At 29.0% G+C, this 144,179-nt stretch overlaps 8 protein-coding genes and 1 pseudogene across 27 annotated transcripts; 1 reads left to right on the top strand and 8 right to left on the bottom strand.

Moving 5' to 3' along the window:
- Positions 1–3,629: 3,629 nt before the first annotated feature.
- LOC132952230 (M-phase inducer phosphatase 1-A-like) lies at positions 3,630–29,377 on the bottom strand. Its single transcript, XM_061024453.1, has 7 exons — positions 29,368–29,377; positions 29,167–29,275; positions 10,157–10,606; positions 8,355–8,640; positions 7,949–8,117; positions 7,695–7,880; positions 3,630–4,361 (listed from the first exon to the last, which is right to left on the bottom strand). Exons 3-7 carry the CDS (start codon positions 10,598–10,600, stop codon positions 4,085–4,087), a joined length of 1,362 nt encoding a protein of 453 aa, XP_060880436.1. The 5' UTR covers positions 10,601–10,606; positions 29,167–29,275; positions 29,368–29,377; the 3' UTR covers positions 3,630–4,084.
- On the bottom strand, positions 18,201–19,571 carry LOC132952612 (52 kDa repressor of the inhibitor of the protein kinase-like; annotated as a pseudogene).
- LOC132951659 (uncharacterized) lies at positions 21,429–22,101 on the bottom strand. The gene has a single exon (XM_061023484.1). The coding sequence runs from the start codon at positions 22,078–22,080 to the stop codon at positions 21,652–21,654; it is 429 nt and encodes a 142-aa protein (XP_060879467.1). The 5' UTR covers positions 22,081–22,101; the 3' UTR covers positions 21,429–21,651.
- A 2,281-nt stretch (positions 29,378–31,658) lies between the features above and the next one.
- Positions 31,659–66,541, bottom strand: LOC132952707 (uncharacterized). 3 transcript variants are annotated; one of them, XM_061025093.1, is made up of 10 exons: positions 66,317–66,541; positions 61,227–61,290; positions 61,045–61,153; positions 59,908–59,983; positions 55,930–56,052; positions 40,312–40,721; positions 33,693–34,014; positions 33,482–33,627; positions 32,447–32,631; positions 31,659–32,371 (listed from the first exon to the last, which is right to left on the bottom strand). In XM_061025093.1, the coding sequence occupies exons 6-10, from the start codon at positions 40,444–40,446 to the stop codon at positions 31,927–31,929; spliced, it is 1,233 nt and encodes a 410-aa protein (XP_060881076.1). In that variant the 5' UTR covers positions 40,447–40,721; positions 55,930–56,052; positions 59,908–59,983; positions 61,045–61,153; positions 61,227–61,290; positions 66,317–66,541; the 3' UTR covers positions 31,659–31,926. The 3 variants fall into 3 exon arrangements, with proteins under 3 accessions (XP_060881076.1, XP_060881077.1, XP_060881078.1); XM_061025094.1 differs by having other exon boundaries at positions 61,045–61,147; XM_061025095.1 differs by lacking the exon at positions 59,908–59,983.
- A 1,009-nt stretch (positions 66,542–67,550) lies between these two features.
- Positions 67,551–115,300, bottom strand: LOC132952688 (uncharacterized). Of its 10 annotated transcripts, none has more exons than XR_009665488.1 (7): positions 115,087–115,300; positions 109,205–109,268; positions 109,026–109,131; positions 107,889–107,964; positions 104,950–105,077; positions 103,376–103,498; positions 67,551–67,838 (listed from the first exon to the last, which is right to left on the bottom strand). XR_009665488.1 is itself a non-coding variant. In XM_061025067.1 (7 exons), exon 1 carries the CDS (start codon positions 112,628–112,630, stop codon positions 110,816–110,818), a length of 1,815 nt encoding a protein of 604 aa, XP_060881050.1. In that variant the 5' UTR covers positions 112,631–115,075; the 3' UTR covers positions 67,551–67,838; positions 103,376–103,498; positions 104,950–105,077; positions 107,889–107,964; positions 109,026–109,131; positions 109,205–109,268; positions 110,108–110,815. The 10 variants fall into 10 exon arrangements, 9 of the variants coding, with proteins under 9 accessions (XP_060881050.1, XP_060881052.1, XP_060881048.1 ...); XM_061025067.1 differs by lacking the exon at positions 115,087–115,300 and adding an exon at positions 110,108–115,075; XM_061025069.1 differs by lacking the exon at positions 115,087–115,300 and adding an exon at positions 110,108–115,075 and having other exon boundaries at positions 109,026–109,125.
- Positions 115,301–115,628: 328 nt separating this feature from the next.
- On the top strand, positions 115,629–118,439 carry LOC132952206 (potential E3 ubiquitin-protein ligase ariadne-2). Of its 2 annotated transcripts, none has more exons than XM_061024412.1 (2): positions 115,629–115,854; positions 116,756–118,439. In XM_061024412.1, exon 2 carries the CDS (start codon positions 116,811–116,813, stop codon positions 118,227–118,229), a length of 1,419 nt encoding a protein of 472 aa, XP_060880395.1. In that variant the 5' UTR covers positions 115,629–115,854; positions 116,756–116,810; the 3' UTR covers positions 118,230–118,439. The 2 variants fall into 2 exon arrangements, with proteins under 2 accessions (XP_060880395.1, XP_060880394.1); XM_061024411.1 differs by having other exon boundaries at positions 115,630–116,103.
- Positions 118,440–118,566: 127 nt separating this feature from the next.
- Positions 118,567–121,738, bottom strand: LOC132952208 (fibronectin type 3 and ankyrin repeat domains 1 protein-like). Of its 2 annotated transcripts, none has more exons than XM_061024416.1 (6): positions 121,670–121,738; positions 119,908–120,038; positions 119,690–119,826; positions 119,244–119,553; positions 119,027–119,157; positions 118,567–118,789 (listed from the first exon to the last, which is right to left on the bottom strand). In XM_061024416.1, exons 1-6 carry the CDS (start codon positions 121,736–121,738, stop codon positions 118,644–118,646), a joined length of 924 nt encoding a protein of 307 aa, XP_060880399.1. In that variant the 3' UTR covers positions 118,567–118,643. The 2 variants fall into 2 exon arrangements, with proteins under 2 accessions (XP_060880399.1, XP_060880398.1); XM_061024415.1 differs by having other exon boundaries at positions 120,897–121,697.
- A 104-nt stretch (positions 121,739–121,842) lies between these two features.
- Positions 121,843–127,522, bottom strand: LOC132952207 (uncharacterized). Of its 2 annotated transcripts, none has more exons than XM_061024414.1 (9): positions 127,203–127,522; positions 126,946–127,145; positions 126,675–126,834; positions 126,490–126,602; positions 125,494–125,634; positions 123,993–124,188; positions 122,677–122,815; positions 122,489–122,603; positions 121,843–122,092 (listed from the first exon to the last, which is right to left on the bottom strand). In XM_061024414.1, the coding sequence occupies exons 2-9, from the start codon at positions 127,126–127,128 to the stop codon at positions 121,937–121,939; spliced, it is 1,203 nt and encodes a 400-aa protein (XP_060880397.1). In that variant the 5' UTR covers positions 127,129–127,145; positions 127,203–127,522; the 3' UTR covers positions 121,843–121,936. The 2 variants fall into 2 exon arrangements, with proteins under 2 accessions (XP_060880397.1, XP_060880396.1); XM_061024413.1 differs by having other exon boundaries at positions 122,677–122,821; positions 127,203–127,520.
- Positions 127,523–128,978: 1,456 nt separating this feature from the next.
- LOC132952299 (transmembrane protein 181) lies at positions 128,979–134,093 on the bottom strand. Of its 6 annotated transcripts, none has more exons than XM_061024567.1 (13): positions 133,733–134,093; positions 133,203–133,390; positions 132,879–132,982; positions 132,056–132,217; positions 131,331–131,430; positions 131,110–131,263; positions 130,935–131,015; positions 130,757–130,856; positions 130,537–130,664; positions 130,314–130,463; positions 130,143–130,245; positions 129,850–130,074; positions 128,979–129,759 (listed from the first exon to the last, which is right to left on the bottom strand). In XM_061024567.1, exons 2-13 carry the CDS (start codon positions 133,352–133,354, stop codon positions 129,635–129,637), a joined length of 1,584 nt encoding a protein of 527 aa, XP_060880550.1. In that variant the 5' UTR covers positions 133,355–133,390; positions 133,733–134,093; the 3' UTR covers positions 128,979–129,634. The 6 variants fall into 6 exon arrangements, with proteins under 6 accessions (XP_060880550.1, XP_060880547.1, XP_060880549.1 ...); XM_061024564.1 differs by having other exon boundaries at positions 133,753–134,093; XM_061024566.1 differs by having other exon boundaries at positions 133,203–133,370; positions 133,753–134,093.
- Between the last annotated feature and the right edge of the window lie 10,086 nt (positions 134,094–144,179).

Genomic DNA, 144,179 nt, shown 5'->3' with positions numbered 1-144,179 from the left:
ATAGAGTTTTAAATTCATATTCCAAAGCAGAATATTTTTCTAAGTATTTTGATTTATAAAAATCTGATTTAGGGCGAGTAGTCTATGAGGTATAAGCATTTAAAGTTTAGATGGGCGGAGTGGAGTGGTATGGAGTTACCCCGCAAATAACTCATAAGCTACTCGTCCTAAATTCGATATTTATGTATTAAAATACTTAGAAAAATCTTCTGCTTTGGAAAATGAAATTGAAACTCTATGCTGTCATTCAAAAAAGTAAAAACTTAAAAATTATAAGGATAAAAAATATTTAAAAAAATATTTTTTTAATAAAAATGTTGTTTTTTAACAACTTGAAACTATGTAAAAAAATATTTTCAAAAACATTAATACTTTTTGAGATAATGAGTGTTATATACTTAATAAATCACCCTGTACATATATATATATATTGTATAATGAAATTCAGTTAAGAATAAGTATTGCAAACAAAGCGTATTTGTCTATGAATAGGACGTTCAGCTCCAGAGTATTGTCCAAAGCTACAAAAGAGAAACTATATACCTCCTACCTCAGGCCGATAGTAATGCATGCATGCGAGACATGGTCCACAACACAGAGGGGGATGAAGAGAAGCTACTCACCTTCAAAAAAAAAGTTTTACGGAAAATTTACGTACCTGTTCGAAATCAAGATGGGGAGTATGAGAGACGAAAGAACGATGAACTAGGAAGGTTATATAACAAACCAAATTTCGGATTGTTCTTAAAAGCGAAACGATTAGAGTGGGCTGGTGAAAGTGTCATACGAAATGTCCTAATCCGAAACCCAACAAAAAAACGACCAAGGGGAAGACCTCGCCAGCGGTGGTTAGACATAGTTAATAAAGATATTTCAGATACCGTCGAGACAAAGCGATTGGAGGATGCAATGGACCGGAATATATGGAGAAGTTTGGTTGAAGCATACAAAAGGCCTTAATGGCCTGTATCACTAAAAAAAAAAATTTATTCTGTACAGAGTTAGTATAATATAGGCAGGGGCGTATACAAGGGGGCGATGTGGGGGTCAGATCCCCCCCCAATAGGCCTTTTTTTAAATTTTATAAAATAGTGTTCTTAATGACTTAATGTAAGGAAATTACAAGGAAAAAAAATGGCAAGGATTTTTTGTAAATTTTTATTTTAACACATTCAACAATTAATTAAAAATAATTTACTTAATATTAATCAGTAATCATATATTTATTTCATATTCATATAATCGTATTATGTGATATTTGATAATATGTATATTATATATACAAGTATAATAAATTATTATAAGATAATAATATGTGGCAGACCAGCCACGGGCCGTCGCCAGTCGCCACCGTCACCGATATCAACGCGGCGGAGACGACGCCCGCATATCCGTGCGTATAATAATACATTTTCCTATACATTAGAAAAAGAAATATAAAAATAGCTAAAAATAGCTTAAATAATAAATATTATTATCTAAAAACAAAAATCAACCACAAATATTATGTCAGTTGTACGAACAAGTCATAACTACATATAACTACTTGTAGAATTTAAAATAAAATGTATTGAATATATATATGTTTTATCATTTATTAGGTATTTAAATGTGCACATACCTAGGTTTAGGTATTTTTGTTCCATAATAATTTGTTTGCAACTGATCCCCCCCCATACAAAAGTTATGTATACGCCACTGAATATAGGGGAATAATACCTGAGGAATTAACATTCTTATTTTTCAGTACCTATAATCTATATCAATGCTCTTTATACTTACATACTATTATACTAACAACAGTAACAACTATCAAGTCACTGTGACCAGCTGTATGGATGTATAAAATATAATTTCTGGGTTATCATACGGCCATAATATTATATAAGTACTGATGTCTGGTATATTATTATGCATTTTGTTTTTGTAAAACTAATATAGTAATATTATAGTACCAAATAATTAAAAAGTATGTTAAGGTAGACCCCCCACAACCAAAATAGTCAATAGCACTCACGAGACCATCCAACCCCCTACAAACAAACACGCAAAAAACTTTCGCAGAAAACACCGCACATAATATGTTTCTTTCCCAAAAAAAGACCAAGCAATAACCCCTATATATATATACTGATATTTTCAACACGATTCAAGATGTGCAACAAATAGAATATATTAAGGCATTCAGTCTACTTACGTCACCAAACAATATAAAATTTGCACCACGCGTTTCGAACAACAGGTTCTGCATATACTTCGCAAGCAAAAACATCGTCGAACAAATTATCACAAAACAATAAACAACACAGAAATATCGTATCGCCGTCAACCCTACTAAACGCATAATAATAACCAATTTCCACACGACATAATTGCAATTAACAATCTTTCAATCAAAATGCTATCACCAATTAAATTCAGTAAGGCCGGTTTTTCTATATAATGACGAGTTCGGTCACATAGGAAGTTTCATACGTCAACTGTATTATACACCCTGAGCACAGTGACAAAATTCCGAGCTCTATTTTATTACAATTCGACCAAACTGAATATCATATATTTCTGACATGCTTTTCATGTAAACAAACGGGCCACACAGCAAACCACTGTAAAAATAACAGAATATAATGCGGCATCAATCCATGGCAATAACTCATACAACCCTTCGGTTAAAAATGTCACATTATATAGTTACATAACCTACGCAATAATACGTTTTGACTTGAACATGATAATACCACGTTTTGCTTTGACATAAATATGGAAATATTACGTTATGCATTGAACATCAGTTTTAAAATCAAATTCCTCACACTTTTTTCCATATAAATCTATGTTCAACTCGATTTTTGAAATTTTGGCAATATCACGTTTTGGATTTTCGTTCTCCAATTCGAACACGCGCATATCACTCAGGTCATTCATATTTTGATGTCTTAAAATTTAAATCTTAATCCTTAAAACTAATAATCCAGTAATGGTTTTTGAGATAATTGCTTCATCCAGCCTCCAGGAAATTCTTCGTTCTGTAATCCGTTTATAACTTACTTATATATGTTGCTGTTCCATTTGGTAGGTACTATTATTCATTTGGACACGAGTCACAACTCACAACATATCCATCACGCGTTCATCAATTCACTATACAAAGGCAAGAACACTCAGGCTGTAGTCCAAGTTGAGCAATCAAATGTTCACACTAGAAAGGAGAGAACATTGACTGTGAAACTTTGTTTTTAATTTTTTGATATCAAAAATTTTAAAAAAAGTATTCAAGTTTGAAAAACTCAAAAAAATAAATTTTTCAACAAAAAGAACTTTTTTTAAATTTGTGATAGGTATCGAAAAATTAAAAACAACGTTGCACAGTCAATGTTCTTTTCTTTCTAAAGTGAAAATTTGGTTGCTTAGCTTGGATTACAGCCCGAGTGGTTCTTACCTACACAAATCAGTTTTTACTATAACTTACATTTGTCAGACGGAGACAACACATGAACCCGGTAGCGTCCTTATAAAGGGTAGTTTTAATTATCTTTTTTATTTAATGGTCTCTTAAACGAGTCAATAAAGAGATTGCTTAAAAATTTTAACTAACAGCCAATGACATAGATAAATATATTAAAATATAATATAATGTACATAATATATGATCTCATAACAATTAATATTTCAGACAAAATATGAAAAAATTAAATTTATTAAATACTTAGCATATATATTAGTAAAATGTAGAAAACAATATGGAAAACACAATATGAAAAAAAAAATAACACATTCAATCGATTTTCATTCATTATATCATAATTATTTTAATAATGCATTGAAAAAAACATAATAAATCCTATAAGTCTTCTTTTTTTAAATGTTTCTACACCGACAACTAACATTTTTTGTTTTTTTTAGTTTAATGCTACACAAAAAAATCTATAATATAGCATCACAAAAGTTATACAAAATTGCATCAGTTTTAAAAAAGAAAAAATTGGTTAAATGGTTAAAAAGAATAAAAATAAACGCAAAAACAATCAAATATATACAAAAAAAAACTCAACACTTATTTACATGAAAGAATACATAAAAGCGATTAATTAAAACCCAATCGTTTGAGTGTGTTTTTGCCAGTTAATAGTGACATTGTAACATTGTGACAAGTTGATGTTTTTGATTTGGAACGGAACTTTCTCAGTTCTGAGGTGTGGGCAGGATCATACATTGACCGATAACTAGACGGCACACACAAACTACTGTGTTGGCTGTAAAATTTACAGTATCCACCATCAAGCAAATACATTTCTGGATAGTCCAAGTAAGGATAGCACGTACTGTTATTTTCCCTATCTGCGTTACGCAGGTATCGCGACCTACAAAACAAACAAAACAGGCTATTAAATTCTTTGATTTAATTAAAAAAAAAAAAAAATGTGAAATAGCTAAATCATATAATTTAATGGGGGTAACCACAAGCAGAAGTAGGTGAACAAATATTAGGAAATACATGAAAATACACGGAAGTACATAGAAATACTCGGAAGTACCGAAATTATCATATTAGATGTAGTCATGTATGAGTTGTAAAGCAAAACTTATGTACAATTATCAAAACCTAACACAATATATTATCTAAAATAATATAAAATAATTAATTAATTTGATTCAATAAATATTTCAAAATTTTAAATTATTTTCAAAAAATTTAGTGTAAATAAATAATTTATTATTTGAAACTAAAAAAAAAATCTGTGTAGTCACATTAATTACTTTGCTAGGGCTTTTTACCATTCCACATTCCTTCACCCCTCCCCTGTTTTTGATTATTAACAGAATGCATAGGTACTTACTGTTTTAATACTCTCATTAATATCAATACAATTTTATCTGTTGGGCCAAAATGTGTCTAGAATTAATACTCCCGATATATTGCTTAAATAGCAGTTGAAAAATATTAAAAATACAAATTTTGACAAAATATGGAAAAATCACGAAAATTAGCAAATTATTTTGAGTTGAGAATTCATAAAATTTTTTTTTTTAAATCTAAGATTTGAAAATGTAATATAAGATTACTCATAAGTTTGTCTACCTTTATCAAAAAAAAAAATGTCTACAAGAAACTTAAATTAAATTTTTATGAGCGTCTGAAATTTATATTTTTACAACATTTGATATTCACTCGATTTCTCATGCAACAATTTTCTTAATTTATTGTAATTAAAAAACTTATGACTGTAAATACTTGAAAATTTTACTGACTGTTTATATCAGCATTTTCTATACACGATAAAATTTTAAAAATATTTTGACTCTTTTTGAGCTGTTTACCGACATAGTCAGTTTTCAATTTTTTTAGTTTTTTTTTTCTATAAATATCAATAAAATTTTATTTGTTGGGTAAAAAATTGTGAAATTTTAATATAAGGCTCCTGATATATCGTTCTAATAGCAGTTGAAAAATATTAAAAATATATAGGCACAATTTTTTTATATAAGCATTTAAAGTTAAAATTTTGACAACATTTATCAAATTTATAATTTATTAATTAGGTATTTTGTAATTAAAAATGTATAAAATGTTTAACTTTTATAGCTAAGGATTGAAAATTTAAAACAAGATTCCACGTAAATAGGTTATACATAAATTACTTTATTTACAATAATATCATCAAATATACTTGGTTATATCATAGGCTGACTGACCATTTTCGCTCAGAATCGTTTTTCTTATACAATGATATTATATCATTGAATTCAAATTGAATACCATCCATTATACAGTGACCCGCTTGAAACCTACTATACAGCAGAGGGACATCCACTTACCCACCTTTTTAAATTTTATAATGTCAAAATTAAAAATTCTAATTTTAAATGCTAATTAAAAAAATTGTACCTATATATTTTTAATATTTTTCAACTGCTATTGTAACAATATATCAGGAGCATTGTATTAAATGTTCATGCTTTTTGGTAATAAAATTTATTGATATTTATTGAAAAAAAAAATTTGAAATTGTCCGTTGTAAGAATATGAATTTCAAATGCTCATAAAAATTTAATTTAACCTTCTTTTAGAATTTTTTTTTTTTTTTGATGAAGGTAGAGCAACTTATGAGGAATCTTGTATTACATTTTCAAATCTTAGATTTAAATAGAAAATTTTTTATGAATTTCTAACTCAAAATAATTTGCAAATTTTTGTCAATATTTTGAACTTTAAATGCTTTTAAACAAAAACTCAGTTTTAAGGATTTTTAATTTTTTTCATCTGCCTCTGAAAGTATAACCTAGGAGCCTTCTATTAAATTTTCAAACTTTTTTAACCAACAAATAATAAAATGTTATTGATATTATAGAAAAAAAAAAAAAAAATGGAAACTGATTATGTCCGTAAACAGCTCAAAATAAGTCAAAATATTTGGAAAATGTTATGGTGTATAGAAAATGCTAATATTAACATTCAGTCAATATTTCATGTACCTACGGTCATTTGTTTTAGAGTTGGACCAAAAACCAAAATCAATTTTCTCGATAACAGATTTTGCGTAAAAATTCCCGTTTTTCCTTAATTTTTCACGTCTTGTTTGAAAACTACTTAGAAATTGTAGGAAACTTTTTACCCCCTATAGTACCAAATAGATTCACTTTCCTATCAGAAAAGTTACTGTTGAAGAAAATCCAAGCATTTTTACTGTCCTAAAAGGTGATGACAGACACAAAAAACATATCATTATAAAACCAATACATTCATCGCTTCGCTCAGAATCTAAAATATTGTTCTATTGTTTATGCTTTAGTTTTAGTTGAAAAATCATTATTACTAAAGTCATGACTTTTATGTCCTTAAAGAGTTTAATATATTTCACCTAATATTTTAGGATTATTTCTTAGTGTCATTTAAGGGGGCTGGAGCATACCATGTTTTAAAGAGTATGTTTAGGCATTTAATATTACACATACATTTTGGCTGTGTCAATGTGTGAGAAGTAAATTAACATTAATGTGTGTAATCTGTTATCGCACTTATTGCAACAAAATTTGAATTCCCGGATTTACGATTTATTTTGTTTTGTTGTAATATTTATGGTACTAAAATTCTTAGAAATGTTCTAACACTCATATGTGCATGCACAAGTCAATGAACATGAAGAAAATACTTTTGCTCCGGCTTAAGGCAGAAATTTGATGTAAACAGTACCAAAAGAGGAATAAAAATTCAATCGACTTATATTAGTTTTTAAAAGATGAGCCTATTCGTTAGTCTATTTTCTAGGTTTGCTCGGAAATAGATTTAAAACTTTATTTTCAGTTAATATAATATGATGCATAGTAAGTTTATATTTTTATCAAAATAAATATAGCCTTGACTTATTGTAGATAGCGATGAAATGAAAAATATAAGAATCCACTTCCGAGGATACTTAGAAAAGAGGAATACAAACTGAATTTATTTTTCAAAATTGAAATTGTGCTACTGGAAGTATGTTTAATTTTCTTTTGCTTATTGAGCTAAATGTATGGAAAAAAATAGTTGCTCCAGACCCCTTAAGTTGGAATATAAGTCGGCATTTATTACTACTTGTCAAGTTGAATATCACTCAAAAAAACAAAAATACAAACTACATATGTATAACATAATTTTAAGTCTATTATAATAACTAGTAAATAATAAAATATTAAATTCATAACATTTTACTTACAGACGTGGACCTCTCTCCGATGAAAATTCACAGTGAAATATCAAAACATTTCTCTTCACATTAATTTTATCAGTTTTATGAGATTTTTTACACAACTTGTCTTCAGTATAATCTTTAATTAGTTGCTCTTTAGTAAATATGTTGATTGCTCCTTTTATATGACCACCTTCATATTCATAGGGATATCTATAAAAAAAATTAATTAATTAATACAAAATACAATTCTACTTACAATAAAATAATATTTGTATTACCTGCAATCTATTATCAGATAGGAATCGATACAATCATTAAATGCACCCTCCAATAAACGAGCTAATGTATCAGGAGATATATTACGGAGATCTGCATGACGGTTAAGCGTTAATAAAGGCAATATAAATGATTGACTGAAGTCACCAATTAAATTTGATTCATTATCCTCTGATAAAATAAAAGAATAATATTTATTAAAAGTTGTACAACTATTTTTTTTTAATCACATAAATTGGCAAAAGAAAACTACTTAGCATATTAAAATTATCATCATAAATAAATTTCAATTCATAGTTAAACTATTAATTAATGAAGATATTTTGTTATCATTTTAATCCAACAATTTTACAAACAATAAATAATGATTAAATTGCTTCGTTTAAAATAATCTAATGTATTACTTACCTTTCTCAAATGCAGCTTTTATAGTGGCATCATTAGTTGAAAATGACCTTTGAAGCTTGGAAACACTATTTTTGCAAAATCCATAGTCAAAGAATGTAGTTTTCTTGTGGGATACAGGAGCAGATAAAGAAGTATTTTCAGTGTCTAATGTTGGAGATGCAAATGACAAAGCCTTAGGCTTTAACACTTTTGATACAATTGATTTCTCAGGACACTCAAATTCATTAAATAATTTACGTTTTTTCAAAATAACATTAGTGTCCTTAATTTTTCCAAAGACTAAATCCTATTTGTAAGAAAATACAATGATACATTGAAAAAATTATATGCACTGCTAAAATAATTACTTTCAACTTATCTAGTTGTTTCTGAATCATATTTAGAATTTCTTTGTTTGACAATAGGTTTAATTAATGGCTTTGAACTGTGTTCAAATCTTCATATACTGTAAAATATATAATTCAGACAAAAATACAAATAAAAGGTGAATTGTGGCTTGGTCCATGCATTCAATCACAAAATGTGTTGTACAAATACATGCTACAAATACACACGTGTTCCAAACCAACCGTTCCCCCTCACCATCAAAACAGTGAATGGCCATAGTTGCAGTGCTTAAATATATAAATTAAAATTAAATTTAACGATTTAAGGAAAATACCCGGTTAATGCCCGTGAATCTTCAAAGAGCACTGAAAAATAATTAAGAGTCCTTTGAAGTTCTTGATGTTTAGTAGTTGTAATGCAAGACCTTGTATTAAGTAGGTAATTACCTAAATAATTACATTTTGTAAAATATACTTCTGTTTCTACTTAACCATTATGAAATAAATACATTTATTGCCATTTATACTTTCTACTCAATACCATTAAAGTCAGTAAATAATAAGTGTTAAAAATTAAAATTAGTTCATTAAATAATAAAGCACCAATCCATTAAGTGGTATCACCAATGACAATTTGTCTAACAGTCGGATGCAAACTAACATTATCTGAACCCAGTGTAACTCCAAAAAAATTTTATGTAAACATACTCCACGTTCTTACTCAATTAAAATAAATAGTAGTTATTTTGTGTTACTTTGTAGTTCTTGATACACAGTCATAATACAAGAGGTCGTCATCCATAGGAAGATCATGATCTTTATTCACAAGGCAGAGGTTTTTTTCAGTGCTCTCTGAAGATTCCCGGGCATTAACCAGGTATTTTCCTAAAATCAGTAAATTTAATTTTAATTTTTATATTTAAGCACGACAACTATGGCCATTCACTGTTTGTAGGGGGAGGGGTATGGTTGGATTGGAACACGTGTGTATTTGTGCACTACATTTTGTGACTGAATGCATCCATCCCACCATTTAACTTTTATTTGTATTTTTGTCTGAATTATATATTTAACTGTATATGAAGATTTGAACCCAGAACTATAATTGAAAAGAAAAATTATCATTAAATGTTTCTCGGTCAGATTCAGTTGTTTGTTACAAAAGAGTCCCAGAAAAGATTAATTCTCTAATAATAATAATAAATAAGAATATATTATATTTTAATACCTACTATAATTTAACTATTATTGATGGTTGAAATCCCAAGATTCACTTCACAATGGAGATATTTTTTTCCTTACATTCGCCATTAATATTAAACCTATTGTCAAACAAAATGGAAGGGAGGAGACGTGGGAAATTAGGGAATTTGAATAGTTGAATAATATGTATTTTTGTGAAATCGCTTATACCTGTGTATCTACCTATATATTAAATATTTAGTGAATAAGTAATACAAAATTAAAATTTCTTACCTTATAATCATAAGAACATGAAGCTTTTACTTCATAGTGAGCTTTGTTATTTTGAATTTCGTTTAAAATAAAGGTTTCATTTGAAAGATATTCAACTCCTTTGACATTTTTCAATTTCAATGGTGTTATGGTATTATGTTCAATTAGTTGAGAAGTTGAAGATTCCAATGTGGCAATTGATGATAAACATAATTGTTCATTCTTTGATTTTGAAATAAGACGTTCAAATTTTTCACTCAGAGTAGGAGTTAATTTAGTTGGATTCATATTAAAAGATGTTTCAGAAAAAGCATGTTCAGGATCATACACTTTGGATGGAGAGACATTTTCATCCAAATTGTCTACACAAAATAATTTACGTTTTCTATTTGTTGTCAATGGTGATTGTTCAATTTTATGCAACTGAATCTGAAGAGACTTACGAGGATTTGTATAAGTAAACATTTTAACCTATAACAAATAAATATATTTAACCAGTGATATTATACACTACATTAAATAGGAACACCCTAGTACCATTACCAAATACTAAGCACCCTGATTTTAAACCATTTTTTGGAGGACTTGTGTATTTTAGTACATTGAAAACGATGGTGAAAAAATTTGACTGTCAGTCTTTGTTTCAAAGTTAAAGCTATATTTTAAGTTAGCTGTTTATACCATACAGTAAAAAAGACAATGGGACAATGGGTTACAAGTTACAACAATACACAGCAGGTACACGTAACCCAAACACAAAAAGGTGGGTAAGTGGATGTCGCTCTGCAGTACAGTAGGTGACAAGTGGGTCACAGTAATGGATGGTGTTAAATTTGAAATCAATGATATAATATCATTGTATAAGAAAAATGATTATGAGCGAAAACAGTCAGTCAGCCTATGATATTACCAAGTACATTTGATGATATTATTGTGAATAAGAAAAGTTACTGTTGAAGAAAATCCAAATATTTTTACTGTCCTAAAACGTGATGATAGACACCAAAATAAAAATTACACATAATTATAAAATAAATACATTCATTGCTTCACTCAGAATCTAAAAAAATTTTTAAAAATGGTGCCCAGAAAGTAATACCTTGAATTTTAGATTCTGAGTGAAGCGATGAATGTATTGATTTTACAATGTGTTTTTTTTTTTTTATTATTTAAAATTTTGTTTTTGTGTCTGTCATTATAAGGACAGTAAAAATGCTAAGATTTTCTTCAACAGTAACTTTTCTGATAGGAAAGGGAATCTAGTTGGTACTATGGGGGGGGGGGGGGGGGTTAATGTTAATATTAGCATTTTCTATACACCGTAACATTTTCCAAATATTTTGACTTATTTTGAGCTGTTTACGGATATTATCAATTTCCATTTTTTTTTTTCTATAATATCAATAATATTTTATTTGTTGGTTAAAAAAAGGCTCCTAGGTTATACTTTCAGAGGTAGATATAAAAAATTCAAAATCCTTAAAACTGTGAGTTTTTGTTTAAAAGCATTTTAAGTTCAAAATATTGATAAAATACGTAAAAATTACAAAAATTTGCAAATTATTTTGAGTTAGAAATTCATAAAAATTTTTCTATTTAAATCTAAGATTTGAAAATGTAATACAAGATTCCTCATAAGTTGCTCTACCTTTATCAAAAAAAAAAAATTTCTACGAGAAGGTCAAATTAAATTTTTATGAGCATTTGAAATTCATATTTTTACAACATTTGATATTCACTCGATTTCTCATGTAACAATTTTTTTATTTTGTTGTAATTAAAAAACGAATGACTGTAGGATACTTGAAAATTTCACTGAATGTTCATATTTTCATTTTCTATACACCATACAATTTTGAAAATATTTTGACTCTTTTTGAGCTGTTTACGGACATAGTCAGTTTTCAATTTTTTTTTCTTTAAATATAAATTAAATTTTGTTTGTTGGGTAAAAAAGCGTGAAAATGTAATGCAAGGCTCCTGATATATTGTTACAATAGCAGTTGAAAAATATTAAAAATACATAGGCAATATTTTTTTTTATAAGCATTTCAAGTTCAAATTTTGACAAAATTTAATAATTATTTTGTAGTTAAAAATTTATAAAATGTTCAAGTTATATAGCTAAGGATTGAAAATTGAAAACAAGGCTCCACGTAAATAGGTTATATATAAATTACTTTATTCACAATAATATCATCAAATATACTAGGTTAGGTTCGTTTTTCTTATTCAATGATATAATATCATTGAATTCAAATTTAACACCATAGATTACAGTGACCCACTTGTAACCTACTGTACAGCAGAGCGACATCTACTTACCCACCTTTTTAAATATTTATATACCATAAAATTTCAGTAATTATCATAAGATAAAGAATATAGAAGAATAAGTATAGAGAATAAATACTCAATCTAATGATCTAATTTTACCATTTGAGTTCTATTTCAAATTTTTTTTTAGTATTAGCCCACGTATTATATATATTTCAGAGATCATAATATTGATTATTAAGTTGTAAGACAGTGTTTTGATCATAATTACAATAGGCAATAATATACCTACCTACGTAACAAGGCGAGAAATCAGTTACAGTAAACATTTTTTTTTTTTACATTAAAGTACCTATAAATTGTTTGTCTATTAGAAACTTCTGTAGTTTATTACTCTTTTTTTTTGGTTTTCACTATCAGGCATGTCATTAAAGAGGCAACATTTTTTTAGGAAGCTGAAAAAGTATATTTGAAGGAAATGTAACAAATAGACTATTACTAGTTATTCCTAAAAAACTAAATGATCTTGTTAGTTGGAATGAACAATATCTAGTCAGATGATATATTATATATTATATCAACTGTTAAACTTTGTGATTGATGCAAAACTTAGATCTCTTAAATTATATAGATACCAACAACACTTCCACAGGTCCAGATTGAACCGGCGAGTTACACAGAAAATCTTGGACCGCATAAAAGTTGATAGCTAAAATTCTATTGACATTCATTAAATAAAAACTAATAAAAATCAAAAATTTCTTACGCCTATTATAACTTTAAAGAATTTTAAATGTTATCATTTAGGTAGGTACAGTAAATGCTAGTATAAATATTTGGTGAAAATTTTAAGTAGGTATCTACAGTTATGTGTTTTTAAGGAATGTCAAGAAAATTGATTTTGTCAAAAACTGGATTATCAAAAATAAAATAACAAATAACGCACATAATTATAGTAAAATTATTTATCACTTTTCTCAGAATCTAAAATAATCTTAGTTATTTGTATCATACAATTTTAACTAATATTTTGATCATTATCAAGCTAAGACAACTTTAAAATAATAATATAATGTATTGGGTATTAAAAAAATGTACTGGATAAAAACCCAATTCAAAAACTTCCATGCTAAGTTAAAAGAATCGGATAGCGGCCGTCACTACCAACTAGGAAACAAAACTCAAAATAGGCGGCTAAAACCTCGACTGCCTCAAGACATACCCCCAACGGACAACAAAGAGCCCTCATCAGAAGATGAAGAATAAATCAATACTATTAATATTATTATATTATATTGTATAAATTATTATTATTACTATTATTATCACATATAACATAAACGTATTACCACAAACTAATATATTATATCATTACTATCATCAATTTAAATGTAGAGACTAAATTATAATTGTAAATATATTTGTAATAGCACCTGGTGTGCTGAAACATTTTCAAAGAATAAATAAAAAAAAAATAATGTACTAACTACATAGGTACCTACATATACATTTATCTAAAGCCAAATCAAATTTTAAACTTACATTATAAAAGTTGAATAAAATGGTTGTACTTAAGTCATGAGAGTAAGATGAATGAAATAGGTGAAAATTGCAGACATCTAGCTTTACTTAAATTTTCCATTTTTTAATACTTCTATTAATCTATTTGGTAGATTTGTTATGTGCATAGTACCTATAAAGATAGGTAAGTGAAAAAAAAAGAATTCACTTTTCTGTAGTTTACTTTGAATTTTGATTATAGTAAAAATAAAATAAGAAATGAGGTACATTTTTTTGTCTAATGGGCTGATTCTTTGTTGAGGGCCAATAAAAGTTTAAAATCTCAATTCAGCGCTGAACTTACGTTAATTTTCAAATGTATTTTAATATAATATATTATTATTAAGCAGCGATATATTATGTTTATACGATAACAATTAATGTTTTTGGCATTATTTTTTGTAACGTCCGCACCGAAAAGTTGGAGCGAATTTTTTCCGTACAGGTTGCGATGAGGTTGGGATTCCCATAGTGCCGGGTGGTTAAGTGGAAATCCCCAAAAGTGCTTATCGCGCATATCCCCTGCAGAAACAGCCACTGAAATCCATACCACGGTCCTTACAAAACATAAACTTTTGGTTACATCTTATATCCATATTGTAACCTCCATGACACTTAAATGAAATAAAACCAAATCGTTTCTTTCATGCATTTGCTGTGGTAGAACAGTCTGGTTATTGCATAGATCCTTTGCCGTGATTAATGAATGCAGAGTGACAAAAAATAATATGTGTGGCTCGTGCGGGAAGGCAATTTCAGTCTTCGGCGAAATTCCGCACGCCGTCACCCACGACTGATATGCTCACTTCCCGCCTTTGTCCACAATATACCTACTATAAACATTTAAAAGTATGTAATATTGTTGCAACTACTTACGTCCGGTGTATTGAAATTTGAAGTCAGAAGACCGAACGCACTCCACGTCTTCACTTATAGTCCGTTATAAAAACGTAGAATGTGGATTAATTTAGTAACTATTAACCTAACTTAACTGTTAATTTGTTATGCTTATGTGTTATGCAAAATGTGAAATAGCCAATAGGCCTAGGGAATCGGCCATCAGGAATGGTAAACAAGCCGACCTGCGGTATCATACCCCACCTATGTGCCAGTAAACGTTTCCATAATACGGGTAACCAAGGGTCTAACGTCATGTTGGTGCGCGGGCTCGTTTCCATGTTTTTCGGAGATACAAATTTCAGATCATGGTTACGTGTTATATTTTTGTATCTCGTCGGGTAGTTAATTTTCCTGGCTTTCCGAATATCTACGTTAAGTCCGTTGACTCCTTCCGGAACATTGCCAATACAATTAAAAACCACGGATGGATACCCGGTTAGGTTAGGTTAGGTTTGCGGGCTTGCGGCGCTATTTTATAATACTTATAACCTATGAGGGTTTTAGAAAGTCACAACAAAATATTTCGGGGCAATTCCTTTGCTATTTTGCTAAACTATTTTGTGGTTAAAAATGGAAGTAGAACATACAAACAGCAATATAAATACCGCCTAGAAAATACCGTAATGCAACCGAGCATACAAGTGTTTTTATCACCCGAAAAAAATAGTCACCTAGCTTTGGATACCCAAATTCACACTCGTTTGTCTTTTAGGTTTTTCGATTGGTTTTGTTCAATTTTCTCTATTGAGTCTATTGATTCTCATGAATGTCCGGGTATGTACCAAACAATGCACTACCTCGCTGGTATTTCAATATTACACCCTGCAAACTACTGTATACATCACTTACATTTATGAATGTTTTATTACAATAAATTGAATAAATAATATTATATTTGCACATGCTTCAATAAAATATGATACATACTATTAAACTTTAATAACATAAAATGACTTCATCTTTTGAATTTATAAATTGTTGATTATATGGATTAATATTCAGTATAAAATAATATGAATTAATTTAAAATTAAATTTTCAGAATCAACATTTTCTGATATGCTGCCAAATTAAACTTAGTGAAATTTGTAATAGACACGAAGAAACAACGACAATAAATTATGAACAATGTTTAAACAAATCTAGAAATGCATTGCATAAGTCATATAGTCATGTAGGTAATTACCCGTCGCCGTGGTAAGAATATCTATTACATCTCAATCAGAATTTTCTCCTGCTCAAAAACGAATAAAAATGTTAAATGCTTTTTAAAAAACACCACCGTTATATATTGTTCACACTAAACCACCAGACAAAAAGTTGATGGGTCAATTTAAAACACGAACCCGGTTGTAGACATTTATAAATGAAGATATTTCATAAGTACAACTATTAATTCAAGTTATAAATTATAATAGTTGGTATATTAACTATTTTTTTAAGAGTAGGAATATAATGAAATTATTATTTGTAGTCATAACTATACTATACTATATATTTTATGTTAATTAAAATTGTGTTATTTAAAAAGCGGGTAAGTGGATGTCGCTCTACTGTACAGTAGATTACAAGTGGGTCTCTGTATGATGGAATGTATTGAATTTTAATTCAATGATATATCATTGTATACGAAAAACGATTCTGAGCGGGGACGGTTCATCGGTCTGGATATTTTATATTGTTATTATATTTTATTATAGCCTATATTATGTTGATTTAATATTATAAAATTACAACAAAATAACTAAAATCATTATTTTTATTTTTATTTGTTTCTATGGTGATAAACAAAGCGTTGGAAATTAAAATCCCATTTTTAGCGGTTTTTTGTGATTTGTCGGTGGTTTTTCCCGTGGCATTAAATAGCTATTGAGAAAACCGAAAATGACCCCTTTAAAGTACCATCTTGATCCAATTTTCTAAAATATAAGATACTATATGTTGAAATCAAAGCACTCCCTTCTGGTAGAAATTTTGTATACAGGATATAAAAAAAATAAATAAATAAACACCATTGTAAAAACACTAGATCCCTCCTCCGTTCAGAATCTAAAATTAAATTCTTAAAACAAACGGAATATTAGTTGGTTTATTTTAAAAAGTAAATAGCTACCTAATAAAATACTAATAGACGATTTGGAATATACAATCCAATTAAAGATTTAAACATTTTGTTCATTGCAAGTATATTTGTTCGCCTGGAGAAAGTGGTTGCGCAGAATACAAAAAGAGTCGTACACTCGTACCTCGATTTTTTTACATAATATATAAATGATTGCTATTGGGTAGAGGCGGTAAATGTATAGTGTATACATCAAATCGTCGCGTATATTTCCTCGAATAAAGAAATTATATCTTAACTAGTTAGTTTATTTTCTAACAAGTTAGATTAGACTATTTTACACATTAAATTCAATTAGTTAAGTTAAAAAGTTACTTACCAAAAGTAATTTTATAATGTGGATACCGTATTTGAGTGGCATATTTATATAATTGGTGCAAATTCAAAAATGAACCCAATAATAGGTATATATTCGAAATTGTTGAACACTGCATAACCCGTTAGTAATGTATTCTACATCACTAGCATTTATTTATAATATATATACATTTTTTTTCATGTAGCTTAAACCCGGCAATTATGACAATTAACTGTTTTGTTTGTAGGGGTAGAAACGGTTGGTTGAAACACGTTTGTATGTGTGGCAAGGATTTGTTGCTAAAAATCCCGGGTGGTCACCCATCCGGAAGCTAGAAACACCATCAATACGTACACTCAGAACGTTTCCGCAGTTGAGTGTACGGACCTCACCACACCACGCCACAATATTTTTTATTATATTTATCATTTTATTTGTTATTCGAAAAAGACTGCAGTCTTTGACTTCTATAATACAACATAACCAAATAATTAATTTAGTTTTTTTGCTTTTTAAAAACTCAATTACCTTTGGAAACTCCTCGACCTTTTTAGTTCATACAGTCATTTTGAATCTGACAGTAAGTCTTGATAATAACCAATTTATATTTTAGTTTATAATTATATTATAATCAAAAAATATAAAATTGTAAAATTTGTAATATCTATATCATCTAGGTTTTATACTAGTAATTAGTATACTTGTATACTACACTACTTCAAACATTGTAGATCGTTATTAACACTGCGATGATGAGTGTATTAAAAAAATTGTTTTAAATACTTAGTGCAAACATAATGTGTTGCCCGGCGTATTGTATAGGCAAAATAGGTACACTCAGTGGCGTAGATACGATTTTTTTCTGGGGGGGGGGGGGTTTTAAAATATATTTATGATACAAATTACAAGTTATTAGTTTTTTACGTACGTTATTTTTATTTTGTTTCAAATTTGTATTAATTATAAATAGTTTTTATAGTTTTATATTAGTTTATTATAATAATTCATAAAATAAAATCCACTCGACGTTTGTTAATAGATAATTCGTCCAACACTTCCTTTGCATCTACTGATATTGAACGATGAATGGAGAGCATTGCCAAACCATTTAATCTTTTCTAAAAATGTAAAATATCATTCATATTTATTATTTTTATTTAATTAGTTCTTATATATTATATTATACAATTTTATAAATACCTCTGACATTGTATTCCTTAGGTACGTCTTAATTCTCTTTAATGATGAAAAAGATCTTTCGGATGAAGCTGTTGAAAACAGGTAGTGTTGCTAAAATTTGTAGTAATTTGTATATATTTGGATACATGTTATTGCAGATAACTAAAGCATCCATAGAATTTGTAGGTTGTTTATCTAGTGCAAGTATTTTACGTCGCCAAAGTTTTAACTCAGATACCAAAATATCTTTATTGTTATCTGCCAAATCATCATTATAAAAATCTATCAAACTAATAAATTCATCTTTTTCAAGTGTTGTCATTTCTGACGTTTTTGGAAATAAGTTTTGAAATCCTTTTAATGTTTTCTGATGTTCAATAAATCTCGATTCAATTTCGTTAATAAACAATTCTAAATAAGGTATGAATATTGTTATTTTAAAATATTCTTCAGGCGTGTTCACTGAATAGTTATCTCTGTTTTTTTGTTTACGTGCAATTCGAGGTAATGATATTGAAAAACACAACTCCTGAGCTAGAACAGATGCTTTTGTATAGATTTCATGAAAATATTCATCAATGTTACTTCGAATTGTTTTTAATTCAGACAGTGTCGCATTAGCTAATATCATAGCTTCTCTTAAATCAATGGCAACGCTTTGGAATTGTTTAGATAGTGGCAATCCAACTGCAAATATTTTCGATAAAACCAAAAGTGATATGATAAACTCTCCTTGTAAGATTGAATTTTTTAAATTATTTGCTTGACTTGAGGTATCACCATCGGCCCAACTACTAATAGTGTCTAAGGAATCAACGACACATTCCAAAAGTTCGATAAAATCGTGAACTGAATGAAAACGTTCGATCCATCTTGTAGCACAGTTGCGTTTTAATGTTTTTGCATTAATTGTTCCATTAAAGTCTTCGATTGCTTGTGAAAGTATATTTTTTCGTTTGGGGTATACAAAGAAATCTCGTGATTTTCCAATCGTACCCAAGCAGTTTCTAATTGGTTGTATTGTACAAGATTTAGATACTGCCAAGTTAAGGGTGTGTGCTGTACAGTGAACATAAGTTGCCATCGGATACAATTGAGAAATATGTGACCTAACGCCATTAAATTGTCCAGACATAGCTGCAGCCCCATCGTACCCCTGTCCACGTAAATACTTAAGTTCTATCCCGAACGCCTTTAAATTTTCAATAATAAGAGTTGCTAAGCCTTTGCCAGTTAAATCGTTTGTAGGAACAAATTGCAAAAAATCTTCTCTGACAACTAATTCATCTATATCAACATATTTAGCACATAAAGACACTTGCTCTATACCAGATACATCGGCGGTTTCGTCAGCAAGGACAGTGAAACACTTTGCTTTATTTATTTTAGCTACAATTTTATTAAGTATTACCGTGTTGCAACAATCAATAATAGCATTTTGGCTAGTAGGACTAATATATTTATTTCGTTCACCTGGACCTTCAAGAAATGTTTTAAGCTTTAGATCACCACGAGCTCTATACCGCAATAGTTCCCTAAAGTTTCCTTCATTTGTAGTTTGCATTGTTTCTACATTGATTTTACCAAAATCTCTATGTCCTCGTATTGCAAGCTCTTGACGACCACATAAAATAATAACTTCAATTATAGGTAAAATATTTATTCTGTTTTCATTTACTTGTTTACTACGGGCTGTATCTAATTGATTTTCAATGGATATACTTGGATTATTTCTCATTTTTAAAAAGTTATCGGTGTCTATTACACTTTTAATATGATAATTTAGTTTATCATGTTTAGTAAATGTTTCTATAGCGTGTTTCCAATTATCAAATTTGTTTAATACCAAAGCACCAAGTTTCTGGCCATTTATTCCACCTTCAGATTTTGAAAAAGCAACACAAAGTCTACAAAATGCACCATCTTCTTTTTCTGAGTATGCTAACCATCGCCATCTTAATAACCAATTGAATTGAAATTTGCTCGTTTGCCCTTTTTTATTTTTATCGAAGTTTTTATGTATAGGAAAATTAAACGTTATATCTGGTGTCCATATACTATTTATAACTGTATGAATTTCACTATGAGACAATACACGGTTAACAAAATATGTTATGTCATTAATTCTTATATCAACCGAAGTAAAAGATGAAGAAGGTATACAGGTTTCAAGAGTCTTAATATTTAGATCATTTTTAGGTGCTAATGAATTTTCTATAGTAGGATCTTTTGTTTTCGTTTTCTAAAATACAAAATTAATACTTTGATCAATTGTTAGTATTTGTTAAGTAATATTATAATATTTTAAAATATACGAATATACTAATATATGTAATAGGATCTAGTATTATGTAGTGAAAAATAAACATTAAATACTAAACAATAACATCAACAAAAATAAATAATAAAACTGTTAAATACACAATGATTAAATTATTAGGTATTTTATTAGAATAAATAAAATAATGTTTTCAGAGTTTAAGCTATGCGTAATTAAGTAATTTATTATATTAATGTACTAATATTGTACAAAAATAATGCAATATTGTTTAATATGCTTACCTTTATAACAAATTTATCCATAGTTAAATCTTAAATGATAGTTGATAGGCGTATCGTGTAACGTTACTAAAGTTTCAAACTCAAATGAAATATTATGACGGCTGACAGACCGTAATATCGTATTATCGATCGGCATGCTCGTGTTGTTACGTGTTGGACGTCGGAGGTCGTTATCGCTGTTTTCGTCGATTTTATAATTGATTTTCTTAAAATAAAACTCAGAAGTGTAAACACTCGAATAATTTCTATCAGGGCCGTCCCGAAAGACAAATCATGGGGGGGCTTGATTCATTAATTTGCCAACTCAAAAAAAAAAATTTTCTCGCTCCGCTCGAATTATAATTATTATTATTAATTTATTAACATACATCTCAATAACTCATAAACATAGGCATACTTATTATACACTATTCAATACCTATTTATTGCTCTTCACCAGTACATAGTCACTACCTAGTCAAATTAATTTTTGGATATTGGTCAGCATTACCAAAAGTAGGTACCTACACAAGATTAGGTAAAATAAAAACTTAAAACATACAATTTTATGAGTATTTAATCACTAATAATAAATTAATAATTATGCATGTATCACAATAAATAATAATATATACAATTTTTAAAATTGAATTCTTCTTTGTTTTATATTGAACCACTGAGTTGCTATTTTACTTACATCAACTGTATCTAAAATATCTTTTTCAATACTTAACAGCATTAGGGAATCTAATCTATTGTCTGTCATTGTAGATCTTAAATGATTTTTTATCAGTTTAAGTTTGCTAAATGTCCGTTCATTAGTAGCTACACTTACCGGTGCAGTTAATGCTAATCGACAAATATTATTAGCTAATGGTAGGATATGTTTAACTTCTTCACATTTTTCAATCATACTGAGAAAATTTGTTGTCATAGTTAAACTCAAATCTTTGCATATTTCTTTTAATATTTCCAATTCAGTTTGAATGGCATCAATATCCTTGCACTTTGCAAAATCACTGTTAGGAGGAAATATTAACAAAGCATTTTGTATATTTTCAATGCTCATATTTTCATTCTTGAATGGAAATGAGAATATTTTATACAGTGGCATTATTGTATCAATAAATACTTTTAAATTGTCTTTAGATAAATTAATAAGTGTAGACAGTATACATTTGAACTCTTTTTTATAAAATATATGAAAAGTTAAATCAGCTTGAGTACCAGCATTTTCGTCCAACCAAGTGGGCTGTTTTCTTGTACGGTGATGAACTTTGAAATCAGATTTTGAATCTATACCAAGATTTGCTGCGAACAAGGTTGCGCTGTCAATCAGATCATTTATTCTTTCTGAATCTGAATTAATATCTTCTAAATTTTTAATTGTAGCCTCTATTAAAACAGCAGCATCAATTACACATAAACTTTTTGTTTCTAATGTCTCGGTTAGTGATTTCAATTTATACATTATATTTTTCATAAATACCAAGGAGACAATGAAGTCAAATGAATGCATCTTTTTATTAATGCCAAATGCTTTTGTCCCTAGTATTTCTATCGAATATCTCAGGATGTGAACAAATATATTGTAAAGTGTTACATATAGCTTCATATGAAGCCCAAACAGCTTTAATGGACTCTGCACGGGCTGTCCATCTTGTTTTGGATAAGTTTCTTAGTTGTAATGTATTATCAACATTGTTCATTTGCTTATTCAATACACTATACCTTTTATTACTAGCTGAAAAAAATACATAAAGGTTTTCCAAGTTATCAATCATATCTGACACAATTAAACTAGAATTACATGCATGTTCCAAAAATGTGTTCATCCGATGCGCTTGACATGGAATATAAAAAAACACTATGACCAACTAGTTCTGAAAGTTTAGCTTGTGTACCGTTAAACTGCCCAGACATGTTACTAGCATAATCATATGACTGAAATACCAAATTATCTGTTCCTAAAGAATGTTTAGTTAAAATTTCAATAATCTGTTTAGCTGTTCCTAAGCCAGTTTTGTCTACTCCTTCAGCTATTTCTAAAAGCCTTTCAATTGCTTTTCCATTGTTATTAACATAACGCAAACAAACTGCCAATTGATCCTTATGAGAATTATCGGGGGTTGTATCAGCCATGACTGAAAATAGGCTTGCTTCCTGGACTTCTTTCACAATAATTCTTCTTACTTCATTACTTAGAATATCAATAAACTCATTTTGCGAACGGGGGCTTAAATATGTGACATTGTAAGATCTTGATGATTTTTCATTTATCCAACGGTTCATTAAGGGATTGTGCCTAGAGATAAGTTGAACCATTTGATTAAAATTACCGCTAGATTCGTCACCATCTCCACGAAAAGACAACCCTTGCCTACACAATGTCCGTGCTATATCAAATAAAATTATAATTATTTGTTTATTAAATTCTTTTTCTTGTACTAGTTTGATGGATTCTTGTCTTTTTGATCTATTCATAATAATGTCAATATGATTTGACTCTTTCATAAAGCTGCGGTAATCATTTAAAGCTGCTTTGTGTGATAAAGAATTAAAATGCTGTTCCAACTTGCCTAATTTTGCTTTTCCTCGACTTTTCATTTTTTGCCATGTATTAACACCTTGCTTTACCCATGCTTCATTTGAAAACTGTCTTCCTAACCCTTTTGGAAATAATGAGCACACAAAACAATATGCTGAATCAGTAATCAAACTATACTCTAGCATAGGATATTCTTTTAACCAAATAGGATTAAAACTTTTTTGTTTTGATGGATCAATATCACTGTTGATTGGATATTTTAAAAGTTTAGGTTGGTGTGGACCCAATGATAAAAGATATTGCCTTTGTGAAGAAGAAGTAATATCACACCGCCGCCCTGGATCATGTTCAACAAAATAATTTGGTTTAGAAACTGATTGTATATGGTCAGACGGATCTGATAAGTTGTCTAATACTACTTTGGCATTTTTTAAAAAACATTCTGATTTCAATTTTATTCTATTAATCACTTGTTGACTTTCTAACATAAACATAATTGGATTTGGCAATGTGTCTTCTTTCAATTTTGACAGCAAAGTATTACACTCATTTAAATTTGATACTAAGTCTTCCATTTGGCCAGCACATAACAACCATGATATTTCTTCAGAATTTTCATCAATATTATGTTCAATAACTTGTTGAAAATTCTAAAATATATATATAATATACCAATACTATTAAGTATTAATAAAAGTAGTACCTATTATTATATTTTATATGAAATAAACTAAATTTGAATACATTTTAATATAATTTTAAAAAAAACGTTGGTTATGCTCATTTAGCAGTTACTAGTCCTAAAACTTTTTTGATTTTTGTTCATTCATAACACTTCTACAATATATTTAAACAAAAATATATTTTGGTATTTTTATGCATTGTGAATGGGCATTATGCATTATTAGATATAAATGTAAAATTATAAATAATAAATCCATTACTAATTACCTAACAATTTATTTAATTATTAAAATTTTAAAAATTTTAAATTTAATTATTAAAATAATAAGTACCTACCTCAGATTTAGAATCAACATTATCTTTTTGAACAGTAGAGTCCGATTTATCTTTAGATAGTTTTTCATCATTATTATTAATGACTGATGAGTTTGAAGAGTCATTTTTCTAAAATAAAGTACAACAAATTAAAATACGTAATTAGGATTTATCAGATATATTTTTATGAAAATGGTTTTTTTTTATGAATTTTTAGTTCAAAAAAAGCAAATCTTTTTAGTATTTAAGCTATAAATTATAATATTATTATATTATTTTATACTTGTATGCAATATGAATGGTCAATGGATATTAGATATAAATATACAATCATAATATTATATGATGTAATAATAGTAATAAATAATAATTAATAATATTTATAATGTATAGGTATGTCCAATGTTCATTTTATACCAATTAATGATCAATTTGATTTGTTTAAATATCAATAACAATATTAACAATACCTCAGATTTAGAATCAACATTATCTTTTTGAACAGTAGAGTCTGATTTTTCTTTAGATAGTTTTTCAACATCATTATAACTGACTGATGAGCTTGAACACTCATTTTCCTAACATAAAAAATAAAATAAATTAAAATAATTTGTATTTAATACGATATATTTTTGTTATAATGATTTTATGAACGTTTAATACAACACAAGCTTACCAGTTACTGAGTTAACTATTAAATATTAACGATAAATCATAATAATATATAATATACTAATAAAAGTACTTAGGTTCATTTTTTTCAAGGCATACCTAATTATAAATATTTATTACAAAAAATATCAAGTATAATAAACGACTTACCGGTATCATTACCCGTTTATTCAAATTCCATGTAGCTGCTGCACTTTCGAACGGATTTTTTGGTGCACCAACATGTTTAATATTTACTCGTTTTCCACGATGTAATTTTTCCTCGTGGTTTTTTTTGAAATCGTCATTAAATTGACTGCCACATTCTAAACATTCAACTTTAACACGTTTTCTTTTTCTTTTATTATTAACTTCACTCATTTTTGTTGAACAAAAGAAAATATAAATAATAAATATTAAATTATTAAATATGTTTATGCGCAGAGGGCCAGTGACAGAGTGTGGTTAACATGTATTGTGATTTTGATTATGATTACTGATTAGGGTAATATAATTAAAAATACGCTGCAAATAGTATACACGTTGTTATAAATAAAATTATCTGTATAAATAACATGTACATATTTTTATACAAACTATACGGGCATACGGCTATATAGTAATATATACTAACAAAGACACAGACCGTTGACGACGGTGACGTCCGATACCGGCTCAATAATACATACCCAATCTATTTTTATCACGCTTTATCGCTAATGAAAGTATTAGTATTATTCTTATAACATATTCTTCATACGTTAAAAATAATAATTTAATATTAATATATTAATATCATTAATAGAAAATAATGATTTTTTTTGAATTTTTGTTTCTGTCAAATAAAATATTAATAATAATATTTTAATATATTATTATTAAATGTCGTTAAATTGCCGACTCGGTACCTCAATATCAAATGTGCCGACTGACCAAGCCGTGGGGGGGTGTGACACCCCCCCACACCCCCCCCTAGGGACGGCACTGATTTCTATAACTATATTAATATAATATATAGTAATAATAATATTACACATGTTAATTTGTACTAGTATTATTTACCTATCTATTATTTAAAATTCTAACCAATATAAAAAAGATTTGTTTTTTTTTTGGTGTAGGGGGGGGTGGAAACCCCTTACACCCCCCCCCGTAACTACGCCACTGGGTACACTACTGCAGTATTCAATATTGTTAGGTTAGGTTAGGACATAAAATAATGGCTGGGTCTACAGTCAATATTAAATTACTAACTATAAAGTCTAAAAGCTAATAAAAACATAGTAAGATATCTGTTTTAGTCTTTGTAAATATGTGAGGAAAAAAATTATATTTAGTACAATGTAAAAAAAGTGGGAAGGAAACCTTGTGAATTCTTTGACAATAGGATATTAAAACACAAAACCATGTTTTAAATTAAAACTGTTGATTTTATATATTTTCTATTTACAAAAACTTAAAAGTATTGAAAACCTTATAAAAACCTAATTAAACAATATTTTGTTATATTTTAAAATACATTTTATAATTTGTTGGGGTAAAAAAATCATTAATTAAGGTTAGGTGGCAGTCTTTAAGACTGTGTTAAAAACTATGATAGTTAGTTAACGTCTAATATCCTGTTCTATTCTAACCTAATCTAACCTAACCAAATTAATAATATTTAAATATTTTCTTTTATTGTTATGTTTACAATATCGAATACCTTGATAGTTGGTAGGAAAACATCATTGCAAAGCTCACGACCAGTGATTATATGGTCGTCTATCATCACCATAGCTTCAACTAACCATAGGTTTACCTAACTAACCTAATTATGACTTATTAGGACACTTTGAATAAAAAGATCCTGAATTGCAGGCTGCCAAACTTAAGTGCTTGATTATCAAGTTGATCCTTTGATTGTTGACAACTTAATCTTACATAATATACTATGGATAGCATACCCAGATCACTCGTGTAAACAATTTGAAGCACATATAAGCGATGTGTCTCTGACATTTTTATTGATACATATTTTTCATCGCGAACGTATCTTAGTCAGAGACTTTTCACTAATATGTGTTTTAAATTATCTGGATATGGGCCCATTCATAGTATATGATTTAAGGTTAATACAATAACTGTGATCACAACTTGAAAGTATAATGATTGGATGTAAATTGTAAAAGTCATAATATGTATTCATGATTTATCAGCATGTATTCAATCCGTCTTACAAGTGGGTATCAATTTCAGCAGATCTTATTTAGCATTGTTAGTTTTAATATTAGAGTGGTTATTTTTATTAAAACTAACGATGCTCAATGATACATTTGGTATCTTATACACCTGTAAGACACACTTGGAGAGAACACATGCATGTGTCACGTCTTCTTTAAAGTAAAATGTTTTATTGATTTTATTTTAGCTTCATAATTGTAAAAAATACTAGGAAAATGTTGAGATTTGGAGCAACTTTATAACGTATTCAAATAATTTTATTTTTGACTTTTTATCATGATCTGGAGGGTAAATCTTTTGGTCTTCAAGTATACACAAATATTTCAATTTATAATATAAAAGCCCGGCTCTGCCACATACTCTGATATAAATAGCCCAGTCCACCTTTAAATTCTCAATATAAAATTAAATTTAAGACAGAATTGTAAATCAAGGTACGACAGTCTCTCTTTTGTAGTAATATTTCTGATTTCAATGATTTTCAGTATTTTGTATAATTCGATTGGAAAAATAGACGCCGATATCATTTGCGCAAGATTTTGACTAACACAAATACACAATATTAATGTATGTATAAAAATTAGATTTCTGTATCTCATATTAAAAAAAAGAAGTATACCTATGGTATAATAAAACAATGCATGTTCCCAAGTATGTTTCTTTTATCAATATCGCTGTAGTAATTAATTCAAAAATGTCTAAAAAAAAGAAGAAAAAACAGAAATATGCAATTAAAATCGTAAAATAAGACATTGAAATAAAAAACAATGAATTAATTGTCGAAATGTGCTTGCCCAAAAGTTTCATAGTTTAAATTGTTATGGTGGTGAGACAAATTCTGTGCTCACTTAAAAGTTAGCATATCATACCATAAACCAGAATAAATATGCAAACGCGTACAAATCTGCACTCTAATCATAATAAAATGTAAATAAAAAAACGGTAAGACTTAAGTTCAATAGTTAAAAGCAACATATTAATCATAAGATTTAGTTTAAAGTTCTGTTATATCCATAGACATAAAAAACAAAATGTTTTAATTATTTTATATGCCTACGGTTGTATCTTATATTATTTTATAATTTATTTCTTCTTACTTAATAAGAATTTCTTATTTAGTATGGACAAATAACTGCTGTAAGTATAATAATAAATTACAACACATTAGTCATATATTTCTTAATTTTACACTACAATTAAGCTATAAATACGATAAATATGAAAAGTATGATAGTATAATACTACAATTTATTTAGATTTTAAATAGATTACTTTTTTACTATAAAATTAAAAAATATAGTTTTCTTATAATGATAAAGAAGTCATTGACAAATAATTTTATTCATAAAGTGCAGTGGAGTGTAACATAGAGTCCAAGCGTTGCTCAGGCAACACCTTAAATATGGGTGATAGAAGAAAAATAGGACATTTTATAGGTCGGTATAACAGTATTATGAGGGGTAGCCGGGTAGGTGACCTAAAATTATTTGAGCAACATCAATTTTTTTTATGATACACGCTATATAGGCAAATAAGGTACATATTAAACTTGCATGGTGAAATAATGACGGGGTTTGGATTGTTCGGGCTCATATATTTTATACATTGTGCTTTTGGGAGTAAACTTAAATGGTTATTGCTTCTACGTCACCCAGTTAACAGATTATCTGTGGCAATAAATATTTAATTTAAAAAGTAAATGTAAGCCAAAAAACAGTATGAAAACAAACTTACGCGTAAATATCGACTCTTCCGGTGAAACCTAAATGTGCATTCGTGCGATATGCCGCCGCCAAATAAACTGCTATCTTCATCATTCAGTCTACATCGATCTTGATCAGAACTGAAAGTTGAATGTAACGAAATATTTTATAAAAATGAAGCGTAATGAGCAAGTTTGTGTTATATTAATATATTATTTTCTGCTAAACGAACTTTTGGCCTATTGTTGGCTTCTTTCATTTTTTTTTGTTCAACGAAATTATTAGAATAGTTAATAGTTTATTTATATTTTATTTGTTCTGTGACAAATGACGACAATTGGAGATTGCCATAGATGATATAAATATATTATAATCAGTATATGGTCTGATTTATCAGAATATTTACTAATATTCGTGTTTTTAAATTGTAATATACTAATATTTAGATTTTTTATGTGAGATGTTGATTCCAATTTCCAAGATATTTATATATTATCTGTTTTTTTTAAATTTCTTTTATGTTGAGTAAATATATTATAACTTAGGTATTATATAAATAATATATTAATTTTTTAAAAATGAACTCTAAATAGTGTTTGAGAAACCATTAATTTACTTTACATAAACATAATATGTAAAGCGTTTTGACAAGCCTTTTCCCAGTTAGTTTTGAATAAAACTAAAGCAGTATCATATTTTAATAATTTATGTAAATTATAGTTCTTGTAAAATTTTACAATTTCAACCATAATATATGTTGCATGTTTCTTTGTAAAAAGTAATTTATTATTTTTATTTTGAACATGATAATCGGCTAGTAAATTATAATGAACTAGGTGTTTCAAATTGGCCACGTATATTTATTATTTTCATAGTCTTAGCACCTTCTTATTTAATAAAATATTATGTAGGTACTAGAATTACTCTTTATAAGTAAATGAACCGTTCCTTAGGCTTCACAAAATAAACACTCATACCACAAATTAAACATTGAAGAGAAAATTGCTAAGACTAGTCATAGGCGTGCGCAGATTCCGGTTTCAGGGGCAGCAAGAGATTAATTCGGCCCATTCTTCAAATTCACCATTAAACCCAGCCCATAGTTTTACTTTTTTTGCTATTGGGTATCAAAATTAAAGTTGTATTGATTATTTGTTTATTTGGATAAACAGTTGTACAGTAAGGTACTAAGCCACTTAAGGTGTACTTTTCCACAAGCCTATAGTTAATAATTATTATTTAAAATATGATAAAATAAACAAACATTAATAATAATATTAAGTTTATATTTAAAAAATAATAATAATTAAAGTAATAACAATTGGTAGTAAATAAAACAATAAAACCCTCTTATTAACATTCATACACTTTTTTTACAAACTTATAATACTAATCTACGCTCTACAGGTATTACATTTTTAAATTCATCAATTACACTCTCAATATTTACAGAAGAAGTTAATTCTTGTTCAACAAATAGAAACAATAATGCATTTAGTCTATCTTGTGTCATGGTAGATCTAAGTTTGCTTTTAACAATGGTAAGCTTAGAAAAACTTCTCTCACAACCACAACTCGTGACAGGGATAATACCAAAAACATTTTTAAACATAGAAAAAAATTATTAAAAATATTTGATCGATCACATTTTTTTAACCAGTCAAGCCACTTATAAACAGAACCAGAGCAAGTACCTTTAGGAGTATGAGTATCTTCTAATTGTTTCAAAAGGATTATCTCAGAAATTAATGATTCTTTAGAGATATGGACATATTTATTCAATAGGTCAAATTCTGTGTTATAATTTTCTATTTTAATATCCAAATTCACAAGATTATTTAATATTGTCTATCACTAATGTTGTGGCGGCCCAGCATCGTCATGGCATATTAGTGTACGATGCACAAGACGATATTACAATAACATTAAAAATCCAGTTTACTTTTAGATTTGTTGACCATAAATGATAATAATATTTACGATTAAAAATCATGGCTGTTTCTTTATATAGTAGACAGGTTCATTAGTTTTATACTGATAAATTCTATAATCATAAAATATTCATATCTATATTTGACCAAAAAAAAAAAATCATTTGTGGAAATATAATTTTACTGAGGCCCAGTAGCCCCAAAGAAAGTCCAGGGGCAGCATATGCTGCCTCTGCTGCCCCCGTGCGCACGCCTATGAGACTAGTATGCATCACATATTCACATCTCATCTAATGAGTAATTTAAATATTGATACTCGGTAGGTAAGTAAACTAGATATATCCAAATTAAATAAAATTGGTCTATAAATTATATGTTTAGATAGTGTATGGAATTTAGTTAATTTTCTTTGTAAATAAGAAATCTTCCCAGAATGCTCAAGCAACAATGACCCAAAGACCATTAATTAAACACATATCATAACCTCATATTAATAACACACCAAAGAACCGCCACTAGATGGTTCCTCATACCAGTAAGCCATGTAGGTTATAAAATCCTATCATATCCTTTATGCATATTATACTACATGTCTTATACATATTGTATAATTTTAAAAATAAAAATAAATAAATACAAATTATATACTAGCACATTATAAATTTAACAGTGCAGTGTTGAGCATTAAAAAAAAATCATGTATGATAAATATAAAAAAATGATACATACATTGGTTGTAGTTTTAAAAATAAAAATAATGTATACTAACAATATGTGTATACAGTTTAACAAATAGGTTAAAATTAAAAAAAAAATCACAATAAAATTCATATTTATGGAAATTGTCAACACATACAAATTTATACCAAAAGGTAATCACAAATTTCATCAAAGGTTTCTGTGTGTGTCAAATGGTCATTTCCGTTAAGTTCGTTAATATTTAATGCATTAAAAGCATTACCTAACAACCAAGCACATTCATCATTTAAATTAATATCTCTATTTTTAATCAAAATATTTCTTATAATAGATCCTTTTTCACATAGTAATGCATAAAGAAATACATATGCGGAATGACCAGTACTATCGTGAGCTATAATATTACTAAATGTTCTTAAAATAGGCACTAAACACGTTATATCGATTATATCTTCATTAAAGGTGTTCAATAAACGTTCCATACATTCTGAATTGTGCAATTTAATTTGTTGACAACAAGAAATTTGATACACAATCCAAAATGATTCTTTCCATGTGTTCAATCGTCCATAACATGCGAGTAGCAATTTGTGTAGATCATCAATCCTATTGATATAAATATAATTAGTTTTATACATGTTATACTTTCTAATGATTAATTTTTAAATAATTATGTCTTACTTTAAATGAATCAGGTAGTTTTTAAGAAAAAGTCTTAAGGCATAAAAGGTATTGAAAATAACATCATCACAGGTTGAGTTATGTAAGCGATCAACCAGTGCATCAAAGAAATTTTGACTTTGAAGCACTTTACATGAACCTGGACTAGAATCACTCAAATTTCCAAGAGTCCAGATACACATAGCCTAGTAAATAAAACCATTTAACTAATAATTGTATAAATTCAACCTTAATGTTTATAATAAATAAAAATATACTGTACATAATTTTATTAATATTAATTGTTTTCCTTATTATTCAAAACCAAAGATGTATACTAAAGATAAATTTGAATTAATATTTAATCTTAAATACTATAAATGTACCAATAAAATTAAAACTATATTAAAATTTCAGAGCTGAATCAATGGAACACTAATTTTAAAATATGAATTGTTTTAAATATGATTATGTAGCATACTATCATTATAATATATAAAACATTTAAACAATTTAAAAGTGGAAAAACTATCCAATACAGGCACAACACCAATGGTGGGGGAGGGGGGCAAGGTGATGCTCTAGCCCCCCCAGAAAACAGTTCAGACTCCTCGCCAGCCCTCCACTAAAAAATATGTATGATATCATAGTCATAAAACATTATTTTTAAAAAAGCTACATCAAAGAATTTATGAACTATACTTTATAAAAATTTTTAATTTATGGAAATACTTTGGTATTTTCAAAGATTTGTGTTTTAAATTTTTACCGTTATAAAAACTGATATAATAATATTAATATTTTGTACGGGAGTGCGACGCGGCGTTTAAATGAGTCAAGATGCAACGCCTGACATACAGTCTATTAGAAAATATTCATATTTTATTTAAACAACCTCAATATTTGTTAAAAGAAACCTTAGCACATGAAAAAAAAAGTTTGCCCTACACTACCCCACAATTAATATTATACATAAGATATTCAAGAGTTTACTATAATTTATAAAATGTAAATAATCATTAATTGAGTGAACTCTTATTCCAGTTATTAACTTACTGATATATTGAAATTCAAATGATTGATGTACATCATCAAGTATGGTATAATTAATTTTGTCAATTTTAAACATGTCTTTCTATCTCCTAAGGTCATGTTACAAAAACATTCAAGTGCTGCTAACTGTACTTCTTCATTTTTATTACCTGAAATAAAATAAAGCAAAACTTAGTAAAAGGATAGCACCAGATAAATTAAAACTATAATATACCAGTTGCAAGATGAAGTAAGGATTCAGTAGCCCCTTGAACATGGTAAAATTCTGAAACAAAGTCTATACCGTTCAGAAAACCATTTTTTAATAACCTTAATTGTTCAACAGTAATTTGTTTTTTATGTTTAATTTCTTGTGCCAAATTATGCATGTCTTCAACAGTAAATACATTATCTTCTTCCTCGACTACAACTCCTCGTCTTGAATTTAATAGTATTTGTTTGTGTTGATTACGATGGACATTTATATCATAACGAATCTTCTCTTTTACTCGAGCTGTCGAGGCGGAATTCATGGTAACAGAATATGCAACTGCCAACTAGAATGATAAACTTAACTGTCAGACTTGAGTCTGTACCCTGTAATGCTATCAGTATGAATTTACAACTCTGCGTTGTCAATAATAAACGTAGCACAATAATAATATTATGTATAAATAACTAACTAATGTCTTCTATCATATAAAATACAACGAAATAATAAGTAATTCAAACTTCAGTTTCATCAAATACTATAGATTAGAATACGAGAAGCTGGTGAACGGTCACCTAGATCCCCATCCAAATATATCCCCATGGTCTAAATGACACAGCGGGATCTAATTGACAGGGGATCTAAATAACCATAGGGAACTAGTTGACACCATCCTAGTTGGGGATCTAAATTACCCATTTAGCGTTTAGATCCCTTGGTCTACTAGATACCCCCTCTGTGGCGGTAATTTAAAATAACATAATAAATTATATTAAACTTATTTTATACTAAACGTATTGTTTTTTCTTCAACAAATGATTAATTTAATTTCAATATGACAATATGTATCATAAATCATATTAGGTATTACATTACATTAATATAATACTCATAAGTCATAACTTTTAAATAATTCATAAGAGACAAGAGTCATAAGACTAGGTATAGTAAAGAATAGTTTGTAAATTTAAATTTTTTTATTATTTACAATTAATGCTTGCAAATCAAGGTTACTCACCTCTCTTTAAGTCTTAATATCACACACAACTATAATGAATTGCATAAAAAAAAAAAATTAATTTAATGGACCAATTATGGGCCACGAAATCGTGATCATAAGTTATTTATCTCACAACTGACTGATTAAAATGTTTTAATTAAACTTCCAAATAACAACCGTTATCTATTATGCACAACCTATCACTAATTTATTTCAATTTATTTAGTTCATAGGCTGTAATGCTGTAGCTGTATAATAAAACAGAACCTAATTATTTTTTTTTTTATTATTTTAATACAATTTTTAATTGATTGAGGCACAAAAAATGTTCTTTATTTGGGAATGAGGAAGAAGAAACGATTTAAGTAGTTCCTTTTTAACAAAATGAATGTGAACGTGAACTTATTCCAAGCCTTCAACGTACTGTCGTATCTGTCCATAGGAAATAAAATGGTGACAATGCGACATGTAAGTAGGTAAATAAGCCTATTGTAAATTATAACATAATCTTCTGTAACGGAAATTTACTGCTAAATAATACCTATTATATTGTAATGTCGACTTGTAGACTGTAATCGTTTATTTCAGTCATTTCAAAAGTAAGTTTCGCATTTTAATTTTAATACCTAATAATTACTATAATTTAACTAAAAACTTCTTAATAACTTAAATTTTTATGAATTCTCAACTCAAAATAATTTGCTACTTTTCGTGATTTTTCCGTATTTTGTCAAAATTTGAACTTTAAATGCTTATAAATAAAAACTGTGACTAAGGATTTTTAATTTTTTTCATCTGCCTTTGAAACGATAACCTAGGAGCCTTCTATTAAATTTTCATGCTTTTTTACTCAACAGATAAAATTTTATTGATATTTATAGAAAAAAAAACTAAAAAAATTGAAAACTGACAATGGCCGTAAACAGCTCAAAAAGAGTCAAAATATTTTGTAAATTTTATGGTGTATAGAAAATGCTAATATAAACATTCAGTCAAAATTTCATGTCCCTACGGTCATTTGTTTTAGAGTTACACCAAAAACCAAAATCGATTTTCTCGAAAACAGATTTTGCGTAAAAATTCCCGTTTTTCCTTAATTTTTCTTTTGTTTTTCACGTCGCTTGTGAAAACTACTGGGAAATTTTTACTTTTGACCCCCCAAAGTATAAGTTATGAAACTTATAAAGGTCAAAATATTGTTGATAGGTTTTTATTTTAAAGCTATTAACTAACATCCCTACCTGTTCACGCAATACATTGTATAATATCTAATTATGTGCGTGGACATAAATTTGTATATCGAAAGGGCTCGGCCCATTTAGTCAAAATAAATTAATAAATTAATAATTATTTGTTACAATCTTAAAATATCCATAACTTGTTTTTTAAAAAAAAAATACAAATAAATGCTTGCAATGTTTTAGTATGTATATTGAAGATGTTGCCCATCAGCTGTTATGATATTAATTATTAAATTTAATTAAATATTTAAATTATAGGTTTACTCCGTCGTCAAACCCGTTGCCATTCACATGGAATTTACTTCTCAACAAGGAAAGACAAACTTCTTTGAAAGAAGACTAAGTGTACACCAATTACCTTCAGTTGTACTCTGAATCATGTTTGTGAATAAAATTATTTATCAAAGACTTATTCATAATATTATAAGAAAACTTTATTTTTAAATTTTATAATTGAAGTGAAAAGTATTAAAATTTTTTATTAATTATACTATCATAGTTTTCATATTTGTCGTATTTATAGTTAGATTGTAGTATAAAATTTATAAGTATATGACTAATGTGTTATAATTTATTGTTATACCTGCTTGCAGCAGTTATTTGTTCATGCTAAATAAGAAACTCTTATTAAATAAGAAGAAATAAATTATAGTATAATATAAGATGTAACCGTATATATAACAATTAAAAAATGTTGTTTTTTATGTCTATGGATTAACGAAATTAATAATAATATCATAAATTACCAAAATAAATATATTAAGAGATGCGTGGTACTACTGTTCTTTCATCACTGTACACTATATACTAAAGTTCGACAGACGACGGTTTACCGGGCGTGCCTGGGAAGTTATATTTCTTTGGTAATTAAATTACAATATGAATTATAAGTTAGGTACCTATTATGTTGGTAGGTACTTATCCAAAACTCGTTTATCAGGATTTAAATAAAAAGGGAGGTCAATGGAAAAAAAAAAAAATTGGAAGTCACTCAGCTGAACAGTAGGTTACAAGTGGGTGACTGTTATGGATAGTGTTAAATTTGAATTCAATGATATAATATCATTGTATACGAAAAACGATTCTAAGTGGAGACGATTTGTCAGCCTAGGATATTGTATACTATACTTATATTGATATTATTAAATATTATTAATACCGTAGCCGGTTAACTGTTAAGTTGTATTATTATTATTATTTGTTTATTATCATATTTGTATATAATAATATATTTTAGACGTTTCAATTACCCACGAATAATATTTTTAAAATAGTTATATAATATATTACAAGTTACAACAAATTAAGAACGATATTGCAAAAATTAATTGCCGGAAATAATTAGTTTTTAACAGAAAACGACAGGGAAGTCTGAATTTGGCGGCCAGTCTTATTTTTAAGTTATATCAAATACTATAGATTAGAATACGGGAAGCTCTTAGATTTACTAGGGGACACTGTAGCGCTACATATTATAGTAGGTTGCCCATATAAGCCCCTTAATTTTTCTTTTTTAGACACTGATAACTATTAACTGATAAGTTATTAGTACAAAAGAACAACTACTTTGCTTTTTTCTAATTTTTAAATTAAGTCAGTAGTAGGAAATAGCCGGTTCTGGGTACCCCCCGCTTCACCCCCCCCCCTCCCGCCCTGCCGCTATGCGGCCTTCCCCCTCCCCCACTCCCCCAGCCTATACTGCAGCTCCCTCCCCCTCCCCCGTCTACACTGCGCCACCTTGCCCTTCCCTACGTCATCATGCTTATCTCCCCTCCCCCCTCCCCCTACCGACACTGCGACTCCCTACGTCATCATGCTTATCTCCCCCCCCCACCTGTCCCGCACCGGAACTACGTCATCCCGCGCCTCCCACGTATCGAGGACCCCCGCGATCGCCTATATATATATATATATATATATACATATACCACAGTATATACTCTATACATACTAAAGTATATACTCTATACATACTATAGTATATACCTATACATACTATAGTATATACCTATATATACTAAAGTATATACTCTATACATACTATAGCATATACCTATATATACTAAAGTATATACTCTATACATATATATACATATTTAGAAAAAAAACTAAAAAAATTGAAAACTGACAATGTCCGTAAACAGCTCAAAAAGAGTCAAAATATTTTCAACATTTTATAGTGTATAGAAAATGCTAATATAAACATTCAGTGAAATTTTCAAGTATCTACAGTCATTCATTTTTTAATTACAATAAAATAAGAAAATTGTTACATGAGAAATCGAGTAAATATCAAATGTTGTAAAAATATAAATTTCAGACGCTCTTAAAAATTTAATTTAAGATTCTTCTAGACATTTTTTTTTTGATAAAGGTAGACAAACTTATGAGTAATCTTATATTACATTTTCAAATCTTAGATTTAAAAAGAAAAATTTTTATGAATTCTCATCAAAATAATTTGCTATTTTTCGTGATTTTTCCGTATTTTGTCAAAATTTGAACTTTAAATGCTTATAATTAAAAACTGTGACTAAGGATTTTTAATTTTTTTCATCTGCCTTTGAAACAATAACCTAGGAGCCTTCTATTAAATTTTCAAGCTTTTTTACTCAACAGATAAAATTTTATTGATATTTATAGAAAAAAAAACTAAAAAAATTGAAAACTGAGAATGTCCGTAAACAGCTCAAAATAAGTCAAAATCTTTGGATTTTAAGGTGTATAGAAAATGCTAATATAAACATTCAGTCAAAATTTCATGTCCCTACGGTCATTTGTTTTAGAGTTACACCAAAAACCAAAATCGAATTCCCGTTTTTCCTTAATTTTTCTTTTGTTTTTCACGTCGCTTGTGAAAACTACTGGGAAACTTTTTACTTTTGACCCCCCCAAAGTACCAACTAGATTCACGTTCCTATCAGAAAAGTTACTGTTGAAGAAAATCCAAGCACTTTTACTGTCCTAAAAGGTGATGACAGACACAAAAATAAAAAATAAAATAAAAAATAAAAAATAAAAAATAAAAAAAAAAACACACATCATTGTAAAATCAATACATTCATCGCTTCGCTCAGAATCTAAAATAAGAAATTGAAGAAGGGTGTCGGCGCCCGCAGGCAAATGCATTTTAGAAATCCAAAAAAAATGTGGAAAAAATTTTATTTTAGGAAAACACATCACAAATTACAAACTAAAATGTCCAGAATTCAAACATAAAAAATGTGTGTGTATTATTTACATAAACTAATAGTTAATATGATCGGAGGTGTATTGTTATAAACTAGCAATTGGGATAACTGCTTAGTTTATAATTTGCAGGTAGCAAGACTGTTGGTAGAGGATTTCTTACCGTGGTGTCACACGTCTAATCTACAGGTCGTTTCGGGTCTGGTTTTGTAGGGCCTCCTGCTCTCCCTACGATATATAATAAGTTTTGAATATTATAATATCATTAATATTGGGTAGGTACTCCAATTTAATAAATATTCTATAACTAATATCCAATTTGTTATTAATTCTTATAATTAAAATCTAATTATTCTATTACTTGTTACCAATTTAACTACCTATTTATCAAAATATTACTGTTATATTCTATTACTACACTTATTCTAGGCTAGCCTTCTTATTACTTCCACTTGTAATATTTTTTCCCAATTGATTTCTTTCAATCTAATTTTCTTTGTCTACAATTTTTCACATTAAATACTTCAATTCAATACACCTATATATAAGGTCATATACTGCCTTTAAGACACAAAATTCACTTTATTTCAGTTCAAAAAAACTTCTTTATACTTCAAAAACAAAAACTCTTTATATACTTTATTTCAATATTTCAAATTCAATTACTTTCCTATGTTATTCACAATCATTTAATTATTCAATACCTATATTTCCCAAAAACTACTCAATTATTCAACAATTAATTAACAATTAATTTACTCAAAATTGTATTTCAATAATCCCCTTTTTTTCTCTAATAAAAATTATTCATCAACTTATTTCATTTATTCAACTGCTACGCATGCATTCATATATATATTTTCTCTAATATTTTCTCTATAAAATTCTATATTTTTTTCCTATTACCTTTTCAATTAATTATAGTATTCCCTTACTATTTCATTTGTTGATTCCTATTTATTTCAACTACTATTTCAACACAGATCAGTCTACTGCTGTCTATTTTACCACAATGTCTATATATATATATTTCTTTTTCAACAACTTATATTTTTTCCCTTTAATATATAATACGACAATTTATTATACGCACCTTCACCAAAATCAAAACTAAAATTTTACCGCTGGCTTCCTTAAAAAAACCAACGTGAGACGTGTACCCAAGCTACAATTCTATATGCAATTACTTTTATAACTTAATTATTTAACTCACATAATCCCTGCACCTACTGCTCTGTTCATTTCTTTTTTTATTTTCGTCTGCTTGCCTGTCTTCAATTTGTTCGTCGCTTCCCGGAGTTTTCAAGGGTGATCGGTCCTCGACTGTGACTTGAAAAGTTGCCTCCATGTAGTTGATTTGAATCGAACCGCTGTGTCACTTCTGCACTTCTTCTGTTGATTTCCGCTGTTTTGACTGCTCGACTCGCCTCAATCTCCTTGGAAGTTCCGTACTCGACTGCGCCAGTGTTATAAACTAGCAATTGGGATAACTGCTTAGTTTCTAATTTGCAGGTAGCAAGACTGTTGGTAGAGGATTTCTTAGGTATTAGAGTAGACTTCACTGGACGTTGTTCAATTAATTATGGATATATTCCCACGCCTGGTTAATCCGTGAATCGTGTCCTGTCGTGTTTGCAATATATGTTATACGACATCCGTCAATATTTAGATACTGTGCATTATATATATATATGTTTATTTCGTAAGCAATTTCTAAATATTATATTCATACATTTATGATTTATGATTAAGGCGAGGTTGTAGAACCTATTGTAATGCGAGTTCAAGATCGCATTGCCCTCTCGTTATATTCCCATAGATTTTCTAATCAGATATATGATTTTGATTAATTTAGTCGAATTTCTATGTGCTGATATTTATCTAATCTTCATGTTGCCAAATGTAGCCGAAGGCAAAACGATCACAATAATATATCATGTGTATTATTGGGTTCGTTACAGTATCACCGTAATATATGTATTAGAAAATGTATAAAAAGAATGTAATTTATTAATAGAAATATTTAGTTAAAGAATAATCAAAGAATAATTATTCAGAGGGCACCAAGTTATCAATGTTAAAGTGTATACAAAAAATTCGACTAGTTCCATTCCTAAAAATAAGAAATTGAAGGAGGGTGTTGGCGCACGGAGGCAAATGCATTTTAGTAAACAAAAAAAAAATGTGGAAAAAATTTTACTTTAGGATACACATTACAAAGTTCAAACTAAGATGTCCAGAATCTTAACCAGAAAAACTGTTCAAAATGTTTAGTTCATTAAAGAAGGAGTCGTATAGCACCAGGTTATCAATATTTAAAAAATTCGGTTAGTGTTAAAATCATAAAAAAAAAATTGAAGAGAGGTGTTGGCGCCCGCAGACAAATGAATTTTAGAAAACATAAAAAAATTTAAATAAATTATATTGTGGGAATACACATTATAAAATACAAACTAAAAAACCCAAGAATCTTAAACAGAAAAACTATTCAAAATGATACGCTCACAAAAGAATGATAATACAGAGGGTATCAGGTTATCAATGTTTAAAAAATTCAGTTAGGGTTAAAATCATAAAAAAAAAATTGAAGGGAGGTGTAGTATAATATGAGTATTGTACATTTCGTAATATTTTTTTATAATATTTACTGTTAGTGAAATATTAATTATTTGTATTTCTAATATAATATATAATATGATATTTATGGACGTCACTTGCACTATGGTCCCTCGATATAGTAATGTGGCGACCCGGCACATCTCTTTTAGATAAATGATTAAATACTTAATCAAGTCTTCCAATTTACTAAACATTTATATTTTGTAGATAATTTGGTATAATTTGAAATTGAATAGAGACTGTGTGAATTATCAAAATATGTGGTGTGAAATGTACATTGGAACACCTGTTAAAATTAATTATGTTGAACTTTAGCTAATATTTTTAAAATGTACTATAATAGACATTTGAACATTTATACGTATATTATACATAAATTTCAAGTATGATTTTTTTTAGTTTTTATTTTTTGATAATTACCTACCTACTACAATAAAAGACACCTTATTTTTATATTTTGAAGCAATAAATGTTTTGGATTATTTAGATCTATATAAACTAAATTTCAGACCCGTAGTTTAGTATTTAAAGTTTGTATGATCAGAGTCGTGGAACCAAATTTTTTCAGACTCTACTAGAATGTTGTGGTTAAATGGAACTATAATAGGTATGTGGAATAAGAGTACCTAACCGTCTATGATAATTTGTTATGAATATAATATAATAACTAATAAGTAATAGCTCAAATTTAGCACTTTTACGGTACTTAAAACATTTTCCTAATATTTTAACAGAAATTATGGAGCTAAAAATATAGAAATACCTATATTATGTTACGGTTCAGAGTTTTGTTTCATTTATAATAATAATGCTTTTTAATATAATTTTTCATAAATTAATATTTATAACAGTTGGCTTTAATGATGATACGGAGCGTCTGTTCGTGACGTCCCGTGTCGTAAATACCAATGCGTTGTGTATTGTTATGATTCGTTTATTATATAACCAATAAGTAATGTTTACAATGATCGGGGCAAGTTATCCCGGGCCGCGCGGCAGGCTTAAGGAAGCGGCCGCGACGGGCGGGTTCGGGCCTGAAGAGGCGCGAGCAAAACAATAGTCGGGACTTGCCTATACGTTTCGTAGAAGTAATACAATAATAGGGGAGAGTAGAAACCGTCCGTGCACGGACTCGAGCAAGTCGTGTGGGTTCGGTTCTTCCTCGCGGCGAAACTCGAATAAGCTCGCCGTAGGGGGGAACGAAGTACTACTTGTCGGCTTGCTGAATAGTCGATTGGCCAAGTTACGTCGCGAAGTCGGTTCCCGGCGTGTCTTGGTATTCGTCCAACGGTGTGACTGGACTCGATTGAACGGGTGGACTGTCAGTAATGGATCGCCGGAGTATAGTTATATTATACGCTGCCGTCGGTGGGTCAATCAGGTCCCGGTGTGGCGGCTATCCGTTGTCGTCGATCGCTGGATGTACACGGTAGGCTTGGCGTCGTCGGTCCGTGAAGTGGCGCTTATTAGCCAGGTATGCCGGGTACTGTTGAGTCTCGGCGGTATCGGGCGATCACGTTAGATCGGTGCGTTCAGGGTGCGTCGTCGTGGACTGGTTAGGTCGGATCAGCTTCGCCGGTGTCGTTCAGGTCGGTGTTGCTGCTGCGTTGATAGTCTTCGGGTCTTCAGGTCTTCGGGTCTTCTATAGTGCTTGTTGACTTGTAGAAGATATGTTGAAGACTGGTGTGGTGGATGATTTGACCGGTGAACTGTCCCGGTATATATACTATTTGTTTCCCTTTGTTGTCCTGTGATTGGTCGAGGATGGTTGCTTTGATAAGCAATAACCACACCTCGACCCGTTGGTGTTCGCTTTGTTAATGTGGTTCTTGTTTGTTATTTCCGTGAAATTTTCCTGTTGGTAAACTACTTATTCTAATATGTCGCGTCTATTACTTGTGTCGCATTATGTTGCCATACTGTTGTGTTTGGTGGTCCTGAAAAGGACCACTTTAATACAGTGACGGTTTATCCCGTTACAATGATTTGTTTGAACTATTAGTACGTATTTTTTTTTTGGGAGATCCTTATTATTACAACACCGTTATCAATATGCGTCTCACTGTACCCCGGTTTCAACTACAGATAAATCATTACCTACTTATTATCAGGGCTGTGAATTGAACGCATTTACATGATATTTTGCTACACTGTAACCATATAAAAAATGGATTCGGCCAAAATCTTATTTTACATATTATTTTTTTGGGTAAGTTCATATACTTGCAAGTTTTCATGATTTCTGACGCTATTATGATAACGCTTATGATAACGCTTTGTCACTGCATTAAATTCACAGCCCTGCTAATTACTTTTACTTCGAATAATGAAACCTACCGCAGTTAATGTTAAATGTCAAATTAACAACAAACAACTGCTTCATCAACTTGATAACACTTAAGCAGATGTCAGATTTTTATTTTTATTTTATTTTGATGATATATTATTCCCAGGACGGTGTTGTCCACTAAGTACAAACTAAAATGCCCAGAATCTTAACAGAAAAAACTATTCAAAATATTTAGTTCATTAAAGAATGATTAATCATAGGGCACCTAGTTATCAATTTTCAAGTCAATACAAAATATTCAACTAGAGTTACATTACTAAAAAAAAAAATTGAAGGAGGGTGTTGGCGCCCGCAGGCAAATGCATTTAAGGAAACCAAAAAAAAATTTTGAAAAAAATTAAGTGTAGGAATACACATTACAAAGTACAAACTAAAATGCTCAGAATCTTAAACAAAAAAAACCATTTAAAATATTTAGTTCATTAAAGATAAGGATTATTCAAGGGTACCTGATTGTCAATGTTTAAAAAATTTGGCTAGAGGTAAAATCATAAAAAAAAATTGAAGGAGGGTGTTGGCGCCCGCAGGCAAATGCATTTTAGGAAACCCAAAAAAAAATTTTGAAATATGTAACTGTTGGAATACACATTACAAAGTACAAATTAAAATGCCCAGAGTCTTAAACAAAAAAAAACCATTTAAAATATTTAGTTCATTAAAGATAAGGATTATTCAAGGGTACCTGATTGTCAATGTTTAAAAAATTTGGCTAGAGGTAAAATCATAAAAAAAAATTGAAGGAGGGTGTTGGCACCCGCAGGCAAATGCATTTTAGGAAACCCAAAAAACAATTTTTAATAAATTTAACTGTATGATTACACATTACAAAGTACAAACTAAAATGCCCAGATTCTTAAACATAAAAAACTATTTAAAATATTTAGTTCATTAAAGAATGATTATTTATAGGGCACCAAGTTATGAATTTTCAAGTCAATACAAAATATTCAACTAGAATTACATTACTAAAAAAAAAATTGAAGGAGGGCGTTGGCGCCCGCAGGCAAATGCATTTTAAGAAACCAAAAAACAATTTTGAATAAATTTAACTGTATGATTACACATTACAAAGTACAAACTAAAATGCCCAGATTCTTAAACATAAAAAACTATTTAAAATATTTAGTTCATTAAAGATAAAGATTATTCAAGAGGTACCAGATTGTCAATGTTTAAAAAATTTGGCTAGAGGTAAAATCATAAAAAAAAATTGAAAGAGGGTGTTGGTGCCCGCAGGCAAATGCTTTTTAAGAAACCAAAAAAAAATTTTGAAAAAATGTAACTGTTGGAATACACATTACAAAGTACAAATTACAATGCCCAGAGTCTTAAACAAAAAAACCATTTAAAATATTTATTTCATTAAAGAATGATTATTCATAGGGCACCAAGTTATCAATTTTCAAGTCAATACAAAATATTCAATTAGGGTTACATTACTAAAAAAAAAAATTGAAAGAGGGTGTTGGCGCCCGCAGGCAAATGCATTTTAGAAAACAAAAATAAAATTTGTAAACAATTTTACACAAGAAAAATACATTTCAGAAGTTCAAACTAAAATGCCCAGAATATTAAACAGAAAAAACTATTTAAAATATTTATTTCATACAACAAGGATTAGTCAAAAAGGTACCAGATTGTCAATGTTTAAAAAATTTGGCTAGAGGTATAATCATAAAAAAAAAATTGAAGGGGAACGTTGGCGCCCGCAGGCAAATGCATTTTAGGAAACCAAAAAAAAATTTTGAAAAAATTTAACTGTAGGAATACACATTACAAAGTACAAACTAAAATGAACAGAATCTTAACAGAAAAAACTATTCAAAATATTTAGTTCATTAAAGAATGATTATTTATAGGGCACCAAGTTATGAATTTTCAAGTCAATACAAAATATTCAACTAGAATTACATTACTAAAAAAAAAATTGAAGGAGGGCGTTGGCGCCCGCAGGCAAATGCATTTTAAGAAACCAAAAAACAATTTTGAATAAATTTAACTGTATGATTACACATTACAAAGTACAAACTAAAATGCCCAGATTCTTAAACATAAAAAACTATTTAAAATTTTTAGTTCATTAAAGATAAAGATTATTCAAGAGGTACCAGATTGTCAATGTTTAAAAAATTTGGCTAGAGGTAAAATCATAAAAAAAAAATTGAAAGAGGGTGTGGGCGCCCGCAGGCAAATGCTTTTAAAGAAACCAAAAAAAAATTTTGAAAAAATGTAACTGTTGGAATACACATTACAAAGTACAAACTAAAATGCCCAGAGACTTAAACAAAAAAACCATTTAAAATATTTAGTTCATTAAAGAATGATTATTCATAGGGCACCAAGTTATCAATTGTCAAGTCAATACAAAATATTCAATTAGGGTTACATTACTAAAAAAAAAAAATTGAAAGAGGGTGTTGGCGCCCGCAGGCAAATGCATTTTAGGAAACCAAAAAAAAATTTTGAAAAAATGTAACTGTTGGAATACACATTACAAAGTTCAAACTAAAATCCCCGGAATATTAAACAGAAATAACTATTTAAAATATTTAGTTCATTAAAGATAAAGATTATTCAAGAGGTACCAGATTGTCAATGTTTAAAAAATTTGGCTAGAGGTAAAATCATAAAAAAAAATTGAAAGAGGGTGTTGGCGCCCGCAGGCAAATGCTTTTTAAGAAACCAAAAATAAAATTTGTAAAAAATTTTACACAAGAAAAATACATTTCAGAAGTTCAAACTAAAATGCCCAAAATATTATACAGAAAAAACTATTTAAGATATTTATTTCATACAACAAGGATTAGTCAAAAAGGTACCAGATTGTCAATGTTTAAAAAATTTGGGTAGAGGTATAATCATAAAAAAAAAAATTGAAGGAGAGTGTTGGCGCCCGCAGGCAAATGCATTTTAGGAAACAAAAATAAAATTTGTAAAAAATTTTACAGAAGAAAAATACATTTCAAAGTTCAAACTAAAATGCCCAGAATATTAAACAGAAAAAACTATTAAAGATATTTAGTTCATTAGAGAATTCATAGGGCACCAAGTTATCAATTTTCAAGTCAATACAAAATATTCAACTAGAGTTACATAAATAAAAAAAAAAAATTGAAGGAGGGTTTTGGCGCCCGCAGGCAAATGCATTTTAGAAGACAAAAATAAAATTTGGAAAAAATTTTACAGAAGAAAAATACATTTCAAAGTTCAAACTAAAATGCCCAGAATATTAAAAAAAAAAACCTTTTAAAATATTTAGTTCATTAAAGAATGATTATTTACAGGCACCAAGTTCTCAATATTCCCGGGAATTTAAAAAAAAATAATTTGGCTCCAAGTTGTTAATGTCTTAAAAAAGATATATAAACAAGGATTAGTCAAAAAGGTACCAGATTGTCAATGTTTAAAAAATTTGGCTAGAGGTTAAATCATAAAAAAAATTGAAGGAGGGTGTTGGCGACCCCAGGCAAATGCATTTTAGTAACAAAAATAAAATTTGGAAAAATTTTACTGAAGAAAAATACATTTCAAAGTTCAAACTAAAATGCCCAGAAGATTAAAAAAAAAAACCTTTTAAAATATTTAGTTCATTAAAGAATGATTATTTACAGGCACCAAGTTCTCAATATTCCTGGGAATTTTAAAAAAAATCATTTGGCTCCAAGTTGTTAATGTCTTAAAAAAGATATATATAAAAGAATCAAAAAAAGTTAAATATATAAAAAAATAAATTAAACGAGGAACGTGAGAGAACCTAGCCAGTCTCTTTTCAAATTATATATTATGTACACAGGTGCTCAGCGTACTCCCAGGTATAGCCGGTTAATCTTGAAAAATTTTTATACAAAAAAATCTACTAGAGTTCAATGAAGTGAAAAAAAAATTGTTTGAGAAATCTGGGTGAAATAACACTAAACAAAAGAATACGTTGGTAGCTAAATACTGCAATACATATGAACTACAATCCAAAAACTAGGTGTTGTTTACATTATAATAATGCGAACAGTTATTATGATCAGAGGTGTATCACGGTAATATATGTATTAGAAAATGTATAAAAATGAATGTAAATTATAAAGGATGCAAAGAAATTAAATGATAAAAGGTCCTGCACGGACTCTACTATGTGATTGTAATTTATAAAGGACATAAAATGTTTAATTTAAAATAATATTGTGTTTGGTGGGTCTACAGTCAATATTAAATTACAAACTATAAAGTCTAAATGCAAATAAAAACATAGTCAGATATCTGTTTTAGTCTTTGTAAATATGTGCGGAAAAAAATTAGATTTAGTACAATTATAAAAAAATGTGGAAAGGAAACCCTGAGAATTCTTTGACAATAGGATATTTAAACACAAAACTATATATTAAATTAAAACTATTGATTTTATACATTTTCTATTTACAAAAACTCATAAGTATTGAAAACCTTATAAAACCCTGATAAAATAATATTTTGTTATATTTTAAAATACATTTTATAATTTGTTGTGGTAAAAAAATCATTATTTAATGTTGGCTGTATTTAAGTTTTTAATAACTATACTGGTACAACTCTTGCTGACAGTCTTTAAGACCGTGTTAAAAACTATGATAATTAGTTAACATCTAATTTCCTGCCCTATCCTAACCTAACCTAACCTAATCAAATTAATAATATTTAAATATTTTTTTTCATTGTTTTGATTACAATATCGAATACCTTGATAGTTAGTAGGAAAAGATCATCGCAAAGCTCATGACCGGTGATGGTAGTCGTCTATCATAACCATAGCTTCAACTAACCATAGGTTTACCAAACTAATATTCTTATGACTTATTAGGACACTTTGAATAAAAAGATCCTGATTTGCAGGTTGCTGAACTTATGTGTTTGATTGTCAAGTTGATCCTTAGATTGTTGACACATTAATCCATGCTATGGATGAAGCCCATAGATAATAAAGATATGGATAGTCCACGCCTATGTTAAATACATTTGAGCCGCGTTCCCGCGGAAGGCAATTGAGACTCCTTTATATTAATAGTCGATACTCAATTTGGTCTCAATTGTTCCCCTCGAAGATCAGACCGCTGATTAGACTATTATGTCCTATCCATTATGTTATATATTTATTATCTATGATGGATACCCAGCTCTCTCGTGTAAACAATTTGAAGCACATAAAAGCGATCAACGCGTCTCTATTAATGATTTATCAGCATCATTGGTGCACATACGGGGGTGCCTGGGGGTGCTTAGCACCCTCAAGTCTTAAATTAGCACCCCCATCTTCTATTGTGCAAAAAATATTATTTAAACTGTAATTTTGCGTTTATAAGAATGAGTTTCCAGTTTGTATTGGTATACACTAACGGGACGTAAATATTTTATACATAAATACAGTAATTGGGTAATTGGGTTTGTGAATTGTGATGTTGGTATGAGTGTATGACGGTATATTCCCTATTTTTAATGCATGTTATCTTATCGGCTGTTTTAACACAAGTTTATTTTTAGTATTATTTTATTACTGGAAATTGGAGTACTGAACAGGATTTTGTTTTTGTATACCGGTGTTATGGTTTATTGATATGAATATAATATTATTAATTGGGGGACGAGGTGGCCGAGCGTTCTAACGCGACCGGGCGGCATTTTCTCCGTGCAAGATACGGTGTCCGGAGAACAATTGCCGCCATCCCCCACCCGGGCATGCCAGATACCTACGGGTGCCCAATCAAAAATTCTGCCAAACCCAACACACACGTGTTCCTTCCCCTACCAACACTAACAACCCACAAACAAACCACAACATTACAGCTAATGGCCATAGTTGCCGAAGCTTAAGATCAATAATAAAAAAAAAAAATATTATTAATTAATATTATTTAGTTTGATAAATGATAATATTATAGACATTTTCAACCGTCTATTCTTAGTAGTAGTGTAGTACGTACTATGAATCAAAGTTAGTCGACTCTACCTATTAAGTTGTTCAATCGTGTTCTCGAGTCAGTGACAAATGACTACAGTTCTGATATTGACCAATTTTATTTTATTGTTGTTTTAATCTTCTATTGTGCAAAAAATATTATTTAAACTGTAATTTTGCGTTTATAAGAATGAGTTTCCAGTTTGTATTGGTATACACTAACGGGACGTAAATATTTTATACATGAATACAGTAATTGGGTAATTGGGTTTGTGAATTGTGATGTTGGTATGAGTGTATGACGGTATATTCCCTATTTTAATGCATGTTATCTTATCGGCTGTTTTAACACAAGTTTATTTTTAGTATTATTTTATTACTGGAAATTGGAGTACTGAATAGGATTTTGTTTTTGTATACCGGTGTTATGGTTTATTGATATGAATATAATATTATTAATTGGGGGACGAGGTGGCTTGCTGTCTAACGCGACGGATTCGGCAAAGCCGGTCCGAGTTCGATCCTCGACCACCGGGCGTCATTTTTCTCCGTGCAAGTCACGGTGTCCTGAGAACAAGTGCCGCCATCCCTCACTCGGGCAGATACCTACGGGTGTCCAATCAAAAATTCTGCCAAACCCAACACACACGTGTTCCTTCCCCTACCAACACTAACAACCCACAAACAAACCACAACATTACAGCTAATGGCCATAGTTGCCGAAGCTTAAGATCAATAAAAAAAAAAAAAAATATTATTAATTAATATTATTTAGTTTGATAAACAACCGTCTATTCTTAGTAGTAGTGTAGTAGGTACTATGAATCAAAGATAGTCTATTCTACCTATTAAGTTGTTCAATCGTGTTCTCGAGTCAGTGACAAATGACTACAGTTCTGATATTGACTAATTTTATTTTATTGTTGTTTCCATTTTTCTACATAAATACCAACAATTTATTTGTGCGGTGTAAAGTAGTTTATGTGATTTATATTTAATTTGCGTACGTATATAAAATTACTTCCTTAAATATGTTTAGTATATTTGAATGTAATAAAACAAACAATAAAAACGAAAATAATGAAAGTAGTGAAAATGTGGACGATCCCGGCCTATTAATTAGTAAAAATTGTAGTTAATTGATTTAATATTTTGCTGGCATGTATTACTATTTAGGGGAGTGTGGGGGGAAAAAGCCCCCCACGTGTCACTTTGTGCTAAACAATTTTAGCACTCCCAAGTTTAAGACTGAATGTGCGCCTATGCAATCAGCATCTAACCCCAGCCCACCTTCATATTATTCTCTATGCAAAAAGTAAATTTAAGACAAATTTGTAAATCAATGCACAGTCTCTCTATTGTACCTACTAATATTTGTGATTTCATTAATTTTCAGTATTTTGTATTATTAGATTGGGAAAACTTAAGACAATATAATTTACACAAGACTGTGGCTAACACAATCATACTTTAATAAAAGTATATGATATAAGTAGCTTCTATATTTGAATTAATCGTTTTTTTTTTCGGGTCATTTATTGGTGGACGGCACTTTAACTACAGTCCCTCAACTTACTGAGGCAACCTTGAGGCATTTCCTTTTAGGAAATTAATTAAATCCTCAAACATATGATATTTATGGACGACACTTGCACCATGGCCCCTCGATATAGTAATGTGGCGACCCGGCACATCTCTTTTAGATAAATGATTAAATACTTATTCAAGTCTTCCAATTTACTAAACATTTATATTTTGTAGATGATTTGAAGAAAAATTTAAAATTGAAGAGAGACTGTGTGAATTAACAACATTTTTGGTATGAAATGTTTATTTGAACACCTGTTATAATGTGTTATATTGAACTTAAGTTAATTTTTTATAATGTACTATAGTAAACATTTGAACATTTATTACAATATACGTATATAATACATAGATTTCAAGTATGATTTTTTTTAGTTTTTTTTTTTGAAAGTTATCTACCTACTACAATACAAGGCACTTTATTTTTATATTTTGAAGCAATATATGTTTTGGATTATTTAGATCTATATAAACTAAATTTCAGACCCATAGTTTAGTATTTAAAGTTTGTTTGATCAAAGTCTTGGAACCAAATTTTATCAGACTCTACTAGAATGTTGTAGTTAAATTAAACTATAATAAGTATGTGGTATAACAGTACCTAACCTTCTATGATAATTTGTTATGAATATAATATTTTAAGTAATAGCTCAAATTTAGCACTTTTACGGTACTTAATACATTTTCCTAATATTTTAACAGAAATTATGGAGCTAAAAATATAGAAATACCTATATTATGTCACGGTCCATAGTTCATAGTCTTGTTTCATTTATAATAATAATGCTTTTTAATATACTTTTTCATAAATTAATATTTATTACAGTTGGCCTTTATGATTTGTTTGAATTATTAGTACGTATTTTTTTTTGGGAGATCCCTATTATTACAACACCGTTACCAATATGCGTTTTTTTGGGTTAGTTAATATAATTGCATGTTTTCATGATTTCTTCGTATTTATGCTTATTTTCTTAAAATGTTTTTATATTTTCGGTTCATCCGTTACCTACCTACCAAGTGTGTAAATAAAGAATTTTTTTTTGTAAACCAATTTGAATTATAATTTATTAATTTTAAAAAATGTTAATAAAAACGTTTTCATTCAGTATTTTTTTGAATTTTAAGTGCATACTTTTGAATATTTCAGTGCATATATTTGTCTGTTTTTAGTGCATACATGCAGGCAAATATTTAACACTTTTTCATTACATTAAATTCACAGCCCTGCTAATTACTTTTACTTCCAATCATAATACCTACCACAGTCAGTGCCGTAAAAACCGGGTGTGTTAAGTGTGTGGAACACACGGGCCCAGGGCCAAAGAAAATTTTTAGGGGCCCACTCAGATCTCTCAAAAATTCGTCTCTGAAAAATGAGACAAGAGTACGAAAAAATAACTGACAACGCAAGAAAATTGTGTGAAACATGGAATATACCATTTAAATTTGATAAAAAGCGTCATCGATTTGCTGTAAGGCATTTTGACGAAGTAGATAGTGATTATCGACTTACAGTAATGGAAGATAATTTTAAGGTAAATGTATTTTACCCAGTAATTGATACAACATTGATGCAACTTAGAGAAAGGTTTAAAGCAGTCATTCTCAAAGTGAGCGATAGCGCCCCCTAATGGGCGTTGAGTTAGGTTTAGGGGGCGATACAAAAAATTATATATATAAATATTATAATTATATTATATTAAAAAAATTCTCATTTATATATTTATACATATAATAATACAAAATGTAATATAGTAAATCTATATTTATTAAAACAAAATCCTTTTTCAATTTATAAATTTTATATTTTGAATTCATAACTTTTTTAGCATGATTTTAATAAAAATAATTTTAATGTGAATAATTTTAATTATAAATGTTTCGTTTTAATAAAAATACTTTTAAGTATGAAAAAGTATGCGTTTTAATTGCTGTCATCCAAAAAGCTAATTTAAAATGTATGTTAGAACTCAGAAATTAGATATAGCATATTTATATATTATAAATTGTAATATCTATTTTTAAAAGACATAACATATGCTAAGTTAATTTTTTTTTGTGGGGGGGGGGGGGGGGGCGCTAGAAAATTTTTAATTCTCAATGTGGGCGTTGGATGAAAAAAGTTTGAGAACCTATGGTTTAAAGGAATGCAAATGGTTTGTGAAGATTTAAGTATACTTATTCCTCAAACATAAGTAGAAATGTCTGAAGAACTTTTAATAAAATCAGCGTATGACTTTACCATTAAATTCAAAGATGATATAAGTTCAGATTTTACAAGACAAATTATCTCTTTAAAAGCATATTTATCATCAACTTATCAAGAAAACTCACTTCAAAAAATGACTGTTCAAAATTTAGGAGATATCATTATCAAAGATGACTTAACTTCCATATTTCCAGATGTTTTTACTGGTATAATCATTTTTATGACTATACCAGTAACATCTGCTTCAGCAGAACGGTCATTCTCAAAGTTAAAACTTATTAAAAACTATTTGCGCAACTCTATAGGTCAAGACCGGTTATCTAACATCGCTATTCTGAACATTGAAAGACTTCAAGCAGAAAATATTAATGTAGACAAAATCATTGAAGACTTTGCAAATTTAAAAGCAAGAAAAAAGAATTTTCTTCGATAGCTTATAATTTAGTTTTGAAAATGTTATAATTTTAACATTTTTAATTAATATTATTATTTTATTCAATTACATTTATGATGTTCAAATTTCAAAATATTTTTTATGACTTACCTACCTAAGAGTTATAATTATATTATTTATTTACCCACATTAATATGTAAAATTATTTAACTTTTATGTTGTTTCTAAACTACAAGTTATACTTATTGTTAAAAAAAAATGTCTTATTAGGAAAATAAATATGGAGATCTTCAAAAAAGTAAATTTTTTAGGAAAAAGGGGCCCAACAGAGTTTTTACACACGGGCCCAATCAAATCTAGTTACGGCACTGACCACAGTTAATGTTAAATGTCAAATCGTCAACAATCAACTGCTTCTTCAACTTGATAACACTAAGAGGATGTCAGATTTTTAGCGCACCATTTATTTCTCTCTCTGACCCAATCATTTTAGTGTTTTCATAATCGTACATTTGGTATGCTACGGGTGGGTCAAAGATGGAAAACAAATAGTGCGCTGACATCCCAACCGGCAACAAGTTTACACGAGTGAGCTGGGTATTGCTCCATCATAGATATGGATAGGACATAATGGTCTTATCAGCGGTCTTCGAGGGGAACAATAAATTGAGGCCAAATAAAGTATACATATAACGAGTATCGACTATCGACTATCAATATAAAGGAGCCTCAATTGCGTTCCCCTCCGGGAACGCGGCCTCAAATGTATTTAACATAGGCGTGGACTATCCATATCTTTATTATCTATGGGCTTCATCCATAGGATGGATTAAGGTGTCAACAATCAAAGGATCAACCTAATAATCAAACACTTAAGTTCGGCAACCTGCAACTCAGGATCTTTTTATTCAAAGTGTCCTAATGAGTCATAAGAAGGTTAGTTAGGTAAACCTATGGTTAGTTGAAGCCAAAGAGTCAATAGGGCCTTTGCAATTCAAGATCTTTTCCTACGTATTCGGCATTGTTAACATAAGTATTCTACCTTTACACTTTTTCTTCCCCGTCTCTCACAGCTATATACAGGTTCAGCCACTCTCATTCCACACCTCCATATGATCGGTATTTTGTCTATCCATCTCTTCTTCAGTCTTCTCGTCCATCATTTCTCCGTTAAATTAACTTCTATAGCCACTCTCATTTTCTCTTATCATACAGTGACCGAACCACCTAAACCTATTCTCTCTTGTTTTCACTACAATATGTACACTACCTTACCCTTAATTAATTAATTTCTTATTCTATCCTCTTTTGTACCTTAACACCTTACTTATTATTCTCATATCTGCTACTCTCACTCCGCTTACCTACCCTAACCTTACATTTCTTTTTCATCTTTCCCTTTCATACACCAAACATTCTGAAATCCTGTTGACCCATTTCCTTATCTTCGCCATATCACACACTTCCTAATTCCTATTCACTCAGTCTCTAGTTACCTACAAGTCATCGTACTTGATTATCGGTGAAAATATTTAAATATCATTGAGCGAATTCCCTACTCGAAAGAATTGCTTAAAAATATATCATACCTCACCAATTTTCTAATTTTGAACACGACTTTATTGATAGCCCGAATAGTGTTATACCAGTATAGTTACAATACAAATATTGAAAATGTTCGGACAATACATCCCCTGATCAATTAACTATAATAAAAAAAAACCTACTGAGAAATAAGAAAATACATACCCCGTGACGGAATCAAAATCTGCTACGAAACTTAGTCTTCGAAACACTGAAACGTTCACACATTTCAATCTGCTTATGATATATTATTCCCAGTTTGAAAATGTTCACTGACGAATACCATTTCTGAAATAACACGCATCTTATGCAGTAAAATGTTCTACAATATTCTAATAATATATAAATTCATTATATAAACCTACCAATAAATACCTAATATTAATTTTTATTACACAGAGTTTGTATTTTTAAATGTTGTATTCAAGGATTTATTAGTTTTATTTTTATACCTAACAAAAATTACATTTATTCACAAGTCAGTTATCAACTAGAACTCGACTACGAGTAAGACAGCGTTTGGATTGTTCGGACTGGCGTATAATTTATTATTATTATACATTGCGCCTTTGGTAGGCAGTAGTAAACGTATATGCTTCTACGTTACTTAATTAACAGATTTTCCGCGACAATAAATATATTCTGGTATTTGATGAAAAAGATTGAAATAAGATAAAAATACATATTTTTTTGGTTTTGAATATGAAAGCTGTGAGATGATCGATATGAATTTTGTGAGAAATCTAGAGGTACTAGAAAACTGAGACGAGTGTGTTGAATGAAATAAATTAAAAAATTGATTTACACAACAATCGCTTAAAAATTAATTTAATTCAAATAATGAGATGAACCTTATTAGATCATTTAAATTTTCCAGAACAAGCCCCCAGTTGTTGGTCGCATGCCAATTTTAACCATATACTAGACCACAAGTTTATAGACATTCTATAATGCATTCTGCTGCCGGTGGCCCTAGACACTGTTGGGGAAATTATATTTCTTTAGTCATTAAATTACGATACGAATTATAAGTTACGTAGGTACTTGTCCAATACTCGACTACCAGAATTTAAATTAAAGAATGTGATATACCTAGGTAACATATCGATCGATTCTAAAACAGAAACTTAACCTAGGTACAAATAATATCACAATATCAAATAGTGAAATGTGAAAATTTGAAGAAAATTTCCTATAGGTATATCCCGTAAAACCCTCAAAATAAAACGTACGTTTGAGGTGTTCTCTTAAAACCCAAATATTTAATGCCCGTCTCCCGTATAAAGAAAATGTATGTTTCACATTTAACGAAAACTAAAACTATCGTGACCGAACTGAATTATTACGAAGAACGTATAAAACAAAAATAATCGTCACCAAGTGATAGGTATAATCTGCTATGTACTTACAAATCATATTAAATAACATTAATCATTATGTATTTTCTTATTTTGTTAGGTAGGTATAAAAACCTACCTTCCTAGTTCCTACTTATAAAAGCATTACCTAATCATTGATTTAAAATTTTAAAAATTATTCTACTATAACAATAAATTAACAGTTGTAGGCTAAGTATTATAATTTAAGGTATTTTTCATAATATCCAAATGCGGTAAATTGAATTCAAATTTATAATATAGATAACGGTTTTTTTACTTGGTAACCATTTATTTATTAGTAGGTTTATAAACAAATTCTAACTGATATAAAATAGTAATTATATAAAAATAGTTTTATTGATCCCAATATTTAAAAATAATGTTTCAAATAAAATAATAAAAAAAATTTAAGAAATACCTATTAATTAATATGTATTACCTAAATAACAAAATAACTAAATAAATTCGTGTTTTTTTTTTTAACATTTTCATGTCCCCCCCTCTTACGAAATTGTGTCACTCCTCCTTAGAGTGGTGCGCCCCTTAGGTTAAGAGCCCTTGAAATAGTGCATGTTAAAAAATCAACCATATCCTCGCCCCCCCACCACTTGACAAAATCATTTGACTCATTTAGCTACTTTATGAATTAAGAACGATACATTGATCGTACAAAACTGTACTTACCTACATAATAGTTATCAACCTATTAACCCATCAATAATGTTATATTTTTTATTGTGTACACTAATCGATTGGTATATACAAAATAACGTTAAATTATAAATACGACGTGGATTTAAATGCATTAAAAATACGATTTAATGCACTTATATTACAAAGCTTAATAAAATGCCCAGAAAAATTAAAAGTCCCATTTAAACGAATATAAAATAGAATTTAGATAGTTAGTGTATTTGTTATATTTTAAATTTCATTATAACACATCAGTCAATCAGATACTATTTAATATTAAAAAAAAAAAAACTTCGACATAGTAATTCCATATTGGCAAGTGTTGTTTTCTATAACTGAAGACTGAAGTTATAGTATCGAACATAATAGGTAGATAAGTAATAAAATAGAAATATAAGTAAAAAAAATTACCTTTATTTAATTGTATTTAATTTTTTTTTTTTTGAAGGAATTTTTGCTAAGTTTTTATAAAATTGACTTCAACCCATATAAATGTTCTAATTTCATTTTTAAATTCGTTGATAATAATGAAACGAATTCTTTGCTTGGAAAGCAATGTTTTAGAAAATTCAGAAAATGCAGTTTACATTTAAATCCGCGGCCTAAATATAAATAATAATTTCTGATGCATTGATGCTGAAGAGTGAGGGGGTGGACAATCAGCTGAACCGAAATCTATAACTTCTTAAACACTTAATATAAACAATTTTTTCACACACGCGTCGTGGTATGAAAATAAAAAATATTTATAATTCATATATTTATACCGATTTTCTACCGATTTATACCGATCTTCTATATTAATAATAATTATAAATATATAGCAATAACAAATCATTTTTGAGTAGCGGCCCACCGGGAAAGTTCCCAGTATCCCGCCGGCCCAGTCCGCCCCTGGTTCATATTGTAACCGAAAAATCCAAAAAATCTATTTTCAACACAGTTACTTTTTACAGATATTATAAGTTAAAATTTGGACGAAATTACATATTAAAACCAAGAATAACGATTTTAGTTATTTTGTTGTGATTTAAAAATAGTAGGTATTCGCGGATTTATGAAACTTTTAGAGTATATTATTATAATTTATATACACGATGACACTTTCAAATGTAATTTTTTGGGCAAAAATGACTTTAACCTACTATTGTAGGTACTAATGCCTAAAAGTAAAATAAATTACTTTAATCTCAATATTATTTATACGTTAACAATGTCTTTACTCAGAATCATTTTTCGTTTGTTCGTTTTGTATTTTAATAATTTATACATGGATATATTATTATTACTAATAATTATAGTAGGTGTGTTTGTATTATTTCATTAATTTATTTAATACTATACCAATGAATTATATATTAATTAATAATTTTTGTAACATTGTGTTCGAAAAAATAAAAATAAATGTGATTTTAATTAGAGTCTAGTAGTGTACCTACCTATATGTAAAAAATAAATAAATATAATAATGTTAAACTTTTAGGGACATAATAGGTAACACATTCGTATGTGTAGTATTACACTATTTATATAGGTATATTTATATACCTATACGAGTATATGAGTAAGTATATAATTCATAAGTGCGCACACGTCAGGATAGGCAGTTGACCATTCCGTGAATATTACTTTTATGTGTACATGGTTATACGTCCCTGATCCCTATTATATAGAATATCGATATTAGGTGAACAATAGAAGTTAAGTCTGTGACACTAAATTAATAGTTACCTATAACTTATAACGTTGTATTTGGAAAAATAATTACCAGTTATTAATTAAAATTGTATCTTATGACTATTATCAGTTATAAGTTATGACATATATTTCTATAAATCAAACCAAAGCATATAAATATTAAGTACCCTATATAGGTGTATGCACCTATTAATTATAATTATTCTACGAACAGGGACTGGAAAAACGACGACGACGTTTATATCTCGCGTAGTTTATACATTTCTAGTTCGGAACTAAAATTCTTGGATAGCACATTTTTCGTGACATTAAATATTTATTTTAAGTCTTAAAAGTAAACGTAAGCCCCAAAAGAATATAAAAACAAACTTACTTTAATTATCGACTCTTTCGGCGGAATCCGTAACGTGAACTGCGACGCCCATGAGGAAACGCTTCAGAATACAGAACTTAGAATATTGTGATTTATGAAAAATAAAATTATACGAAACGCGGTAAGTTTTTTGCTCGTATCTTCTTTGCTTATTGAAATTTTAGAATTTTTAATCGACTGTGTCTTCTGCAACGGCTTTGAGATTTGCCATAGATAAATAAATAAATGATAGATATTATACTAGGTACGTCAATATGATGAATCCACGGATATAATATAATGCAACTTTTTATATCAAAGAGTTCCGTGTTAAGGAAAAATTTGTTCACTTAAATTTGATATGACAATAAACCAAAATAGTTTATAATTTTGAGTTTGAATTATAATAATATGATATAGGTATTATTTAAATTATTATTTTCGTTTATCAATTTAATTATTGATTAAGGTGGTGAATAGATATCTGCAGAAGCACAAGAATATTTTTATAAGAGCATATTGCATTTTATCAATCATTAAATAAAAATGTGATTACCGGATTTTAGAGTTAACATAAAGCCATAAACGTATACAGTTAATTAGTAAATTCATCAAATACTATAATACCAACTAGATTTCTAAAACTCGAAAAGAGTTTGTTTTAAGACTGTCTGTTTTGATAACAACTAATTTAATTTAAAGTGTATTGTTATATTATATTATAATGAAATTAATAATAATAGTAAAATATATAATTGCATGACATTTAATACCTATATAATATGTATATAGCCATCTAGGGTATAAACTACACTAAAAAAGGTGTAAGTATGCTAATAAAATATATGAGGTGTATAATATATTTATGTATATAAAAATATAAAATATAAAGAATAATAACATTATATTGCTTTAAATTACTTCGCGCAAACCTAAGGTGATACCCGGCGTATAGTATAACATGCAAAAAGGTGCGTATTAAACTTGGCGTGGTGAAACGAAGACGGTCTCGCGTATTTTATAAATTGGGCTTTTAGGATTAAACTTATAAATGCTTCTACGTAACCTAGTTAACAGATTATCCGTGGCAATAAATATTTAATTTAAGTCCAAAAAGTAAATGTAAAATAGTAGGTAACAATATGAAAACAAACTTACTCGTAAACATCTACTCTTCCGGTGAAACGTAGCTAGAGTGCCGCCATTGCCGAAGAAACAGCCATGTTCATCCATCTTCATTTAATCATCTCACCCCGATGAGCTGAAACTTGGAAGTATCGAAATATTTTATGAAAATAACCTGATCATAACGAAATTGGCTAGTTTGTGTAAAAACTCACATTATAATATATACGGTTTAACGAACTTTCTGTTTATATTGGTGGCTTATTATTTTTTTGTTCTCTGAAATCAAACATACAATAGTATTTGCTGAAATTATTAGGATTGTTCACCGTCGCCGACGAATTTCGACAATTGACGATTGCCATAGATATTATAAAATATATTATTTGCTATCAGTATGAATTTACAACTCTGCGTTGTCAATAATAAACGTAGCACAATAATAATATCTGTATATATAAAAAGACTTGTCCTGGGTGATTCATCATCGCCTAGCCGGAACTGCTGAAGCTATGGATATGAAATTTTCAGTAAATGTACTAATTACTATGTATAGGCGCACTAAGAAAGGATTTTTCGAAATTCGCATTTTAAAGGGTAAAATAGCATAAAATAGTTAATTTTTAACGTTGGGTGAGGGGTTCGTGGTGCGGCAGCCGTCGACGCGCGGTGGCTAGACGTGGCCGCCCAAATTTCCCCTTCCATGTCACCGCCGCCGACACCGCCAACCACCGCGCCGCCGATGAGCAGACGATAGAGCAATAGACCGACGAGCAGATATATAGATATGTCTCGGATATTCAAAACTTTATCGATAACACATTATAATATTATTAATTTCGATTTTAAATTAACATGGTGGCATGACGTGTCATTTATGATTCTATTATAACGCTTGCCGCAATAATCGACGACGCACACAGGCTTTCCCAACAGGAGTAGAAGTGGGGGTAGGCATGCTGTACTCTATGGCATGCTGTCCTACGCAGTACGCTCGCACCACTGACCAACATACTCGTAGCGTTTATAATGTTTATATTTCATTTGTATAACGACACTCACGGCTTGCGAACTGTTTTACTTATTATTGTAGTATTCGGCACATGCTGTGAAGTTGTGATACGTCTTTAGCGTTTTTTTATTTTCAGGTGTTTTACTTATTATTTTTGAATAATAACGCGTCTTCGTATACGCACACTTACCTACATACTTCATGAACGGTTTTTTCTACATATTGAAAATTGAAATGTATTAAAATAACATGAAGTCGTGAGATCTTAGATATCTTTCTGTTGTAAATTATTTTTGATATCATTGCCGTATTCGGCACACGCTGTAAAGTCGTGAAATATCCTATACGTTTACGTATAGTTACACAAGGTGTTTTACTTATTATTTTTGAATAATAAGCGTCTTTGTATACGTACACATACAAAGTTTATGTACAGTTTTTTATAAGTTTTAAAGTGTATTTAAATAAAATGAAGTCGTAAAATATCCTACGCATACACAAGGACAAGGTGTTTTACTTATTATTACGAATATTAATGCGTCATCGTATACGCACCCCAGTTTATGTACGGTTCTTTCTAAACATTGAAGTGTATTAAAATAAAATTTACATACTTAAAAATTAATAAAAAAATAATTAATATGGTTGTCGAATTATTGAACATAAATGGCATAATGATGTCCCACACTATCATTCCAATTATTGGTGACGGAGCTTGCCTGTTTAGGGCAATATCTTTTGTGTTATATGACACTCAAGATAAGGCCCAAGAAGTACGTAAAAAGATAGTAACCCATGTGATAAATAATTGGGAAGATTATTCAATAATGTCACATGATAGTGATGGAAATAATTATCGTAGTTCTGCTGACTACTTTAGTGAAATGTTAAAATTTAATACTTATGGAGGTTTATGTGAGCTGGTGGCAGCCGGACAATTATTTTTGGTATTTATTGAGGTGTACCTCAATGGTGAACTGTATGAAAAATTTGGTTCAGAAAGGAACCCCGTAAAGAGATTTCGTTTTAGTTCTATGCAAAACCTATCTAATGGGCATTTTGAAGTTTATTTACCATATGAAGATGAATTGACTAACTCTGTATCTGATGAGTTTGATAACATACCCAGCTCTCAGAAGCATACTAAAAAACGACGGAAGAGATTTACAAATAATATCAGAAAAAAACAGCTTATACAATCTGCTACTAAATATCAGCTCAAAAATAAAGAAGTTCATAAAGTAGCAGCAGCCAAGTATAAAAAAAAAAAATCCAGAAGTAAATAGAGTGCAAGTTCATAGATATGAACAAAATAATTCAGGAGGACGAACAGAAAGGCGAATCCTTCCATCCAAGAAAGGATTTTTCAAAATTCGCATTTTAAAGAGTAAAAAGAGCATAAAATAGTTAATTTTTAATTAACGGTGAGTGAGATTCGCGGTACGGCAGCCGTCGACGCGCGGTGGCTAGACGTGGCCGCCCAAATTTCCCCTTCCGTGTCACCGCCACCGACACCGACCGGCTTAATACCGAACCGAAAATAAACCGAACGACGAGCAGATATATAGATATGTCTCGGATACTCAACACTTTATCGATAACACATTATATTATTAATTTCGATTTTAAAATAATACGGTAGCATGTGCCGTTTATGATTCTATTATAACGCTTGCCATAATCGACGACGCGCGAAGCACACAGGCTTTTCCAACAGGAGTAGTAGTGGGGGTAGGCATGCTGAGAGTTGTTAGTATAGATAAAAATGAATGGTCGTGTGTAGATTAGACCTCTGGGAAGAAGATAGGCTAATTTAAAAAGTGTTAAATTTGTTTTTTTTTTATTCATCGGATTTTAATACGGTTGCGTTAGGCTTTTGTATTAATTGATTATATTAATCCTCCGTGGGTGGAATTAAGTAAAAATGACAAACTTGGTACAATTTTTATACTTTAGAGTTAAATCTTACACTTACGTACAAACAGCACGGGGTCCCTGATCTACCGCAGGTAGATTGCCTACCTGATAAAATACTGCTGCGAATCAGAATTTTTATTCCTGGCAACAGAAAAGTTAGGATAAATTGTGAACACCATACACCATACACCGAATATTAAATAACGAATTGAACAAAGTTTGAGTCTTATACAATTGGTACATTTAACGGGCAACGAAGTGCCAGCGGGATCAGCTAGTTATGTATAAATAACTAACTAATGTCTTCTATCATATTATAAAATACAACAAAATAATAAGTAATTCAAACATCAGTTTCATCAAATACTATAGATTAGAATACGAGAAGCTCTGTAGAAACCTGCTAGCATCATAGCGCTCCAAAATGTATGTGATTGCCTATTCAGCCCCTTTCTCCTTATCACTTTTATGTACTCGTTAACTAATACAAATAATTTGGCGCCATATTTTACCTATATTGTATTATATTATACACCTGATTATTAATTTAACATATTATATCATAAATATAAAAATATTGTTCATACATATTTTATAATGTTCTCATACCTAAGTTCTATTTCTTTTATTATTTTGTATTTGTACATTGTACATAATATTATGACTTGTAATGATGGTGTACACTGTTGCAAATATTTAGTAGGTACCTACATTTTAGATTCTGAGCGAAGCGATGAATGTATTGATTCTACAATGATGTGTGTTTTTTTTTTTTATTTTTTTATTTTTTTTTATTTTTGTGTCTGTCATCACCTTTTAGGACAGTAAAAGTGCTTGGATTTTCTTCAATAGTAACTTTTCTGATAGGAAAGTGAATCCAGTTGGTACTTTGGGGGGTCAAAAGTAAAAATTTCGCAGTAGTTTTCACAAGCGACGTGAAAAACAAAAGAAAAATTAAGGAAAAACGGGAATTTTTACGCAAAATCTGTTTTCGAGAAAATCGATTTTGGTTTTTGGTGTAACTCTAAGACAAATGACCGTAGGGACATGAAATTTTGACTGAATGTTTATATTAGCATTTTCTATACACCATAAAATTTACAAAATATTTTGACTCTTTTTGAGCTGTTTACGGCCATTGTCAGTTTTCAATTTTTTTAGTATTTTTTTCTATAAATATCAATAAAATTTTATCTGTTGAGTAACAAAGCTTGAAAATTTAATAGAAGGCTCCTAGGTTATTGTTTCAAAGGCAGATGAAAAAAATTAAAAATCCTTAGTCACAGTTTTTAGTTATAAGCATTTAAAGTTCAAATTTTGACAAAATACGGAAAAATAGCAAATTATTTTGATGAGAATTCATAAAAATTTTTCTTTTTAAATCTAAGATTTGAAAATGTAATATAAGATTACTCATAAGTTTGTCTACCTTTATCAAAAAAAAAATGTCTAGAAGAATCTTAAATTAAATTTTTATGAGCGTCTGAAATTTATATTTTTACAACATTTGATATTTACTCGATTTCTCATGTAACAATTTTCTTATTTTATTGTAATTAAAAAACGAATGACTGTAGATACTTGAAAATTTCACTGAATGTTTATATTAGCATTTTCTATACACCATAAAATGTTGAAAATATTTTGACTCTTTTTGAGCTGTTTACGGACATTGTCAGTTTTCAATTTTTTTAGTTTTTTTTCTATAAATATCAATAAATTTTTATTTGTTGGGTAAAAAAGGGTGAAAATTTAATATAAGGCTCCTGATATATCGTTCTAATAGCAGTTGAAAAATATTAAAAATACAAAGGCACAATTTTTTTTATAAGCATTTAAAGTTCAAATTTTGACAACATTTATCAAATTTATAATTTATTAATTATTTTGTAGTTAAAAATTTATAAATTTATAAATTTTTAACTTTTATGGCTAAGGATTGAAAATTTAAAACAAGGCTCCACGTAAATAGGTTATATATAAATTACTTTATTCACAATAATATCATCAAATATACTTGGTAAAATCATAGGCTGACTGACCGTTTTCGCTCAGAATCGTTTTTCTTATACAATGATATTATATCATTGAATTCAAATTTAACACCATCTATTACAGTGACCCACTTGTAACCTACCGTACAGCAGAGCGACATCCACTTATCCACCTTTTTTATATTGTTTTAATAATATTTTGTATTAATCTTTATGTCACACATTTCTCACTGTACATATTTTTTAGTTAGTATAATCAATATTTTATGATAATTATATAATTATTTTTTCACAACTATCGATATCATTAAAATGTTTAAAACTTAAGACCCGTATAACCGTGTAGAACTGTATCAAATTATTGTAAAAACAATAAGCTAACCATCAAGTATTACTCTATGAAATAAACCTTGTTTTAGTAATCCAGTGTCCATAATCCAAACAGCCATACACTTGATACAGGTAAATGGTAATGATGTATTGCACGTTTTATTATAAACTATGTATATATTTTTATATTTTAACACTAATAACACTATAATATTAAGTACCTAAAGGCTAATGGACTATTGGACTTAATTTAAAAATTAGAAAAAAGCTAAGTAGTTGTTCTTTTGTACTAATAACTTATCAGTTAATCAGTGTCTAAAAAAGAAAAATTAAGGGGCTTATATGGGCAACCTACTATAATATGTAGCGCTACAGTGTCCCCTAGCAAATCTAAGAGCTTCCCGTATTCTAATCTATAGTATTTGATATAACTTAAAAATAAGTCTGGCCGCCAAATTCAGACTTCCCTGTCGTATTCTGTTAAAAACTAATTATTTCCGGCAATTAATTTTTGCAATATCGTTCTTAATTTGTTGTAACTTGTAATATATTATATAACTATTTTAAAAATATTATTCGTGGGTAATTGAAACGTCTAAAATATATTATTATATACAAATATGATAATAAACAAATAATAATAATAATACAACTTAACAGTTAACCGGCTACGGTATTAATAATATTTAATAATATCAATATAAGTATAGTATACAATATCCTAGGCTGACAAATCGTCTCCACTTAGAATCGTTTTTCGTATACAATGATATTATATCATTGAATTCAAATTTAACACTATCCATAACAGTCACCCACTTGTAACCTACTGTTCAGCTGAGTGACTTCCAATTTTTTTTTTTTTTCCATTGACCTCCCTTTTTATTTAAATCCTGATAAACGAGTTTTGGATAAGTACCTACCAACATAATAGGTACCTAACTTATAATTCATATTGTAATTTAATTACCAAAGAAATATAACTTCCCAGGCACGCCCGGTAAACCGTCGTCTGTCGAACTTTAGTATATAGTGTACAGTGATGAAAGAACAGTAGTACCACGCATCTCTTAATATATTTATTTTGGTAATTTATGATATTATTATTAATTTCGTTAATCCATAGACATAAAAAACAACATTTTTTAATTGTTATATATGCCTATACGGTTACATCTTATATTATACTATAATTTATTTCTTCTTATTTAATAAGAGTTTCTTATTTAGCATGAACAAATAACTGCTGCAAGCAGGTATAACAATAAATTATAACACATTAGTCATATACTTATAAATTTTATATTACAATCTAACTATAAATACGACAAATATGAAAACTATGATAGTATATAAAAAATTTTAATACTTTTCACTTCAATTATAAAATTTAAAAATAAAGTTTTCTTATAATATTATGAATAAGTCTTTGATAAATAATTTTATTCACAAACATGATTCAGAGTACAACTGAAGGTAATTGGTGTACACTTAGTCTTCTTTCAAAGAAGTTTGTCTTTCCTTGTTGAGAAGTAAATTCCATGAATGGCAACGGGTTTGACGACGGAGTAAACCTATAATTTAAATATTTAATTAAATTTAATAATTAATATCATAACAGCTGATGGGCAACATCTTCAATATACATACTAAAACATTGCAAGCATTTATTTGTATTTTTTTTTTAAAAAACAAGTTATGGATATTTTAAGATTGTAACAAATAATTATTAATTTATTAATTTATTTTGACTAAATGGGCCGAGCCCTTTCGATATACAAATTTATGTCCACGCACATAATTAGATATTATACAATGTATTGCGTGAACAGGTAGGGATGTTAGTTAATAGCTTTAAAATAAAAACCTATCAACAATATTTTGACCTTTATAAGTTTCATAATTCACGCCAATATTGTATGGCTTCATCTGAGCCGGAAGACTTGTCTATACATTGGCTCGACTTCCTAGTTCCTTGTATGTGATACATTAAATATTTCAGTTTTGAAAACAAGAATAAGTATAAACCACTGTATCAACTAAAAACGATAAACCACTAAGTAAATTTTGGTTTTGACAAACGTTTAAAATCGGAGACTTGAGTAATATCCAAACATAAGTGTGTATGAAGTAGACATCGTTAAGTTTATCAGGCTTCTCTGGGTGAATTAAAATCATCAACTGTAACAGCAACCAACAAACTGTATAGCACCAGGCTATCAATGTTTAAAAAATTCAGTGAGTGTTAAAATCATAGGGAGGTGTTGGCGCCCGCAGGCAAATGCATTTCAGAAACCATAAAGAAATGTAGAAAAAATTAAATAGTAGGAACACACATTAAAGAGTTCAAACTTAAATACCCAGAATCTTGACAGATAAAATTATTCAAACTTATAGGTAGTTTATTAAAGAAGAATTATTCATAGGGCACCAAGTTATCAATGTTCAAGTCTATACAAAAAATTCAAGTAAAGTTACATTCCTAAAAAAAAAAAATTGAAGGAGGGTGTTGGCGCCCGCGGGCAAATACATTTTAGAAAACATAAAAAAATTTAAATAAATTATATTATGGGAATACACTTTACAAAGTTCAAACTAAGATTGCCAGAATCTTAAACAGAAAAACTATTCAAAATGTTTAGTTCATTAAAGAAGGATTATTCGTATGGCACCAGGTTATCAATGTAAAAGTGCATACAAAAAATTCGACTGGTTCCATTCCTAAAAATAAGAAATTGAAGAAGGGTGTCGGCGCCCGCAGGCAAATGCATTTTAGAAATCCAAAAAAAAAGTGGAAAAAATTGTATTTTAGGAAAACACATCACAAATTACAAACTAAAATGTCCAGAATTCAAACATAAAAAATGTGTGTGTATTATTTACATAAACTAATAGTTAGTATGATCGGAGGTGTATTGTTATAAACTAGCAATTGGGATAACTGCTTAGTTTATAATTTGCAGGTAGCAAGACTGTTGGTAGAGGATTTCTTAGGTATTAGAGTTGACGAAATAATTAGACTGGTTGAAAGTTTAAGTTGTTTATTGAATTCTTCTGCATAAAATATTCTAAGTCTAATTCCACTAGTTGATATGTTGTCTTTCGCGAAGGTGCTCGTCTGTACTGTGGTGTCACACGTCTAATCTTCAGGCCGTTTTGGGTATGGTTTTATAGGGCTTCCTGCTCTCCCATTTCCCCCTAGTCTATCGACTTATCTGTAGACTTCACAGGACGTTGTTCAATTAATAATGGATATATTCCCACGCCTGGTTAACCCGTGAATCGTGTCCTGTTGTGTTTGCAATATATGTTATACGACATCCGTCAATATTTAGATACTGTGCATTATATATATATATGTTCATTTCGTAAGCAATTTCTAAATATTATATTCATACATTTATGATTTTTGATTAAGGCGAGGTGTAGAACCTATTGTAATACGAGTTCAAGATCGCATTGCCCTCTCGTTATATTCCCATAGATTTTCTAATCGGATATATGATTTTGATTAATTTAGTCGAATTTCTATGTGCTGATATTTATCTAATCTTCTTGTTGCCAAATGTAGCCGAAGGCGAAACGATCACAATAATATATCATGTGTATTATTGGGTTCGTTACAGTATCACCGTAATATATGTATTAGAAAATGTATAAAAAGAATGTAATTTATTAATAGAAATATTTAGTTAAAGAATAATCAAAGAATAATTATTCAGAGGGCACCAAGTTATCAATGTTAAAGTGTATACAAAAAATTCGACTAGTTCCATTCCTAAAAATAAGAAATTGAAGGAGGGTGTTGGCGCACGGAGGCAAATGCATTTTAGTAAACAAAAAAAAAATGTGGAAAAAATTTTACTTTAGGATACACATTACAAAGTTCAAACTAAGATGTCCAGAATCTTAACCAAAAAAACTATTCATAATGTTTAGTTCATTAAAGAAGGATTATTCGTATAGCACCAGGTTATCAATATTTAAAAAATTCGGTTAGTGTTAAAATCATAAAAAAAAAATTGAAGGAAGGTGTTGGCGCCCGCAAACAAATGAATTTTAGAAAACATAAAAAAATTTAAATAAATTATATTGTGGGAATACACATTATAAAATACAAACTAAAAAACCCAAGAATCTTAAACAGAAAAACTATTCAAAATGATAAGCTCACAAAAGAATGATAATACAGAGGGTATCAGATTATCAATGTTTAAAAAATTCAGTTAGGGTTAAAATCATAAAAAAAAAAAATTGAAGGGAGGTGTTGTCAAATTAACAACAATCAACTGCTTCATCAACTTGATAACACTTAAGCAGATATCAGATTTTTATTTTTATTTTATTTTGTTGATATATTAAACTAAACAGAAAAAACTATTCAAAATATTTATTTCTTTAAAGAAGGATTATTCGCATGGCAACAAGTTATCTAAGTTCAAGTCTATACAAGAAATCAACTAGTTACATTCCTAAAAAAATATTTGAAAGAGGGTGTTGGCGCCCGCAGGCAAATACTTTTTAGAAAACCAAAAAAAAATGTGGAAAATACTTACTGTATGAATACACATTACAAAGTACAAATAAAAAATTTCGAAAAAAAATGGAGCGATGTGTTGGTGCCCGCAGGCAAATGCTTTTTAGAAAACCAAAAAAAAATTTAGAAATAGTTCTACCATAAGAATACACATCATAAAGTACAAACTAAAATGCCCAGAATCTTAAACAGAAAAAACCATTCAAAATATTTATTTCTTTAAAGAAGCATTATTAGCATGGAAACAGGTTATTTAAGTTCAAGTCAATACAAAAATTCGACTAGTTACATTCCTAAAAAAGAATTTGAATGAGGGTGTTGGCGCCCGCAGGCAAATGCATTTTAGGAAACAAAAATAAAATTTAGAAAACTTTTACTGAAGTAAAATACATTTCAAAGTTCAAACTAAAATGCCCAGAATATTAAACAGAAAAAACTATTCAAGATATTTAGTTCATTAGAGAATGATTATTCATAGGGCACCAAGTTATCAATTTTCAAGTCAATACAAAATATTCAACTAGAGTTACATTACTAAAAAAAAAAATTGAAGGAGGGTGTTGGCGCCCGCAGGCAAATGCATTTTAGAAAACAAAAATAAAATTTGAAAAAAATTTTACAGAAGAAAAATAAATTTCAAAGTTCAAACTAAAATGCCCAGAATCTTAAACAAAAAAACTATTTAAAATATTTAGTTCATGAAAGAATGATTAGTCAAAAAGGTACCAGATTGTCAATGTTTAAAAAATTTGGCTAGAGGTTAAATCATAAAAAAAAATTGAAGGAGGGTGTTGGCGCCCGCAGGCAAATGCATTTTAGAAAACAAAAATAAAATTTGGAAAAAATTTTACAGAAGAAAAATACATTTCAAAGTTCAAACTAAAATGCCCAGAATATTAAACAGAAAAAACTATTTAAAATATTTATTTCATAAAACAAGGATTAGTCAAAAAGGTACCGGATTGGCAATGTTTAAAAAATTTGGCTAGAGGTTAAATCGTAAAAAAAAATTGAAGGAGGGTGTTGGCGCCCGCAGGCAAATGCATTTTAGGAAACCAAAACAAAATTTTGAAAAAATTTGACTAGAGGTTAAATCTTAAAAAAAAATTGAAGGAGGGTGTTAGCGCCCGCAGGCAAATGCATTTTAGGAAACCAAAAAAAAATTTCGAAAAAATTTAACTGTAGGAATACACATTACAAAGTACAAACTAAATTGCCCAGAATCTTAAACAAAAAACTATTCAAAATATTTAGTTCATTAGAGAATGATTATTCATAGGGCACAAAGTTATCAATTTTCAAGTCAATACAAAATATTCAACTAGAGTTACATAACTAAAAAAAGAAAATTGAAGGAGGGTGTTGGCGCCCGCAGGCAAATGCATTTTAGAAAACAAAAATAAAATTTGGAAAAAATTTTACAGAAGAAAAATAAATTTCAAAGTTCAAACTAAAATGCCCAGAATCTTAAACAAAAAAACTATTTAAAATATTTAGTTCATGAAAGAATGATTAGTCAAAAAGGTACCAGATTGTCAATGTTTAAAAAATTTGGCTAGAGGTTTAATCATAAAAAAAAATTGAAGGAGGGTGTTGGCGCCCGCAGGCAAATGCATTTTAGAAAACAAAAATAAAATTTGGAAAAAATTTGACTAGAGGTTAAATCTTAAAAAAAAATTGAAGGAGGGTGTTAGCGCCTGCAGGCAAATGCATTTTAGAAAACAAAACTAAAATTTGGAAAAAATTTGACTAGAGGTTAAATCTTAAAAAAAAATTGAAGGAGGGTGTTAGCGCCTGCATGCAAATGCATTTTAGAGAACAAAAATAAAATTTGGAAAACATTTTACAGAAGACAAATACATTTCAAAGTCCAAACTAAAATGCCCAGAATATTAAACAGAAAAAACGATTTAAAATATTTATTTCATAAAACAAGGATTAGTCAAAAAGGTACCGGATTAGCAATGTTTGAAAAATTTGGCTAGAGGTTAAATCGTAAAAGAAAAATTGAAGGAGGGTGTTGGCGCCCGCAGGCAAATGCATTTTAGGAAACCAAAACAAAATTTTGAAAAAATTTGACTAGAGGTTAAATCTTAAAAAAAAATTGAAGGAGGGTGTTAGCGCCCGCAGGCAAATGCATTTTAGGAAACCAAAAAAAAATTTCGAAAAAATTTAACTGTAGGAATACACATTACAAAGTACAAACTAAATTGCCCAGAATCTTAAACAAAAAACTATTCAAAATATTTAGTTCATTAGAGAATGATTATTCATAGGGCTACAAGTTATCAATTTTCAAGTCAATACAAAATATTCAACTAGAGTTACATAACTAAAAAAAGAAAATTGAAGGAGGGTGTTGGCGCCCGCAGACAAATGCATTTTAGAAAACAAAAATAAAATTTGGAAAAAATTTTACAGAAGAAAAATAAATTTCAAAGTTCAAACTAAAATGCCCAGAATATTAAACAGAAAAAACGATTGAAAATATTTATTTCATAAAACAAGGATTAGTCAAAAAGGTACCGGATTAGCAATGTTTGAAAAATTTGGCTAGAGGTTAAATCGTAAAAGAAAAATTGAAGGAGGGTGTTGGCGCCCGCAGGCAAATGCATTTTAGAAAACAAAAATAAAATTTGAAAAAAATTTTACAGAAGAAAAATAAATTTTAAAGTTCAAACTAAAATGCCCAGAATCTTAAACAAAAAAACTATTTAAAATATTTAGTTCATGAAAGAATGATTAGTCAAAAAGGTACCAGATTGTCAATGTTTAAAAAATTTGGCTAGAGGTTAAATCATAAAAAAAAATTGAAGGAGGGTGTTGGCGCCCGCAGGCAAATGCATTTTAGAAAACAAAAATAAAATTTGGAAAAAATTTTACAGAAGAAAAATACATTTCAAAGTTCAAACTAAAATGCCCAGAATATTAAACAGAAAAAACTATTTAAAATATTTATTTCATAAAACAAGGATTAGTCAAAAAGGTACCGGATTGGCAATGTTTAAAAAATTTGGCTAGAGGTTAAATCATAAAAAAAAATTGAAGGAGGGTGTTGGCGCCCGCAGGCAAATGCATTTTAGAAAACAAAAATAAAATTTGGAAAAAATTTTACAGAAGAAAAATAAATTTCAAAGTTCAAACTAAAATGCCCAGAATCTTAAACAAAAAAACTATTTAAAATATTTAGTTCATGAAAGAATGATTAGTCAAAAAGGTACCAGATTGTCAATGTTTAAAAAATTTGGCTAGAGGTTTAATCATAAAAAAAAATTGAAGGAGGGTGTTGGCGCCCGCAGGCAAATGCATTTTAGAAAACAAAAATAAAATTTGGAAAAAATTTGACTAGAGGTTAAATCTTAAAAAAAAATTGAAGGAGGGTGTTAGCGCCTGCAGGCAAATGCATTTTAGAAAACAAAACTAAAATTTGGAAAAAATTTGACTAGAGGTTAAATCTTAAAAAAAAATTGAAGGAGGGTGTTAGCGCCTGCATGCAAATGCATTTTAGAGAACAAAAATAAAATTTGGAAAACATTTTACAGAAGACAAATACATTTCAAAGTCCAAACTAAAATGCCCAGAATATTAAACAGAAAAAACGATTTAAAATATTTATTTCATAAAACAAGGATTAGTCAAAAAGGTACCGGATTAGCAATGTTTGAAAAATTTGGCTAGAGGTTAAATCGTAAAAGAAAAATTGAAGGAGGGTGTTGGCGCCCGCAGGCAAATGCATTTTAGGAAACCAAAACAAAATTTTGAAAAAATTTGACTAGAGGTTAAATCTTAAAAAAAAATTGAAGGAGGGTGTTAGCGCCCGCAGGCAAATGCATTTTAGGAAACCAAAAAAAAATTTCGAAAAAATTTAACTGTAGGAATACACATTACAAAGTACAAACTAAATTGCCCAGAATCTTAAACAAAAAACTATTCAAAATATTTAGTTCATTAGAGAATGATTATTCATAGGGCTACAAGTTATCAATTTTCAAGTCAATACAAAATATTCAACTAGAGTTACATAACTAAAAAAAGAAAATTGAAGGAGGGTGTTGGCGCCCGCAGACAAATGCATTTTAGAAAACAAAAATAAAATTTGGAAAAAATTTTACAGAAGAAAAATAAATTTCAAAGTTCAAACTAAAATGCCCAGAATATTAAACAGAAAAAACGATTGAAAATATTTATTTCATAAAACAAGGATTAGTCAAAAAGGTACCGGATTAGCAATGTTTGAAAAATTTGGCTAGAGGTTAAATCGTAAAAGAAAAATTGAAGGAGGGTGTTGGCGCCCGCAGGCAAATGCATTTTAGAAAACAAAAATAAAATTTGAAAAAAATTTTACAGAAGAAAAATAAATTTCAAAGTTCAAACTAAAATGCCCAGAATCTTAAACAAAAAAACTATTTAAAATATTTAGTTCATGAAAGAATGATTAGTCAAAAAGGTACCAGATTGTCAATGTTTAAAAAATTTGGCTAGAGGTTAAATCATAAAAAAAAATTGAAGGAGGGTGTTGGCGCCCGCAGGCAAATGCATTTTAGAAAACAAAAATAAAATTTGGAAAAAATTTTACAGAAGAAAAATACATTTCAAAGTTCAAACTAAAATGCCCAGAATATTAAACAGAAAAAACTATTTAAAATATTTATTTCATAAAACAAGGATTAGTCAAAAAGGTACCGGATTGGCAATGTTTAAAAAATTTGGCTAGAGGTTAAATCGTAAAAAAAAATTGAAGGAGGGTGTTGGCGCCCGCAGGCAAATGCATTTTAGGAAACCAAAACAAAATTTTGAAAAAATTTGACTAGAGGTTAAATCTTAAAAAAAAATTGAAGGAGGGTGTTAGCGCCCGCAGGCAAATGCATTTTAGGAAACCAAAAAAAAATTTCGAAAAAATTTAACTGTAGGAATACACATTACAAAGTACAAACTAAATTGCCCAGAATCTTAAACAAAAAACTATTCAAAATATTTAGTTCATTAGAGAATGATTATTCATAGGGCACAAAGTTATCAATTTTCAAGTCAATACAAAATATTCAACTAGAGTTACATAACTAAAAAAAGAAAATTGAAGGAGGGTGTTGGCGCCCGCAGGCAAATGCATTTTAGAAAACAAAAATAAAATTTGGAAAAAATTTTACAGAAGAAAAATAAATTTCAAAGTTCAAACTAAAATGCCCAGAATCTTAAACAAAAAAACTATTTAAAATATTTAGTTCATGAAAGAATGATTAGTCAAAAAGGTACCAGATTGTCAATGTTTAAAAAATTTGGCTAGAGGTTTAATCATAAAAAAAAATTGAAGGAGGGTGTTGGCGCCCGCAGGCAAATGCATTTTAGAAAACAAAAATAAAATTTGGAAAAAATTTGACTAGAGGTTAAATCTTAAAAAAAAATTGAAGGAGGGTGTTAGCGCCTGCAGGCAAATGCATTTTAGAAAACAAAACTAAAATTTGGAAAAAATTTGACTAGAGGTTAAATCTTAAAAAAAAATTGAAGGAGGGTGTTAGCGCCTGCATGCAAATGCATTTTAGAGAACAAAAATAAAATTTGGAAAACATTTTACAGAAGACAAATACATTTCAAAGTCCAAACTAAAATGCCCAGAATATTAAACAGAAAAAACGATTTAAAATATTTATTTCATAAAACAAGGATTAGTCAAAAAGGTACCGGATTAGCAATGTTTGAAAAATTTGGCTAGAGGTTAAATCGTAAAAGAAAAATTGAAGGAGGGTGTTGGCGCCCGCAGGCAAATGCATTTTAGGAAACCAAAACAAAATTTTGAAAAAATTTGACTAGAGGTTAAATCTTAAAAAAAAATTGAAGGAGGGTGTTAGCGCCCGCAGGCAAATGCATTTTAGGAAACCAAAAAAAAATTTCGAAAAAATTTAACTGTAGGAATACACATTACAAAGTACAAACTAAATTGCCCAGAATCTTAAACAAAAAACTATTCAAAATATTTAGTTCATTAGAGAATGATTATTCATAGGGCTACAAGTTATCAATTTTCAAGTCAATACAAAATATTCAACTAGAGTTACATAACTAAAAAAAGAAAATTGAAGGAGGGTGTTGGCGCCCGCAGACAAATGCATTTTAGAAAACAAAAATAAAATTTGGAAAAAATTTTACAGAAGAAAAATAAATTTCAAAGTTCAAACTAAAATGCCCAGAATATTAAACAGAAAAAACGATTGAAAATATTTATTTCATAAAACAAGGATTAGTCAAAAAGGTACCGGATTAGCTATGTTTGAAAAATTTGGCTAGAGGTTAAATCGTAAAAGAAAAATTGAAGGAGGGTGTTGGCGCCCGCAGGCAAATGCATTTTAGAAAACAAAAATAAAATTTGAAAAAAATTTTACAGAAGAAAAATAAATTTCAAAGTTCAAACTAAAATGCCCAGAATCTTAAACAAAAAAACTATTTAAAATATTTAGTTCATGAAAGAATGATTAGTCAAAAAGGTACCAGATTGTCAATGTTTAAAAAATTTGGCTAGAGGTTAAATCATAAAAAAAAATTGAAGGAGGGTGTTGGCGCCCGCAGGCAAATGCATTTTAGAAAACAAAAATAAAATTTGGAAAAAATTTTACAGAAGAAAAATACATTTCAAAGTTCAAACTAAAATGCCCAGAATATTAAACAGAAAAAACTATTTAAAATATTTATTTCATAAAACAAGGATTAGTCAAAAAGGTACCGGATTGGCAATGTTTAAAAAATTTGGCTAGAGGTTAAATCATAAAAAAAAATTGAAGGAGGGTGTTGGCGCCCGCAGGCAAATGCATTTTAGAAAACAAAAATAAAATTTGGAAAAAATTTTACAGAAGAAAAATAAATTTCAAAGTTCAAACTAAAATGCCCAGAATCTTAAACAAAAAAACTATTTAAAATATTTAGTTCATGAAAGAATGATTAGTCAAAAAGGTACCAGATTGTCAATGTTTAAAAAATTTGGCTAGAGGTTTAATCATAAAAAAAAATTGAAGGAGGGTGTTGGCGCCCGCAGGCAAATGCATTTTAGAAAACAAAAATAAAATTTGGAAAAAATTTGACTAGAGGTTAAATCTTAAAAAAAAATTGAAGGAGGGTGTTAGCGCCTGCAGGCGAATGCATTTTAGAAAACAAAACTAAAATTTGGAAAAAATTTGACTAGAGGTTAAATCTTAAAAAAAAATTGAAGGAGGGTGTTAGCGCCTGCATGCAAATGCATTTTAGAGAACAAAAATAAAATTTGGAAAACATTTTACAGAAGACAAATACATTTCAAAGTCCAAACTAAAATGCCCAGAATATTAAACAGAAAAAACGATTTAAAATATTTATTTCATAAAACAAGGATTAGTCAAAAAGGTACCGGATTAGCAATGTTTGAAAAATTTGGCTAGAGGTTAAATCGTAAAAGAAAAATTGAAGGAGGGTGTTGGCGCCCGCAGGCAAATGCATTTTAGGAAACCAAAACAAAATTTTGAAAAAATTTGACTAGAGGTTAAATCTTAAAAAAAAATTGAAGGAGGGTGTTAGCGCCCGCAGGCAAATGCATTTTAGGAAACCAAAAAAAAATTTCGAAAAAATTTAACTGTAGGAATACACATTACAAAGTACAAACTAAATTGCCCAGAATCTTAAACAAAAAACTATTCAAAATATTTAGTTCATTAGAGAATGATTATTCATAGGGCTACAAGTTATCAATTTTCAAGTCAATACAAAATATTCAACTAGAGTTACATAACTAAAAAAAGAAAATTGAAGGAGGGTGTTGGCGCCCGCAGACAAATGCATTTTAGAAAACAAAAATAAAATTTGGAAAAAATTTTACAGAAGAAAAATAAATTTCAAAGTTCAAACTAAAATGCCCAGAATATTAAACAGAAAAAACGATTGAAAATATTTATTTCATAAAACAAGGATTAGTCAAAAAGGTACCGGATTAGCAATGTTTGAAAAATTTGGCTAGAGGTTAAATCGTAAAAGAAAAATTGAAGGAGGGTGTTGGCGCCCGCAGGCAAATGCATTTTAGAAAACAAAAATAAAATTTGAAAAAAATTTTACAGAAGAAAAATAAATTTCAAAGTTCAAACTAAAATGCCCAGAATCTTAAACAAAAAAACTATTTAAAATATTTAGTTCATGAAAGAATGATTAGTCAAAAAGGTACCAGATTGTCAATGTTTAAAAAATTTGGCTAGAGGTTAAATCATAAAAAAAAATTGAAGGAGGGTGTTGGCGCCCGCAGGCAAATGCATTTTAGAAAACAAAAATAAAATTTGGAAAAAATTTTACAGAAGAAAAATACATTTCAAAGTTCAAACTAAAATGCCCAGAATATTAAACAGAAAAAACTATTTAAAATATTTATTTCATAAAACAAGGATTAATCAAAAAGGTACCGGATTGGCAATGTTTAAAAAATTTGGCTAGAGGTTAAATCGTAAAAAAAAATTGAAGGAGGGTGTTGGCGCCCGCAGGCAAATGCATTTTAGGAAACCAAAACAAAATTTTGAAAAAATTTGACTAGAGGTTAAATCTTAAAAAAAAATTGAAGGAGGGTGTTAGCGCCCGCAGGCAAATGCATTTTAGGAAACCAAAAAAAAATTTCGAAAAAATTTAACTGTAGGAATACACATTACAAAGTACAAACTAAATTGCCCAGAATCTTAAACAAAAAACTATTCAAAATATTTAGTTCATTAGAGAATGATTATTCATAGGGCTACAAGTTATCAATTTTCAAGTCAATACAAAATATTCAACTAGAGTTACATAACTAAAAAAAGAAAATTGAAGGAGGGTGTTGGCGCCCGCAGGCAAATGCATTTTAGAAAACAAAAATAAAATTTGGAAAAAATTTTACAGAAGAAAAATAAATTTCAAAGTTCAAACTAAAATGCCCAGAATCTTAAACAAAAAAACTATTTAAAATATTTAGTTCATGAAAGAATGATTAGTCAAAAAGGTACCAGATTGTCAATGTTTAAAAAATTTGGCTAGAGGTTTAATCATAAAAAAAAATTGAAGGAGGGTGTTGGCGCCCGCAGGCAAATGCATTTTAGAAAACAAAAATAAAATTTGGAAAAAATTTGACTAGAGGTTAAATCTTAAAAAAAAATTGAAGGAGGGTGTTAGCGCCTGCAGGCAAATGCATTTTAGAAAACAAAACTAAAATTTGGAAAAAATTTGACTAGAGGTTAAATCTTAAAAAAAAATTGAAGGAGGGTGTTAGCGCCTGCATGCAAATGCATTTTAGAGAACAAAAATAAAATTTGGAAAACATTTTACAGAAGACAAATACATTTCAAAGTCCAAACTAAAATGCCCAGAATATTAAACAGAAAAAACGATTTAAAATATTTATTTCATAAAACAAGGATTAGTCAAAAAGGTACCGGATTAGCAATGTTTGAAAAATTTGGCTAGAGGTTAAATCGTAAAAGAAAAATTGAAGGAGGGTGTTGGCGCCCGCAGGCAAATGCATTTTAGGAAACCAAAACAAAATTTTGAAAAAATTTGACTAGAGGTTAAATCTTAAAAAAAAATTGAAGGAGGGTGTTAGCGCCCGCAGGCAAATGCATTTTAGGAAACCAAAAAAAAATTTCGAAAAAATTTAACTGTAGGAATACACATTACAAAGTACAAACTAAATTGCCCAGAATCTTAAACAAAAAACTATTCAAAATATTTAGTTCATTAGAGAATGATTATTCATAGGGCTACAAGTTATCAATTTTCAAGTCAATACAAAATATTCAACTAGAGTTACATAACTAAAAAAAGAAAATTGAAGGAGGGTGTTGGCGCCCGCAGACAAATGCATTTTAGAAAACAAAAATAAAATTTGGAAAAAATTTTACAGAAGAAAAATAAATTTCAAAGTTCAAACTAAAATGCCCAGAATATTAAACAGAAAAAACGATTGAAAATATTTATTTCATAAAACAAGGATTAGTCAAAAAGGTACCGGATTAGCAATGTTTGAAAAATTTGGCTAGAGGTTAAATCGTAAAAGAAAAATTGAAGGAGGGTGTTGGCGCCCGCAGGCAAATGCATTTTAGAAAACAAAAATAAAATTTGAAAAAAATTTTACAGAAGAAAAATAAATTTTAAAGTTCAAACTAAAATGCCCAGAATCTTAAACAAAAAAACTATTTAAAATATTTAGTTCATGAAAGAATGATTAGTCAAAAAGGTACCAGATTGTCAATGTTTAAAAAATTTGGCTAGAGGTTAAATCATAAAAAAAAATTGAAGGAGGGTGTTGGCGCCCGCAGGCAAATGCATTTTAGAAAACAAAAATAAAATTTGGAAAAAATTTTACAGAAGAAAAATACATTTCAAAGTTCAAACTAAAATGCCCAGAATATTAAACAGAAAAAACTATTTAAAATATTTATTTCATAAAACAAGGATTAGTCAAAAAGGTACCGGATTGGCAATGTTTAAAAAATTTGGCTAGAGGTTAAATCATAAAAAAAAATTGAAGGAGGGTGTTGGCGCCCGCAGGCAAATGCATTTTAGAAAACAAAAATAAAATTTGGAAAAAATTTTACAGAAGAAAAATAAATTTCAAAGTTCAAACTAAAATGCCCAGAATCTTAAACAAAAAAACTATTTAAAATATTTAGTTCATGAAAGAATGATTAGTCAAAAAGGTACCAGATTGTCAATGTTTAAAAAATTTGGCTAGAGGTTTAATCATAAAAAAAAATTGAAGGAGGGTGTTGGCGCCCGCAGGCAAATGCATTTTAGAAAACAAAAATAAAATTTGGAAAAAATTTGACTAGAGGTTAAATCTTAAAAAAAAATTGAAGGAGGGTGTTAGCGCCTGCAGGCAAATGCATTTTAGAAAACAAAACTAAAATTTGGAAAAAATTTGACTAGAGGTTAAATCTTAAAAAAAAAATTGAAGGAGGGTGTTAGCGCCTGCATGCAAATGCATTTTAGAGAACAAAAATAAAATTTGGAAAACATTTTACAGAAGACAAATACATTTCAAAGTCCAAACTAAAATGCCCAGAATATTAAACAGAAAAAACGATTTAAAATATTTATTTCATAAAACAAGGATTAGTCAAAAAGGTACCGGATTAGCAATGTTTGAAAAATTTGGCTAGAGGTTAAATCGTAAAAGAAAAATTGAAGGAGGGTGTTGGCGCCCGCAGGCAAATGCATTTTAGGAAACCAAAACAAAATTTTGAAAAAATTTGACTAGAGGTTAAATCTTAAAAAAAAATTGAAGGAGGGTGTTAGCGCCCGCAGGCAAATGCATTTTAGGAAACCAAAAAAAAATTTCGAAAAAATTTAACTGTAGGAATACACATTACAAAGTACAAACTAAATTGCCCAGAATCTTAAACAAAAAACTATTCAAAATATTTAGTTCATTAGAGAATGATTATTCATAGGGCTACAAGTTATCAATTTTCAAGTCAATACAAAATATTCAACTAGAGTTACATAACTAAAAAAAGAAAATTGAAGGAGGGTGTTGGCGCCCGCAGACAAATGCATTTTAGAAAACAAAAATAAAATTTGGAAAAAATTTTACAGAAGAAAAATAAATTTCAAAGTTCAAACTAAAATGCCCAGAATATTAAACAGAAAAAACGATTGAAAATATTTATTTCATAAAACAAGGATTAGTCAAAAAGGTACCGGATTAGCAATGTTTGAAAAATTTGGCTAGAGGTTAAATCGTAAAAGAAAAATTGAAGGAGGGTGTTGGCGCCCGCAGGCAAATGCATTTTAGAAAACAAAAATAAAATTTGAAAAAAATTTTACAGAAGAAAAATAAATTTCAAAGTTCAAACTAAAATGCCCAGAATATTAAACAGAAAAAACTATTTAAAATATTTATTTCATAAAACAAGGATTAGTCAAAAAGGTACCGGATTGGCAATGTTTAAAAAATTTGGCTAGAGGTTAAATCGTAAAAAAAAATTGAAGGAGGGTGTTGGCGCCCGCAGGCAAATGCATTTTAGGAAACCAAAACAAAATTTTGAAAAAATTTGACTAGAGGTTAAATCTTAAAAAAAAATTGAAGGAGGGTGTTAGCGCCCGCAGGCAAATGCATTTTAGGAAACCAAAAAAAAATTTCGAAAAAATTTAACTGTAGGAATACACATTACAAAGTACAAACTAAATTGCCCAGAATCTTAAACAAAAAACTATTCAAAATATTTAGTTCATTAGAGAATGATTATTCATAGGGCACAAAGTTATCAATTTTCAAGTCAATACAAAATATTCAACTAGAGTTACATAACTAAAAAAAGAAAATTGAAGGAGGGTGTTGGCGCCCGCAGGCAAATGCATTTTAGAAAACAAAAATAAAATTTGGAAAAAATTTTACAGAAGAAAAATAAATTTCAAAGTTCAAACTAAAATGCCCAGAATCTTAAACAAAAAAACTATTTAAAATATTTAGTTCATGAAAGAATGATTAGTCAAAAAGGTACCAGATTGTCAATGTTTAAAAAATTTGGCTAGAGGTTTAATCATAAAAAAAAATTGAAGGAGGGTGTTGGCGCCCGCAGGCAAATGCATTTTAGAAAACAAAAATAAAATTTGGAAAAAATTTGACTAGAGGTTAAATCTTAAAAAAAAATTGAAGGAGGGTGTTAGCGCCTGCAGGCAAATGCATTTTAGAAAACAAAACTAAAATTTGGAAAAAATTTGACTAGAGGTTAAATCTTAAAAAAAAATTGAAGGAGGGTGTTAGCGCCTGCATTTAAATGCATTTTAGAGAACAAAAATAAAATTTGGAAAACATTTTACAGAAGACAAATACATTTCAAAGTCCAAACTAAAATGCCCAGAATATTAAACAGAAAAAACGATTTAAAATATTTATTTCATAAAACAAGGATTAGTCAAAAAGGTACCGGATTAGCAATGTTTGAAAAATTTGGCTAGAGGTTAAATCGTAAAAGAAAAATTGAAGGAGGGTGTTGGCGCCCGCAGGCAAATGCATTTTAGGAAACCAAAACAAAATTTTGAAAAAATTTGACTAGAGGTTAAATCTTAAAAAAAAATTGAAGGAGGGTGTTAGCGCCCGCAGGCAAATGCATTTTAGGAAACCAAAAAAAAATTTCGAAAAAATTTAACTGTAGGAATACACATTACAAAGTACAAACTAAATTGCCCAGAATCTTAAACAAAAAACTATTCAAAATATTTAGTTCATTAGAGAATGATTATTCATAGGGCTACAAGTTATCAATTTTCAAGTCAATACAAAATATTCAACTAGAGTTACATAACTAAAAAAAGAAAATTGAAGGAGGGTGTTGGCGCCCGCAGACAAATGCATTTTAGAAAACAAAAATAAAATTTGGAAAAAATTTTACAGAAGAAAAATAAATTTCAAAGTTCAAACTAAAATGCCCAGAATATTAAACAGAAAAAACGATTGAAAATATTTATTTCATAAAACAAGGATTAGTCAAAAAGGTACCGGATTAGCAATGTTTGAAAAATTTGGCTAGAGGTTAAATCGTAAAAGAAAAATTGAAGGAGGGTGTTGGCGCCCGCAGGCAAATGCATTTTAGAAAACAAAAATAAAATTTGAAAAAAATTTTACAGAAGAAAAATAAATTTCAAAGTTCAAACTAAAATGCCCAGAATCTTAAACAAAAAAACTATTTAAAATATTTAGTTCATGAAAGAATGATTAGTCAAAAAGGTACCAGATTGTCAATGTTTAAAAAATTTGGCTAGAGGTTAAATCATAAAAAAAAATTGAAGGAGGGTGTTGGCGCCCGCAGGCAAATGCATTTTAGAAAACAAAAATAAAATTTGGAAAAAATTTTACAGAAGAAAAATACATTTCAAAGTTCAAACTAAAATGCCCAGAATATTAAACAGAAAAAACTATTTAAAATATTTATTTCATAAAACAAGGATTAGTCAAAAAGGTACCGGATTGGCAATGTTTAAAAAATTTGGCTAGAGGTTAAATCATAAAAAAAAATTGAAGGAGGGTGTTGGCGCCCGCAGGCAAATGCATTTTAGAAAACAAAAATAAAATTTGGAAAAAATTTTACAGAAGAAAAATAAATTTCAAAGTTCAAACTAAAATGCCCAGAATCTTAAACAAAAAAACTATTTAAAATATTTAGTTCATGAAAGAATGATTAGTCAAAAAGGTACCAGATTGTCAATGTTTAAAAAATTTGGCTAGAGGTTTAATCATAAAAAAAAATTGAAGGAGGGTGTTGGCGCCCGCAGGCAAATGCATTTTAGAAAACAAAAATAAAATTTGGAAAAAATTTGACTAGAGGTTAAATCTTAAAAAAAAATTGAAGGAGGGTGTTAGCGCCTGCAGGCAAATGCATTTTAGAAAACAAAACTAAAATTTGGAAAAAATTTGACTAGAGGTTAAATCTTAAAAAAAAATTGAAGGAGGGTGTTAGCGCCTGCATGCAAATGCATTTTAGAGAACAAAAATAAAATTTGGAAAACATTTTACAGAAGACAAATACATTTCAAAGTCCAAACTAAAATGCCCAGAATATTAAACAGAAAAAACGATTTAAAATATTTATTTCATAAAACAAGGATTAGTCAAAAAGGTACCGGATTAGCAATGTTTGAAAAATTTGGCTAGAGGTTAAATCGTAAAAGAAAAATTGAAGGAGGGTGTTGGCGCCCGCAGGCAAATGCATTTTAGGAAACCAAAACAAAATTTTGAAAAAATTTGACTAGAGGTTAAATCTTAAAAAAAAATTGAAGGAGGGTGTTAGCGCCCGCAGGCAAATGCATTTTAGGAAACCAAAAAAAAATTTCGAAAAAATTTAACTGTAGGAATACACATTACAAAGTACAAACTAAATTGCCCAGAATCTTAAACAAAAAACTATTCAAAATATTTAGTTCATTAGAGAATGATTATTCATAGGGCTACAAGTTATCAATTTTCAAGTCAATACAAAATATTCAACTAGAGTTACATAACTAAAAAAAGAAAATTGAAGGAGGGTGTTGGCGCCCGCAGACAAATGCATTTTAGAAAACAAAAATAAAATTTGGAAAAAATTTTACAGAAGAAAAATAAATTTCAAAGTTCAAACTAAAATGCCCAGAATATTAAACAGAAAAAACGATTGAAAATATTTATTTCATAAAACAAGGATTAGTCAAAAAGGTACCGGATTAGCAATGTTTGAAAAATTTGGCTAGAGGTTAAATCGTAAAAGAAAAATTGAAGGAGGGTGTTGGCGCCCGCAGGCAAATGCATTTTAGGAAACCAAAAAAAATTTTTGAAATAATTTAACTGTATGATTACACATTACGAAGTACAAACTAAAATGCCCAGAATCTTAAACAGAAAAAACTATTCAAAATATTTAGTTCATTAAAGAATGATTATTCATAGGGCACCAAGTTATCAATTTTCAAGTCAATACAAAATATTCAAATAGAGTTACATAACTAAAAAAAGAAAATTGAAGGAGGGTGTTGGCGCCCGCAGGCAAATGCATTTTAGAAAACAAAAAAAAAAATTTGGAAAAAATTTAACTGTATGATTACACATTACGAAGTACAAACTAAAATGCCCAGAATCTTAAACAGAAAAAACTATTCAAAATATTTAGTTCATTAAAGAATGATTATTCATAGGGCACCAAGTTATCAATTTTCAAGTCAATACAAAATATTCAACTAGAGTTACATAACTAAAAAAAGAAAATTGAAGGAGGGTGTTGGCGCCCGCAGGCAAATGCATTTTAGAAAACAAAAATAAAATTTGGAAAAAATTTTACAGAAGAAAAATAAATTTCAAAGTTCAAACTAAAATGCCCAGAATCTTAAACAAAAAAACTATTTAAAATATTTAGTTCATGAAAGAATGATTAGTCAAAAAGGTACCAGATTGTCAATGTTTAAAAATTTGGCTAGAGGTTAAATCATAAAAAAAAATTGAAGGAGGGTGTTGGCGCCCGCAGGCAAATGCATTTTTGAAAACAAAAATAAAATTTGGAAAAAATTTGACTAGAGGTAAAATCTTAAAAAAAAATTGAAGGAGGGTGTTAGCGCCCGCAGGCAAATGCATTTTAGGAAACCAAAAAAAAATTTCGAAAAAATTTAACTGTAGGAATACACATTACAAAGTACAAACTAAATTGCCCAGAATCTTAAACAAAAAACTATTCAAAATATTTAGTTCATTAGAGAATGATTATTCATAGGGCACCAAGTTATCAATTTTCAAGTCAATACAAAATATTCAACTAGAGTTACATAACTAAAAAAAGAAAATTGAAGGAGGGTGTTGGCGCCCGCAGGCAAATGCATTTTAGAAAACAAAAATAAAATTTGGAAAAAATTTTACAGAAGAAAAATAAATTTCAAAGTTCAAACTAAAATGCCCAGAATCTTAAACAAAAAAACTATTTAAAATATTTAGTTCATGAAAGAATGATTAGTCAAAAAGGTACCAGATTGTCAATGTTTAAAAATTTGGCTAGAGGTTAAATCATAAAAAAAAATTGAAGGAGGGTGTTGGCGCCCGCAGGCAAATGCATTTTTGAAAACAAAAATAAAATTTGGAAAAAATTTGACTAGAGGTTAAATCTTAAAAAAAAATTGAAGGAGGGTGTTAGCGCCTGCAGGCAAATGCATTTTAGAAAACAAAACTAAAATTTGGAAAAAATTTGACTAGAGGTTAAATCTTAAAAAAAAATTGAAGGAGGGTGTTAGCGCCTGCATGCAAATGCATTTTAGAGAACAAAAATAAAATTTGGAAAACATTTTACAGAAGACAAATACATTTCAAAGTCCAAACTAAAATGCCCAGAATATTAAACAGAAAAAACGATTTAAAATATTTATTTCATAAAACAAGGATTAGTCAAAAAGGTACCGGATTAGCAATGTTTGAAAAATTTGGCTAGAGGTTAAATCGTAAAAGAAAAATTGAAGGAGGGTGTTGGCGCCCGCAGGCAAATGCATTTTAGGAAACCAAAACAAAATTTTGAAAAAATTTGACTAGAGGTTAAATCTTAAAAAAAAATTGAAGGAGGGTGTTAGCGCCCGCAGGCAAATGCATTTTAGGAAACCAAAAAAAAATTTCGAAAAAATTTTACAGAAGAAAAATAAATTTCAAAGTCCAAACTAAAATGCCCAGAATATTAAACAGAAAAAACGATTTAAAATATTTATTTCATAAAACAAGGATTAGTCAAAAAGGTACCGGATTAGCAATGTTTGAAAAATTTGGCTAGAGGTTAAATCGTAAAAGAAAAATTGAAGGAGGGTGTTGGCGCCCGCAGGCAAATGCATTTTAGGAAACCAAAACAAAATTTTGAAAAAATTTGACTAGAGGTTAAATCTTAAAAAAAAATTGAAGGAGGGTGTTAGCGCCCGCAGGCAAATGCATTTTAGGAAACCAAAAAAAAATTTCGAAAAAATTTAAGTGTAGGAATACACATTACAAAGTACAAACTAAATTGCCCAGAATCTTAAACAAAAAACTATTCAAAATATTTAGTTCATTAGAGAATGATTATTCATAGGGCTACAAGTTATCAATTTTCAAGTCAATACAAAATATTCAACTAGAGTTACATAACTAAAAAAAGAAAATTGAAGGTGGGTGTTGGCGCCCGCAGGCAAATGAATTTTAGAAAACAAAAAAAAAAATTTGGAAAAAATTTAACTGTATGATTACACATTACGAAGTACAAACTAAAATGCCCAGAATCTTAAACAGAAACAACTATTCAAAATATTTAGTTCATTAAAGAATGATTATTCATAGGGCACCAAGTTATCAATTTTCAAGTCAATACAAAATATTCAACTAGAGTTACATAACTAAAAAAAAAAAATTGAAGGAGGGTGTTGGCGCCCGCAGGCAAATGCATTTTAGAAAACAAAAATAAAATTTGGAAAAAATTTGACTAGAGGTTAAATCTTAAAAAAAAATTGAAGGAGGGTGTTAGCGCCCGCAGGCAAATGCATTTTAGGAAACCAAAAAAAAATTTCGAAAAAATTTAACTGTAGGAATACACATTACAAAGTACAAACTAAATTGCCCAGAATCTTAAACAGAAAACTATTCAAAATATTTAGTTCATTAGAGAATGATTATTCATAGGGCACCAAGTTATCAATTTTCAAGTCAATACAAAATATTCAACTAGAGTTACATAACTAAAAAAAGAAAATTGAAGGAGGGTGTTGGCGCCCGCAGGCAAATGCATTTTAGAAAACAAAAATAAAATTTGGAAAAAATTTTACAGAAGAAAAATAAATTTCAAAGTTCAAACTAAAATGCCCAGAATCTTAAACAAAAAAACTATTTAAAATATTTAGTTCATGAAAGAATGATTAGTCAAAAAGGTACCAGATTGTCAATGTTTAAAAAATTTGGCTAGAGGTTAAATCATAAAAAAAAATTGAAGGAGGGTGTTGGCGCCCGCAGGCAAATGCATTTTAGAAAACAAAAATAAAATTTGGAAAAAATTTTACAGAAGAAAAATAAATTTCAAAGTTCAAACTAAAATGCCCAGAATATTAAACAGAAAAAACGATTTAAAATATTTATTTCATAAAACAAGGATTAGTCAAAAAGGTACCGGATTAGCAATGTTTGAAAAATTTGGATAGAGGTTAAATCGTAAAAGAAAAATTGAAGGAGGGTGTTGGCGCCCGCAGGCAAATGCATTTTAGGAAACCAAAAAAAAAATTTGGAAAAATTTAACTGTATGATTACACATTACAAAGTACAAACTAAATTGCCCAGAATCTTAAACAGAAAACTATTCAAAATATTTAGTTCATTAGAGAATGATTATTCATAGGGCACCAAGTTATCAATTTTCAAGTCAATACAAAATATTCAACTAGAGTTACATAACTAAAAAAAGAAAATTGAAGGTGGGTGTTGGCGCCCGCAGGCAAATGAATTTTAGAAAACAAAAAAAAAAATTTGGAAAAAATTTAACTGTATGATTACACATTACGAAGTACAAACTAAAATGCCCAGAATCTTAAACAGAAACAACTATTCAAAATATTTAGTTCATTAAAGAATGATTATTCATAGGGCACCAAGTTATCAATTTTCAAGTCAATACAAAATATTCAACTAGAGTTACATAACTAAAAAAAAAAATTGAAGGAGGGTGTTGGCGCCCGCAGGCAAATGCATTTTAGAAAACAAAAATAAAATTTGGAAAAAATTTGACTAGAGGTTAAATCTTAAAAAAAAATTGAAGGAGGGTGTTAGCGCCCGCAGGCAAATGCATTTTAGGAAACCAAAAAAAAATTTCGAAAAAATTTAACTGTAGGAATACACATTACAAAGTACAAACTAAATTGCCCAGAATCTTAAACAGAAAACTATTCAAAATATTTAGTTCATTAGAGAATGATTATTCATAGGGCACCAAGTTATCAATTTTCAAGTCAATACAAAATATTCAACTAGAGTTACATAACTAAAAAAAGAAAATTGAAGGAGGGTGTTGGCGCCCGCAGGCAAATGCATTTTAGGAAACCAAAAAAAAATTTCGAAAAAATTTAACTGTAGGAATACACATTACAAAGTACAAACTAAATTGCCCAGAATCTTAAACAGAAAACTATTCAAAATATTTAGTTCATTAGAGAATGATTATTCATAGGGCACCAAGTTATCAATTTTCAAGTCAATACAAAATATTCAACTAGAGTTACATAACTAAAAAAAGAAAATTGAAGGAGGGTGTTGGCGCCCGCAGGCAAATGCATTTTAGAAAACAAAAATAAAATTTGGAAAAAATTTTACAGAAGAAAAATAAATTTCAAAGTTCAAACTAAAATGCCCAGAATCTTAAACAAAAAAACTATTTAAAATATTTAGTTCATGAAAGAATGATTAGTCAAAAAGGTACCAGATTGTCAATGTTTAAAAATTTGGCTAGAGGTTAAATCATAAAAAAAAATTGAAGGAGGGTGTTGGCGCCCGCAGGCAAATGCATTTTTGAAAACAAAAATAAAATTTGGAAAAAATTTGACTAGAGGTTAAATCTTAAAAAAAAATTGAAGGAGGGTGTTAGCGCCTGCAGGCAAATGCATTTTAGAAAACAAAACTAAAATTTGGAAAAAATTTGACTAGAGGTTAAATCTTAAAAAAAAATTGAAGGAGGGTGTTAGCGCCTGCATGCAAATGCATTTTAGAGAACAAAAATAAAATTTGGAAAACATTTTACAGAAGAAAAATACATTTCAAAGTTCAAACTAAAATGCCCAGAATATTAAACAGAAAAAACGATTTAAAATATTTATTTCATAAAACAAGGATTAGTCAAAAAGGTACCGGATTAGCAATGTTTGAAAAATTTGGCTAGAGGTTAAATCGTAAAAGAAAAATTGAAGGAGGGTGTTGGCGCCCGCAGGCAAATGCATTTTAGGAAACCAAAACAAAATTTTGAAAAAATTTGACTAGAGGTTAAATCTTAAAAAAAAATTGAAGGAGGGTGTTAGCGCCCGCAGGCAAATGCATTTTAGGAAACCAAAAAAAAAATTTCGAAAAAATTTAACTGTAGGAATACACATTACAAAGTACAAACTAAATTGCCCAGAATCTTAAACAGAAAAAACTATTCAAAATATTTAGTTCATTAAAGAATGATTATTCATAGGGCACCATGTTATCAATTTTCAAGTCAATACAAAATATTCAACTAGAGTTACATAACTAAAAAAAAAAATTGAAGGAGGGTGTTGGCGCCCGCAGGCAAATGCATTTTAGAAAACAAAAATAAAATTTGGAAAAAATTTGACTAGAGGTTAAATCTTAAAAAAAAATTGAAGGAGGGTGTTAGCGCCCGCAGGCAAATGCATTTTAGGAAACCAAAAAAAAATTTCGAAAAAATTTAACTGTAGGAATACACATTACAAAGTACAAACTAAATTGCCCAGAATCTTAAACAGAAAACTATTCAAAATATTTAGTTCATTAGAGAATGATTATTCATAGGGCACCAAGTTATCAATTTTCAAGTCAATACAAAATATTCAACTTGAGTTACATAACTAAAAAAAGAAAATTGAAGGAGGGTGTTGGCGCCCGCAGGCAAATGCATTTTAGAAAACAAAAATAAAATTTGGAAAAAATTTTACAGAAGAAAAATAAATTTCAAAGTTCAAACTAAAATGCCCAGAATCTTAAACAAAAAAACTATTTAAAATATTTAGTTCATGAAAGAATGATTAGTCAAAAAGGTACCAGATTGTCAATGTTTAAAAAATTTGGCTAGAGGTTAAATCATAAAAAAAAATTGAAGGAGGGTGTTGGCGCCCGCAGGCAAATGCATTTTAGAAAACAAAAATAAAATTTGGAAAAAATTTTACAGAAGAAAAATAAATTTCAAAGTTCAAACTAAAATGCCCAGAATATTAAACAGAAAAAACGATTTAAAATATTTATTTCATAAAACAAGGATTAGTCAAAAAGGTACCGGATTAGCAATGTTTGAAAAATTTGGATAGAGGTTAAATCGTAAAAGAAAAATTGAAGGAGGGTGTTGGCGCCCGCAGGCAAATGCATTTTAGGAAACCAAAAAAAAAATTTGGAAAAATTTAACTGTATGATTACACATTACAAAGTACAAACTAAATTGCCCAGAATCTTAAACAGAAAACTATTCAAAATATTTAGTTCATTAGAGAATGATTATTCATAGGGCACCAAGTTATCAATTTTCAAGTCAATACAAAATATTCAACTAGAGTTACATAACTAAAAAAAGAAAATTGAAGGTGGGTGTTGGCGCCCGCAGGCAAATGAATTTTAGAAAACAAAAAAAAAAATTTGGAAAAAATTTAACTGTATGATTACACATTACGAAGTACAAACTAAAATGCCCAGAATCTTAAACAGAAACAACTATTCAAAATATTTAGTTCATTAAAGAATGATTATTCATAGGGCACCAAGTTATCAATTTTCAAGTCAATACAAAATATTCAACTAGAGTTACATAACTAAAAAAAAAAATTGAAGGAGGGTGTTGGCGCCCGCAGGCAAATGCATTTTAGAAAACAAAAATAAAATTTGGAAAAAATTTGACTAGAGGTTAAATCTTAAAAAAAAATTGAAGGAGGGTGTTAGCGCCCGCAGGCAAATGCATTTTAGGAAACCAAAAAAAAATTTCGAAAAAATTTAACTGTAGGAATACACATTACAAAGTACAAACTAAATTGCCCAGAATCTTAAACAGAAAACTATTCAAAATATTTAGTTCATTAGAGAATGATTATTCATAGGGCACCAAGTTATCAATTTTCAAGTCAATACAAAATATTCAACTAGAGTTACATAACTAAAAAAAGAAAATTGAAGGAGGGTGTTGGCGCCCGCAGGCAAATGCATTTTAGGAAACCAAAAAAAAATTTCGAAAAAATTTAACTGTAGGAATACACATTACAAAGTACAAACTAAATTGCCCAGAATCTTAAACAGAAAACTATTCAAAATATTTAGTTCATTAGAGAATGATTATTCATAGGGCACCAAGTTATCAATTTTCAAGTCAATACAAAATATTCAACTAGAGTTACATAACTAAAAAAAGAAAATTGAAGGAGGGTGTTGGCGCCCGCAGGCAAATGCATTTTAGAAAACAAAAATAAAATTTGGAAAAAATTTTACAGAAGAAAAATAAATTTCAAAGTTCAAACTAAAATGCCCAGAATCTTAAACAAAAAAACTATTTAAAATATTTAGTTCATGAAAGAATGATTAGTCAAAAAGGTACCAGATTGTCAATGTTTAAAAATTTGGCTAGAGGTTAAATCATAAAAAAAAATTGAAGGAGGGTGTTGGCGCCCGCAGGCAAATGCATTTTTGAAAACAAAAATAAAATTTGGAAAAAATTTGACTAGAGGTTAAATCTTAAAAAAAAATTGAAGGAGGGTGTTAGCGCCTGCAGGCAAATGCATTTTAGAAAACAAAACTAAAATTTGGAAAAAATTTGACTAGAGGTTAAATCTTAAAAAAAAATTGAAGGAGGGTGTTAGCGCCTGCATGCAAATGCATTTTAGAGAACAAAAATAAAATTTGGAAAACATTTTACAGAAGAAAAATACATTTCAAAGTTCAAACTAAAATGCCCAGAATATTAAACAGAAAAAACGATTTAAAATATTTATTTCATAAAACAAGGATTAGTCAAAAAGGTACCGGATTAGCAATGTTTGAAAAATTTGGCTAGAGGTTAAATCGTAAAAGAAAAATTGAAGGAGGGTGTTGGCGCCCGCAGGCAAATGCATTTTAGGAAACCAAAACAAAATTTTGAAAAAATTTGACTAGAGGTTAAATCTTAAAAAAAAATTGAAGGAGGGTGTTAGCGCCCGCAGGCAAATGCATTTTAGGAAACCAAAAAAAAATTTCGAAAAAATTTAACTGTAGGAATACACATTACAAAGTACAAACTAAATTGCCCAGAATCTTAAACAGAAAAAACTATTCAAAATATTTAGTTCATTAAAGAATGATTATTCATAGGGCACCATGTTATCAATTTTCAAGTCAATACAAAATATTCAACTAGAGTTACATAACTAAAAAAAAAAATTGAAGGAGGGTGTTGGCGCCCGCAGGCAAATGCATTTTAGGAAACCAAAACAAAATTTTGAAAAAATTTGACTAGAGGTTAAATCTTAAAAAAAAATTGAAGGAGGGTGTTAGCGCCCGCAGGCAAATGCATTTTAGGAAACCAAAAAAAAATTTCGAAAAAATTTAAGTGTAGGAATACACATTACAAAGTACAAACTAAATTGCCCAGAATCTTAAACAAAAAACTATTCAAAATATTTAGTTCATTAGAGAATGATTATTCATAGGGCTACAAGTTATCAATTTTCAAGTCAATACAAAATATTCAACTAGAGTTACATAACTAAAAAAAGAAAATTGAAGGTGGGTGTTGGCGCCCGCAGGCAAATGAATTTTAGAAAACAAAAAAAAAAATTTGGAAAAAATTTAACTGTATGATTACACATTACGAAGTACAAACTAAAATGCCCAGAATCTTAAACAGAAACAACTATTCAAAATATTTAGTTCATTAAAGAATGATTATTCATAGGGCACCAAGTTATCAATTTTCAAGTCAATACAAAATATTCAACTAGAGTTACATAACTAAAAAAAAAAAATTGAAGGAGGGTGTTGGCGCCCGCAGGCAAATGCATTTTAGAAAACAAAAATAAAATTTGGAAAAAATTTGACTAGAGGTTAAATCTTAAAAAAAAATTGAAGGAGGGTGTTAGCGCCCGCAGGCAAATGCATTTTAGGAAACCAAAAAAAAATTTCGAAAAAATTTAACTGTAGGAATACACATTACAAAGTACAAACTAAATTGCCCAGAATCTTAAACAGAAAACTATTCAAAATATTTAGTTCATTAGAGAATGATTATTCATAGGGCACCAAGTTATCAATTTTCAAGTCAATACAAAATATTCAACTAGAGTTACATAACTAAAAAAAGAAAATTGAAGGAGGGTGTTGGCGCCCGCAGGCAAATGCATTTTAGAAAACAAAAATAAAATTTGGAAAAAATTTTACAGAAGAAAAATAAATTTCAAAGTTCAAACTAAAATGCCCAGAATCTTAAACAAAAAAACTATTTAAAATATTTAGTTCATGAAAGAATGATTAGTCAAAAAGGTACCAGATTGTCAATGTTTAAAAAATTTGGCTAGAGGTTAAATCATAAAAAAAAATTGAAGGAGGGTGTTGGCGCCCGCAGGCAAATGCATTTTAGAAAACAAAAATAAAATTTGGAAAAAATTTTACAGAAGAAAAATACATTTCAAAGTTCAAACTAAAATGCCCAGAATATTAAACAGAAAAAACGATTTAAAATATTTATTTTTAAAACAAAGATTAGTCAAAAAGGTACCAGATTGTCAATGTTTAAAAAATTTGGATAGAGGATAAATCATAAAAAAAAATTGAAGGAGGGTGTTGGCGCCCGCAGGCAAATGCATTTTAGAAAACAAAAATAAAATTTGGAAAAAATTTTACAGAAGAAAAATACATTTCAAAGTTCAAACTAAAATGCCCAGAATATTAAAAAAAAAAACCTTTTAAAATATTTAGTTCATTAAAGAATGATTATTTACAGGCACTAAGTTCTCATTATTCCCGGGAATTTTAAAAAAAATCATTTGGCTCCAAGTTGTTAATGTCTTAAAAAAGATATATATAAAAGAATCAAAAAAAGTTAAATATATAAATAAATAAATTAAATGAGGAACGTGAGAGAACCTAGCCAGTCTCTTTTCAAATTATATATTATGTACACAGGTACTCAGCGTACTCCCAGGTATAGCCGGTTAATCTTGAAAAATTTTTATACAAAAAAATCTACTAGAGTTCAATGAAGTGAAAAAAAAATTGTTTGAGAAATCTGGGTGAAATAACACTAAACAAAAGAATACGCTGGTAGCTAAATACTGCAATACATATGAACTACAATCCAAAAACTAGGTGTTGTTTACATTATAATAATGCGAACAGTTATTATGATCAGAGGTTTATCACGGTAATATATGTATTAGAAAATGTATAAAAATGAATGTAAAGAAATTAAATGATAAAAGGTCCTGCACGGACTCGCTACTATGTGATTGTAATTTATAAAGGACATAAAATGTTTAATTTAAAATAATATTGTGTTTGGTGGGTCTACAGTCAATATTAAATTACAAACTATAAAGTCTAAATGCAAATAAAAACATAGTCAGATATCTGTTTTAGTCTTTGTAAATATGTGCGGAAAAAAATTAGATTTAGTACAATGTAAAAAAATGTGGAAAGGAAACCCTGAGAATTCTTTGACAATAGGATATTAAAACACAAAACTATATATTAAATTAAAACTATTGATTTTATACATTTTCTATTTACAAAAACTCATAAGTATTGAAAACCTTATAAAACCCTGATAAAATAATATTTTGTTATATTTTAAAATACATTTTATAATTTGTTGTGGTAAAAAAATCATTATTTAATGTTGGCTGTATTTAAGTTTTTAATAACTATACTGGTACAACTCTTGCTGACAGTCTTTAAGACCGTGTTAAAAACTATGATAATTAGTTAACATCTAATTTCCTGCCCTATCCTAACCTAACCTAACCTAACCAAATTAATAATATTTAAATATTTTCTTTCATTGTTTTGTTTACAATATCGAATACCTTGATAGTTAGTAGGAAAAGATCATCGCAAAGCTCACGACCGGTGATGGTAGTCGTCTATCATAACCATAGCTTCAACTAACCATAGGTTTACCTAACTAACCTTCTTATGACTCATTAGGACACTTTGAATAAAAAGATCCTGATTTGCAGGTTGCTGAACTTATGTGTTTGATTGTCAAGTTGATCCTTAGATTGTTGACACCTTAAGCCATGCTATGGATGAAGCCCATAGATAATAAAGATATGTATAGTCCACTCCTATGTTAAATACATTTGAGCCGCGTTCCCGCGGAAGGCAATTGAGACTCCTTTATATTAATAGTCGATACTCAATTTGGTCTCAATTGTTCCCCTCGAAGACCAGACCGCTGATAAGAGTATTATGTCCTATCTATTATGTTATATCTTTATTATCTATGATGGAGGCATACCCAGCTCACTCGTGTAAACAATTTGAAGCACATAAAAGCGATCAACGCGTCTCTATTAATGATTTATCAGCATCATTGGCGCACATACGGGGGTGCCTGGGGGTGCTTAGCACCCCCAAGTCTTAAATTAGCACCCCCATCTTCTATTGTGCAAAAAATATTATTTAAACTGTAATTTTGCGTTTATAAGAATGAGTTTCCAGTTTGTATTGGTATACACTAACGGGACGTAAATATTTTATACAAAAATACAGTAATTGGGTAATTGGGTTTGTGAATTGTGATGTTGGTATGAGTGTATAACGGTATATTCCCTATTTTTAATGCATGTTATCTTATCGGCTGTTTTAACACAAGTTTATTTTTAGTATTATTTTATTACTGGAAATTGGAGTACTGAACAGGATTTTGTTTTTGTATACCGGTGTTATGGTTTATTGATATGAATATAATATTATTAATTGGGGGACGAGGTAGCCGAGCGTACTAACGCGACCGGGCGACATTTTTCTCTGTGCAAGTCACGGTGTCCGGAGAACAATTGCCGCTATCCCCCACCCGGGCATGGCAGATACCTACGGGTGCCCAATCAAAAATTCTGCCAAACCCAACACACACGTGTTCCTTCCCCTACCAACACTAACAACCCACAAACAAACCACTACAGCTAATGGCCATAGTTGCCGAAGCTTAAGATCATTAAAAAAAAAAATATTATTAATTAATATTATTTAGTTTGATAAATGATAATATTATAGACATTTTCAACTGTCTATTCTTAGTAGTAGTGTAGTACGTACTATGAATCAAAGTTAGTCGACTCTACCTATTAAGTTGTTCAATCGTGTTCTCGAGTCAGTGACAAATGACTACAGTTCTGATATTGACTAATTTTATTTTATTGTTGTTTCCATTTTTCTACATAAATACCAACAATTTATTTGTGCGGTGTAAAGTAGTTTATGTGATTTATATTTAATTTGCGTACGTATATAAAATTACTTCCTTAAATATGTTTAGTATATTTGAATGTAATAAAACAAACAATAAAAACGAAAATAATGAAAGTAGTGAAAATGTGGACGATCCTGACCTATTAATTTGTAAAAATTGTAGTTAATTGATTTAATATTTTGCTGGTATGTATTACTGTTTAGGGGGGTGTGGGGGGCAAAGCCCCCCACTTGTCACTTTGTGCTAAAAAATTTTAGCACTCCCAAGTTTAAGACTGAATGTGCGCCTATGCAATAAGCATCTAAGCCCAGCCCACCTTCATATTATTCTCTATGCAAAAAGTAAATTTAAGACAATATTGTAAATCAATGCACAGTCTCTCTATTGTACCTACTGATATTTGTGATTTCATTAATTTTCAGTATTTTGTATTATTAGATTGGGAAAACATAAGACAATATAATTTACACAAGACTGTGGCTAAACAATCATACTTTGATAAAAGTATATGATATAAGTACCTTCTATATTTGAATTAATCGTTTTTTTTCGGGTCATTTATTGGTGGACGGCACTTTAACTACGGTCCCTCAACTTACTGAGGCAACCTCGAGGCATTTCCTTTTAGGAAATTAATTAAATCCTCAAACATATGATATTTATGGACGACACTTGCACCATGGCCCCTCGATATAGTAATGTGGCGACCCGGCACATCTCTTTTAGATAAATGATTAAATACTTATTCAAGTCTTCCAATTTACTAAACATTTATATTTTGTAGATGATTTGAAGAAAAATTTAAAATTGAAGAGAGACTGTGTGAATTAACAACATTTTTGGTATGAAATGTTTATTTGAACACCTGTTATAATGTGTTATATTGAACTTAAGTTAATTTTTTATAATGTACTATAATAAACATTTGAACATTTATTACAATATACGTATATTACACATAGATTTCAAGTATGATTTTTTTTAGTTTTTTTTTTGAAAGTTACCTACCTACTACAATACAAGACACTTTATTTTTATATTTTGAAGCAATATATGTTTTGGATTATTTATATCTATATAAACTAAATTTCAGACCCATAGTTTAGTATTTAAAGTTTGTATGATCAAAGTCCTGGAACCAAATTTTATCAGACTCTACTAGAATGTTGTAGTTAAATTAAACTATAATAAGTATGTGGAATAACAGTACCTAACCTTCTATGATAATTTGTTATGAATATAATATTTTAAGTAATAGCTCAAATTTAGCACTTTTACGGTAGGTACTTAATACATTTTCCTAATATTTTAACAGAAATTATGGAGCTAAAAATATAGAAATACCTATATTATGTCACGGTCCATAGTTCATAGTTTTGTTTCATTTATAATAATAATGCTTTTTAATATACTTTTTCATAAATTAATATTTATTACAGTTGGCCTTTATGATTTGTTTGAACTATTAGTACGTATTTTTTTTTGGGAGATCCCTATTATTACAACACCGTTACCAATATGCGTTTTTTTTGGGTTAGTTAATATAATTGCATGTTTTCATGATTTCTTCGTATTTATGCTTATTTTCTTAAAATGTTTTTATATTTTCGGTTCATCCGTTACCTACCTACCAAGTGTGTAAATAAAGAATTTTTTTTGTAAACCAATTTGAATTATAATTTATTAATTTTAAAAAATGTTAATAAAAACGTTTTCATTCAGTATTTTTTTGAATTTTAAGTGCACACTTTTGAATATTTCAGTGCATATATTAGTCTGTTTTTCGTGCATACATGCAGGCAAATATTTAACACTTTTTCATTACATTAAATTCACAGCCCAGCTAATTACTTTTACTTCCAATCATAATACCTACCACAGTCAGTGCCATAAAAACCGGGTGTGTTAAGTGTGTGGAACACACTGGCCCAGGGCCAAAGAAAATTTTTAGGGGCCCACTCAGATCTCTTAAAAATTCGTCTCTGAAAAATGAGACAAGAGTACGAAAAAATAACTGACAACGCAAGAAAATTGTGTGAAACATGGAATATACCATTTAAATTTGATAAAAAGCGTCAACGATTTGCTGTAAGGCATTTTGACGAAGTAGATAGTGATTATCGACTTACATTAATGGAAGATAATTTTAAGGTAAATGTATTTTACCCAGTAATTGATACAACATTGATGCAACTTAGAGAAAGGTTTAAAGCAGACATTCTCAATGTGGGCGATAGCGCCCCCTAATGGGCGTTGAGTTAGGTTTAGGGGGCGATACAAAAAATTATATATATAAATATTATAATTATATTATATTAAAAAAAGTCTCATTTATATATTTATACATATATTAATACAAAATGTAATATAGTAAATCTATATTTATTAAAACAAAATCCTTTTTCAATTTATAAATTTTACATTTTGAATTCATAACATTTTTAGCATGATTTTAATAAAAATAATTTTAATGTGAATAATTTTAATTATAAATGTTTCGTTTTAATAAAAATACTTTTAAGTATGAAAAAGTATGCGTTTTAATTGCTGTCATCCAAAAAGCTAATTTAAAATGTATGTTAGAACTCAGAAATTAGATATAGCATATTTATGTATTATAATTGTAATATCTATTTTTAAAAGACATAACAGATGCTAAGTTAATTTTTTTTTTTTTAATTCTCAAAGTGGGCGTTGGATGATATAAGTTTGAGAACCTATGGTTTAAAGGAATGCAAATGGTTTGTGAAGATTTAAGTATACTTATTCCTCAAACATAAGTAGAAATGTGTGAAGAACTTTTAATAAAATCAGCGTATGACTTTACCATTAAATACAAAGATGATATAAGTTCAGATTTTACAAGACAAATTATCTCTTTGAAAGCATATTTATCATCAACTTATCAAGAAAACTCACTTCAAAAAATGACTGTTCAAAATTTAGGAGATATCATTATCAAAGATGACTTAACATCCATATTTCCAGATGTTTTTACTGGTATAATCATTATACCAGTAAAATGATATATCAATGACTATACCAGTAATAACTGCTTCAGCAGAAAGGTCATTCTCAATGTTAAAACTTATTAAAAACTATTTGCGCAACTCTATAGGTCAAGACCGGTTATCTAACATCGCTATTCTGAACATTGAAAGACTTCAAGCAGAAAATATTAATGTAGACAAAATCATTGAAGACTTTGCAAATTTAAAAGCAAGAAAAAAGAATTTTCTGCGATAGCTTATAATTTAGTTTTGAAAATGTTATACTTTTAACATTTTTAATTAATATTATTATTTTCTTCAATTACATTTATGATGTTCAAATTTCAAAATATTTTTTATGACTTACCTACCTAAGAGTTATAATTATATTATTTATTTACCCACATTTATATGTAAAATTATTTAATTTTTATGTTGTTTCGAAACTACAAGTTATACTTATTGTTAAAAAAAAATGTCTTATTAGGAAAATAAATATGGAGATCTTCAAAAAAGTAAATTTTTTAGGAAAAAGGGGCCCAACAGAGTTTTCACACACGGGCCCAATCAAATCTAGTTACGGCACTGACCACAGTTAATGTTAAATGTCAAATCGTCAACAATCAACTGCTTCTTCAACTTGATAACACTAAGAGGATGTCAGATTTTTAGCGCACCATTTATTTCTCTCTCTGACCCAATCATTTTAGTGTTTTCATAATCGTACATTTGGTATGCTACGGGTGGGTCAAAGATGGAAAACAAATAGTGCGCTGACATCCCAACCGGCAACAAGTTTACACGAGTGAGCTGGGTATTGCTCCATCATAGATATGGATAGGACATAATGGTCTTATCAGCGGTCTTCGAGGGGAACAATAAATTGAGGCCAAATAAAGTATACATATATCGAGTATCGACTATCGACTATCAATATAAAGGAGCCTCAATTGCGTTCCTCTCCGGGAACGCGGCCTCAAATGTATTTAACATAGGCGTGGACTATCCATATCTTTATTATCTATGGGCTTCATCCATAGGATGGATTAAGGTGTCAACAATCAAAGGATCAACCTAATAATCAAACACTTAAGTTCGGCAACCTGCAACTCAGGATCTTTTTATTCAAAGTGTCCTAATGAGTCATAAGAAGGTTAGTTAGGTAAACCTATGGTTAGTTGAAGCCAAAGAGTCAATAGGGCCTTTGCAATTCAAGATCTTTTCCTACGTATTCGGCATTGTTAACATAACTATTCTACCTTTACACTTTTTCTTCCCCCGTCTCTCACAGCTATATACAGGTTCAGCCACTCTCATTCCACACCTCCATATGATCGGTATTTTGTCTATCCATCTCTTCTTCAGTCTTCTCGTCCATCATTTCTCCGTTAAATTAACTTCTATAGCCACTCTCATTTTCTCTTATCATACAGTGACCGAACCACCTAAACCTATTCTCTCTTGTTTTCACTACAATATGTACACACACTACCCTACACTACCCTTAATTAATTAATTTCTTATTCTATCCTCTTTTGTACCTTAACACCTTACTTATTATTCTCATATCTGCTACTCTCACTCCGCTTACCTACCCTAACCTTACATTTCTTTTTCATCTTTCCCTTTCATACACCAAACATTCTGAAATCCTGTTGACCCATTTCCTTATCTTCGCCATATCACACACTTCCTAATTCCTATTCACTCAGTCTCTAGTTACCTACAAGTCATCGTACTTGATTATCGGTGAAAATATTTAAATATCATTGAGCGAATTCCCTACTCGAAAGAATTGCTTAAAAATATATCATACCTCACCAATTTTCTAATTTTGAACACGACTTTATTGATAGCCGGAATAGTGTTATACCAGTATAGTTACAATACAAATATTGAAAATGTTCGGGCAATACATCCCCTGATCAATTAACTATAATAAAAAAAAACCTACTGAGAAATAAGAAAATACATACCCCGTGACGGAATCAAAATCTGCTACGAAACTTAGTCTTCGAAACACTGAAACGTTCACACATTTCAATCTGCTTATGATATATTATTCCCAGTTTGAAAATGTTCACTGACGAATACCATTTCTGAAATAACACGCATCTTATGCAGTAAAATGTTCTACAATATTCTAATGACCTATGCGTTACAGTCTACAGATATTATATAAACCTACCAATAAATACCTAATATTAATTTTTATTACACAGAGTTTGTATTTTTAAATGTTGTATTCAAGGATTTATTAGTTTTATTTTTATACCTAACAAAAATTACATTTATTCACAAGTCAGTTATCAACTAGAACTCGACTACGAGTAAGACAGCGTTTGGATTGTTCGGACTGGCGTATAATTTATTATTATCATACATTGCGCCTTTGGTAGGAAGTAGTAAACGTATATGCTTCTACGTTACTTAATTAACAGATTTTCCGCGACAATAAATATATTCTGGTGTTTGATGAAAAAGATTGAAATAAGATAAAAATACATATTTTTTTGGTTTTGAATATGAAAGCTGTGAGATGATCGATATGAATTTTGTGAGAAATCTAGAGGTACTAGAAAACTGAGACGAGTGTGTTGAATGAAATAAATTAAAAAATTGATTAACACAACAATCGCTTAAAAATTTATTTAATTCAAATAATGAGATGAACCTTATTAGATCATTTAAATTTTCCAGAACAAGCCCCCAGTTGTTGGTCGCATGCCAATTTTAACCATATACTAGACCACAAGTTTATAGACACTCTATAATGCATTCTGCTGCCGGTGGCCCTAGACACTGTTGGGGAAATTATATTTCTTTAGTAATTAAATTACGATACGAATTATAAGTTACGTAGGTACTTGTCCAATACTCGACTACCAGAATTTAAATTAAAGAATGTGATATACCTAGGTATCCTATCGATCGATTCTAAAACAGAAACTTAACCTAGGTACAAATAATATCACAATATCAAATAGTGAAATGTGAAAATTTGAAGAAAATTTCCTATAGGTATATCCCGTAAAACCTCCAAAATAAAACGTACGTTTGAGGTGTTCTCTTAAAACCCAAATATTTAATGCCCGTATCCCGTATGCATAGAAAATGTATGTTTCACATTTAACGAAAACTAAAACTTCCGTGACGGAACTGAATTACGAAGAACGTATAAAACAAAAATAATCGTCACCAAGTGATAGGTATAATCTGCTATGTACTTACAAATCATATTAAATAACATTAATCATTATGTATTTTCTTATTTTGTTAGGTAGGTATAAAAACCTACCTTCCTACTTATAAAAGCATTACCTAATCATTGATTTAAAATTTTAAAAATTATTCTACTATAACAATAAATTAACAGTTGTAGGCAAAGTATTATAATTTAAGGTATTTTTCATAATATCCTAATTTTTGTACACCTATAACAACTGGATTTGAAAAACTACTCTACGTCTAGCGGGTATATAAGTTTGTCTGACAATAAATATTTACATTAGGTCTACCGCGTCAACAGAGTAGTAGGAAAAAAACTTACGTAATTATTTATTCTTCTGGCGAAACGCGGTCCCTTTGAGTGTATAATATTGTCTAGTGTCAGAGCTGTGCGTCTCCGTCAAGGAAAATGCAGCGCGCGTCTTCATATATCCGATCCAAAAGTTCAGTCTGGAAGTATTGGGATTAATGACATTTATAAAAATAGGCACCTAGCTTAATAACCAGAATGGAACAAAATATGTGAGTACGTATTGGAATCGCTGTTCGTCTCACTGTCTCAGACGATTGTCATTTGCCATAGATTATTTATAATTATAACCTCACCGTCCTAATCATAGAAAATATATATATGGTCCTAACCGATGGATGATGGATGTTTTTACATTATCTTCAAAAAAACATTTATTTGTTTCTACTAGACGCAAATGCGGTAAATTGAATTCAAATTTATAATATAGATAACGGTTTTTTTACTTGGTAACCATTTATTTATTAGTAGGTTTATAAACAAATTCTAACTGATATAAAATAGTAATTATATAAAAATAGTTTTATTGATCCCAATATTTAAAAATAATGTTTCAAATAAAATAATAAAAAAAATTTAAGAAATACCTATTAATTAATATGTATTACCTAAATAACAAAATAACTAAAAAAATTCATGTTTTTTTTTAACATTTTCATGTCCCCCCCTCTTACGAAATTGTGTCACTCCTCCTTAGAGTGGTGCGCCCCTTAGGTTAAGAGCCCTTGATATAGTGCATGTTAAAAAATCAGCCATATCCTCCCCCCCACCCCTTGACAAAATCATTTGACTCATTTAGCTACTTTATGAATTAAGAACGATACATTGAACGTACAAAACTGTACTTACCTACATAATAGTTATCAACCTATTAACCCATCAATAATGTTATATTTTTTATTGTGTACACTAATCGATTGGTATATACAAAATAACGTTATATTATAAATAGGACGTGGATTTAAATGCATTAAAAATAAGAAAAATGCCTTAAAAATACGATTTAATGCACTTATATTACAAAGCTTAATAAAATGCCCAGAAAAATTAAAAGTCCCATTTAAACGAATATAAAATAGAATTTAGATAGGTAGTGTATTTGTTATATTTTAAATTTCATTATAACACATCAGTCAATCAGATACTATTTAATATTAAAAAAAAAAAACTTCGACATAGTAATTCCATATTGGCAAGTGTTGTTTTCTATAACTGAAGACTGAAGTTATAGTATCGAACATAATAGGTAGATAAGTAATAAAATAGAAATATAAGTAAAAAAAATTACCTTTATTTAATTGTATTTAATTTTTTTTTTTTTGAAGGAATTTTTGCTAAGTTTTTATAAAATTGACTTCAACCCATGTAAATGTTCTAATTTCATTTTTAAATTCGTTGATAATAATGAAACGAATTCTTTGCTTGGAAAGCAATGTTTTAGAAAATTCAGAAAATGCAGTTTACATTTAAATCCGCGGCCTAAATATAAATAATAATTTCTGATGCATTGATGCTAAAGAGTGAGGGGGTGGACAATCAGCTGAACCGAAATCTATAACTTCTTAAACACTTAATATAAACAATTTTTTCACACACGCGTCATGGTATGAAAATAAAAAATATTTATAATTTATATATTTATACCGATTTTCTACAGATTTATACCGATCTTCTATATTAATAATAATTATAAATATATAACAATAACAAATCATTTTTGAGTAGCGGCCCACCAGGAAAGTTCCCAGTATCCCGCCGGCCCAGTCCGCCCCTGGTTCATATTGTAACCGAAAAATCCAAAAAATCTATTTTAAACACAGTTACTTTTTACAGATATTATAAGTTAAAATTTGGACGAAATTACATATTAAAACCAAGAATAACGATTTTAGTTATTTTGTTGTGATTTAAAAATAGTAGGTATTCGCGGATTTATGAAACTTTTAGAGTATATTATTATTATAATTTATATACACGATGACACTTTCAAATGTAATTTTTTGGGCAAAAATGACTTTAACCTACTATTGTAGGTACTAATGCCTAAAAGTAAAATAAATTACTTTAATCTCAATATTATTTATACGTTAACAATGTCTTTACTCAGAATCATTTTTCGTTTGTTCGTTTTGTATTTTAATAATTTATACATGGATATATTATTATTACTAATAATTATAGTAGGTGTGTTTGTATTATTTCATTAATTTATTTAATACTATACCAATGAATTATATATTAATTAATAATTTTTGTAACATTGTGTTCGAAAAAATAAAAATAAATGTGATTTTAATTAGAGTCTAGTAGTGTACCTACCTATATGTAAAAAATAAATAAATATAATAATGTTAAACTTTTAGGGACATAATAGGTAACACATTCGTATGTGTAGTATTACACTATTTATATAGGTATATTTATATACCTATACGAGTATATGAGTAAGTATATAATTCATAAGTGCGCACACGTCAGGATAGGCAGTTGACCATTCCGTGAATATTACTTTTATGTGTACATGGTTATACGTCCCTGATCCCTATTATATAGAATATCGATATTAGGTGAACAATAGAAGTTAAGTCTGTGACACTAAATTAATAGTTACCTATAACTTATAACGTTGTATTTGGAAAAATAATTACCAGTTATTAATTAAAATTGTATCTTATGACTATTATCAGTTATAAGTTATGACATATATTTCTATAAATCAAACCAAAGCATATAAATATTAAGTACCCTATATAGGTGTATGCACCTATTAATTATAATTATTCTACGAACAGGGACTGGAAAAACGACGACGACGTTTATATCTCGCGTAGTTTATACATTTCTAGTTCGGAACTAAAATTCTTGGATAGCACATTTTTCGTGACATTAAATATTTATTTTAAGTCTTAAAAGTAAACGTAAGCCCCAAAAGAATATAAAAACAAACTTACTTTAATTATCGACTCTTTCGGCGGAATCCGTAACGTGAACTGCGACGCCCATGAGGAAACGCTTCAGAATACAGAACTTAGAATATTGTGATTTATGAAAAATAAAATTATACGAAACGCGGTAAGTTTTTTGCTCGTATCTTCTTTGCTTATTGAAATTTTAGAATTTTTAATCGACTGTGTCTTCTGCAACGGCTTTGAGATTTGCCATAGATAAATAAATAAATGATAGATATTATACTAGGTACGTCAATATGATGAATCCACGGATATAATATAATGCAACCTTTTATATCAAAGAGTTCCGTGTTAAGGAAAAATTTGTTCACTTAAATTTGATATGACAATAAACCAAAATAGTTTATAATTTTGAGTTTGAATTATAATAATATGATATAGGTATTATTTAAATTATTATTTTCGTTTATCAATTTAATTATTGATTAAGGTGGTGAATAGATATCTGCAGAAGCACAAGAATATTTTTATAAGAGCATATTGCATTTTATCAATCATTAAATAAAAATGTGATTACCGGATTTTAGAGTTAACATAAAGCCATAAACGTATACAGTTAATTAGTAAATTCATCAAATACTATAATACCAACTAGATTTCTAAAACTCGAAAAGAGTTTGTTTTAAGACTGTCTGTTTTGATAACAACTAATTTAATTTAAAGTGTATTGTTATATTATATTATAATGAAATTAATAATAATAGTAAAATATATAATTGCATGACATTTAATACCTATATAATATGTATATAGCCATCTAGGGTATAAACTACACTAAAAAAGGTGTAAGTATGCTAATAAAATATATGAGGTGTATAATATATTTATGTATATAAAAATATAAAATATAAAGAATAATAACAGTATATTGCTTTAAATTACTTCGCGCAAACCTAAGGTGATACCCGGCGTATAGTATAACATGCAAAAAGGTGCGTATTAAACTTGGCGTGGTAAAACGAAGACGATCTCGCGTATTTTATAAATTGGGCTTTTAGGATTAAACTTATAAATGCTTCTACGTAACCTAGTTAACAGATTATCAGTGGCAATAAATATTTAATTTAAGTCCAAAAAGTAAATGTAAAATAGTAGGTAACAATATGAAAACAAACTTACTCGTAAACATCTACTCTTCCGGTGAAACGTAGCTAGAGTGCCATCGCCGAAGAAACTGCCATGTTCATCCATCTTCATTTAATCATCTCACCCCGATGAGCTGAAACTTGGAAGTATCGAAATATTTTATGAAAATAACCTGATCATAACGAAATTGGCTAGTTTGTGTAAAAACTCACATTATAATATATACGGTTTAACGAACTTTCTGTTTATATTGGTGGCTTATTATTTTTTTGTTCACTGAAATCAAACATACAATAGTATTTGCTGAAATTATTAGGATTGCCGACGAATTTCGACAATTGACGATTGCCATAGATATTATAAAATATATTATTTACTATGATATCCATAGAACTTATATATTATAGTATTATACTCAGTACCTATACAGTATAATATTGATAAATCCTTTCTTTTTTTACAGAAATCTTGGTCATCTGCAATGAACCTATTCTGGTTTTCTATTTCAATTATAGTTCGCATGCCAAATTTAAGTAGGTACTTGTCCAAAACTCGACTACCGGGAAATCATTGGTTTTTATGGTATAGCCTTACGAAGTTCACGATTTTCGGTGTTTTACGCACCCGTACAACGCTTAAAGTTTACCGAGCGTAAGTATAACAAATTAATTTTTATTTTTAATCTAGGTAAATCAACGTTTTAAAATTGATGATGCAAAAATAATTCTGACACCCACCCATGGTGGTTTTACATAACAAGTCGAGGGATGTTTTTGATTTCAATTGTTCGAGCAAGCGCAGTGTGCGAGTGACTACACCGGGTATATATAAAATACCAACAATTTCAATTAGCTATAATATAACCAAATACTATAGATTAGAATACGAGAAGCTCTGTAGAAACCTGCTAGCATCATAGCGCTCCAAAATGTATGTGATTGCCTATTCAACCCCTTTCTCCTTATCACTTTTATGTACTCGTTAACTAATACAAATAATTTGGCGCCATATTTTACCTATATTGTATTATAATTTATACACCTAATTATTAATTTAACATATTATATCATACATATAAAAATATTGTTCATACATATTTTATAATGTTCTCATACCTAAGTTCTATTTCTTTTATTATTTTGTATTTGTACATTGTACATAATATTATGACTTGTGTAGTGATCCCTCACTGCTCGCTTGAGTTCGTCGACGTTGATGGTGAATGTAGGAGAGAAGGTTGTAGAGCGACAAGTTACACAAGTTAGTTATAAGTAATTTATTTAAAAAGTAATTAATTTCATATATAAATTTGAGGACAGAGCGAAAAGCATCTGCCCGAGACTCAGCGTGTGCGTAGTGCAGACTCTGTACTAAATCTAATTTTACTATAGATTCTATCTTATATTTATATAAAAACTATACGGATACAAATGTACACGGTAGAGTCCAGGAGGTGGATATTTGAAAGGAACCGGAGATGGACGTTGTTATTGCACAAACAACCCGAGTGAATGCTTGGCACTTATTGGTACAAAGTTAATTAAGTTTTGCAGATATTCATAATCCGTTTACTTAGTCCTTAAATTGCACTGTCACTCACGGATTATTTTCATAGGTTGTTTTCACACTATTGTGTAAATGCAAAATGTTTTTTAATTGCGCTGTCAAACTCTAGGTACGTACATTGTACGTGGTTCTTGGAATCGTTGATGTAGTTAACTTTCTTGTTGTTGTTGTCCTATCGTGAGAATGTACTTAGAATATTAGTAATACTGTCGGTTTACTACATTCCTCCCCTCGAAGATGGAAGTCCCTGACTTCCGCTAATTCAAGAATGTCCGAAGTGTTGGGTAGCCGGTAGGGCTGTTTCTTGGTGCGAGTGGAAACTCGACCATGTCGATTCCTCTTGATGACATCATTGGGTTTGCGTCCAGTTCTTCTGTTTCTTCCTGTGACTGTGCTACTTCCGTGTGATTTGTTACTGTTTTTTCTTTAACCATATTTATTATTAATATGATTACCGTCATAAAAATACTACTTGTTATTACATATAATATATAATCGTTGCGTTCTTGCGTGTCCTTTAGCTCGTCAATTTTGTTGTCGACTTTTCGTTGTTTTTCTAATTGTTTGTTTGACCCTGACACTTTATGTAGGTCCTCCATGTTATTTGTTTTAACATGGTAATCTTCCATTAAGTTGTTGTTGTCGGTGAACGGCATATCCTTTATGTGTTCTAAAACTGATTTCGGGTTGAAATCCATATATTCAGATTTGTAATCGACTTTCCCTGGTATGAGTACGTCTCTAGCGGCGTACGCTTTACAAGTTTCGTTTAAACTTAAGATACCTACACCTCTTAGTGTATGGCTGGTGGATTCTTTATCTTCGTCGCATGTAATGAATACTATGTCATAGTTGGTGACGTAGATCCACTCGTTTTTGAATCGTTTTTTGTGAAAGATGGATGTACTCATTTGTACGTGCATGATTTCGCAGCTTGTTGGAACTTTTATAGGATCTTGGAGTAATTGTACTTCGCACGCTGGTCTACTAGTACGTGGATGTAATGGATTACCTTCAGGACACAAAAGGAAGTCTCTAGCGTGTTTACAATGTGTGTAATAAAATTCGTCATAAAGAGCATAGTGTTCTTTCGTCTTACTTATAGCTAGATACTTATTACTAGGTTTTATATAATAACAATCGTTTTCGGTGCACACTGGCATAGGTATTAAATTATACAAAATAAAATCATTTTGATAGATTAGAGGTAAAGTAAGAATAAACACTAAGTTGTCATTTGCATAGTATATAGTAATGTCTGAGAGCTTTACTAATTCGTAAATATTTTGTATGTCTAAATCAGTAGGTAAATCGGTGCCCCCAGGTAATGACACTTTAATGTCTTTAATGTTCTCTAAAAGTTCGCGTGGAGATATTAAACTGGTATGAATTATTCCTATTTTTGCTTGTTGTATTATTTCGAGTAATGTATTGGTTTCTAACATATGTTTTGTTATTAACAAATTTACAATTACGAAGTGTTTTAACAAGTAATTTTTTGTTTGTTGTTCCCTAGATATATTAATAGATTCGTTATATACAAAAGTTGTATTATAGTTTTCGTATTCGTCAAACTTGGTTTGTAATTTAACTATTTTTATTTGTTCTTTAACGAATTTTGTTTGTGTCGCGTCGTGTGTTTGTCCTATATTAAAAGTAAATCTTTTTATACATTCCAGATTACATATTCCGTATATTAATCTGGCTGCCTTTGCTATTGTTCCTAACGTTGTACTTCTTTTGGAAAGTTTATGTTCTATGGATTTTATCACTAGTTCCCTTCTTTTACGTAATTCCCTTACTATAGTATTAGCTGTGTACACTAAGTTCTTACAATTGTTATCGACGTTGTGTGCGATGGTTATACATAGTGTTTCAGTTTGGTTCATAATATCGTCAATATAAACAAATCGTTCCTTATACTTAGCAAGATTAATATATGCAGTTAGGTCCCATTGAGACGTAATAAGTTTCAAAGGTCCCCGGTTCTCGTAGTATAGGCCAGAGTGTCGTGTTAGTTGTTCGTCGTTGTATCGAAAAGTTCCCGACGTGAATGGTATTTTCAGAAGCATAAGTCTGAAAATCGTTTCATCTTATTAGTTAGATATAGTTTTATAATAAATAACCTATCCCTATGTATACAAGATAAATAATAATAATAATCTTGTCCCCATTAATAATTAAACAAAAAAAATAAAAAATAAAAAATACGAATAATCAACCCGATTAATATATATATAATAATAATAATAATAATAATTATAATGTAATAATAACCCGTCTCCAAAATAAAATGAATATAATTGTATGACTTAATGTATTCTACAATTTGTTTTTTTTTTTTTTTTAGTCGGTAACCGCGTTTTCGATTATACCACGGTAATGAAATTTTAATTTGTTGAATAAACAACGTGTCCACATTACGTCAGTTCTAGGGTCGTGGGCTTCCGAAAAACCGTGATCGCCGTCGCAGACGAGCGCATGTGCTTCCTCAAGCTTTAAAGCCCGCCCTTTTTTTTTCGAAAATTCCTAAATGTAGGGAGCATATTAATTTTTTTGTGTCCGTATCCATTAGTTGTAGGTCGAACTCTCTGTTGTTATTAGTGTCCCACCCACGCATGGTGAACATTCTACAATAGATATGTAGAGCCTCCAGTATTTTTACGTCCGTGGAGCCCTCCCACAGAATCAGAGCATCATAATTATGTAGAATGTTCTGTATGGCTTGACGCGTTAAATTTAGGCGCGCAACGTGTGATCGGAATCATAGATTTGGGCGAGTATGGGTATTAGTTTTTTTGGCTTTCCTTTAAAAATGGTCACGAGGTGGCGTACCATAGCTTTCCATTCGCCAGTGGTTACCGGTTCGTGGGTTTTGAGTTTCAATGCTCGCCCTTCGAGTTTTGTAACTATGGGTTCGTGGCGACCACAGACAGCGCCAGATATTAAAATTAAATTTTCTTTTCCTAATTGAGTGAATTCAAAATCTACGATCGCGAATATTGGCGTTTCACTAAAAACAAACAATATATATATATATATATATATATATATTTAGTATTATATATATATATATGCATATGACTATATAAAATGAAAGGTGTATCAAATGGTACGTGCGTGTGCGAGTACTTTAGAAAGAAAAAATGGTTATTTATAGAAAATCAAACTTGTTAATAGAATACGTGTTAATAGAGTCGTATATAGTCAAGTATATCCGTTGTTCGTGTGTTCGTGTTGTTGTGATTTTAATGTTGTACGAAATGTAATCATGAAATTTCGCCTTTTGTCCAATGCAGTATTCATTGCGATTTTGTCTGGTCCTGTCTGCTCTGCGTGCTGGCGGCTCTGCTGGCTCGTCGTTGATGCTCCGCTTGGCTATGTTGAGTGTAGTTGAACTGTTGATTGCAGTTGAAAATGTTGAATGTAGTGGAACTGTTGATTGCAGTTAAAAATGTTGAATGTAGTTGAACTGTTGATTGCAGTTGCAAAATGTTGAATGTAGTTGATGGCTTGCTTCGGTCGTTCCTTCCTTCCTAGGTTTCAGCAACGTGGTTGAACTCGAGGTCCGCTGATGTACTTGATTCTGGGTTGGATACCAAAATTCTTCCTTCAGGTGACCCCACACCTGACACCAAAAGACGTGTAGTGATCCCTCACTGCTCGCTTATATTTTTGAGTTCGTCGACGTTGATGGTGAATGTAGGAGAGAAGGTTGTAGAGCGACAAGTTACACAAGTTAGTTATAAGTAATTTATTTAAAAAGTAATTAATTTCATATATAAATTTGAGGACAGAGCGAAAAGCATCTGCCCGAGACTCAGCGTGTGCGTAGTGCAGACTCTGTACTAAATCTAATTTTACTATAGATTCTATCTTATATTTATATAAAAACTATACGGATACAAATGTACACGGTAGAGTCCAGGAGGTGGATATTTGAAAGGAACCGGAGATGGACGTTGTTATTGCACAAACAACCCGAGTGAATGCTTGGCACTTATTGGTACAAAGTTAATTAAGTTTTGCAGATATTCATAATCCGTTTACTTAGTCCTTAAATTGCACTGTCTCACTCACGGATTATTTTCATAGGTTGTTTTCGCACTATTGTGTAAATGCAAAATGTTTTTTAATTGCGCTGTCAAACTCTAGGTACGTACATTGTACGTGGTTCTTGGAATCGTTGATGTAGTTAACCTTCTTGTTGTTGTTGTCCTATCGTGAGAATGTACTTAGAATATTAGTAATACTGTCGGTTTACTACACTTGTAATGATGGTGTACACTGTTGCAAATATTTAGTAGGTACCTACATATTTTATATTGTTTTAATAATATTTTGTATTAATCTTTATGTCACACATTTCTCACTGTACATATTTTTTAGTTAGTATAATCAATATTTTATGATAATTATATAATTATTTTTTCACAACTATCGATATCATTAAAATGTTTAAAACTTAAGATAAAGCCGTATAACCGTGTAGAACTGTATCAAATTATTGTAAAAACAATAAGCTAACCATCAAGTATTACTCTATGAAATAAACCTTGTTTTAGTAATCCAGTGTCCATAATCCAAACAGCCATACACTTGATACAAGTAAATGGTAATGATGTATTGCACGTTTTATTATAAACTATGTATATATTTTTATATTTTAACACTAATAACACTATAATATTAAGTACCTAAAGGCTAATGGACTATTGGACTTAATTTAAAAATTAGAAAAAAGCTAAGTAGTTGTTCTTTTGTACTAATAACTTATCAGTTAATAGTTATCAGTGTCTAAAAAAGAAAAATTAAGGGGCTTATTTAGGCAACCTACTATAATATGTAGCGTTACAGTGTCCCCTAGCAAATCTAAGAGCTTCCCGTATTCTAATCTATAGTATTTGGTTTCATCAAGAAGTGACTAACCGAGGTCTGAGATAAGCTATAAAAAACACCGCGATTACGATAACACTGTTCTATGATAATATACAGGCTACGCAACGAAGCATTATTTTCGATGATCACGGGACCCAACACTGTCCCCATCCCATGACCCATATTATGGCCATTTGTTCTATGATAATATGGCCATAATATAAATGGGTTATTTTTTGTTATGTTTTTTTTTTATGAAACCCTGGAGTGCATCTTATCACTTATTGTGTGTATTGTAATTATTATTAAAATGTCTAAATGCCAAATGCTAGTATTATAATAAACAATAAAGTGTACACACTTTTTTTTAGTACACTACAGTAGTACAGTGTACAAGTATTGAAGTATACACTATGTGGTAAGATTGAAAGTTGAAACTCAATAGTCGCCCGAACTTTGTGTTTATTTTGTACTTAAAAACATTTAAATTTTATCATATAATTAATATTACTATTATGAAAAATCGTGTGATCATCGTCTGGTTTCAAATTTAAATCGAAATTATGCAGTTACAATTTTGATTATCGTGCTACTTTTAATATTCTTCATCCTATGCACCATTGTTCCTACATCATATAATTATTTAATTGTGTTTGCCAAAACCATCGTAAGTATTATAAATTATAATTTATTATTGTGATATACTATCGTAGATATTAAGGAAATAAACAGAAACATATTTGTGTACATCCGTAAAATATTTTTTTTTAAAGATAATTATGACAAATGCAGCCGTTCAATTGCATTTTGAAAGAATTTCTTACTCTTAATATTTTAGGCAAGTTTAGAGTAGGTATGTAAATTATTATACATTAAACCTAAAATATTTTATCTCATCTCATAATAATAAAATTAGTTAGGCAATTAAATTGAACATTATCTGTAATTGTTTTAAACATCTATAAGTAGGTATTTTTCTTTACACTAAATATTAAAGAGACCGAGTGGCTAGTATTATATTTTAATAGTTCTCAATTTTGTATATACAATCATTACGAGACCAAGAAAAATACAATCACTTATTTGGTTTTAATACTGATAGGTTGGATCAATTATTATAGTCCTAGTAGGTATTTAGAACCTATTTCAAAAGCATTTAGAATACTTAATACGAAGCATTGATCAGATTGATTAGGTATTAAATAATAACTGATAAAATTAATATTTAATAAGTACCTATTATTATTAATAATAATTACTAATATATATAATGTTATAACATTATAGATTTGATTTTCATTGTTACAATATTTTTATAGGCATCAATTGGTTTAAATTGTTGATACAAGTATACAACCATCTTTAAAAGAAACAATGTCTGAATATGATGATGAGGATATGGAATACTCAGATCAAGATGACTATGAAGACTATTACAATGCTGATCGTGATGTAATGAGTCCACCACACAATCCCGATGCTGAATATTTTCCTGTTCAATGCCTCTCTGTTGACGAGGTTGAAAAATTTTTGAATGAACTTGTTGAACAGTTGTGTACTAGTATACATGTAACACCATCAATGTCTAAAGTTTTACTTTATGAAAACAAATGGGCTGTTCAAGAAGTGTTATGGAAGTATAATGAAGACGCCGATAAGCTTTTTGTTGCATCCAGAATGAAAACATTACAGCCAGTATCGGTTAAAACAAAAAGAGATAAATTTGTTTGTCCAGTCTGTGTGGGGCCAGTAGCTGAAGAATTAGGAATTACTAATTTGGCTTGTGGACATTGTTATTGTGATAACTGTTGGCGTTGTCATTTTGAAAATAAAATAAAACAAGGTGTAAGCACAGAACTTTCTTGTATGGCATTAAACTGTGAATTACTAGTTCCAGAAGAAATAGTTTTATCGACAGTTAATAAACCAATTTTAAGAAAAAAATACCAACATTTTGCATTCCGTGAGTATATTAAATCACATCCATTATTACGCTTTTGTCCTGGAGCTAACTGTACGGCAGTCATTAAATCTAAAGAATCTCTTGCTAAAAAAGCTATATGTACTCAGTGTGAAACTTCATTTTGTTTCAAATGCGGAAACGACTATCATGCCCCTACAGATTGTGCCACCATCAAAAAATGGATTACCAAATGTGCAGATGATAGCGAAACATCAAATTACATCGCAGCCAACACCAAAGACTGTCCTAAATGTAATATTTTTATTGAAAAAAATGGTGGTTGCAATCACATGCAGTGTTTAAGTTGTAAATTTGATTTTTGCTGGATGTGTATGGGAGATTGGAAAGCACATGGCACTGAGTATTATGATTGTTCTAAGTATAGAGAAAATCCTCAGAATGGTTCAGAATCTGCTAAAGCTCGCGAAGCATTAAAAAAATATCTCCACTACTATGAACGTTGGGAAAATCATTCTAAAAGTTTGCAATTGGAGAAACAAACGCTTGATAAAATCAAAGAAAGGATAAATAGTAAAGTGATGACAAGTAAAGGTACATGGATTGACTGGCAGTATCTGTTGGATTCTGCTACTTTACTAGCCAAATGCCGGTATACTCTTCAGTATACTTATCCATATGCATATTATATGGACAATGGACCAAAGAAAGAACTATTTGAATATCAACAAGCCAAACTGGAAGCTGAAATTGAAAATCTATCATGGAAGATAGAACGAGCAGAAACTACCGATAGAGGTGATCTAGAAAATCAAATGGATATTGCTGAAAAAAGAAGAGCTACTATGCTTCAAGATTTTTTCCACATTTAATTAAATAATTTTGTGTTTTATTATTCAATTGTAAAATTATCCTAAATATATTTTCTTTTATACAAATAAGTTAATTTTCTTTCATTATTTTAAGCAACTTCTGTAATATTTATAAGATTCTTTTAATTAAATAATATTTTGAAAGTATTAAATAATGTGTAAAATAAGTACATTTTTAAAATTTGGTAATATAATTTATTTATAATATTATATGCTATTATTGTATAATTATTTATTAATAAGTTTTCAATTAAAATATTTACATTGCTATATAATATTATTCATTAGTAATACTCAAATTGATTATTCAATATGTTGAAAAATCTAATAGATATACATTGGATGTTAACAATTATTAAGTAAAAGTAACATATTTTCTCATTCTTATAATAAATCATGAAAAAACTTAATAATTTAATCTGGTAATATTTTTAGAGCTTTCCAATTATTTGATAAATGAGCCAGCTGCCAAATATCTTGACCATTTTTATCTTTAATACTTAAATCTGAACCATATGAAATAAGAGTCTTGATCACATCCAAATCGGTAAACATAAATACTAAATAACAAAAAAATATTTATTTAAAATTAAATCATAGTATAATATTGTAATTTGTAATATTCATTGATATTCAGCTTTTGAAAATGTATATATTACATATATTTTAAAATCAGTGTTTACAACTAACCTAGACAATCGGCTGAGATTTTATAAAAAAAATTAATTTTTTTACAAAATTTTAACTTTCTATCAATAATTTATTTACTAGTATTTTTATAACGTAAGTATGATTACCTGCTCTCATTAATGGAGTCCAACCTTTAGAGTCCACGGAATTTAAATCACCCAAATTTCCTTCCAGAAGCATCTTTACTGCATTATTATGAGATCCATCAACTGCATAATGAAGTGCTGTTTTTAAATTTCTATATAAAACATAGTAAATATAATATAAAATAATTTAACTAAATATGGGAAAAAAATATTGTCATTATTGATGAGCTATACGCACATATCTTTTAATGTAGCATCGGCATCATTGCGAGCCAATATTCTTATTATGTCATCGTGTCCATGGTAAGCAGCAGTCATCAGCGGTGTAATTCTAGTGAACATATTTGGTAAATTCACATCTGATCCGTATTGCAACAGAGTAAGTACCATATCATTATGGCCAGCTGCACAGGCTTTGGACAGACCACTCTCACCCAACTCATTGTAAATGTTTATATCGTGAGCTCTTGTGTCTAAGAATTCCCGAAAGAGCAATGGTAAATTTTGATAGGCACTATGATGAAATGCGGTGATACTGGGAAAGTCATCTAAAAGCATAATATAATATATTACATGGATTTTATTTCGAGCACAAATTTAATTTAAGTGACTAAGTACTAGTGTTAAATAGTGACCTCACAAATATTGTAATATTTTCAAATCAAAATTTAAATAATATCCTACTTTTTGTAGTACAACTGACTGTGGCTATCCCAATCACTGAATTCTCCGAGCTTGCATTATGTGACTCCACCTGCAGCTTAAATTTGTAATTGTGACCACCAGATAAGTTTTTAACACAAAAATAGTTATGAAATCCTCTAAAAAATATTTATTTTATAATCAATTAGATACAAATATACAAGATGAATCAGGTTTTAATAGTTTAATAATAATTTTACCTGTATATAACCACATCATTGTTATTGTTTTCATTCATAACTAATTTGAAAAGGGGCTCTATAACATCTTGTGGCCTGTTCCATTCTAAATGAACAGATCGACGATCGACATTTGACAACTTCAAACTTAACTATAAAATATTTTATACACATCATACACCTATTGAAATAATTTCCCATTTGTATTGAAACCAATTTATCAATCAAAATGTATCTATAGGTACCTATTATTATACTAAAACTCAAAAGTGCCTAACTAGTAGCATAGAACAATAGTAGGTATTTAACTAACAAAACTTGTTTATTCAAAAACAAATTTTAATTTAACTCTAAAAATTATCATTTTAATATTAACTCTTATTTAAGGAGAAATCATTGTAAATGTAAGTTAAAAAGTTTAATTTCAATGGTGGAAATCAGTCACATAGTTAGGTACATAGATTATAGAAGGTTTACAATTTAAAAATTTAAATATTCTTGTATTATAGTCCTTATAGCAGTGCCATAATTACTGGGCACATTGGCCTCAAATATACATAGGCCACCCATGGGTATATAAATAATTAAAATTAATTTTTGAGCCGTGGCCGTGTTTTTTTAAACAAAATAAAGAAAAGAAAAAGCAAGTTTCTTGTTCATATTATTAAAATATAATATTAATTATTGTAATCATATAACATACCAAACTATTTACTTGTCGGCAACGGCATTATTTAAACAATTTGAAAATTTAATTTGTAATTAATAATTTAGATATCTATATTAATATAATAATTCATTCATATTTTTCAGCTGCATTTGTCTGAGAATTTTTATGCATACAAATTAAATTTAACGAGTAGATAGTTAATTAGTTATAAACAGTTTAACAGCCACAGTGTGAAGTGTGAATTATATTATTTAAAAGTAAAAAAGAAAACTATTTGTCTATATGTCCAAATTATATCACATTGTAAACATGTTTTTGGGAGCTTCCTTCATATACTTACGTTAAAGACCATATTATTATTCTTTCTAAAAAATGAACTTAAAATGAAATACTTTTTAATGACAAACATTCATTTTTTATTAAACGAGTTGACCACTTACACAAATCTATATTATAGAAATAATGATTTATAGACAATCTTGTAAACAGAAGATATCTTCTATTTCTTCTTTCTTTTTTTTTATAAGACTGTAGGTACTAGAATACTATTTGTTTGTTCCCTTAGCAACTACAATAATTGTAATCATTAATCACTTACTACTCTCATACAATGCTAAATAATAACTAGTAAGTATTGAGGAAGTTGATGCTTATTCTAATTTGTATATTTAATTAAATATACGTTACAATGCTTCTTACTATTCATGTAACAAAATTGAAAATTTTTAAAACAACACGGATATTTTGGTTACCATTACAATGACGGCGGCGATTATTGCTAGTCAGCAATGCGGTGAAAATGCCTTTTTTTATATGAATTTTCTATATTTTTACCAGGCAATAAGTTGAATACATTATAGCTATGTTATGCCTATTAAGTCAGTAATATGTGTTGAATATTATTTTGAAATCTGATAGTTATTAGTTCACTACTTATCAAATCAAAGGCATAATATGAGGTATATTATGATTTTATGGTGTATTATTATTTATTGGGCAAACTTTTGGTTTTGGTAAGAAAAAAATAATAGCAGATAATATAATAATAAATAATAGAAAACAAATAATATTATAAGACAAATGCATATAAATAAATTCATATTTAATAATTACCCCAGACATTTCGGTGATTGGGGAGGGGCTATCATCCACCACATATTTCCAAGAGGCAAGAATTAACATATATGTTTAATCACTGGGTTTAGTAGTAATTATTATATGTAATGACAACATAATATTAATAAATATAAACATTTATAATCTCAAATAATATTCATAATAATATGTAAACAATAAATATAGTTTATTTGATTGGTAACTCTAAAATGAATTAACAAAAATAAATACTCTGTATACTTTTTTTTTTTACAAATTTGTTAATTACAATATTTGTGATGTTGAACTTTGACTGCAATAAATAATTGAGCCAGTGAAATTTAGCGCAGCCGCTAATATGAAAACTGGAAACCAACGGCCATGAGACGCAGTTACAAGTTCTGCCGTGAGAGGACCAGATAATATTCCTGGTATGGTAGCCTAAGATATTTGCAAAAAAAATCAAGTTAAAAACCTTTTCTGAAATATAAATATTCAAGTTAATACTTAATGATAAACATTAAAATTGAACTGTTAACTATGATTTTCTTAAGATGATTCCAAATCAGGGGTCGGCAAACCGCGGCCACCATAGTAATTTTAAGTGGCCCGCGAGTACAATTTATAATTTGTATAAAAACCACTAACTAAGATTTGTAACTAAATTTTATTTGACTATACATTTTTGTTTAAAATAAAATAAGGTATATTCAATTTGTGGCCTGTGAAAAATGTTCTATTTTTATTGGCCCTGGACATCAAAAAGGTTGCCGACCCTTGGTCCAACTAATAAAATTTATAATTTATATAATATACAAAATATTAAATCAAATTTACCAGCGTATTGGATACTGAAAATGTAATGCCAGCATGATTAGGAGCCACTTCAGCATGATTACTTAAATGCCCAGCTGAATTACAAGCACATAGTCCCATTGATATAGAAATGAATCTACCACATAAAATAAATAAATTAATTTTGTAGCAATCAATTGACTATAAAATATAATATAAGGATTCCTTACATTATGGCTGCAGCTAAGCTATTCACTGTACAAAATAGAATTAAAAATATTGCTGGTCCTACTAGACCTATAGTAGTCATTAGACGTCGAACACTTAAAACTGACCATCTACGATCAATTAGTTTATCCGCATAATTTCCTGCAACTTTAATTAAACTAGTATATTAAAACTTAATTTTAAAGAACACAAAATTATTAATAAAACTTCAAACTACCTTAAATTCAAGATTTAAAATTGGAATAAGTAAAAATTTAGATTTTAGAATTTAATTATACACCAATAAATTATTGTATACATTGTAAAACAAAATGACTATAGGTCATGTAATTTGTCAGATATGCATCTTAATAATTTTATAAATCAAAAATAAGTTATATTAAATATTTTAAAATTATGCATTACAAAAATTAAGTATCAAGATAAATCACACATTATTTTAAGCCTATTGATCCCTTATGATATAGCTAAATGGCCTAGATCAGAGATTCCTACAATTATAGGAAGCAACCCATAAATGGGTCGCAATTATATGTATGGTGATTCGTGGAAAGTTCTGAAATTTTTATTTATTTTTTATAATGTAAAATATTTACTATTAGATTACTATACAATATAATATATAGATATATAAAAGAAAATATATTTTATGTATAAATACGAGTACTTATATGATACTGTATTTTCTATCTAACTATATTGTAGATTTATTACTTTGGTATAAATATTAAATGCATTTAAGTTTCGATGTGATTATTGAAATTTTTTATCATTATCCGCGACTATTATGAGTGTCACCTTCAGTGACATGTCAGTGTGCGAACATAACACTGCCGCACTAAAAGTTATTTCAATGATAGCAATCATCATTGGAACCACATAAAACCGGTCATTACTCATTGGTATGTTGTGGGACGCCAAAATTTAAAATTTGTCTATAAAGGGTCAAACCGTAAACAATTTAGGAACCTCTGACCTAGATGGTTTTACATCAAAAAAAATGTTCAATACATTATGCATAAATAATTATGGCATTATGTAAAAATCATATAAGCATATTGGGTTATGGAAAAGTTTATATATAGAGTTATACCTATTAACAAATGTAGCTCAGAAATGACAACAGTGTAAGTCAACTGCATGCGTACATTTGTAGGCGAGATAACACATTTTACGAACCTATCCAAGTCATTAATTATAACCCACAAGTAACCAAAAGAAATATATATTAATTAACATTGAAATCTTTAAGTTTATAATACATTTATTGTTTATTTTATTTGATATCAGTCTTATATTTTGAATAATTAAAACTTACCAATACCAAATACTGAATTGAATATATATGGAACAGCTGTTAAACTAATACTATGTGAATTAGCACCAAGGTAACGCAAATACGTGGGTAGCCAATGCATTATTATGTAGTTGGACCAATTCATAGTAAAGTGAGCTATATATATCGCCCATAAGGGCCAATATATAAAGAATTTTCTCCAATGAATACTAGAATACTATATAAAACAAAATAAGTTTAATGTAAATACAATAATAAAATATATAATAAATATTAATTTGATTATAATAGCATAAATTATTATTGTTAGGGAAATTGGGTACTAATATTTTATAATCTTACCTATTACACGAGTAACATAGTAAAAAATTAAAAGCTACCCATTTTACAAAACATCCATTAGTACCATCTCTATACAGAAGTGATACGACTGTCTTTGACAGTCAACAAATATTGGTACCTAATATAATAATATGCATGGCAGGGCATTAACCAGTTAAAAAGATACTTTTAAAGTTAAATTTTTGTCGCTGTCATAAAATAACTTATAAGTTACTTAATTTTACTGCCACATTAATTTATTTTTTTCCTAAAACCACAAATATATAATATATTCTATTTTGTATAGAAAAAAAAACAATAATAATCAGAAGTATCGAATTTTGTTTATAATTAATATAATATTGTATATTCACAGAATATATTATAAACAGAAAAGTTATAGGGGTAATCGCATAATTGTGAAAAGAAAAACATAATTATTTACTCAGTATTCCATACACGTTTGTATACTCATTAGTTTTAATAATATTAAAACATTAATAAAATTAATATAATTAATATAATTTATAAATTAATTTTAATATTTTTATTATCTATCATTACATTTGTATTCATTCATAGAAATATAACTGAATCGAATAATATTTTATATATATATTATTTGTTAATTTAAAATATAATTAATAATTTGTCGGGTGGCACTACTGAGTTCCCTCTCTTATCTGTCAATCTCGCTATGTAAACATCTAAATCAAAATTACTTATTGTACAGATGTTTTAAAGATTATAATTAAATATATTTTTAATAGAAAAAAAAAATGAATAATTATAATAAAAACATGAAAATATTTGTGCTAATGGCCCTTAAAAAAATATTAAATGTGTCCCTTCCCTTTCTACCATGTTTCAACAAGATAGCTTTAATAGCTGTTTATTATATTTATTATTTATAAATATATAAAACTATTAATATATTTTAATATTATTATAGTTTGGAAGCATATCAGGAGTTGTATCATAAATAATTTTTACAATTTTTAGCCTCAGTCCTCCACAAACTCTATCCTTTCAATTTGTGTATCAAATACCATCATTGTAATCTAGTGGTAGAGCGCATAAGACAAGCGCCCTGTAACCACTAGTAGATCACAATCTTCGGTAAAGCACATATGACAAGATAGCTAGTTTATTTATGAGTATATTATAAGATAACATGTAACAATATAAGAGTTTAACATACTTGGGGAATAATAACTAATGGAAGCTCATCATTATTTCCACAATCTTTTTCTGAATATAATGAAATCCATATAAGTGACCAAACAATACCAATTGAACCAAACAAATAAAAGCTAGTTTGCCACATTAAATGTGGGCATATCTAGAAAAGAAAAGTTATTTTCATTAATATGTATAAGTAACAGTTAATATTATTATAGATTCATATTAAATATATAGTGAATAAAATATGAAAAATATATACCAAATGATTATTTCTCACAGTACCTGGGTAATTAATACATTATTTACTGCTGAATAAATAAGGAACTTTGGATACAATTTACTATGAAATAACGATAGTAGATAATTGTCTTTGAAAACACATATAATAAGATTATATTATTATAAGTTATGAGTTTATTAGTTACAGAACTATTTGTTTTCACATACAAATATTCTTTAATTTATCAAACTTAAACAATCAATATGATAATTTACAATTTATAAAATTTAATAACTTCACATATATATCATATAAAATATAATCTTTAATTAGGCAATGATTAACAATATATTAAATATATTAGAAAAAAATTATTTGTAAAGTATTATTATTTGGTATTATACCTTATTAATTATTTACTTTATTCATATTGCGTCTTAGTGTTACTGCTGGGTAGCTACTAAACTCCCCTCAAGCTTTCATAACAAACACGTATATTCTTTTTTTCTACACTCATATGCTTTTTGTAACTGTTATTACAAATTGTAAATACTAAATATTCCAATGAATGTAAAAAAAAAAAAACTTAATTCATAGCTTTGTGGATAATATATATATTACCCGAATAAGGTAAGAATTGTCACACAATTTGGGTAATTTAACTCAGAGATAATGTGCCAAAATGGATAGTTTTTATACATTATCCAAATAATTTGAATATTAATAAAAAAATCATCTATTAAATAAATTGAATTATATAAATATTTTTTGTCAATAGTCACATAAACTTACCACAGTTGCGACTGTCTGGCCAACAGAACCTGCGGCCACTAGGTAACCAAATGCACTTGAACGTTCAGTTATTGAGATATTGTTAGCAAAAATATGAAATATTGTTGGTAATCCTAAATTTGATAAAAAATAAATTAAAATATTTTGTATCATCTCACAAATAAGCTTATTCAAAATTGATTTACCTAATCCTTCACCGAATCCAGATATTATTCTACATAAAATTAAAGCAAATGTGTTATGAGATACCCATGGTGTTGCGACAGTTGATATTGACCATAAAAAAACAGACAGTAATAAAATTAATTTGCCACCAAATTTCTTAGCTGCACAAGCCCCAAAAACCTGAATAAATAAAAACAAAGATATTGTTTATAATATAATATAATTCCTAATTGATTTATCATTAATATCATTTCATTTGATAATGACTACAATATGTATATTTTTAGTTACTTGACTACTTAAATAGCCGAAAGCAAATGCTGATAATATCCATCCTTGCCAATGCATTGTCCATTTGAAATAACTAGTCATTGGTATTATTGCAATAGGCATAATAACACGATCAGCCGCATTTATAAAATTTGCAACAGAACATAGCACCACAATATGAGTGTGACTCATTTTAGAAGACATGGCTTATGTAGTTATGTCTAAAAACAGTATAAGTTAATTGAAAGAACAAATGTATTAATATGTTTGGACCATACATTTCTCTTAATAATGCGTTGAATGCATTTTAGCTTTTTAAAAGCCACGTATTCATATTTTTCAAACATAGTGAAGATTTATAGTTTTTAATGACAACATTTAAATTTAAAAATCATTGTTTTAAAATAGTTGCCACGTAATATTAATATTAAATCGTATATTGAAATAATTGTGAACACTTTCTTGAGACAATGATTTGAATAAATAAAAACTTTTACTTAAGTTGTTGACGAATAATTATAGCAAATAACAATATAATATTATATTATAATACAGGCATAAACTTCGATGATGAATTTATGAAAAATAAATACAAAATATATACAAAAGAAAAAACCTAAATGATAAGCATTATCATTATCTAGTTATCAATCCAAATATTTATATTTCGGTCACGGTTATCATCGACTTGATACAGTGTAGTTGTAGGTCCGGTATTTTTCTGTGGTGGTTATACTATAATCTACAACCGTGATCCACCCGTAGATAATATAAGAATTCTTATATTATCTATGAGATTATATGAATATAATCTGTGATATGAATGAGGTTAGTATTCTGGTTGTATTCTTGCCTCTTTCCTTTGGAAATATCATTCGTGATATTTATCCCACCAACCGTGATTACTGATACAACTCGGATATACACGGGCATTTATATTTTTATCGATATTTTTAAAGTGTTTAATGTTTATGATAAAAATATAAAATATTACGATTACGAGGATGATTTATCATGGTAAGACATTCACATTTCGTTTTTTAAGTCTTGACTATTGAATTTGGTATGTTTAAAGATTTTGTTTGTTCATGAGGAAATCTGAGAAACTTGTATCTGGATATTGCAATATTCCATCATTTAATGCTTGGTTTCAATACTTATCTCTTATTGTCTTATTACAAGTTCACTGTAACGTCAATAGGGTACCGATTACTTAAACAAAACTGTTAAAACATTTGAGTAGGAAATCCTCGTCTGATAAATTATTACTCTTATTCTTCTTGACATGTCTACTAATTGTCAGTCCGAGCATGGAGATGTTAGTAGTGACGATGAACAAGAAATAATGAGAAGGAATTGGAAAAAAAATATCTCTACAATTGAAAAGGTGGTGTACATTAATAGAAATCATTTTGTATCAAACTATTTACTAACAAACCTGATTGTATAGACAGCATTTAGAGAAGGAGCTACATCTACAGAAATTGAATCTGATGTGATGTTCCAAATGGGATTCGATAATGGGTACAAAGATGGATTCAAAGATGGTTATACAAATGGGTCTTACAAGAGTACTATGATGTAAGTACAATTTTTCATATTCTAAATACAGAATTTAGCCGATATACTAATTTGATTATATTTATAGGTATTATTAGTATTTATACTACTTATAACATTATATTTATAAATTTAGATACAAATGTAAAATTTTTATTTCAAGGTTGTTAAATAAATTTAATTTTTTGGAAGACAGTGAAGAAAAATGAAATACTTAAATGGTTAACGACATCAAGAATATGAATATCAAATATTCAACAACTCCATAAGAACAAACTGGATAATAATGATGATTGGTATAATGATTATGAATTATAAGCCAACTAAGATACTATAGTCATTGTCATTGAAAGAAATTGCCAATCAAAATACCTTAAATAATTTTTAGGGAAAAAAATTAATTATTTTTCATTTTTATATTTAATTTAATTTAAATTGGTAAAAAATGTATGTACATATATTTCTTTCTTAATACTACTATAAAGACATTCAAATTTGAAATTAAGATAAGTCTTTTTATTCATTTTTTTTTCATAAAGGTTAAAGTACAAAATTAATTAATAAAATATGGTATACATAATATATAAGAAAAAACTGAAATATCTTACAATCTGTCTTTAAATTATAAAAGAAAAAACAATTTTACCTATATATGATCTTATTTCTCAGAATATGTTATAATATCAAAGATAATATTATGATGATATTGAGAATATTAAAATAATTCATAATAATACATTTTATCCATTAGTATAAAGTTGAATAAATGAATAATCCGACTAAATTAGTTACATTCAAATAAATATATTTTACAAAATCATGGGCGAATACTTTTCTCAACAACTAAAATCTAAACTGGTATTTGGTATCCTTATTTTTTAATCAGTCATTAGTAAGTTGTTATTGATAATTTAAAAAATATTGTTAAATCGATAATATGATATAAAATAAATAAATATGTTAAATATTTATTTATTTTGACTAACCACTAGGTTTGGGGTTAATTAGTTTAAATTGCAAGAACATAGTTTTGTAAACAAATATTTTAAATTGTAATTTTTCGAAAAATTACTTTTTTAATGTAATTATTGAACTTGAAAAAGTTTATAAAAGACCAAATAGAGTTTATGTACAAATAAACAATAAATAATTAATCACTGTCATCGTTGGGAGGGTTTAGTGGCTTGTGGCTTTCTTCGTCTGAACCATATGGTATGTCTTCTTCAGAATCATTGACCATTGAGAATGCAGGATTATCTTTTGTTACCGAAGACTCTAAAAATAGTTAAATATAATACAAATTACTTATTACTTATTAGTTTATAGCATATTAAATATTTATTTACTACTTAATATAAAATTTACCAAATCCTGGTTTTTTTGTCGGGGAGTAAACAGCAGCCAATGTAAACACATAGAAATTACAAATACCATAAAAGGTCATAAATAATGCTGACGTCATATATTCTGTGTTCAAGTCTGCAGCAAATGAGTCTTCAATCAAGCCAAGCCCATATTGCATATGTGTTATGGTTGAACATATTATAAGTGATATGACCATTGAAATAGTTACAAATTTCAGTCTAGCATCTATGAAAACAATACTATGTTAACTTATCTTTATTGTACATAAATTTCCAAGTTGTTTGAATACTGACCAAAATATGGCATTGAACGCAAATCACTGTATGCTCTTAAAATCAAGCATACTAGATACACTATGTATATGATTACAAAAATGCCTACAAAAGACTTGATATTCTATAACAAATTAAATACATTTGTACATTGCCTTAACTTCAATAATACAATTATTTTATAGTCCTTACTGTGTATGCGCTAGAATCAATCTCGTAACTGAATGCTGGGTCATCAAATTCATTCATTCGACGATATTTAGCCATTATAACACCACATATCCAAAATGGACCTACTAAAATTGCTTTTGGGAGATAAAATGCAATCGGTTTTCTTTCATTCTGTAAAAATAATTCAACAATTATTATATATTAATATATTATTATTTACTAATCTGTAAAAAAAATGTTATACTTGACGTAATCCGTGATAAATGCAAAGCCAAAAAAATAAAATTGCACAGATAAATGTTATTTGGAAGACACCATCTAACATTCCGATTAGTTGATTGCTTGTGAGAAGTGTCAAAGGAAATATTGGATCTAAAAACAAATATTATTACTGTCAATTATACATATTGTATAGTAATATATATCTATACAATTTCATTGGAATTGTTTTTAATTCTATGTACCATTAAATAATATTAACAGTGGCAATAAGACAACAGTCCATTTTTGTTCGTACGACCAATCCACCACTGGAAATTTCCTTAGTGAATTCGCAAAGCAACACTAAAATCAAATTATATATTTTATTGGAACATTTTCTATAGAGGGTATTTATTAGGTCATTATTAAAACTATACTTACAAGTACTCCAAATGCGCTGAGTAAATAAATCAGCCTGAACCATATTTCCATTTGGGTGTATCCCGGGTTGTACGATTTGTACTGCATAACAATTCATCATAATTTAATATTATTATCCATTTAAATCCTGTCTAGTCGAGTTTATTAGAAATTAACAAAAATAAACACCACTCACATAGAACATGACTTCTTTTACTTGATACTTTTGATGAAAAGTCTCTAGATTATAAAAATCTACCTCAAACGTATAATGAGTAAAGTGTATGTAGCCAATATGAGCAATAGGCACTTGGCTACATATCTGTTGTTTGCAAAGTAAATGTCTTGTCCTGTAAAATATTCAACATTGTGTTCTACTGATAAATGTATAAATATTTTTTTAATGTTCTCCATCACCTGTTGTTTTTAAAAACTTTTACTATATCAGTGGTTTTGTGCTGAGGGGTGATTCCCTTGATAGCCATGCTGATCTTGAAGCTTTTATCATAAGTCTCGTCTGTTAAAATTAAAACATGAAATAAGTAACTATATGACCTTTTTTATTGTAAAATTTATAAAATATCTATGTACATTGATTAACTATTGTAGTTAAAAAAATGTTTTGAGAAAGTAGTTATATTTTTAATTACCTTTAATCTGTATGAGAACATAATTAAAGTAGCTAGTATATAAAAGTTGGTATTTTAATTTTTAAATACACAGATACATTTAAAATATGAGTTACCTAACATATAATATAAAAAATTACGTTAAGCCTACAGTTGTTAAACTATTGGGATTTACCATTTTAACCTATACATATACAGAGTTAATGATATAATTAAATAAAACTGGTTAGAATTTGTTGAGCTTAAAATGAGTGAACTTTGGTTATTGTTAACCTTTAGACTAAATGTATGAACAATTATTTTTCAATAATTAACGTATACTTTGTGCGGGGTGTAAATAAATAATAATCCTTATGTAATAAAACTTGCAGGTATAATACGTCAGCACTCATCAGGCTGTTACGCTGTTCGCCCAAGTTTTTCTAAATATTATTTATCATGTCTTAGGACTTAGGTATATTCTATAATACTAATATAATATACCTAGGTAGTAGGTATGCCTAAAATACCTACCGTCTTTGTTGTCCGTCAGCACGACTGCGATTAACCACAATCGTTGGTTATACACCGACAGACTAGGAGTTTTCATGACGAATGGGCCCTGTGGCAAAGATCCGTTCGTGTGCTTCAGTACTTCAACTCCGCTTATCTTACTCGTCAGTGTGATCGGAGGTCCTGAAACAAATTTTTAATTTTCTAGAAAAATCTCATAAAATTCTTAAACAGTATAATATTAAGCATAATTATTATTGTTGATTCCCGAGGTTCGTTGGCTGTATAGTAAAAGTGTAAAACACATAATAAATTCTAACACGTAACAGGTACCAATCGAATTCGAATATGAATAATTTGATATTAAATTTATAATTGCATACCTACCTATCTTAAAAGTTTTTTTTTATCCATTTTAACGACTTGTTTATCAAAGTTGATTCTCAGCGGTTGTTCGAATATAAAAACTGTCAAATGTAGGTAGGTACCTACCTAGCATTTTTAATTTGGATTATATTCTTACCTACGATAACATTTAATAATATTTATGAATTAATTTATGAAACTGTGCATTTTGTGTGCAATTTAATCGAATATTATAGGCATTATTACTTATGTAAAAATATTAAAAATTTTTTTTTTTTGAAAATGTAAAAAATGTACATTTAAATTCAAAATGTATAGAGGTATTGTACCTACTTATTAAATTATATATTATTATATTATATAAACATTATACGCATATTTCAATATTTTCTACCAGTCGAGTATATAGCCCCGCACTCGGACATTTAAATAGGCAGGTATATATTATTTAATTATACATAAATATGGGGCGTCTAACCCGTCAATCCGATGAATAACACCAGTCCCATGGCCGTCAACAGGACGATGAACACCATTACGAATTCCCGTTTGTTCATCGAATACAAACGCATGTGCACCGATCTGAAAAACGTAAAAAATATATAGTAATAATAATAACTATTATGGTTAATATGTTTATTATGCTCCAGTGTATAATGTGCAAGCAAATTATATATACATAAACACATTATAATATTATACATATATAGGTATGTATGATGACGCATATTATACATTATATGAAATTATTTATAATATGTAACTTTTAATTCATTATAATGTATCGCCATTTTTAGATTACCGTTCGCATCGGTCGTGGTGATAGGCCGGAGAGATGTATCGATTGAAATCACTGAACAAGTCGTTGAATTGAGATACTAGATTTCTGACCATTGTCGAGCAACTGCCCGTCGGCAAGTTGTAGCTGGTCTCTGAGTTTTCCATCGAATTCATTTCTCAACCGTCTGGCCTGTTGTATGTTTATACCAGCTATTATAACAACAATAATAACTTATTGAATAATGGCCGTGAATTGAATGCACTATGCGTCAACCTTAGAGCGTTTAAAATTCGTAAAAATGCAGTTTCTTGGTAGTTGAGTTACACAAAAGTATAGTAAAAAAAAAAAATTTCATATACCCAAAACTAAAAAAATAATGTTTCAAAATTGAATTCGTTGTTAAACATCATTCAAAGTTTCTGTTACAAGAAAGCTACGTTTTAAAATACACGAAATAATGCACCTTACTACAAATTCACAGCCTTATAATAACAATAATAAGTAATAATATATTATATATACATTATGGATTGAAATGATGACATAGATACCTAGTATATAGTGTACCTACCAGCCTGCTATGTCTGTACTGTGTACAACATTACAATACAATTAAGTCATATCTAACGAAACGTATTTTGAAATCTGATGTGCGATTGATTATATTACATGACGAATACATACAAGTACTTAGTATATAATATACATTATAATTATAATGAAATAGCTGTACCCGGTGGTTCCGAGTAGATTTCCGATTTAAACGATAGCTAAACGCGCACCATAACTCTTTCGATATAATTTACTGATCTATACTGCCGTTGGTACCTATATCTTGATTTCATGGGTACGTATGTGTTTACTCCAATTGCGTACGTCCGTCGTATTACACATGCGTCCAGGTTTCGTGTAAATACACTCTTCCGTTTAAAGGTCTATAGTGTGTATGCCAACAGCTGTTATTGATCCAACCCCCCCGCTTACAACCCTTCCCCGTTCCGCTGGACGACTACGACCCCGCCGTCGAGAATGTCATTTATTGGAGAATAAATATTTACGCGCAGAAATATGTGTAAGTAGTAAGTACCTATATTACATTATAGATTTATTGGGTATATATTAATATTATAATTAAGTAGGTATATAAAGATATGATTTATATAGATTTTACCTTTATAACTAACTTTAGAAACCATTTTCATTCTTTAAATGTATATCCTCATATCCATATTTTTAACTCGAACTACAACCTACAGCATCTATTTAAATCTGTAAAACTTGTGGCCAATAAGTAGTAAAAAATACCACACACACCTAAAGTCCTAAACAGTGGCCTCTTAAATATACTTGGAAAATTTTAGCAAATTTATTGTTATAAATAATTTCTGTAGGTGCGAGGTGAGGTAGTCGACGATAGGTGTACAGCTGCACAGAGCACAACAACCGTGGTAATGACCAATGGGTTACAGGTAAAAGAGCAAAGTGCATAAAGATAAATAGAGCAAGTGCAAGAAAGTAGTTTTTAATAGCAAAGTTAAATTGGTTGGTGGTGGATTGATGACTTGTACGTAGATGTAAATTTCAGTAACAGTATTTTGATATAATAATATGCGTCACTCAAAAAATAGCGACGAAAAAGGTGGAATAATTCGTATGGTAATATACATAAATATGTTTTAAATTTTTGATACAATGTTTCTTAAATTAAAAATCCCATATTGCAAAGAGTATACAACAAAAATGTATTTGTAAACTGAAAGGTATACCTACTTAATACATTTTTAGTAAGTAGTTCATATATTAACAACCAACGACTTAATTACCTATACCTACTCAAAAAGTTTAAAATATGTTCAAATATAATATAAATACTTAAATACAAAAATATACTGAGTACTGAGTAAAGGGACCTATTAATATAGGATAATATTATAAATGGACAAATAAAAATAAAATATACACAGTACATTATTTAGGTAAAGCTATATTGTTTTATTACAAATATATCAATATTATACCAATTTCAATAAAAATGTACGTTGAAGTATATATTTACATAATTTAATTATTCAAATAACTTTCATTGTTCCAGTATACTTCTAGTATGTTCGTGTTATATTTATACGTATTGTTGTAACCACGTAATAACCTCGTTTGTAATTTTGTGATAAAGCACAGATCGGCCATCTTCATATCCGAACTCGGCAAAACTCATTAGATGATTATTACACACTACTGTGGCAGATACGCAATTTTTCTACGAGAAAAAAAAATAACAACTCTTTGAAATATTATAAAACATTTAATAATTTACTATATCGTACTATCGTCACATCGATATTCTACGGCGTGGCGTTGGCATTCATTTTTTTTTCGTTATATAGATGATATATAATCGAAAGAATTCATACACAGTACGTGTAATGTGTATAAGTATTCTGACCTATATTTTATATCCTTTATAAGGTGTTTGTGTTAGCTGAGCTTAATGTATTGAAAAAGTATTATATAAGATATTTTGATTTTTAGAATACTTTATTTTCTACTAAAGCTTCATTTTTTCCATATGCTTAGATTTTTTATGCAATTTAAGGAGTGTCCTGTATCATGTACAGTGGCGTACTAACGGTGGATATAACCCCCCCCCCCCCCTCCAAGTTCAGTACGCTACTGGTCCTGTGGTGACACAAACTTTGTTTTTACACGAGAACCACTGTTTTATTGTAAATTATTAAGGAATGAACTACAAGATTACTTTTGAAAATGTTGATGTACCTATTCAAATCAACATTTTAACCCAGCGTATTCATAGCAAATGACACTTCAATTTTTACACTCAATCTTCAATCTTTAATATATCCATAAAAGATCCGAAGAGCGCTACAGGCTTTTTACATCGGGTGAGTGATTCAGTGCTCCACGGGACGCGAACGTTCCGCCGAAGACATTAGGCACAACCTGAGGTCTCTGTGGGGCGTAGGATACAACTGGCTCATCGCTATTGTTAAGAATGACCTTTTTTATAGACCGTTTGCTCATCAGTCATTACTCATTACTAGAGTTAGGATGTTGATGACCTAAAAAACACACAAAAATGCCCTAAAAAAAATGCAAAAAAGCCCTAAAAAAAGTGCGAAAATGCCCTAAAAACTTCAAAAAATGACCTTAAAAATTATCTAAAATACTAATTAAGTAAGTGAAAAAACTTATTTATAAATAATAATTTTTATTAGAGATATGGGTATAAATAAATTTCAATATTAAAAATAAATTAAAATATAAATAAAAAAAAATAATATTAAAAATATTTTTATTATTAGTGTTGGTTTTGCTTTGATTTTGCTTTCGGCATGTTTAAAATCGTATAAAATTGAAAAATATCGGTTAAATGGTGACGGTGAATGCCGAAACACTACTGACAATAGTTCCTATAAGCACGTCAATCAATAGGTCTAATGTCTATGTCAATTTAATCTTGTTTATCGGATTTATTCCATACAATTTATAAATATAACACTCGATAAGCGTGTATGATCCACGTATGTCTGAAAGAGCACTCGTTTCATCAATATATAACACTCAAAGAGTAAATCTTATCGGAACGCGATAAAATGATATAAATTTTTACTAATAGTCCAAATCCAAAGTTAGATTTTAATAAATTAAATTTGTTTCCAAACTTGGATGTAACATTTGCCCTAAAATCTATAATTTGTGAAAAAATGCCCCACATTGTCTAAAATGCCCTAAAAGATGAAAAAATGACTTGAAAATGTTGAAAATTGACGTTAAAAAACAAAAAAAATGCATTTATAGCTAAAAATGCAAAAAATGCAAAAAAATGCAAAATAAAATTAGAATATTCTGCATCAAGGGAGCATGAAACAAATTTTTAGCTAGGATAGCATTGTACAGAATAAAAGGGAAAAAAATGCAAAAGTCATCAACATCCTAACTCTACTCATTACTATTGTTAAAAAAGGCGTACATTTGATAACTATTGTTTTAAAAATTATTATGTATCTTAATTTTTCTAGATTCGTTATAATTGGTAATTAGTAATTACTCATTATAAGGTCCCGGATTTAAATGCTCCAAAAATAGCTAAACATATCCATAAAAAACGGATTTTACCGAAATAATAATCATAGTGCCTTTAAAAATTGACATAAATTATTTTTTTAATGCGATGGTTTATTACATACCTAACTAAATTATAATTTAAAATAATTTACTCAACATTTAATTTAAAAAAATACCAATTTTTGAAAAATTGTATGAACATTTGATTAATTAATTTGATCAATTGATGCGGCGACGTATCATAGAACGATTGAAAATTTATATAGAAAAACCAGAAAAAACTATTAAACTAAACATCAATTATCTTTAGATAATATTATAAATTAATTCAATTTTATTTAAAGTAGTAAGCTGGTCTAACCTAACTTAACCTGGCTACACGCTGACACGCTGGACGTAAATTTGGTATTTTACGCGTGGGTCAGAGAGAGAAAATAAATAGTGCGCTGACATCCTCTCAACTTAACATGTAGAGAGAAACTATTTGTAGGTGCCTCAAAAAAGCTGGTTTTTGGTAGCCTGATGTAGCCACTGTGTTAGCAAGCACTGCAGACTGGCTAAGTTAGGTTGTTATAATCGAAGTCGCCGATTTTTGGTAGGCGTTTGTCATTTGCGCATCATTAGTCCACTGCACAGGTAAATAATTTGGTCCGTCGATTGCCCAACGCTCATCACACATTTTAACAATATAACAGGCAGTACAGGGACGCGACCAGATGATGCACCAAAAACATCATACAAGTATACCGCAGGTTCAAAAAAATTTACATTTAAAAATAATTAGGCATATTGCAAATAATTTAAATTTTAGTAATTTCTTATTTATTTTTTTGTAGATAAATAATATAACTAATCATGTCAAACTAAGATATTATAACATTTTATTTTACTAATTTTTGAATTTTTTATTTTTTTTTTTATTAGCCAATAAAAAAGGTCATTCGTGTAACAATAGCGATGGGAAAACATTCTACACCCTTCCTCAACGTCATATCATCATTGCTATCAACCGTAAAAAAAAAGAAAAGCAGCAGTACGCCTCAAAAGCCTTAAACGAAGTGGGGCACGACGGTCTGATATATAAACTCATTCTAATATACTATCATAATTCATAAACCTTACTTGACTTCGTATTTAATCAAATCTTTCAAGTAAAAATAGACAAAATCACATCCTCAATCAGAAACATAATCCATGCTGGAGTTGGAACACCTATGTACCCAGTGGCGTCATTTGGGGGGGGGGCAAGGTGGGCATTTGCCCCTGTCTGATTTTAAAAGCAGCCCTATGGGCCGGTGTCCAGTTGTTGCCGTTTTACCATTATTATATTTTATTAGTGCAAAAACGTGCCTATAATAATGTTATAATAATATTTTTAGTCAAACATTTGCTGTCTGGGAATTTTATAATATTTTCAGAAAATATTTTAGTATGTACTAAGAAATTATTGTCACAATGATACATTTTTACTAATTGATAGTTCGAATATATTTAGACGTATGCGGGGACGTACACATTGTATGTATGTATTTATGTATGTTTGTTTGTGTGAGTGTGTTTTGTGAAGGAAAATGAACAGTTAGTATCATAATCTCGTATAGTTTAATTTCTAAAATCTAAAATGATTACAAATTCTAAAAACAACAACCGATTGACGCTCTTATTATTTATCATTGATCACGGACTTCATAACTTGCGACAGTCGTGTATGATTCAACTATTCTGCGTATTGTGTTAATTTAGTTGAGTACCTAAATTAAAATTAATTTTTTTTCGTGACGCATGTTTACATTAATCTTTTAATTTGGGAAAAATATGATCTAAAAAAAATAGATGGGTGGTTAAGGGGTGCGACTAAAAATATAAAATTACCGCAAACTGCTCGAAAAGTATCGAAAATAATTTCTAGCATGTTAATAAACAGACAAAACTTGAGCCGGTAAGCAAGCAATAAAAAAAAAATATATTATAATTTAAGATAATATTAATTTGTAAATATATCATATACTTATATAAGATATATATATATTATATAATATATACTTATATACTTATAATGAATCAGGTAAAATTGATTTATAGATAATGCTGTTAATAGATTTTCAAAAATAAAAAAAAGAAGATATCTTAATAAACTATTAATATTTTTGCGGTTTTTTTTACCCATTCGGGCCGGTCTAAACCTTTGCCCCCCTCTATTGAAAACTGAAATGACGCCACTGTATGTACCTAAAAACTCTTGTTTGTCACCACCACACTTTACAATAATTTATATATATCAATGACATGGGTAGGTTGCCACTTCTGCAGTGAAGATTAAACACTCTTTGTTTGCTTTCAAACACCCTATTTTAAACCTCAAGCAGCTCTAATGTTGCAGTATCAATCAGCAGCAATATTTCACGGGACTATATAAGTATCTATACCTACCATAAGATTAGAAAATAATTCATAAACCTGTCAAAAACGTCAACAATTCTATATTTTAAACATTATAATACGAAATGAAAAAAACACTCAACATATTACACAACTTTGATAATAATACGATAGTTACCCGCGATTCAAAAAGGGTTAATTTTTACCTCACTATAGCCTATAGGTCAACGTTTCTCAAACTGTGGGTCGCGACCACGGGGGTCGTCAGTCAATTTTTGGTGGGTCGTGAAAATTTTTTTGAATTATATAGATTCCAAGAAATTTATGTTAAATTAATATTAAATATACTTATATTGTTATAGTAATATAGTACCAAAAATTACGTGTGTAATAAATAATAATTTGTCGTATATTTATTTATTACGACGGGTATTAATACGCCTCATCATTATTAAAAGTACATTATTTTGTAAAAATATATTGATTATAAACCTATAAAATAATAAATACCCCCGTAAATACCTAATAAAAGTAATAAACAAATATAACTAAAATATAGTTTTTATAACTACTTTTTGAAAAGTTAAACCATGTGGGTCGTGAAAGATTTTACGGGGAAAATTTGGGTCGAGGTACAAAAAAGATTGAGAATCACTGCTATAGGTAATTATTTAGTTTTGTAACAACTTTTGTTTCTATATTTGTACTTTAGTTATATTTACTGTTTACTTACCTAATAGCATTGTAAAATTGTTTACACACGGCATATAAGACATAAGTTAGATATACGCCTAACCTATATACTATCGCGGTTGCCGGTTGGTCAATCTACAAAAGTTTTTATTTCATAGTTTCGTATTACCTATGTATGGCTAATGGCTATATAACAACATTATAGACGTAAAGTCTGCAAACTGCAGTATGTATAACAGTATGTTGGTATATAATCTGCACAATTTACAGAACAAACACATAATAGGTATAATATACATATTCATAATGCATATATTATATATATATATATTATAAATATAACTACTAACCTTTATCTTTTTATTAATCGGACATGTCGTGGAGTTTGAATAATGGCAATAAACGTACGGACACGGGATCTGGTTCATTAATAAGTACTCGTAAAAAAAATTGCCTTCGTACGTCGAATGTCTGGCTAGAAACCAATACGAAGAGTCGCAATTTTCGTCCACTGGTTCGACCGCGTTATATTTTAACTGTTGATAGTTGATGTATGACGAATGGTGGAACTCAGGTATCACCTATATATCGGCACAATAACAACAACAATAACAACAACAATCCTGTATTATAATAGGTACATATACTAATATATGAGCGTATGCTAGTGCGCCGCCCAAATTCCAGCAATACCTGCAGTGTAGCTTTACACGAAAGGGCTTCACCCGGTTTTTCTAAACCTCATCCCTATATAGATATAATCATATCTCTGTTTCCTTTTAAGATAGACTTTCGATACTTGAGAGTTTGAGACATTGATTAAACTTATAGGTAGCTTAGGATATTGTAAAAAATTGAGACCTTAATATTAAGCCTTTTCAAAAGAGAAGCTCTGCTTTAAAGTTTAAATTTTTTTTACTGACTGACTGATTGACTGATCATAAAAATTATAAGGTACTTCCGTATAGGTAAAAACAGGAAATATGGCAGAAAGGTAGGTAATTTAATACAAGTAAAGGAAAAAAAATTTAAAAATTGCAATTTTCTCAAAATTGATACCGCTTTATGAAGAGTAGTTCTTAATAATACATGATGTGACATTGAATCGACTTGAGAACGGCTGGCTCGATTTGACTCATTTATTTTGAATATTCGTAATAGTTTGAATAAGGTTTTTATACAGAAAGAAAAATCGGAAAATTTGAGAAATACTAAAAGTTTTTTTTCGTGGGATTTTTGTATACAATTTGTTTTGTTTATAAATGGTTGTAAATGTTTATATATCTATAATATAATTATTATATTATGATCGGATATAATAATTTTAACTTATAATATTGATATAATATGGTCACTACATTTTTTTTTAAGTCTGAATATCAAATTAGTGATATTTACATTGCGGATTGCCTGCTATTTCTTTAGTCAATAATCTCAAAGTCAGGTTTTTGCTGGATTTAGTAATACCTACAAGCATTATAATATTATGTTCAATTAGGGCCCCGCGTTTTTGAAATTATCGAAACAGCCATAAATATACGGGTAGCACCAAAGACCAAACATCGCGTTTGTCCCACAATCAACCGCAATCGCCCGCCGATCAAAACGCATATTATTATCGAAAAACATTGATTTAAATGAATGGTGCCAGTGTGCCACACTATTACACTAGCGCGTTTTCCCGCAGCGTTCTGATCAATTTATCCATAGACCTATTAAAAAAAGGTATTATTAGGTCTATTATGGCATTCACTATTGTTATCATATCACTAATTAAGATTACTAATTAAGATCACTAATTAATACACCTTATTACTCTGGGAATACTGTGCTAAACTAAGCTAAGCTACTACTAAGTTAAGTTTTTCAATTACTTAACTTGTAATTAACTGTTGAGTATTTTCTTAAGTTTTTAGACAGTATGTTTGATACTGGACATTTTATTGTAGCAGTTCAAAAAGAACCTGCATTATGAGATTTGTCTTGTAAAACATATATGCACAAAGAATATAAAAGAAGAGCTTCGGAAAAGTTAGGATGCACTATGTTTAGAGAAAATTGGAAAAGCATGATAGAAGAAGAACAATTTGAAAAAAGTATTTATTTTATATTTTTCTTTACCCTAAAAAAATCAAACATATGAACAAATAAAATGTATATTAAAATATCTAGGTATTAATTTCATACAATGTATAGTAGGTACCTATCACTAATCATTGATAATACAAAACGAATATTAATTATAAGCTAATTAAATAATTAATATTTAATAATTATTTAGATATTTAGATATGCACCATAATATATAAGTAATTTTTAATTTAAAAAAGAATAATGTGTAATTATATAAACATTGTCATTAGATTTAGTGTAGATGACAGTCAAATAATTCAGGAATATATTATGTATAACGTTCGGGGCTCACCCGGGCCCTTTGGTATATTTTTTACCGTAAGTAGATATATGTATAAAAATGAAAAAATATAAAAACAATACTTGGATATACTTAAATACATAGATAATGTATCCATATAATTGTTTAATATAACCCCTCCCATCGAAAATATTTGTGTACGCCACTGCGCCCCTCCTGCACCGTCCGGAAAAATACGAATTAAAATTTAAAATAAACCAACATTCCTCACATGTTGGGTTAGGCCATAGTTTCGGATAGGACTGCAGAATACGCACAGGGACCAGTATAATGTTATTAACTATACATAATATATTTTATATATGCATTATATATATACCTACATATACATAAATTATAAATGTACTATTAATGACAGGACATCGAGGCTGTTGCAGGATAATGACGTGTATATCAGTATCATATTGTTTCGCTTCATTCAACTCAGCACAATCCTGCAGCAGTGATGTAATATTATTTGTAAAATTTAAAACAATATAATATTATAATTTATAACTAATATCATTACAATAGTGAATAGTAGGTACATATTAATTATTATATTCCGGTAAAAACGATATTGAGAAATTATATGAACATATCAGTTAGTTGTCGAGGAAAAATTTGAAAAAAAAAATTAAAATAGGTATATAGTTAAGAGATATAAATAATAATTATGTAATATATATTATGACTTTACGTTGGAATGTCATTGAAGTACCTATATAAGGTATTAAGGTACTTAGGTACCAATAGTAGCTGCAGTTATAGTAGGTATATCTATAAAATAAAAATATAAATATAAAAATCAGTGAAATTACATACACGCACGTCTAAAGGACAAACGTCTTAATAATATACATATTATACAAATCTTATAGGGGAAAGCTATTTTAATCATACTATAAAGGCTTCTCCGGATTTTTTACTCTCTTGTGCGGGAGTGTGGGACACACTTCAACGGGGGGTGGGACTGGCTTTGGTTGGTTCATATGGTGGAGTAAATTTTATTCAAAACCATTTATTGGGACATGAATTTTCAAAACTTTGGACTAATTTTACAAATTTCCATTGTAAAAATATTGCGACAGTTCACCCCAGACTGAAAACATACCTTAAAAACGGATGAAGCTCTTTCGATAAAAATTAAATTTCGTCGGTATTATTACATAATATTTATAAAATATTCAAATCAAAAAATATTCAAAATAATGATTTCTATAGATGCTAGTGCTTTGTAGACTGGCAAATAGATATTAACATATTATATATATATAACATGAAAAATATTATTTTTTTAATACCTATATGCAAAATGGTAAATATCGTATAATATAATATAATAAGTATTAATATTAATATATGTGTAATCGATACAAGGTACTCGCTTTGATTAACACAAATACAATCAGCGGATTTGGATGGGACAC

This window comes from Metopolophium dirhodum, chromosome 9 (genome assembly GCF_019925205.1).
Source record: "Metopolophium dirhodum isolate CAU chromosome 9, ASM1992520v1, whole genome shotgun sequence".
Taxonomy (NCBI): Eukaryota; Metazoa; Arthropoda; class Insecta; order Hemiptera; family Aphididae; genus Metopolophium; species Metopolophium dirhodum.
Note: the sequence above shows the minus strand (reverse complement) of the source record. Positions and strands in the feature narration are given on the sequence as shown.

Bases quoted from the DNA above. Each gene is read 5' to 3' on its own strand.
- LOC132952230 (XM_061024453.1), bottom strand. From the start codon at position 10,600: ATGTTTACTTATACAAATCCTCGTAAGTCTCTTCAGATTCAGTTGCAT. The intron at 8,118-8,354 runs GTAAGTAATACA...TTATTTTATCAG, and splicing joins AAAAGCTGCATTTGAGAAAG to AGGATAATGAATCAAATTTA. The intron at 7,881-7,948 runs GTAATACAAATA...TTTTTTTTATAG, and splicing joins TATCTGATAATAGATTGCAG to ATATCCCTATGAATATGAAG.
- LOC132952207 (XM_061024413.1), bottom strand. From the start codon at position 127,128: ATGTCTTCTAAAATGAGTCACACTCATATTGTGGTGCTATGTTCTGTT. The intron at 125,635-126,489 runs GTAAGTTTATGT...TTTCTTTTCTAG, and splicing joins GCCAGACAGTCGCAACTGTG to ATATGCCCACATTTAATGTG. The intron at 124,189-125,493 runs GTATGTTAAACT...TGTTTTATATAG, and splicing joins CATTAGTTATTATTCCCCAA to TATTCTAGTATTCATTGGAG.
- LOC132952208 (XM_061024416.1), bottom strand. From the start codon at position 121,738: ATGTTAATTCTTGCCTCTTGGAAATATGTGGTGGATGATAGCCCCTCC. The intron at 119,554-119,689 runs GTAGGATATTAT...TTATGCTTTTAG, and splicing joins AGTCAGTTGTACTACAAAAA to ATGACTTTCCCAGTATCACC. The intron at 118,790-119,026 runs GTAATCATACTT...TTTGTTATTTAG, and splicing joins GACTCCATTAATGAGAGCAG to TATTTATGTTTACCGATTTG.
- LOC132951659 (XM_061023484.1), bottom strand. From the start codon at position 22,080: ATGAGCATTGAAAATATACAAAATGCTTTGTTAATATTTCCTCCTAAC.
- LOC132952707 (XM_061025093.1), bottom strand. From the start codon at position 40,446: ATGGAGGCAACTTTTCAAGTCACAGTCGAGGACCGATCACCCTTGAAA. The intron at 33,628-33,692 runs GTATATTATAGT...ATTTTATTTCAG, and splicing joins CTTACTTCATCTTGCAACTG to GTAATAAAAATGAAGAAGTA. The intron at 32,372-32,446 runs GTAAGACATAAT...TTATATCAATAG, and splicing joins AACTACCTGATTCATTTAAA to GATTGATGATCTACACAAAT.
- LOC132952206 (XM_061024412.1), top strand. From the start codon at position 116,811: ATGTCTGAATATGATGATGAGGATATGGAATACTCAGATCAAGATGAC.
- LOC132952688 (XM_061025065.1), bottom strand. From the start codon at position 112,630: ATGCTTCTGAAAATACCATTCACGTCGGGAACTTTTCGATACAACGAC.
- LOC132952299 (XM_061024567.1), bottom strand. From the start codon at position 133,354: ATGAATTCGATGGAAAACTCAGAGACCAGCTACAACTTGCCGACGGGC. The intron at 130,857-130,934 runs GTAAGTATAGTT...ATTTGATTTTAG, and splicing joins TCAGCGCATTTGGAGTACTT to TGTTGCTTTGCGAATTCACT. The intron at 130,246-130,313 runs GTAAGGACTATA...AATTTGTTATAG, and splicing joins TTGATTCTAGCGCATACACA to AATATCAAGTCTTTTGTAGG.